The sequence below is a fragment of the Ursus americanus genome, chromosome 36 (assembly GCF_024610735.1).
Source record: "Ursus americanus isolate L20-20 chromosome 36, mUrsAme1.1.p, whole genome shotgun sequence".
NCBI lineage: Eukaryota > Metazoa > Chordata > Mammalia > Carnivora > Ursidae > Ursus > Ursus americanus.
The window spans coordinates 10,528,280-10,641,263 of NC_142162.1; the positions used below are offsets into that span (position 1 = coordinate 10,528,280).

At 37.4% G+C, this 112,984-nt stretch overlaps 3 protein-coding genes across 6 annotated transcripts; 1 reads left to right on the plus strand and 2 right to left on the minus strand.

Moving 5' to 3' along the window:
* Positions 1 to 369: 369 nt before the first annotated feature.
* DNAAF4 (dynein axonemal assembly factor 4) lies at positions 370 to 79,225 on the minus strand. Of its 3 annotated transcripts, XM_087859231.1 has the most exons (10): positions 79,123 to 79,225; positions 73,692 to 73,928; positions 55,385 to 55,532; positions 51,861 to 51,994; positions 28,940 to 29,171; positions 18,700 to 18,845; positions 17,104 to 17,213; positions 3,835 to 3,988; positions 2,776 to 2,881; positions 370 to 1,053 (listed from the first exon to the last, which is right to left on the minus strand). In XM_087859231.1, the coding sequence occupies exons 3-10, from the start codon at positions 55,410 to 55,412 to the stop codon at positions 944 to 946; spliced, it is 1,020 nt and encodes a 339-aa protein (XP_087715357.1). In that variant the 5' UTR covers positions 55,413 to 55,532; positions 73,692 to 73,928; positions 79,123 to 79,225; the 3' UTR covers positions 370 to 943. The 3 variants fall into 3 exon arrangements, with proteins under 3 accessions (XP_087715357.1, XP_045668014.2, XP_087715356.1); XM_045812058.2 differs by lacking the exons at positions 73,692 to 73,928; positions 79,123 to 79,225 and adding an exon at positions 56,106 to 56,583; XM_087859230.1 differs by lacking the exons at positions 73,692 to 73,928; positions 79,123 to 79,225 and adding an exon at positions 56,217 to 56,578.
* Positions 74,204 to 105,204, minus strand: PYGO1 (pygopus family PHD finger 1). 2 transcript variants are annotated; one of them, XM_087859232.1, is made up of 4 exons: positions 105,008 to 105,204; positions 83,176 to 83,261; positions 80,999 to 82,143; positions 74,204 to 80,209 (listed from the first exon to the last, which is right to left on the minus strand). In XM_087859232.1, exons 1-3 carry the CDS (start codon positions 105,054 to 105,056, stop codon positions 81,019 to 81,021), a joined length of 1,260 nt encoding a protein of 419 aa, XP_087715358.1. In that variant the 5' UTR covers positions 105,057 to 105,204; the 3' UTR covers positions 74,204 to 80,209; positions 80,999 to 81,018. The 2 variants fall into 2 exon arrangements, with proteins under 2 accessions (XP_087715358.1, XP_045668015.1); XM_045812059.2 differs by having other exon boundaries at positions 74,204 to 82,143.
* On the plus strand, positions 105,110 to 110,872 carry LOC123801846 (uncharacterized). The gene is made up of 4 exons (XM_045812141.2): positions 105,110 to 105,332; positions 105,510 to 106,266; positions 106,395 to 106,452; positions 109,519 to 110,872. The coding sequence occupies exons 1-4, from the start codon at positions 105,110 to 105,112 to the stop codon at positions 109,660 to 109,662; spliced, it is 1,182 nt and encodes a 393-aa protein (XP_045668097.2). The 3' UTR covers positions 109,663 to 110,872.
* Positions 110,873 to 112,984: the final 2,112 nt, after the last annotated feature.

Genomic DNA, 112,984 nt, shown 5'->3' on the forward strand with positions numbered 1-112,984 from the left:
ATACAATCCAATGCCAGTATCATAATACTTTGTGTTAACATTTCACCCTTTGCTGTCTTTTTCTTTTTCCTATTGCACTTGAAGGCACTAGAAAACATCTCACTAGAAAACTTACCTTCACCAGATAGTATGAAATATGATCAATGCTTTGGGGAACACTACATATAAGGTTGAAAATAAGGTTTCCCAAACAGGGTTCCTGGGTGGCTCAGTGGGTTGAGTGTCTGCCTTCGGCTCAGGGCATGATCCCAAGGTTCTGGGATCGAGTCCTGAGTCCTGAGTCGGGCTCCCTGCTCAGCAGCGAGTCTGCTCCTCCCTCTCCCTTTGTCCTTCCCCCACTGCCACTCACGCTCTCAAATAAATAAGATCTTTTAAAAGAAAAAAAAAAAAAGTTTTCCAAACAGTTGTTTTGTTGGGTTGAACTGGTCTACCTTCCCACAACAGGATGGAGAAGTAAAGGTTTTGTGCACTGAATACTAAATGAACATCAGTACTGATTGAACTAAGGTCAACCATTCAATTAAGTAGTATATTTAATTTAAAAAATTATAAACATGGTCTTTTACTTTCAAATTTTACCTTGTCAGAAATGAATCAGTAATGTCCTAGTACTCATCACACCAAGGAATATTTTGTTAGTTATAAGGGTAAGCTGAATTCAACAACAGCAATAACAGCAACAAGTATATATATGTAATTAATCCATGTATTGAAGAAGCAAAGAATTAGATCATTCCTAATTTACTTATTCAGAAACCATTCAAATCAAACAGTTCATTTTCTATAGATTTATAATATTTTGCCCTCTACAGAACTAGAGAACGAAAAAAAAGGGGATTCTGCACCATCAGCCATAATATTTACAAAGATTCCTCATGCCTCCAGTTCTTTTTGAAAAACTTAAAAAAATACCTACTATAACACCTAGTTGCTTCAGCAGTCATTAAGATTTTAGTTCTGTTCCTTGAATTATCTTCCGAATCTTCTCAGCATCATTTTGTACAATTTTATTGGATGGATCAATCTTAAGTGCAGCTTCATAATCCTGTAGGCCTATATTTATATAGCAATGATGGTCAATAAAATTATTTTATAAATACTTGTGCTATCCAGATGATATTTTTTATAAAAATAACCACTAAGAACATGGTTCAGGACAAGGACCAGGTGTTCAATCAGATACTCCTTTTCACATACGTATCTCTATGTAGTATTTCTAAAAGATTGCAGAAATTTTTCAGTCATTTCAGGAATAATTACACTCATTACATTCAGGGTTCAGTAAGAAGCAGTTTTGGGTTTGCTTTTTTTTTTTTTTTAAGATTTTTAAATGTTATTTAAGTAATCTCTACACCCAATGTGGGGCTTGAACTCATGATCCCAAGATCAAGAGTTGCACACTCTTCGGATTGAGCCATCCAAGCATCCGAGAAGCAGTTATTTTAAATTCAAGTACAAATAAACTAACAGCTTAAACTCATTAAAGCATGAACAGACTGAATAAAACTCACATATAAAAAGGACATTTTTATTACCTCGATGAGAAAATAATAAATGACATCTTATTGAGAAATTCTAGATTAAAAAAAAATAATTTTGGTAGACTCAATCCATACTTAATATAATTCATAGACTACAGTTTGTGGTTTTTTTCTATAGTTGTCATATCTACAGAATTCCTTTGAGGATAACTGGTTTAAAAGGAAACCATTGTGGACTGTTTGTTAAATACATCCAGATGAGTCTAAGTCTTTACCAAAAGAAGCAGTGGGAAAATTTCTTTGAGAGTGAGGAAACTTGAGTTCTAAGTGCGACTGATTTGCCATATGCCACTTGAGGTAAATCACTTAACTTCTCCAAGCCTCCATTTTCTCATCTTTAAAATGAAAAGTACTTTTAGCGCAAAAACTCTATGATGCTACAATTTCTAAAGAATGCTTTCAAATGTTTCGTTCCTGTCTTGATAATTTTTATCTTCATGAAGCTGGATAAGAGACTTAAAAAAAAAAGGATGGGGCACATAAATCTAATTTGGATGCTTTGGTTAGAAAAGTCTCCTAAAAAATCTCAGAAACAAGTTTAAAAATGAACTCAGAAATAATAAAACCTTATAGACTTGCCCATTGCCTGGTAAGGCATCACCAAGGAGTATGCCTCTAGGCCTTGAAAAAAGCAAAGTTGACTGGTCCTCTGGGTAAGGAAGTATGGGAAGAGCATTAAAGATAAAACACTGACTACTACAAAGTCTTGCCTTTTGGAGCAACATGAGGAACTGCAAAAAGTCCCTAAATACATTAAACATGAAAAATAAATGTTATGGCTTCTATACACATGAGGCTGAAACAAAACTTAGTACAGTCTCACAAACCATAAGCAATGATCATACACTGTGGTAGATCAGTTGTTTCTCAGCTTGTGTGTGTGTGTGTGTGTGTCTGTCTGTCTGACCAAAGCAGTTCATTTTAAATTTCCATCATATCTTAAGTGACTCATTCATATCCTTTATCACACATCCTTCCATAGAAAAGTTGTCTGGATACTCTAGCATTTTCCTGGATGTAAACTTGTTGCTCACATCTTGTCTTAACTGCCTTCTACAAAAAAAATTTTTTAAACACTTCAAAATCATTTTTTGTCAGATAAACTGCAAAGAATATATTAAATGCTAAAAATACAAAACACTGGAGTCCTAAAAAGTTGTGATCTTAAATAACCCCATTGATACTTTTTTCAGAGAATAACTTGGAACATAAAACATTTCTATCAATTTCTTACCTTCTATGTACAATTCTAGTTGGCAGAATGCCGTCCCACGTCGTATATATGCCTTCATTCTTCCATTAGCATTGTCTGGAACAGGTGGTGTCAATAACTCCAGTGCCTTACAAAATAAAATAAGGGAAAGACAATTTCCTAATTTAAACTTGAGCAAAAACATGATAAAAACCTTAACTTTAAAACAAGCCTCAAGCCTCACCCAACAAAATTTTTGACTTAACTGGCACAGAAATTTATCAAATACTTATATTTGTTTTGAACGATTTAAAGAATTGTTCAGTTGTTCCTCTACAAGATTCATACCCTTTCTCCTAAAGTGATGATTTGGTTTATCATTTGAAACTTCTACAGCTTTATCTTTATTAGCAGGAATGATTAAAGAACATTGGAGGTCTTTATATTCACATTGGGTGATCCAGTTTATTCACTCATTCAATAAATATTTGTGCACAGCACTGTGCTAGTAAAAGGAAAACTGGATCATAAAAATATTGTCAGATCTCTTAATAGCTTAATGAGATCAAAGTATGAGGATCTGGTTATTTCCTTCATATTTTCAATCTCAAGGAGCCACATAAGAAATTTTGCATGTGATTTTCCCTTAAAACAGGTTATTCTGACATGGAAAAAAAAAAGAAAAAAACTAGAAGTTTAAGATAATGACATGAAATTAATAATGAAATCAGGATATACTAGGTTACTCTGAAAATTGGGAAATTATTTTAGAGCTATCCTCCTAATGTGCAAGTGGTAGTGACAATAAGAAAACCAAGTTTTCTTCCTTCAACCTTGCATTAAGTCGGCAAAACTTTAAGATAAAGGGTAAGCACAAACTGACAAGAAGTTGTGGACTTCAACTGATATACTAAGACAATATAGTGTGTCTTGGAGTCTCAAAAAAATACCAGTTTCTTGTCAATTCAAAAAGTCTTTTTTCAGTAAAAAAAAAAGCATAAGTAACAAGACAAAAGAAAAAAGATTAAGGGCATCATTTAAGCCAATAAAAAGAGGATAACAATTTTAAGGCACCATATATAAATAAATAGATAGATATACCTTAGAAGAATCTTCGATGGCCTTGTGTAAGTTTTTTAGTTTCAGGTGGCAAGCAGCCCGATTCAAGTACAATAGTGGAATCTTGTTATTTAGTCTTATGGCTAAGTTGTATGCATTAACAGCTGCCAAGTAGTTTTCTTTTGCAAACAATTCGCTAATGAGACAAAAAGAGAAAAGGAAAACAATGTAATGTTGAAATAGAAACACAGCAATACTATCTAATGATATTTGGCAGAGGAGACCGCTTACCTCCTTTTCTACTCCCTGTACAACGGACTCCGTCCCAAGGCTGCACCTACCCCACACTTCCTCCACGCACATCAGTGTGTCATCTGAATGGGACTGACCTCAACGCCACCTCCAAGGGTACTCATCTGTAATTTAAGCCAGTAAACATATTTCCACCCTCTTGACTACAATAACTGACTTGCGGAGAGCCCTATGACCTAAATTGGTCTATTCAGACTGAAGCCTATGACTTTGTTTCCAACGTTAGAGAATGAAAAATTGGGAAAACTCCTCTTGCCGGACACAAGTGAAGAAAGCACACGGCCCAAACTGTTGGTGACCATGTTTAACACAATGGGAACAGCCAGCACTAGAATAAAGCTGATACTACGGAATTATGAAAAGAATAAAAAGGCAGACAGAAACTGAGTCCTTAGTGATAATGGTTAAGCTGCTGGATCAAACTTTCCCTGAAATGCAACATACCTTTAGCTTTTTAGTTATATAAGCCAATAAATTCCTTTTAACATAGAGCCAGTTTAAATTGGTTTTTTTGGTTACTTGCAAACAGAAGCATCTAATAGATTAAATCTTCCAAAATTCTCTTCAAGTAGATGTACATAATTAAAGAATTTAGTTAAAATGTACAGTGTTTCTTTATTTTTACGTACAATTCTTAGAATTTTGAAAAATGTATAAACATAAGGAAAAGAGAAAATACCAAATATAAAAAGTACCATAGAACAATTTGTACTCGAAAATGGTACTGTATACTGTACCATTCTAGAACATGATGACATCAAAAGGAAAAGCACCCAGTAAATCATTAGTCAAAGGAAAGATGCCACTACTGTGACATCGAACCTAAGCCTGACTTGAGTTTAAAACAACCGCCACAAACTGGAAAAGCTAATTCTCCAGTAACAGTGTATGTTTCTAAAGTGCCTCCTCTCAGCTAGGAGGATATTTCTGAATGCAAGTAACAGACAGAATCCCAACTCAAACTGCTTTAAACAAGTAAGGAAATAAATGATCTCACATTTAAAACGTCCAGAGGGAAAGGCTCCATGCCCAAAGAAATCAGCGGCTTGAGGATGCTATCCTAAGGCCTAAGTTCCTTTCATTTCTGCGTCCTACTGTGCTCAGCAGCTACTTCAGCCTAGGGCTGGTTTTCCTCATGGGTGTAAGGTGGCTGCACAATTTCAGGTGCCATATTCAAGCACAATATTAGGAAAAAATGGGACAGTACCTTCTGGCATATGCTCCTTAAGGGCAAGAAAACCTTTCCCAGAAATCCTCCTGGTTCACCTCCTTTCCCATCTCACTGACCAAAAGTACCTACCCTTAAAAAAATATTTTCCCATAATAAAACCATCAGTCTCTCCCCCTCTCCCTCAATCTCTCTCCCCCTCGATTTCTCTCTCCCCACTTTATCCTTAGAACTACCTGTCGCTGTTTTGGGGCATTTAAGAAAATTCAACAATGTGATCATCTTTTCTTATTAAGAAATATGGAGATATACCATTTTTACAGAGTTGTTGTTGTTACTGCTGTTTTTACAAAGAAGTCTCTACCTTGTGCCAGGATTTCTGAAACCAGTCTCCTCCTATTGATGGACATTTAGAGTTTTTGTTTCCCAATACTTTGCTTTTATAAACACTATAATAAATATTTTTGTACATCTAGCTAAAAACAAAACGATACCACAAACAAAAAACCCCACCAACAGTGTAACGAAAACAAACGTGATTTGTTGGAGTCAATTAGAATTTATCCCGGGACTTGGGAGAGGGTCCCCTTCTAAGTCACATGGGTAAGTTCTACACACCAAAACAAAATAGGGTCTCAGCCAGTAAGGATAAAGGGAGACCATACATTTTGGCTAGATAACCTATAGTGTCTACTACAAGACTTTTTAAAAAATTGTGATAAAATATATATAACAAAATTTACCATTTTTAACCATCTTTAAATGTATAGTTTAGTGACATTAAGTCCATTTACATTGTTGTGCAGCTATCACCAATATCCATTCTCCAGAACTCTTCCATCTTCTGAAACTGAAACTCTGTACCCATTAAACATTAACTCCCCATTCCCTCCTATCTTTGACAATCACTATTCTATTTTCTGTTCTATGAATTTGACTGCCTCTAGGTACCTCAAATAAGTGGAATCATATTTCCTTTTGTAACTGGCTCATTTTACTTAGCATAATGTCTTCAAGGTTCAGCCATGTTATAGCACGTAACAAGAGTTTCTTCCTTTTAAAGGCTGAATACTATTCTATTGTATGGGTATACCACATTTTGTCTACCAAAATATCCATCAGTGGGCACCTGGGTTGCTTCTACCTCCGGGCGATTGTGAATAATGCTACCATGAACATAGGTGTACAAATACTATCTGTTTGTGTCCCTGCTTTCAATTCCTTTGTGTATATACCCTGAAGTGGGATTGCTGGATCATATGGTAATTCTATTTTTAATTTTTTGAGGAGCATCCATACTGTGTACCATCTTACATTCCCTTCAACAATGTTCAAGGGTTCTAATTTGTCCATATCCTCAACGAGACTTGTTATTTCACGGGTTTTTTTATAACAGCCATTGTAATGTGTGTAAAGTAGTATCCCATTATGATTTTGATTTGCATTCTCCAAATAATTGCTGATATTCAACATCTTTTCATGTACTTTTGCCATTTGTATATCTCCTTAAAGAAATGTCTATTTAAGTCCTTTGCCTACTTTTTATTTTTATTTTTTAATTTTCTTTGCCTACTTTTTAAAAAGGTTGTTTTTTAACTGTTGAGTTGCGGAACTTTTTTTTTTTTTTTTTTTTAAGATTTATTTATTTGAGGGAGGGGCCAGAGGGAGACGGAGAGAGAAACCCATGCAGACTCTGCCCTGAGTATGAACCCGACACGGGACTTGATCTCACAACCCTGAGATCAGACCGGAGCCAAAACCAAGAGTGGGGTGCTCAACTGACTATACCACCCAGGGGCCCCACAGAAGTTCTTTATATACAGCCCGGATATTAACCCGTTATTAGATATATGATTTGCAAATATTTTCTCCATTCCATGGGTTGTCTTTTCACTCTGTTAATAGTGTCCTTCATGCACAAAAGCTTTTAATTTTTATACATTTCAATTAACCTATTTTTCTTTTGTTGTCTGTACTTTTTAAATTTTTTTTTTTATTTTAGAGAGAAAGAGAGAGAGAATGCATGTGAGCAGGGACGGGGAAGGGCTGAGGGGGAGGGAGAGATAAAATCTCAAGCAACTCCCTGCTGAGCACAGAGCCCCACTTAAGGCTCTATCTCATGACCCTGAGATTATGACCTGAGCCAAAATCAAGAGTCAGACACTTAACCAACTGAGCCATCTACGCACCCCAATACTTTTGGTGTCACACCCAGGAAATATTGCCAAATTCAATGTGACAATGTGCTCTGTGTTTTTATTCTAAGAATTTTATAATTTTAGCTCTTATGTTTAGGTGTTTGATATATTTTGAGTCAATTTTTGTATAAGGTGTTAAGTAAGGGTCCAACTTCATTCTCTTTTATATGAATTTCCAGTTTTCCTACCACCATGTGTTAAAAAGACTATCCTTTCTACATTGAATAATTGTTGACAATCATTTGATCATAGAAGAGAGGGCTGTTTCTGGACCCCATCTATTCCATTGGTCTATTTGTCTGTACAAATCTTATATTAACATACACATTGGAAGAACAGTTCCATTTTGGGGACACCTGGGTGGCTTAGTCGGTTAAGCGTCTATCTTGATTTCGGCTCAGGTCATGATCTCAGCGTTGTGGGACTGAGCCCACAGCAGGCTCCACACTGGGCATGGAGCCTGCCTCAGATTCTCTCTTCTCTCCCTCTGCCCCTTCCCGCTCTAAAAAAAATAAAAAATTAAATAAAAAATTAAAAAAATAAATGAAGAACGGGTCCATTTTTCATCTTTAACATAAGTTTGTAGTTTTGTAACAGTTTTATCAGAAAAATTCTCCCACATTCTAAGGGAAGACGAGTTTACAATGAGCATTATTAAAAGAACCTCTATAGAAGACATAATAGCAAGAAATATAAGTATTAAAATATTTTTAATGTTTACATATACGTATTAAAATATAAATCCAAAAGAACACTACATTCTTTTAAGTTCAATGCCACCGCAAACATCCAAAAATCTGCTTTATGGCTTTCGGAATGATTTTGGACTTGGAAATAGCCAAATTTCAAAAGGAAAGGGAAAAAAAATTAAACCTGTAACTAAAGGGCAGAAACCTTTGAACACCAAATTTAAATAGAGAAGTTAATAACCATGAAGTCTCCCCTAATGTTCCAAATAAGGCAATGTCAATGAAAAAAATTATGCAAAAGTACTCATTAATTCAACACATACTGAGTACTTATTATACTGTATGTACAGTGAGAACAAAAGAGACATGGACAATTGCAAACAGTCCTGTCATTTTTATGATGGCTGACTGGTGTGCCTTTATAAAGGAAGAAACATCCTGATTCGCAATGGCCAAAATGGCCAGAGATTTTTGTATAAGAGTTGAACGTGGGAGAAGCGACCAGAGGCAGGACTGCTAGGAAAGAAGCACTGAAGAGAAGAAAAGGGCAGAAGAAAGCCAGGAGAAACCAGAAGTGTAGGGCTTAGACACGGCATAGCGGCGGAAGCAACGCACGTTCCAACAGAAGACAGAATAGCTCTGTTGTGTGGGCGGTAAGAACTGTAACAGCCACCTGCCCCTGAAAGGACTTTTAAAGTCCTTGTCTCTTTCAGCATCTCATGGTTCAGCAGAGAAAACATTCTTGGGTATCTCGAGAGCTTCTAAAGCTGCGTATCGCACGCCTTAGTGAAGGTACGTCAAGCAGTACAATGGAGCACTCACAATGCAAACAGGAAGAGGAAACTACACACTAAACAAAATGACAAGTTAGGCTATAGCAGGTACTGCATTGCAACAGAATATTATGGGCTATAAAATGCATACAAACAAGCAACTGAACAGAATGATAATTACCTCAAAGAAGTCATCTTAGAATATGGATTCTAAACTTCTTTGAGTCAGGCAAAAGGTAGTAGTATAAGAAAACTGTCTTATCTCCAGAAACAGAGTTTTTAAAATGCAGCAGAGCAAGGCGGATTTGGCAGATCTGTCCTGAAAGTAGGCAGGTGCAAAGGGCTGCTGGGAGATGATTCCCCGTGGGAATCTTATGTTCATGCATGTCTTACGTCAGATGCACAGACAGCTTTTAATTGGGACAATCTTTTCAAAGATGTCTGCATAGCACACCGCTTTGGAAAACAGAGTAGTGTCTTCCTTTGGGGCAAAGAACAGATTTATCTGCTGTTCAGTTTGAAAAAGATATCATCTCCTTGTGGGGCAAAAGTTGAACGTGCTTGCTTACAATCGTCTTACAAAAAATTGTGTTCCTTGGGCGCACCTGGGTGGCTCAGTCAGTTAAGCATCCAATTCTTGATTTTGGTTCAGGTCATGATCTTGGGGTCCTGGGACTGAGCCCCATGTTGGGCTCCTGCTCAGCGCAGAGTCTCCTTGTCCCTCTCCCTCCCGCATTTCTCCTCCCACCCTCCCCCTCCCCTATTCTCTCACACACCCACTCTCTCTCTCTAATATAAGAAAAAGTAAATAAAAGAAATTGTGTTCCTTAAGTATGGTGTTCTGAGCTGTGGTTCAAACCTGGGCCTGCCTTAGCACTGGCCTTGTGGGACTGGAGGGGCAAAGGGAAACGGACATGAAGCTCATACCACTTGCTGCGCCTTAAATAATAGTCTTTTGTCTCTGACCCATGAGTATCCTGTCTTCTTCCCCATATTCATGAAACTGTGTAGGCTAACCCTTCACAATTCTTGCCAGGGCATGGACCCAAACCTAACAATTAGAAAGAAATTCAGTTTGGCAAGTAGAATTGTATACTGTGTTGGGAGGAGATGGCCAAGAATCAGCAGCCAAAAAGTCCAACATGAAGTAAAAGGACATCCAGACAGGCATAGAGAATACAACCACAGAACATACCCAAATAACAAGCAGAAATATAGACTGGCAGACAAGGTCAGCAGGGTCCTATAAACAAAGCTGGGGTTCAGAAGTAGAATTAGCCAGGTAGCAAAAGGAAAAGCAAAAGCAAAGCAGATCCTCAATCTTAAAAGGACTGGGGTATTAGGCAGGCTACAAAATCTGACACTTAGGCCAAAAGAATAAAAAGAAAATTCAGGGGGCACCTGGGTGGCTCAGTCGGTTAAGCATCCGACTCTTGATTGCAGCTCAGGTCTTGATCTCAGCATCGTGAGTTCAAGCCCCACGGACAAAGAAAAGAAAAGAAAATTCAGACATAAGAACTAGGGTAGACAATGATTTTATGTAATAATAGCAATATGATGCTGGGAGCTAGATTGTAGAACAATATATCCTTAATTCCCTCCTATGTAACATTAGACTTTGCTGTACAGTAAGGTAGGCAGAAGGGATTCAAGTGGCCCTAGGGTGGGAAAAGAAGGAATTTAAGTCTGAAGTTAAGACAGGGTCCAAAAAAACTTATGCTAAAAATCAAGCGCAGGGCAATGGCAGTGACACAGAACAATGGTCCATTTACTTTATGTGATTACAAGTGCCTAGAAGGGTAGCTCTTAAAGTTATTTACAGATTCTGAGTCATGTAAGCCTGTAAAATAACATCATACCATGCACATGTCTAAATGAGAGCATCTGGACTCTGTTTTATATGAGAAGTTCTCAGTAAAAAGCTGTCTGGTACATAAGGTTAATTGGAAAAGGTAAAATGCTTTCAGGAGCAAATGAAATTACCTAAGCTTACGTATTTTCCCAAAAGGTAGAGATTTGGCATTTAAAACTAAGACACAGCAGTGGAAGGGGCGGTAGAGAAAAATGAAAAAGCTATTGCTCTTTTGAAAGGTTTGCCCACCTCTACCCTTTTGCGAAGCAAGTGGCCCGCGTGTTTTAGCATAGTAAGCACGGTCGGACTGTTTTGGCCTGTGTAAATCTAGAGGGCTCTCACGAAACAAAGCCTCTCGAGATGACAGTGTTTCATCCTTTGGCTTAAATTCAACACACTACTTCTCAATCAGTTCTATTATATCTATTTCTATCTTTTGTACTGCATTACATTGCTAGCGAGGATACAGTTCTAACAAGTCTTACCTTTCCTTTTATCTATTTGTTCTTGGCACCATGATGAACCGTACTCTGCTCTACTTCTCTGGGTGTTACTAGTTACTAAGTTTTCTCCCATCTCTCCTCATTTTCAACTCTCTGATTTTGCTTCTCTTTCTTTTTCTATCTAATTGGAGCTAGTACGGCAAAATGGTATATAAACAAGAGACTAAAAGTAATGACAATCTACCATGTCTGACTGCTGCGAGGTATACTTTTGCACTAGGGTTGCTGCCAAGTCATTGTTTTTGCCAGCAGTCGGTTTTATTTCTATGTTTTAATTCTTGTAATTTTTAATTTTCACACACACACACACACACACACACACACACACACACTTGCTGCATTTGTCAGTCAAAATTCCAACCCTGGCTCAACAATTTCATCTGCCCTTTCTACTTTTTTTTTTTTTAAGATTTTATTTATTTATTTGAAAGAGAGAGCAAGCAGGAGCAGGAGGAGGGGCAGAGGGAGAAGCAGACTCTCTGCTGGGCAGGGAGCCTGACTCTGGGCTCGATCCCAGGACCCCGGAATCATGACCTGAGCCGAAGGCAGACGCTTAACCAACGGAGCCACCCATGTGCCCCAGCATTTTCTAGTCTTAAAACCAAATCACATCTTTAGTGTATCAGAAATAAGACCAGACCAACACCGCCAAGGACCTTTAGCCAGTCCCAGCATCATAACGCCTGTACCAAAGGACTGTCTCACCAGGTCAATCAATCGTTTTATCTTTGAGCACTGATCTAAAAGCGCACTTCTCCCTTGTCTTCATGTTGCTGGCCTTTCCCAGTCCCATCCCCCCGCTACTCTTTCATATATATATATATAAATATATATATATTAATATATATATAAATATATATATATTAATATATATATAAATATATATTAATATATATATAAATATATATATTAATATATATATAAATATATATTAATATATATATAAATATATATTAATATATATATAAATATATATATATATTAATATATATAAATATATATATTAATATATATATAAATATATATATATTAATATATATATAAATATATATATTAATATATATATAAATATATATATATATTAATATATATATATATATTTTAAGTAATCTCCATGCCCACTGTGAGGCTTGAACTCAAGACCCTGAGATCAAGAGTCCCATGCTCTACCGACTGAGCCAGCCAGGTGCTCCTCCTTTGTACTTTGTTATTCCTAGTTCTGCCATAATAGACTCCACCTTCCAGTCCCTCACCATACCCTCAACTTTTCCACAAAATCCTTTCTAAAATAAACCTGGCTCTGCCCTGAGGGCAGTTCTAATCTCTACCACCCTCTCCACTAAATACCCGTCCACCCAACTCCCCACATTAGTGATTTAGGGTAGGTGGAACTGCAGGAACTGGCATTGTCCAGGCTCTCTCCTGCTAGATCTAAGCTGTAACTCTCTCTTTATCTAGAAGTCCTTATCCTTTGGGACTCCTAACATCTTTGCCCTGTAGCCTTCACTCTTCTCATATTTATTAAGGGCTTTGAAACCTGGTTCTCAGAATCTGTCTCAATCCCAACTTTTGCCATGATTCCAGAAGATTCTAAGATTTGTGTATATGACCCATTTATCAATTTATTCTTGAAATACCTGGAACTCCTTAACTCAGCGTATCTTCCATTCAACTGTACTTTTGCTACCCACTCTCAGGGTCACGCACTGGCCTCCATCATCACCTGAACTGCACTACCTTAGAAATATCAAACTCTAGAATCCCAGCCACTGATCAGAACTTTCTACTCTACCAATTTGCCCTTTATACTAAATCTTCAGTCTTACAATGCCATCTAATTTCTTAATTGCTCCATTTTCTCTTAGTCCACTGGGCCCCTCATGGCATTTCTTCCTTTCTAACACAGCCTGGACTTCATGGCTAAATATCTGAGCTCTTTTTCCATAAGCAATCTGGTCCCTTGCACTACTAGTTTTTTACTGTACTTGTCAGATAAAACTCCCACTCTGGCCCAAAGATCTATTCTTAAATCCAAAAGACTAAACACTATAGGAGATAAATCACACAACTGTACTGACATCTCTATAAATTCATGTTCTCCAACTGGCAGGGCCAACAGTATTCACTAATCAATTTCCCTTATCTAGGTCCATACTTGGCTTCACTTTCTTTCCTCCAATCTCAGAAAATGAAGTATCTCTGTCTACTCCAAGTCAATCTGTCAACATTTTCTAAAGCAAAGTAATCAATCCAACAGGACAGCCTACTCAGCTTTGCTCACTTCAGCATTCTCGGATTGCAAGGAGGAGCAATTCATAACCAAACCACACAGACTGCTTTCGTAACTGGAATGAAAGGACAGGAAGTGGATTTTATTCATCTGTGAGAAGTATAGAGCAGTAGGTAGAATAGAAGCTCTGTAATAGTATCAACCTGGAATTGAATCCTGGTTTTACTCATTAACCATCACTTTAGCCATGTTTTCTTAACCTCTCTAGCCCTGTTTTCCACATTTGTAAGAAGGGGATAAAAATAATAATATCCAACTAGTCACATTGTTACAGGAATTAAGTGAGCTCTTTTGTGTACAGCTGCTAGCTTCTCAATAAACATTTGTTAAATAGTGCAAAAGTAGTAGGTCCTACCCAACTATAGTTGTGAGGATTTAATGAGATAGTATAAACACACAAAAGCTCTTATAAACCAACACAAGCTATCAACATATTAACTGTGATCCTGACAATGGCAGCTTAGAGATAAGCAAATGCAATTAAAGAAATGACTTAGAATGTTAGAGCTGGGGAGCAGCACAAGCAGTTGGCCAAGTAGACTGGGTGAAAAACAAGAGGGACTTTCATTTAGTATGTGCTGTGTAAATTTCTTCCCCCCAAAATATTTGTTATTACAAAATTTTAAATTGAATGCAACTTTTAAAAAGAGGAAAAGCAAAACAAAATCAAGACAATCCAACCATTCTTGGCTTTCACCCAATTTTCTCCACTCTGCTCAGAGAGATTTCAATCGTCTCTTTCTCTTGTCTCCAAAGCTATTCAAATCTTTTATATATTTGTGGTGTTAAGGAAACACCACAAAACAAAAACTCTTTAAATTTTCTACTCCATTGGCTTCTGGGAGTATTTTTGTGTACTCCATTCTTTTGCAAGACCTTTAAATGTCCGTAGGTCGAGGAGTGTTCTTCTCAGGCCACTACTCTGGTCTGCACACTCTGTGGATATCTCAACTACATTTTTACTTTTATAAATTTAACTACAATATAAATGCTGATAACCTCCAAATCTATTTCTACAGTGCTGACTTCTCTGGGTTCGAACTTGCTGGACAGTGTCACCCAGACTGGCCCAGAGACATCTTAAACTCAACATATTAAAAACTGAACTTCACCTCCATTCTCTCCTGACTGGTCCCTCACCTTGTATTCTCTAATTTAGCTGGTGGCATCACGCAATCAATCATTCAAACTAGAAACTGGGAACTCCTTCCTCTCATTCCCGAAAAATCAATCAAGAAGTTCTGCCTATTTTACCTCCTAAATATTTTCAAGTTGCCCTCCTCTCCACCCCTACAACAACACCTATAACAAGGCCAGTTCAAGGCCTTCGCCATATTTTCTGCAACACAGTTTCCCCCCTTACCTTATAGAATAAAATCTAAAAAAAGGAAGATTCTTAAATATGGTGAACAAACTGGTAGCAGCCAGAGGGAAGGTGGGTAGAGGGGTGGGTGAAATAGGTGAAGGGGATTAAAAATAAAATTTTCATTGATAAGTACTGAGTAACATACAGAAATGTTGAATAGTTATATTGCACACCTGAAACTAATATAACACTCTATGTTAATTATATGCAAATTAAAAAATAAGTTTAAAAAAAAGAATCTTAACCAAGCACACAAGGCCCCTGATGATTTTTCTAGGTTCATTCGTCATTACTTGTAGCCTCAAATTTTATGTTTTAGCAAAAAATAAACCACACATCATTCCTGACCTATATATCACACTATTTCTTGTCTCTTGAGCTTTTGTTCATATTGTGTCCAATACCTGAAATGAATGCCTTTCTTTCCCTTTCTCTGGAAACTCCTACTTATCATTAAGAGGAGCTCAGGTGCTACATTCTCTATGAAGCTTTTTCTGAACCTACATTCCTCCCTTTAAGGGTAGGTGTCCCTTTTCTGTATTTTCATTTTACCTTGTTCTTTTCTAGTATTGTATTTCCCACACAGTATCACAACTATTTGTGTATGTCTGTCTCCTCCACTGAGCTTTGTAGCTCAGAGCCTAGCCTACAGTCTGGTAAATAGCAAGCAATCAATAGATGTTTATTTAATGGTTGAATAAATGGAGAAGAAGGGAGCAAAGGAGAGAGGGAAGAAGAGAAAGAGGAGAAAGGATCATGTAAGGTTTTAATGTTGGAAGTAAGAGAAACCAACCTGTCAGGCCCAGGCCTCTGACTTTCAGAAAAACTGTCACTTCAGCTCAATTCCACATATCAATCCCTGGTGTAACAGACAAGAGAGAAGACCAAGAAAGAACAGAGGAAAGATAAGAAAGGAAAAATATAGACATGTGGTAGATAGGTAATAGAAACCTTTCCCTCAGCCAAAAGCAGTCCATATCCTAATCCTCAGAACCTGTGACTATGCCACCTAACATGGCAGGAAGGATTCCACAGATGTGCCTAAATTAAGGTCTTGAGGGGGGAGATTATGCAAATGAGACTAATGTAACCACAAGGATCCTTATAAAAGAAAGAGGGAAGCAGGAGAGTCAGAGAAGGAGATGGCATTATGGAAGCAGAGGTCAGAGTGATGCAATTGCTGGCTGGAGGCCACAAGCCAAGCAATATAGGCAGCCTAAAAACTAGAAAATGAAGGGAAATAGATTCTTCCCTACAGACTCTAGAAGGAACACAACTGATACCTTGATTTTAAGCCAGTGAAACCCATTTTGAACTTCTGACTTCTAAAACTGTAAGATAATAAATTTGTGATATTTTAAGCCATTAAGTTTATGGTAGATTGTTATGGCAACAACAGAAAAATAATATAAAAGTGTATATAATGAAATATAACAAGTAACATCCACAACTGCCTCAAAATACAAATTCAAATTTGATACATTCATAATGTATCAAAATTCACTGGTTTTGATAATTGTATAAAAATATACAGAGCAATATGTGAATAAATCAAAGGATTTCCTGGTTATAAAATGATAATTTATAAGATAATTCGGTAATCTTTTAAAGCTGGAGATGAATAATCAAAGCTCTAATTTCTAAAAAACACACTTCTTCTTTTTTTTTAGAGGGGAGTTTTTTTTAAGGGGGAGTGAGAGGGAGAGAGGAGAGAATCAAGCAGACTTCATGCCCAGTGAGGAGCCTGACACAGGGCTCAATCTCACAGCCCTGAGATCATGACCTGAGCCAAAATCAAGAGTCGGATGCTCAACAGACTGAGCCACCCAGGCACCCCTAAATAACACATTTCTAAGGGAAATATTAGGAAGAACTTATGCTAAATGTGATTTTAAAAGGAATTTTTAATAAGTAACCCAAGAGATGTCATATATTTCATTTCTGTGACATTTAAATACAAAAACAAATAAAAATAAGAGCCTTGTTCTATGATCTGACTTTTTAAAATAAGGAAGCCCTACCTACTTAATTTGCTTATTTGCATTATCTTTCCCCAACAACACACATAAGCACTTATGTCAAGATATCTTGAAAATGTAGTAAGTACTAATGTACACCTAATTTATTATAAATCTCATAGCCAGAGTTCAAACAACTTACTTTCCTTTGTCCTTCAGCCATTCTGGGTTCTTTTCTTCTTCTTTTAAATCAGAAAGTTCAGGAATATCAGTATTCAGTGCTCTTCGTGCCTCTGCTTGTTTGTGTAACCACTGAAATCAGAGAATAAAGTCTAATGAAGGACACAAAAGTCTTAATACGGGGCGCCTGGGTGGCTCAGTCATTAAGCGTCTGCCTTCGGCTCAGGGCGTTATCCTAGGGTCCTGGGATCGAGCCCCTCATCAGGCTTCCTACTCTGCTGGGAGCCTGCTTCTTCCTCTCCCACTCCTCCTACTTGTGTTCCCTCTCTCGCTGGCTGTCTTTCTCTCTCTGTCAAATAAATAAATAAAATCTTTAAAAAAAAAAAAAAAGAGGAAGAAACCAGAGTACAGCTCTCCTTCCACCACTCCCCGCACCCTGATCTTGGACTTGCCAGCCTCCAGAACTTTGAGAAATGTCTGTTGTTTAAACCAGCCAGTGTAGGGTATTTTGTTACAGCAGTCTGAGTAGACTAATACGCTATTTGATAACGTGATTTTAAACTTCCAATTTTTATCCTTTTCAAAAGTTTAATGTTATTAGCTGGTAAAGATCAAGTGTATAAAAATTTCTAGTTCAAATTTCATACAAATTTCTGGAATTCATGTGATTATTATTTTACTTTTCTTGTTTATATTTGTTTTTCTATAATGAAAAAATATAAATGACTTTTAAATAATTATAATCTTATAATTCTAGAGATAATTTTACAAATAATAAAATTTAGAATATATTGTTTAATAATAAGAAAATAGTTAATATTTTTTAAAGATTTTGTTTATTTATTTGAGAGTGAGAAAGGGAAAGAGCACAGAGGCAGAGAGAGAAGCAGACTCCCTGATGAGCAGAGAGCCTGACTCCGGGCTCAATCTCAGGACCCCGAGATCATGACCTGAGCCGAAGGCAGCTGCTTAACTGACTGAGCCACCCAGGTGCCCCCAAAATAGTTAATATCTATAAATTGTCATCATTTCTTAAAGATCTTCAATTACTTCCACAACTTTTTAATTGTGAGAGGCAACAATTAACACCTTGTAGTAAAAAAAAAAAATGCAATTCTTAGTGCCTATATAACTAAAGATACAAAATTCAAAATCCCAGGGCCCAAGGATTTATAAATGAATGAGAGATATTCTAGAATGTCACATTAGAAATACCTGATGATAATAATAATAATTAGTTGTAATAATATATTAACAATAAATGTCCAAATCCCTTACCAAACACATACTGATCCCTTACCAAAACACAAGTTTACAAATCTAATATAGCAAATGATGTATTTGATAAAATAGGTGGCAAGTGTAACAGTTTATCTCCTGGAATAAGCGATAATAGTGCATACTAAGTCAGTGTTCTCTCATCAGCGTTCTGGAGACAAAAAAAATTCTGCACATTATTTTTTTCTCAAAAGGAAATACTAAAATATATTCAAGAAGTAATATCTTAAGTGTAATGAATACTTAAGAAATTCAAAACTCAGTATTAGTTTTAATAGATGAAATTAAAAATAAACTATTTTCATTTGTGATCATTGTAACTAACAGCAAGTATATGTACCTCCTCTTCTTCTGCTACTTGTGATTCTCGGAGAGCAGTTGGAAATACTCGAGGGGTAAAGTTGATTTTAATACTGCCAATGGAGCGAGGAGCAGGAATACTGTCTTCCTTTAATTTCTCCAAAAACATATTTTCTGAATTTCTTCCTTGAAAAGCAATATTAGCAAGTGAGTTATCTTTCTCTTTTTCTAGATAACAATCAAGCTGACTTTTACAGTAATTACACATCAAAGCTACTGCTAAAATCCTATACAAATAAACCAAAGATAACTTCTGCTAGAAGGGATGTAAAATCCATCATCAAAAGTGTGGCAGCTAGTTATCTCGTCTTTAATCAATGACCCCCTATTTTTCTAGGATTCTCTCTGTTAAAAAACACAGTGTTTAATTTACGTTCAGTCTAGGGAAGGGCACTCTGAGCGATTCTACATCCACTTTAGAAAGCCATCATTACCAATAACACTACCTCTATTTCCTTTAAGCTCCCACAGCAATATCTTCTATAAGCTTCCTTGTGACAGTATTTTTCAGCCATCAGAGATAGCTAATGAGAATAAGCAAAGAGTAATAAAGAAAAGCTATACATTTTTAGAAAGATAGTTTGATGTAATAATGGTTAAGCCAACATAAGAAGAGAAATGTATCTATGTGTTAGAATATAAACTATATGAATAAAAGGAAGGAAGGGTAAGTTTAAAAAATGCAAAAGTACAAAAAATATGATACGCAGATTTAAAAGGCAATATCAAAACTTTTAAGAAAAACAGATTTTCCAAATATGAAGAGTAATATCCTTGCTATAAAATGAATATATACAAATAAGAAAAAAACTTCTAAATTAAAAAATGTGAAAAGGGCCTACATTGACATTTCCAAGAGAAGGAAGAGGGGGGCAAGGAGTTAAAAATATGGACTCAAACAAACAAGAAAACTGGAGTGCAAATTTTCTAGATGTCTGTGGTTGAGACATCTAACTTCCATTCTCCCTTCTTCCTTTCAGAGATAGAGTTTGAGTTCTAAGCTAGACATATGATTGTGTCAGGCTAGAATCTACATAACCCAGGCTTCCTTGAGATTAGATGTGATTATATGCCAATTCTGAGACAACAAAATATGAATAGAAGTGATGTATACAATGGATCGTTTTATAGGTAAATCTGCTTGCTGAGAACTCCTCTTTCCTCCTTTCCACTGGGTAAAACACGATGCCAACCTCGGCATCCAGAGATGATGTGATGACAGAGATGGCCTGGCCAGCCTGCATGGCCTTGTAAAACAAAGTCATTTATCAGGCCTACATGGATCACTGTTAACATAACAAGTATTAGATTATGGAGAACTAAATTTCTGTCTTATGTGATCCGTGATTTTGGATCTCCTTATTATAACAATTAGCTTTAACCTACCAAATACAATGTCCCAAGAATTTTATATCCAAGAAAATTGCTGCTTACTTACAAAGGCAAAAGACATTCCTAAATATCTAAGAATTAAGTAAATATACTACTTTGCCATCTTTTCCAAATAAATTAATCGAAGAAATGTTCCAAATATGGAGAAATGAAATTAAAAAACTAAGAGTGGGGAACGTAAGGGTAAAAATGAAAAGAATTGGTTTTCTACACAGTGGAAAACACACTAAAAGTGTTGGGAATAAGATTCTTAAATGTTAGTACAACCAAAGGAAAACAATAAAAAGTAAAAAGGAAATATATAACTTCAGATTATTATACTAATGATTACTAGGATACAGAGCATGAAGGGAATAAGCACTATTTTCCATAATGAGAAATTAAAAATTTTTCCTGGGTGCCTGGGTGGCTCAGTCGGTTAAGCATCTGCCTTTGGTTCAGATCCTGGGATCAAGTCCCACATCAGGCTCTCTGCTCAGTGCGGAGTCTGCTTCTCCCTTTCACTCTCCCTCTGTGCTTTCCCTCTCTCTCTTACATAAATAAATAAAATCCTTAAAAATCTTTTATTTTCTTATTAATTTTGCTAAATTAAATAAACATTTTTAAATGATCATGAAAAACATTAACATGACCACTTGTTACATTAAAAGTAGGATATCTAGCTTCCAAACTCTTACTGTAAAATAAGACAAGTAGTAAAACATAAAATAAAATTAGCTTTCTGTTTCCGGAAGCAGAGGTTAAAGTTTTAAAACTTTTTACAATCTCCAGATAAAATGCTATAAACACATAAAATGCTTGATAAAAATATAACAAAGAAATAAAGGTTCAAATATACAGTTCAGTTTAAAAAGTAAGCAGAGAAAAAGTCTTATCAGTGATTTACAGCTGGGGTAATCCAAAAGCTGACAAAAAGCTGTTTGGAAAGATATTTATATCTATATCTGGAATACATATATAAAGGCTAAAGGCTGGAAATGCAATGCTGATATAGTTAGAGAGGTGGGAGGCTGGGAATGAAACTAGAGGCTTAGAAGGGCTGCTCTCTTAGTGAAAAGCTTATTTATAAAATCACTGTCCACTGGTCCAGGAAGGTGAAGCCTATTCTTCCTGGGGGTTTGGAAAGGAGGAGAAAAATATATCTTTCGTGAGAAATCAAAACTCTAGGTCTCTCTTGTGAGCAAGTCTTACCTCCACAAACCAGAACACCTGAGATTTTTTTTATATGCACCCATAAAAAAAAAAAAATCCTTGCTGAAGATGAACACACAATCAAAAACTCCAAATCACACGAGAAAACAATCCAGTGTGAAGGACAGTTAGCAGACACAACAAACAGGAGGTATGGCTTCTTAAGAATTTGAAAGAATAGAACACTCTGCAAGAGATTAAAATAATTTTAAACATGTTTATTTGAAAAGCAAAGACAGGAAAAATCCATAATGAAAAATGAAGAAACAAATGACAAAAGAACGAACAAAAAAACCAGATGCAACTTCCAAAATGAAAAATATTGCCACTGAAATTTAAAACCTTTAGGATGAGTTTAACAGCACCTTAAGCATAGTTGCAGAAAATTTACAAACTAGAAGAGATCTGAGGATAATATATAGAATGAGGTCAAGAAATATACAGAAAGAGGAAGGTGATATTTCAAGACAATAGCTTAGAAGTTCCCAGAACTTTACTGAAAACATAAGTTCTTTGAATAAAAGTATATTCCAAGTTCTGACATTATGAAACAAATAAATATAAAACTGCACAGAGACGAATAAAATCAAAGTACATCAAAGTGAAGAATTTCAAAGCAACCAGAGACAAAGGATGGATTACCTTATAAATGATCAATAGTTAGATCAAGAGCAGACTTCTCAGCAACATTAGAGGGCAAAAGGCAATAGAAAAATATCTTTGAACTACTGATGGAAAATAACTATCAATGTGGAATTCTACAACCAGCCAAGCCATCCTTCAATAACTAGTATAATATAAAGATAATAACTGAACTTAACACTCACAAATCTTCATTAAAGAACTACTAAAGGTTTTACCTGTAAAGGGAAGGCAATTTAACCCACAAAGAAGTGAAACACAACAAAGACAAATTAAAAATAAGTAAATATGCATCAATCTAAATAGTAATGACTATATAGTGGGGAAAAAACCCATACTAACAGTAATGACTAAATTTAGGGATTTAAAAGTAAAGTGAAGTCAACTGATCTCCCTTCCCTCCAAAAAAGTGGACTAAGATGTTTAGACAATTTCAAAGAAGATGGGTATTACTGGAATTTACGTACTAAATTTTCTTGTAATATTTACAAGAATGGTAGAGATTAACCTTAAATCTTTGTTTAATATGCATGTTAAAATATAATAATTAGAATTATATCTATGTACCAAAACAGATACAAAAAATTTAATATTAATCAATGAACAAAAATAGAATACATACCTTTCAAATTAGTAGAAAGTAATCAAGAATATTTTTTAAATCCAAGGCAGAAAAATAGAAAAAAGAACCAAGAAAGAAAGTCTAGTAAATATAAATCACAAAGTAAGACAGCAGAAGAAAATCCTATGATATCAAGATACATTTTATTTATAATAATAAATCTAAGTGGCCCATAGCCTATTAAAAGAAACCCTCGGGATAAACACAAATACACACCATAAACTACAATCTATAAACACACCTGTAACATAGTGATACAGAAAATTTTAAATATGAGAATTATAGTCATTTTATACATTTGGAAACTAAAAACAAAACAAAATGAAACAAAAAACCAAACCAAAACAAAAAACCCTAGTAATTGAAGGGCCAGAGGAAAAAATGATGAGTTACAAAATATTGCAACTAAACAACAAAAACACAAGATTCCAAGACTTATGAATGTATTAACGTAGTATTTAAGAAAAAAAAAATTTAACTTAACATGCATGTATTAAAATATTCCAAAATTAATGAAAACAAGTGAGACAAGAACAAAGAAAACCTAAAGAAACTCAAAGAAGCAAAATAAAAATAAAGACAGGAATTAACGGAATAGAAAACAAAGAAACAATAAAAAGGATCAACAAAACCAAAAATTTGCTTTTTGGAACAGATATACAAAATGCTACAATAGTTGATCAAGAAAAAACAAAATCGTATTAGGTATAAAGAAATGTTATAATGATAGAGAGAAGCAAATAAGAGAAAGTTTATGCCAATAAATTTGAAAAGATGATAAGCACAATTTCCTAGAAAATAAATTACCAAAATTGACCTGAAAAAATAGAACACCTGAATAACCAGAAACTAAAAGTACTTCTTTTTTTTTTTTTTTAAGATTTTATTTATTTATTCGACAGAGATAGAGACAGCCAGCGAGAGAGGGAACACAAGCAGGGGGAGTGGGAGAGGAAGAAGCAGGCTCACAGCAGAGGAGCCTGATGTGGGGCTCGATCCCATAACGCCGGGATCACGCCCTGAGCAGAAGGCAGATGCTTAACAACTGTGCCACCCAGGCGCCCCAGAAACTAAAAGTACTTCTATAAAATATTCCATGCCTAGACATATTAGGGGTAGTTTTACTAAACCTTCAAACACCAGATAATTCATAGCGAACTAAATTGTTTTGAAGAATAGAAAAAGAAAAAAGGTACAATTCCCAGTGTACCTGAGCAGTAAATATTGTAAGACTTTGTATGTCTGAAAAGTCCTTATGCTTGCCTCCCACTTGATTAATAAGCGGGTGTAGAATTTCACACTGAAAATTATTTTCCCCTCAGAGTGATCCATGTTTCAGGATTCCAGTGCTGAGGTTAGGAGGACAGATGCTAACATTCCCAGTCCTTTGTGCACGATCTGTTTCTCTTCTCTGGAAGCTTCAGGATCTCTGTCTAAAGTGTGCTGAGGGACTCCTGGGTGGTTCAGTCAGTTAAGTATCCAACTCTTTGATTTTGGCTCAGGTCATGATCTCAGCGTTGGAGTTCGAGCCTTCCATCAGGCTCTGAGCTGGGTGTGGATCCAGCCTGCTAAAATTCTCCCTTTCTCTCTGCCCCACCCCCTGGCTCATGTGCTCTTGTTCTCTTTCTAAAAAAGAAAAAGAAAAAACATAAAGTGTGCTAAAATTTCATGTGCTTTGGCATGAACATTATAAAATCTGCCATGCTGGACCCGATAGACTCTTTCAATGTGGAAATTCATTTAAGTTTTCAGAAGTTTTGCAACATTAAAAATATTATTTCCTCTCTTCTGTCTCTCCTTCTCTTTCTCATACCCCTATTACTTGAATGTTGAACATCCTGGATAGATACTCTGATTGTTTTATCTTTTCTATTTCAAATATCTTTATCCTTTTGTTCTACTTTCTGAATAACTTAGAAGCCATATTCCAATCATTTGATTAAATTTTTAATTTTCATCACATTTTAAATTTCCAAACTGTTTTATTCTCTTAATATTCCTTACTATAGTCTCTCGTTCTTGTTTAATGATTAAAATATGTCTTCATCTCTCTGAAGACATTAGTTATAATTAAGTTTTCTTCTGTTCCCTGCATTACTTGGTTGTTCCAAGTTGCATTTTATTGTGTCTTGACTGTCTTCTCCTTTTAAAGTATAAAACTTCTGCCTGGAAGTTCTACATACATGAATCTAGTAAGCTTCAGCATCGTCAACTAGCTGGGCCATTACAGATGTCAGAATTTTTTCATCCTACACTCATTAGCTTCCCTACAGAAGAATTTTCTAATCTGCATCCCAGGTGCACTGGGCTTGTGCACGCATATGTGCACGAGCTAAGGAGAGGAGTGCTGGAGGGGATCCGTTGAACCGGAATTTATATTTACGCAATGCTATCTTTCACTCCATCTCTGTATTTTCAGAGCAGAATCTCACTCAGTCTTCAACTATGCAGAAAGTAAACCCCCAATCTTCTGTCATGATCTGGAGATCTGGTAGTGAAACTCTATTTACACACTTCCAACCAATCCTTTTTTTTTTTTTTCAGACTTACATCTGCCCCTACCTTTAGGAGTACCTGGTTTTTCCAAGTTGAAAAGGGACAAATTCACATGGCCTAAAGTCTCATCTCTCCCTCTAGAATGTTTTGAGTAGCTTAGCAAGCAAGTCAAAACTACTTCAACAGAAGGACAGGCTGGTACCAGTAACTGAACTTTTCTAACAAGATAAGGAAGCCCCAATAGTTAATTAATTAGATGCTCAATGATTCCTCTTTCCCAGTCTCCTATGAATATACACAATAGTACAAGGGCCAGGACCCTCAAAGGAGGCTTGACCATGGCTGGCCTTAAGCATAACTGCGAAATAACAAGAACCTGAGGAGATTATGTGCATTTTGATGCTTTTCTGCATGAAAGTATTCCCAACAAACTTTATTCAATTTTACAAAGAAATAATTCATGTACAATAAAATGTACTCAGGGGCACCTGGGTGACTCAGTTGGTTAGACATCCAACTCTTGGTTTCCACCCAGGTCATGATCTCAGGGTCATGAGATAAAGTCCCGTATTGGGCTCCGTGCTCAGCAGGGAGTCTACTTGAGATTTTCTTCCTCTCCCTCTCAGCCCCTTCCCCAGCACTCCCGTGCGTGCATGCGCTTGTGCGCTCTCACTCTCTCTCTCAAATAAATCTTAAAAAAAAAATAAACTGTACTCATTTTAAACTACATTAATTTAATGAGTTCTGACAGATGTAAGCACCTGTGAAATCATAATCATAATGAAGACAGAAAATTTCTATCACCTCTAAGAGTCCCCTATAGCCACGTGAAGTTCATCCCTTCCTTTTACCTCTGGCCTCAGATAATCACTGATGTACTCTCAGTCATCATAAAATGATAAGTACTTTCTAGAATTTCATTCCGTATGTACTGTGTGGTCTCTTCTGCAGAGTAATATTTCACTTTATGAATGTACGAGATTTGCTTATGCACTCTTCTAGTGATGAGCAGCATTTCCAGTTATTCACCATTCATTGTGAATAAAGTGGCCATAAATATCTGAGTACAAGTCTTCAGGTGAATACATCTCTCTTGTGTAAATACTGAAGACAAGAATGACCGAGTTATATGATAAGTGTATACTTAACTTTTCAGGAAACAGCCAAACACTCTGCCAAAGTCGTTGTACCATTTTACCTTTCTACCATCATTGTACAAGAGCTCCAGTTGTAGCATATCCTCAAGAACACTTGTGTTGATGGTCTTTAGTCTTCTGTTTTAGTCATTTTAATGCATATGTACTACGTACTGTATCTCACTCTCGTTTTAATTTGCATTTCCCTACTAACCAAAGATGTGTCTATTGGCCGTTCATGTCTTACTCTGTGACAAGTCCTTCAAATCTTCATCTAATTGTTTATTGGATTATCTTCTTACGCATGCATTATGTACACAGTGAGGCAAGAGTCTACCTTCATTTGTTTCCATAAATATATCCCGATCTGTTCCAGACCTTCCTTTCCCCATTGAATTGCCTTGCTACCTTTCATTAAAATCATGAACCATACTTGCGTGGATCAGAATTTGCAACAGCAGTTACTTCGAAGTTGATTTTTAAAATCACATAAAATCTTATCAAAAATTTTAACTTATAGCCGAGATGCCCTTCAACAGATGACTGGATTAAGAAGTTGTGGTCCATATATACAATGGAATATTACTCAGCTATCAGAAAGAACGAGTTCTCAACATTTGCTGCAACATAGACGGCACTGGAGGAGATAACGCTAAGTGAAATAAGTCAAGCAGAGAAAGACAATTATCATATGATTTCTCTCATCTATGGAACATAAGAACTAGGATGATCAGTAGGGGAAGAAAGGGATAAAGAAAGGGGGGGTAATCAGAAGGGGGAATGAAACATGAGAGACTATGGACTATGAGAAACAAACTGAAGGTCTCAGAGGGGAGGGGGGTGGGGGAATGGGATAGACCGGTGATGGGTAGTAAGGAGGGCACGTATTGCATGGTGCACTGGGTGTTATACGCAACTAATGAATCATCGAGCCTTACATCGGAAACCGGGGATGTACTGTATGGTGACTAACGTAATATAATAAAAAATCATTAAAAAAAAAAGAAGGGGGAATGAACCATGAGAGACTGTGGACTCTGGGAAACAAACTGAGGGCTTCAGAGGGAAGGAGGGTGGGGGATTGGGATAGGCCGGTGAGGGGTATTAAGGAGGGCACATGTTGCATGGTGCACTGGGTGTTATATGCAAACAATGAATCATGGAACATTACATCAAAAACTAAGGATGTACTGTATGTTGACTAACATAATAAAAAATTATTATAAAAAATTTTTTTCACTTATAAAATCACCTTAATATAAAATATTAAGCAGTTTTCATCAAAATGACAACACTTGAGGTCCAGAAGATTATGGAGCTCTAGGTCCTGAAGATTATGGAGCTCACACCACGTTTAACTCCTCTGCCTTGCAAAGTAATTGTGTCATAGCCTAGACTCCTAGCTTCACATTAAGAGGTAAAATTAGTGGGGTGTGCCTTATATTATGGGATTGGTAATTAAAACTTCTGAGGTTTGCTATTTCGTCATTAGTAAACACAAACAGAGTCACTCTTGAAAGCTACTGTAAGGCTTTGAAATGCTTGATAACAAACTTTTAAAATTAGGTAATATTTTTCCAAACTAGGATTATATACTTTTTCCCTAATACATTTCTGAATGAAAACATCTCCTCAATACAAACAGAGTCAGCTAAAATATGTGATGATAATATTGATATGAAAATAACAAACATGAGTAATGTGCCTGTCTTACCGTGTAGCAATATAACACACAGTGGTCACCCACTCCAGACCCTGATCACCCGAGTCCAAACTCTGACTCTGCCATTTATGAGCAGCGTTACCCTGGGCTAGTAAGACTCTCTGTGCCTTTCCTCACCTGGAAAATGGAGATAATCGTGGTTCCTAATTCAAAGGTTCATTTATTGACTTTTCAACACACTAGACCTCACTGAAAGTAATAAATACATATAGCCTAGAGCGTAGGTTTCAGTGCAGATAGATGTGGGTTCAAATCCCACAGGTTTACTTATCGGGTAGTTGTTTATCTTTTCTGAATGTCTAGATCCACTACAGTAAGAATAGCAGCACTTACCCCAAAGTACTGTTTTGACAACTGAGTGATACAACCAATAAAATTGCCTGGCATAGGGAAATCACCCAATAAATGTTAATTATTATTATTATTATTATTATTATATAAGTGATTTTACTATAAAAGGGCCCATTACTAAGTATACTAAATATGCCCAAAACAAAGTTTAATATTCTAAAATCAGATAAAATCAAACTCTTAGCTTTCGGTAAAGAAATATGTTCTTTTACCTATTTCTGAACACGTCAGGATCAAAGGCCAGATGGGCCCCTATTTGCTTACAACTAAGCTTGTGTAATAGTACTCATGTTCCTGAGTCATGTGAGGAAAACGTCTTTTTTTTTTTTTAAGATTTTATTTATTTGTTTGTCAGAGAGACAGAGAGAGCACAAGCAGGGGGAGCGGCACGCAGAGGGAGAAGCAGGCTCCCCACGTGCAAGGAGTCCGATGCGGGACTCAATACCAGGACCCTGAGATCTGAATCACTGCTCATTGTATTTTGAAAATGTCACTATTTCCTAAAAGAAGAAATAAATTTTTCACCGTAGCCTCTATACTGTAGTACTTATTCTCAATATACCAAAATAATGACCTAAGATTACAAATAGATTACGAAAAAAAAGTGACACGTCTACTTCACCAAATGGACTCACTTTCCCAGAAAATATTAATGTAATCATTGTACCTTTTGTGGCAAGATTTCTAGACGCTGCAATTCTAGTAAGGCTTTTATGTTTTAATTTGTTTCTCTCTTCTTCAATTTGCTTTCCTTGTTCACAGAATTTCTCTGCTCTCTGAATTCTTTTTTGTTCTTCAGCTTTTCTTTGACGTTCTTTCCAGGCTTCCAATTCCTTAGTTGCTTTCAGTCGTTCATTTTCTTTCATATCTTCTATTTTTTTCCTCTCCTCTTCTTCAATCTGTAAAAATTACAATTACAAAACCCTAAAACATACAAGAAACATTTTAAAAATAAGAAATGCATTATAATAATTAGTCTTACCTCTAAACTCTTATCATTGTATCTGCAGCAGTAGTAACAGTGAGTAAAAAATTAAAATGGGAATGGTAAATAATTTAGCATGTCATGGAATACAGGTTTTAGTTCCAGATTTACCATTATTAATACAATCTTTTTTTTTAAAGATTTTATTTATTTATTTGACACAGAGAGAGACAGCCAGCGAGAGAGGGAGCACAAGCAAGGGGAGCGGGAGAGGAAGAAGCAGGCTCCCAGCAGAGCAGGGAGCCTGATGCGGGGCCCAATCCCAGGACTCCGGGATCACGCCCTGAGCCTGAGCGGAGGGCAGACGCTTAACAACTGAGCCACCCAGGCGCCCCTATTAATACAATCTTGAGCAATATTTTTCTTTAGCCTCAGTTTACTCAGGTGTAAAATGGAGGCAGGCATTCAGTTAAGTAATATCTAAGGACTTGGCAAAAAAAAAAAAAAAGTTTTTCTAAAAATCAAGTCATTTCTCCCAAAATTTACACACACACACACACACACACACATTTGCCTTTCTACTTATGCCAGTCTTCTCTTGTCTTGGGACTGAAGTTGTACCATCTTCACCTTAAGGCATGAGGGAATAGGAAGAAAGGAAATGGGAAGGATAAACGAGGAAGTTTGTTTCTGGTGGGTTTGAACTTCGCTGTTGTCAATTGAATTTGCAACAGCAGTTACTTCGAGCTTCTGCAAGAAAAACCATCAGATGAATTTGAAAGCAGTACATTGCACAGGAGTGTGCTACCTTTTCTCCCTTTCACAAACTCCCTTCAAATAGGCAAGGAAAAAAAACCCTGTGAAAGAGTAACTGGTTGGTATATATGATTGACTTTATGTATCTGACTTCCTATACTAACAAAAATATTCTCACCTCTACCCTCTAGAGAAGCAGTGTCCAACAGAACTCTTCTCGATGACGGCAAGGTTTTGTGCTTTTCAATACAGCAGCCACTCGCCACATGTGGCTAATTAAGCACTTAAATTTGGCTGATGTGACTGAAAAACTAAATCTTTATTTTACTTGAGTTTCATTAATGTAAATTTAAATTAATTTACATTTAAATAGTACATTTGGCACAGCTATAGAATAACATGCTGGGACGAAGTTTCCTAGAGGCTGAATTATTTCAGGATACAGAATAAACCTAGGTATGAAACTGCACTGAAGAGGCATTCTGTAATATCTGCATGACCTAATACCCTCTTCTGGAAGACTGTTATTTTCCCGTTGGACTGTGGAACCCTGACTTTAAAATAAATTTCACAGATTAAGAATTGCACATAAGGCCTAAACTAAGCGCAAAGATAGTAATTTTTACATATTCTAAGTTCAGAGAGTTGCCAGTGAGCTGCCAATAGGTTACACCAGAACAATCTTACATGTGGCAATGAGCCAGCCTTGATTGCATGATGACCAGTCAGTGTTAGCCAGAGGCAGCCACAACCTAAAAGGAGAAGATGACAGCTTCACCCAGTTTAATGATATGTGTGCCTTTTTTCTTGTTTCCTCTCTGTCCCAACACATGGAAGAAGAGAAAAGTATGTGGAGTCAGAACACCCTCAATCCCTCATAATCCCTACAAGGGGAGTGAATTTTGAAAAGTTGTAAAAAATGTGTAAGACTAAGTCTTAATTACCCCAAATGAGGCCATCCTTATACTAAAAAGTAACAGAAAAATTATGGTATTATAGCAAAGATGTAATTAAGAGAACTATACATGCACACATATACATACACACACATAGTTTATAATAAGCTATATAAGAAACAAAAAAGTCTAACTCTTCAGGGAGTAATGGGGAAGAGGAGGGACCAAAAAAGGCTTCATAGAATAGGTAAGAAAGAGACTAGAATGAAGAGAAAAACATGAAGAATACCACAAAATTCCTTATAATAAAAGGAAAAGAGAGACTAAATATATCAAAAAGACAAATACTAAACAATCCTTGAAGTTCTTTTATTAAAAAAAAATACAATATGCGAAACAGCACTTAAAGGAGGACTGTATAGTAACAGAAAAACTCAGAAAGCTAGAAAAACAATCATCACATATGAAGAAACTGGATTTTAAGTACTTTGTACTACTAAAAAAAAAGCTGCCATTTAGTACAGAGTATTAATTTAATGCAGACAGCAAATGTAAATAATAGGAGGATAAGAACAAATCCTAAACCAAATTCCTGAAGAAGTGGAGATCTGTATTTCTTTTAATTTGGAATGAATGTCCGGTTTATTGTTCTTTACAAGCCAATCTCTATTATAAATTACATGTAAAAATCATAAATAAAATATTAGCAAACTGAATTGAGGGAAATATTAAAATTATAATACATCTTGATCAAATAGCACATCTTTTATTTACGATATTAGGAAATCAAAAGAGGAAAACAATATGCTCTTGGTACATGCCAAAACATCAGTTGATACTAGGAATAAAAGAAAAATTTTAGCTTAAAAAAGGACTCCTACAATGTCACACTTCATGGTGAAGCATTAGAAATATTTCTAACAAAGTCATTAAAGTCAGTATGCTTAATATTTTACTATTTTCTTGGAGATCAAAACCTATACAATAGAATTTTTAAAATAAATATAAAATTTTATGTATATAAAAATTTTATAAATATTAATATATTTTAAAAACAAATATACAATATACAGATTATAAGGAAATAAAATTGTCATTATTTGCAAATATGGTACATTACCTAAAAGAACCAAAATAACAAACTGACAAACTATTAGAACTATTAGAAAAGTAAGTTCAGCAAAGCAATCACATACCAGATCAACTTTATACAACTCATAGAAACTTACCTTCCTACAAACTGGCAATAAACAATTAGAAAAATACAATGGAAAAAATAATTTCATTACTAATTGATTTAAAAAGCTTTTAAAATGCTAAGACTAAGCTTAGCAAAATATAGTAAGTTCTAGATGTATGTTAAATAATTTTGCTGAGGGGATACCTGGGTGGCTCAGTTGGTTAAGCCTCCAACTCTTGATTTCAGTTCAGGTCATGATCCCAAGGTCATGAGATTGAGCCACATGGGGCATGGAGCCTGGTTAAAATTCTCTCTCTCCCATATATTTGCAAATGACACTACAGATAAAGGACTGGTATCCAAGATCTACAAAGAACTTCTCAAACTCAATACACGAGAAACAAATAAACAAATCAAAAAATGGGCAGAAGATATGAACAGACACTTTTCCAATGATGACATACAAATGGCTAACAGACACATGAAAAAATGTTCAAAATCATTAGCCATCAAGGAAATTCAAATCAAAACCACACTGAGATACCACCTTACGCCAGTTAGAATGGCAAAAATAGACAAGGCAAGAAACAACAATTGTTGGAGAGGATGTGGAGAAAGGGGATCCCTCCTACATTGTTGGTGGGAATGCAAGTTGGTACAGCCACTCTGGAAAACAGTGTGGAGGTCCCTTAAAAAGTTAAAAATTGAGCTACCCTATGATCCAGCCATTGCACTACTGGGTGTTTACCCCAAAGATACAGACGTAGTAAAGAGAAGGGCCATATGCACACCAATGTTCATAGCAGCAATGTCCACAATAGCTAAATCGTGGAAGGAGCTGAGATGCCCTTCAACAGATGACTGGATTAAGAAGTTGTGGTCCATATATACAATGGAATATTACTCAGCTATCAGAAAGAACGAGTTCTCAACATTTGCTACAACATGGACGGCACTGGAGGAGATAATGCTAAGTGAAATAAGTCAAGCAGAGAAAGACAACTATCATATGATTTCTCTCATCTATGGAACATAAGAACTAGAATGATCAGTAGGGGAAGAAAGGGATAAAGAAAGGGGGGGTAATCAGAAGGGGGAATGAAACATGAGAGACTATGGACTATGAGAAACAAACTGAGGGCTACAGAGGGGAGGGGGGTGGGGGAATGGGATAGGCCGGTGATGGGTAGTAAGGAAGGCACGTATTGCATGGTGCACTGGGTGTTATACACAACTAATGAATCATCGAGCCTTACATCGGAAACCGGGGATGTACTGTATGGTGAGTAACATAATATAATAAAAAATCATTATAAAGAAAAAAATAAAAATAAAAAATAAAATAAAATTCTCTCTCTCCCTCTCCATTTGCCCCTCCCTCCCCACTTGAGTGCATGCTCTCTCTCTCTCTCTCTCAAAAAAAAATAATAATTTTGCTGAGGGATAAGTCCAAATAAATGGAGATAAATGCCATGTTCCTGGAGGAAAAACTCAATCATGTAAATATACTGACATTCTGAAAGTTAACTTATAAAGTCAATGTAATCTAATCAAAATACCAAGAGAACTTCTTAGGGAACTTGATAAGTAAATGTAGAATTCACGTGCAAAAAAAAAAAAATGTACAAACTTTATAGTGGCATGAAGGGGTTGGCAATTCCCATACACAAATATCAAGTATAAAGCTGGACAAATCTACCAAAAAGAACCATTTCAGAACACTGGACACTAAGCAATGACAGCCTGCAAATTGAGAAGTGTTTGTTCTAGAATAAATGCTAAAGTTACAGGTAGGAACAGTGGGATGCTGTGCCTTCTGCCTGCAGTTGCTCCCAACCACCCAATGCCAGCTTAAATAAAGAGACTGGCAGTTCTGCCAACATGAAACTAGCAAAAAGAACACAACAGCTTTGTTGGCAAAAAGGGTGGGCTCATTTCAGGGTGGGGAGGTGAAAACCCATGGTTTTGGTGGATAAAAGTGATAGACCACGTTGGGAATGAACAGGGAAAGTTTGAAGTTGGGGTCTGAAGTCAAAGTCCAGGTTAAGGTGAGTGCCTGACTAATCAGAAAATTAACAGAAAGATCATGAAAATGAAAAAAACCACAGAAGGTCTATGATAAGCTTATCATACAACTCTGGCTAAACAGAAAGCTGTGTATTTGTTGGGGAGACCTGAGGAAGCCTGGCATAAAATGAAGCCACGGCGGGGCACCTGGCTGGCTCAGTCAGTAGAGCGTGTGACTCTTGATCTCAGGGTTGTGAGTTTGAGCCCCATGTTGAGTGTAGAGATTAAAAAAAAAAAAAAATGAAGCCGAGGAAGGGTTGAAAACTGGCTCCAACTTTGAATGTATTCTAAAACCTACACATAGTCCTATCAGCAAAGGGTGGGAGCCTTTACCACTTCTGCCCATATCATTAGTTAAAAATTAAGTTATGCAGACACAGGAAAGACTCCTAAGGAAGCCACCTAAAAAATAAGAATTAAAAAACTTAGCAGAGACATCAGCAGCTGTATACCACAAAGGAGACTAGACTGACTTCACAATTAAAGTACAGGCAACCTTCTAAAAATAACAGCCCTCAATAAATAACAAATAAATAAAAATTAAAAAGAACCCAGAATTGCTATGATCTATTAACTAAAATGTATCGTTTTCAAAAAATCAAAATAAAATCTATAGTTTTCAACCAACAATATTTCAGAAAATAATTGGTAAAAAACTTCTCAAATTTGAGGAAAACATTAATCCATAGCTCCAAGAAATTCAAGAAACCCAAAGTAAAATAAACACAAAGAGATACACCTAGACACAACTTAGTGGAACTGCTAAGTTTATACAAAAGCCAAAGAGGAAAATCTTGAAAGCAGCAAGAGAAAGAGGATTCATCATGTATGGGAAATGACGATACAAATAACACTAATTCCTCATGAAAAATCATGGAGGACAGAAGACAGTCAAATGCCATGTTCAATGCGCTGACAGAAAAAACATATAAACTATGAATTCTATGTCCAGCAAAACCACTCTTCATAAATGAAGATGAGATAAACATATTTCAAGTTAAAGAAAGCTGTTGTTAGCAGACCTGCCTTACAAGATATACTGAAGAAAGTTCTTCAGGCTGAAAGGAAATGGCACCAGACACTAACTCAGATCCACAAGAAGGAATGAAAAGCATGGGAAATGGTAAATATGTGCATAAATATAAAACACAATACAAATGGATAAACAAAATGTGGTATATACATGATAACAGACTGTTATTCAGCATTAAAATGGAAGAAAATTCTGACATATGCTATCATGTAAAAAACTTGAAGACATTATGCTAAATGAAATAAGACAGTCATGAAAGGACAAATATGGTATGAAGTAATCAAATTCACAGAAACAGAAAGAAAAACGGGGGTCTGAGGAAAGGGGGGAATGGGGAGCTGTTATTGTTTAATGGGCACAGTGTTTTAGTTTTGTGAGATGAACAAAGCACTGGTGATGGATGGTGATGACGGTAGCACAACATTAATGTATTTAAAGCCACTGGACTGTACAATTAATGATTAAAATAACACATTATATGTTATGTATATTATACCACAATTTAAAAATAAGTTTAAGACAATACAATTCAACATCCGCTTACGATAAAAACTCTCAAAGTGGGTACAGAGGTGACATACCTCAGCATAAGAAACACCCTATATAACAAGTTTACACCTACCATCATGCTCAATGGTGAAAAGCTGACAAGGATGCACACTTTCACCACTCATATTCAACACGGTATTAGAAGTCTTTAGAGCAAGAAATGAAAGCCATCCAAATTAGAAAGGAAGTAAAACCGTCACTATTTGCAGCAGACATGATATTATATATAGAAAACCCTACAGATTCCACCAAAAAATTGTTAGAATAAACAAATTCAATAAAGTTACAGGATACAGAATCAATGCACAAAAATCTATTGCATTTCTATACACTAATGATGAGCTATCAGAAAGAGAAACAATCCCATTTGAAATTATAGCAAAAGAATAAAATACCTAAAATTAAATTTAACCAAGGAGCAAAAGACTTGCACACTGCAAACCATAAGACATTAACGAAAGAAATTGGAGAAGACACAAATAAATGTAATATTCCATGCCCATGAATTAAAAGTATTAATATTGTTAAAGTCTCCATACCACACAAAGCAATCTACAGATTCAATGAAACTTCTATGAAATTTCAGTGGCATTTTTCACAGAAATTGAAAACACAATAATAAATTTGCATGGAACCACATATGACCCTGACTAACCTAAACAATCTTGAGAAAGAACAAAGCTGGAGCATCAAGCCCCCATATTTCAAACTGTATTACAAAGCTATAGTAACTAAAACTTAAAAGTATGGTATCAGCATAAAAACTGATACGCAGATCAATGACACAGAATAGAGGGTCCAGAAATAAACTGATGCATATATGCCAATTAATTTTTGACAAAGGAACCAAAAATATGTAATGGGGAAAGGACAATCTCTTCAATAAATAATATTGGGAAGACAGGATATCCACATGCAAAAGAATAAAACTGGACCACTATCTTACACCAAACACAAAATTTAACTCACAATGGATTAAAAACTTGAGTGCCAGGTCTTAAAACCATAAAATTCCTAGAAGAAAACATAGGCAAGAAAAGCAAAAATAAACAAGTGAGATTACATCAAACTAAGAAGCTTCTGCACAGCAAAGAAAACCATCAATGAAATGAAAAGGTAACCTACTGAATAAAAGAAAACATCTGCAAATGAAAATATCTGATAAGGGGCTAATATCCAAAATATATAAAGAACTCACGCAACTCAACACCAAAAATACAAACCATCCAATTAAGAAATGAACAGAGGATCCGAATAGACATTTTACCAAAGAAACATAGGTAGCCAACAGGTACATGAAAAGAGGCTCAACATCACTAATCACCAGGAAAATGCAAATCAAAACCACAGTGAGACATCACCTTACACCTGTTAGAGTGGCTAGTATCAAAAAGAAATAAAAAGTGTTGGTGAGGAAATGGAGAAAAGGGAACCCTTGTACATTGTTAAGGGGGGGGTGTAAATTGGTGCAACCACTATGGAAAACCATATGGAGGTTACTCAAAAAAGTAACAATAAAACTACCACGTGATCCAGTAACTACTTCCAAAGAAAACGAAAACCCGTATTAAAAAAGATACATGCACTGCCCCAGCTTTACTGCAGCAGTATTTACAATAGCCAAGACATGGAAACAATCTAAATGTCTACTGATGGATGAACAGATAAAGAAAATTTGGATGGGTAGGGGGTGTTGCATGGTGCACTGGGTGTTGTACGCAGCTCATGAATCATCGAACTTTGCATCAAGGACCAGGGATGTACTGTATGGTGACTGACACAATAAAAAAATATTATTATAATAAAAAAAAAGAAAATTTGGAATGTATAAACACAATAGAATATTGTTCAGCCACCAAAAAGAATGAAATCTTGCCGTTTACAATAGATCGACCTTGAGAGCATTATGCTAAGTGAAATAAAACAGAGAAAGACAGATACCATGCGATCTCATTTACATGTGGAATCTAAAACAAACAAAAAAACCCTAAGCTCATAGATACCGTGAACAAACGTGGTTGTCAATGATGGGATGTTGGGTTGGGTGAAATGGATAAAAAGGGCCAAAAAGTACAAATATCCAGTTATAAAACAAATCATCAGGGGGAAAAAAGGACTGCTGATATTATATTACATTGTTTAATCAAGAGAAAAAGACAATACAGACCGTTTTTTGCCTTTATTCTCTTGATTTCTTTAAAAACCTATGATTTTTTTTAAAAGTGATAATTTTTAAAGTAGAATTATAACACATATTGTTGAGTTATAACAAATACATACACACGAATGGCAAAGCAGCCCAAAGACAGGGGAAGATAACAGAGTTGTATTAGAGGAAATTTGCTCTATTTTACTGGAATTGAGTCAGTGTTTACTTGAAGTAGATTCTTATAAGTTAAAGGTGCATCTAGCAACCATTAAAAAGTTTTACAACAACCCAAATATATATATATATATATAATTATATATTATAAAGGAGCTCTGGTTTCAGCTTTGACAGGCAAAAAGCTTAGAAGCGTCATTCCAATTCTTACAACAACAAAAAAAAGATGGACAAACTGAAAAACAACTAGTTTTCTTGGACTCATCAGAGAAGAAAGTTGCATGGCAAACCGTTACCCTGAAATCTGGAGACACAGGTGTATCCAAAACGACACAAAGATCTGCTTGCCTGTAGCAAAAGTGACTAGAGCTATAAACTAGTAGAAACACTTACATGGTAATTTTGACAAAATACTGGAGCTTAAGGGTGGACTAGCAGGAAAATGATAAACTTTCAGGCCACAGTCTTGAGGACTGCCCCCCCCCCATTTTTGTGGGCTTCACCTCCAGAAACCCCATCAGGCTACAATGATGAAGCTCTGAATAAGATAACTTTGTGTCTCTGGCAAAGGGAGGGGAAGAATAATCATTGTGGATTACAGAAACACCCAGAGCATTCTACTTAAAGATCTACTATCCAGAGAAAAGGACCTTGCCAGAGCAGAAGTCCCTTATCTCCACTGGAGGAAGAGAATCCCTCCCACTCCAGTCTTCTCCAGGCTTCTTGTCCTACCTAAGGAGAGAAGAAAATAGTTAATAGTCAGGGATTCAAGAAAATAGACCAGGAACACTATAGCACTGGAAGGGAATAGGAGGCAGTCGGGGAAAAGCTGTCTCACTGGGGGAAAACTTGTCAAGATCACATCCCCAAGATATAGGCCCATGAAAAAAGTGGTATTTAATTAAAAGGGTTCCAGGAAAATGAGAGTAGATTATATAAGAGATAATCTTATGATAAAGACTCTCTCAGAAGAGGATTAGATGGAGAAGCCCAGAGTCAAAGGGGGAGTTTAAAAAAAAATACCAGACACTAGAGGCCTTTAAAGCCTCTGAACCCTACAGCCAAAGCTAACATTAAACATGGCAGCCACATTAAAATAAATCTATACCCTAACAACTTAATAACTGCAGTTTCTACTACCTGATACCTATCTAGCTTTCAACAAAAAATTGCAAGACATGCCAAAAGGCAAGAAAAACACACCATTAAGAGACAATAATCAAGAGAACCAGACTCAGATATAACACAAATATAAAAATGATCCGACATGGAATTTAAGTGTTAAATATGTTCAGAATTCTAATGGAAAAAGTAGATGATACGCAAAAATGCCAGGTAAGAATATCTCTCTTCTTCAAGATTTATTTATTTATTCTAGGGGGTGGAGAAGCAGAGGGAGAGAGAATCTCCAGCAGACTCCCCACTGAGCACAGAGCCGATTCCAGGCTAATCCAAGATCGTGAGACCAGGACCTGAGCCAAAATCAAGAGTCAGATGCCTAACCAACTGAGCCACCCAGGTGTCCCAGGTAAGAATATCTTTAAGTTTTATCTTCTACTTGTAGCTATATATCATTCTAACAATGTACTCCCTTGAGAAAGAAAATAAAAATTCAGTCTAAAGTTTAATATAGGTTTTAAATTTTTTCTTGTTGGAAGTTATAAACTTCTGAAATTATTTAGTTGTTTATGTTCTATGGAAATGGGAATCTGGTGTTCAGAATGATATAGATATCTGTTACAGCCAAAGCTAAAATGTAACAAAACTATTTTCATTTTTGTTTCCCTTCTCTTCTGTGAACTAAATCATGGTCCCCAAATCCATACATTGAAGTCCTAACCCTCAAATGTCACAATATTTGGAGAAGCCTCCAAGGAGGTAATTAAGGTTAAATAAGACCATAAGGGTGGGGTCCTAATAAAACAGAATTAGTGTCCTTATAAGAACAGACACCAGAGAGCTTTCTCTCTCTCTCTCTCTCTCTCTTGCTCCACCTTGTGAGAACACAGTGTGTAGGCAGTCATATGCAAGTCAGGAAGACAGTCCTCACCAGAAACTGAATTGACCCACACCTAGATCTTGGCCTTCCCAGCCTCCAGAACCGTGAGGAAAGAAATTTCTGTCATTTAAGCCATGCACTCTGTCATTTTTTGTTATGATAGCCTGAGCCAACTAAGACACTTCTCTTTTCCCTTTGGCAGATTTTCAAAATAGGTGAAAGGGGCCCAAAGAAAACAGTTAGAGTCATAAGGAGAGCCAATGGCTAATTAATTCACAAGCCAAAATTATAACTCATGAATTACTGAGAGGAACTTGTTTAGCTTTCCAACGAATTTGGGCATAGGTTTTTCTCCCTTTCAGTTTACTTCATTAAATTAATATCTGAACTTACTATAAAAAGCCTAAGAATTTGTAAGTAACTTGGAAACTACACATGTAGACAGGATAAAAGCAAACTCTTATTACACTAGTTAGCTCTCTCTCTCTCCTTCAACAGAAGTTATTATGTGGTAGAAAATTCTGTTTTTACACTATATGGTTTCATAACCTTGTCATGATTTGTTTGGTATCTTTGTAAGATTCAGCTTAAGCTTATTGATGGAGACATTTTTCTTAAGCCAGTACCCAAGTTTACTATACACAGAGACTGTACTGACATATTTAATGTTATGTATGTTACAAAGTTCCCATTCAACTAGCCTTCAAATTCAAGGAACAGGGTTTGCCTCACTGGATGTCAGTAGAGCACGTGACTCTTGATCTCCAGGTTGTGAGTCTGAGCCCTGTGTTGGGTGTGGAGATTACTTAAAAATAATTAAATAAATAAAAACTAAAAAAAAAAAAAAAATTCAAGGACCCAAACTGACAGAATTGAGAAGAGAAGGTTTCTCAAACCAGGTGTGGGCCAATGAAAATGAGTTAATATACTTTTGTACCCTACCCTTCATCTTATCTTTGCTGCTCAGTAATAATTTTATTCATCTCTGATAACTTTTGCAAATAATTTCCTCTTTAGAGATGCCTAATTGCATTCTGCTACTTTCATCTCAAAAGACTTTGCTGTTGAGAAGACAGGACCATCCAACAAATTCAGTTCTTTCAATTTTTCTCTAAACAAAAGTATTTCTTCTTCCACACTCTGTTCTTTCCAAAGCTAACAAATACCCTAAGGGGTAGAATGAATGAATGAATGAATGAGTGGATGAATTTTAACCACACCTCTGGAAAAGATGAAAAAGCTTGAAGTAAAAAGAAAGATAGACATATATATGATTGCTGAAAGTTTACTTCTACACAAATGCTGTGAATCTGGAATATACTTACACAAAAAGGAGGTAGTTCAGGATACTTGACAAAATGTATACATAAGAAAGGCAGTGTCAGAGATTCCTGCCTTTTCTGATGTTACCACATTAATGGTTAAAGTTAATTTCTCATATGCTTAGAAATTTGTTAGATTTACACAGAAAATTAGTACATTCCTATTAGAGCAAAAAGAAATTAAAAGTAGGAAAAATGGGGCACCCGGATGGCACAGTCAGTTAAGCATCTGACTCTTGGTCTCAGCTCAGGTCGTGATCTCAGGGTCATGAGATTAGACTTCGCTTAAGATTCTCTCTCCCTCTCCCTCTGCTCTTTCCCTGCGCATGTGTGCATACACACGCTCTCTCTCTCAAATAAATAAATATATCTTTAAAAAAAAAGTAGGAAAAATAATCAAAAGAAGGTAAGTATTGCCCCTTTTATAAAAAAGTTTCCTTATTATGAAAAAATATGTTTGTTATTGGGAGAACACAGAAAATAACCGAAAGAAAAGAAGGAAAAGAAAAAAAATTACAAGTAATCTTACCATCAGTGGACACTTAAGATTGGGCTCAGTTGGTTAAGTGTCTGCCTTCGGCTGAGGTCATGATCTCAGGATCCTGGGATTGAGCCCAGCGTTGGGCTCCCTGCTCAGGGGGGAGTCTCCTATTCCCTCTCTCGATGACCCTCCCCTCCAGCTCATGTATTCTCTCTCTTAAATAAATCAATAAAATCTTTTAACAAAAAGTAAGATTTTAGGGGTGCCTGGATGGCCCAGTCATTAAAGTACATGACTCTTGATCTCGGGGTTGTGAGTTCAAGCCCCATAATGGGTACAGAGATTACTTAAAAATAAAAAAAAAATCTTTAAAAGAAATAAAATTTTATATAATGACCTTTTCAAATTATCAGATTACATATGGATATTCTGCAATAACTGAAATGGAAAAACCAATCTTCAAATTCAAATAGAATTGCAAGGGACACAGAATAGCCAAAATATCTTGGGGGGGAAAATAAATCTTGGAGGGCTCACACTTCCTAACATCAAAACTTAAAACAAAGTTACAGTAGTTGAGAAAGTATGGTACCGACAGGGTCAGACATATAGACCAATGGAATAAAATTGAAAGTCAGGGAATAAACCCATATTCAATGAGCTAATCGATTTTTGACAAGGTCAAGACTACTCAAAGGGGAAAGAACAGTCTCTTAAACAAATGCTGCTGGGACAACTAAAAATCCACATGCCAAAGAATAAAGCAGGACTCAAACCTCAAATCACATATAAAAATTAACTCAAAATAGATCAACAACCTAATGTAAGAGGTAAAAACCATAAAACTCCTAGAAGAAAATACAAGGTAAACCTTCATGACCTTGGATTTAACACTGAATTTTTTTTTTTTAAAGATTTACTTATTTGGTTTAGAGAGAGAGTGGGAACAGGGGTGGGAGGGGCAGAGGGAGAGAGAAAATCCTGAAGCAGACGCCCTGCTAAGTGCAGAGCCTGATGTGGGGCTCAGTCCCAGGACCCTGAGATCATGACCTGAGCCAAAAACCAGGAGTTTAACCGACTTAACTGACTGAGCCACCCAGGCACCCCAGCACTGAATTTTTAGATATGACTGACACCAAAAGTATAAGCAACAAAAGAAAAACAGGCAAATTGGACTTTATGAAAATTTAAAGCTTTTGTGTGTCAAAGGATACCAGCAACATGAAAAAAAAATCTATAAATTGGGAGAAATTTTTGCAAATCATTTTCTGATAAGGGTCTAGTATCTTAAATATATAACTCTTACAATTCAACAACAAAAAGACATAATCCAATTTAAAAATGAACAAAGGACTTTATTAGATATACAATTAAAATATACAAATGGCTAAGAAACACATGGAAAGATTCTCAACATCACTAACATTAGGTAAATGTAAATCAAAACCACATTGAGATACCACTTCCTACCCATTAGGATGGTTATAACATGAAGAGAAAATCTAAACAGACCAATTGTAAGTAAAGAGATTGAATTAGTCATCAAAAACCTCTCAACAGGGGCACCTGGGTGGCTCAGTCAGTAAGGCATCTGCCTTTGGCTCAGGTCATGATCCCAGGGTCCTGGGATAAAGCCCCACATCAGGCCCTCTGCTCAGCAGGGAGTCTGCTTCTCCCTCTCCCTCTGCCCCTCCTCCTACATGTGCACATGCACCCTCTCTCTCTCTCTCTCTCTCTCTCTCTCTCTCTCGGGTAAATAAATAAAATCTTTCAGCAAATAAGCAACCTCCAACAAAGAAAAGTCCAGGATGAGATGGCTTCACTGGTATAGTCCACCAAACATAAAAAAAGAATTAGTACATATCATTTTTTAAATCTTCCAAAACTGAAGAGTAGGGAATACTCCCAGACTCATTTTATGAGGCCAACACTACACTGGTACCAAAGTCAAATGAGGACACTACAAGAAAAGAACACTACAGGCCACTATCCCTGATGAATATACATGTAAAAATTCTCCACAAAATATTAGCAAACTGAATTCATCAGTATATTGAAAGGATTATACACCATGACCAAATGAGATTCATTCCTTGGATGCCCGATAGTTCAATATATGCAAATCAATCAATGTCATGTACCAATTTAACAAAATGAAGGGTTAAAATCGTATGATCATTTCATCAGAAAAAGCATTTAACAAAATTCAATATCCTTTCATGATAAAAACTCTCAACAAATTGGGTCTACATGGAACATATCTCAACATAATGAGGTCCATATAAGAAAACCCATAATCATAATCATAATCAATGGTGAGAAGCCAAAAGTTTTTCCTCTAAGATCAGAAACAAGACAAGAATGCCCACTCTCACCACCTCTACTCAACACCTCTACTGAAGTCTCAGCTAGAGTAATTCAGCAAGAAAAGGAAATAAAAGGCATCCACATTGAATAGGAAGACATAAAAGTGTCTATATTTGCAGATGACATACATAGAAAACTCTAAAGACTCCAAAAAAAACTGTTAGGTCTAATAAACAAATCCAGTAAAGTTTCAGGACACAAAATCAATATAAAAAAATTCAGTTGCATTTCTACACTAACAACAAACTATCAGAGAAATTAAGAAGAAAATCTGATTTACAACAGCATCAAAAAGAATAAAATACTTAGGAACAAATTTAACAAATGAAAGATCTGTACACTGAAAACTACAAAACTTTGCTGAAAGAAATTGAAGACACAAATAAATGGAAAGATATTCCATGTTCATGGATTAGAAGAATATTGTTAAAATGTCCACACTACCCAAAGTGATCTATAGAGTCAATGCAACCCCTATCAAAATTCCACTGGCATTTTTCACAGAAATAGGAAAAAAAATCCTAAAATTTGTATGGAACCAAAAAAGATCCTGACTAGTTAAAGCAATCTTGAGCAAGAAGAGCAAAGCTGGAGGTACCATACTGATTTCAAACTATATTACAAAGCTATAAAAATCAACACAGTATGGTATTGCCATAAAAACACACAGATCAATGGAACAGAATAGAGAGCTCATAAATAACCCTATACAGGTATGATCAATTAATTTTTGACAAAAGCACTAAGAATGTACAATGATGAAAGGATACTCTGTTCAGTAAATGGTACTAGAAAAAAATGGATATTCACATACAAAAGAATGAAACTGGATCCCTACCTTACACTATACACAAAAATCAACTCAAAATGGGGGCTCCTGGGTAGCGCAGTCAAGTGTATGCCTTCAGCTCAGGGCGTGATCCCAGCGTTCTGGGATTGAGCCCCGCATCAGGCTCCCTGCTCCGCTGGGAGCTGCTGCTTCCTCTTCCACTCTCCCTGCTTGTGTTCCCTCTCTTGCTGGCTGTCTCTCTCTGTGTCAACTAAATAAATAAAATCTTTAAAAAAAAAATGGATTAAAGACTTGAATGTAAAAGCTGGAACCTAAAACTCCTGGAAGAAAACATAGGTGGTAAGCTTCTTGACACTGGTTTGGAAATGACTTTTTTAGTCATTTGACACTAAAAGCAAAGGCAACAAAAGCAAAAATAAGGTGAGACTACATCGTCAGAGCTTCTGCACAGCAAAAGAAAACATCAACAATATGAAAAGGTAATGTACTGAAAGAGAGAAATATCTGCAAACCGCATAGCCAATAAGGGGCTAATATGCAAAATACAGACGAACTCATATAACTCAGTAGCAAAAAATGGACAAAAACTTTTAAATGGGCCAAGGACCTGACTGGTCATTTTTCCAAAGAAGATATATAAATGACTAATAGACATATATATTCAAAGGAAACAAAATCACTATCTCCAAGAGATGTCTATACTACCATGCCATGTTCACTGCAGTATTATTCACAATAGCCAAGATGTAGAGACAATCTTTTTTTAAAGATTTTATTTATTTGAGAGGGGGGGAAGGGGCAGACGGAGAGGGAGAGGGGTCCACTGAGCAGGGAGCCCAATGCAGGCCTTGATCCAAGGACCCCGAAATCAAGACCTGAGCCCAAGTCAGATGCTTAACTGACTGAGCCGCCCAGGCGCCCCTACAGAAAAAATCTTAAGTGTCCACTGATGGATGAATAGACAAAGAAAATGTGCTATGTGTATACACACGCACACACATATACACATACATTATATTCATTATATACACACAGATTTATATTATGTACATAGGACACGTAACTTATACATAGTATATATGAAATACAGCATGATATCATTTACAAATAGAATTTTTTTTTTAAGTTGAACTCATAGAAACAAAGAGCAGAATGGTGGTGGTCGGGGGCTAGGGGGCAGGGGGCGGGGGAAATGGGGAGAAGTTGTAACAGGGTACAAGTTTTTAGCTATAAGTAAGTGCTGAGATCTAATGTAAGGGTAACTATATGAAGTGATATATGTATTTTTTTAAATTCCATCAAACATTTTTTTATTATGCTCACTTAGCCAACATATAGTACATCATCAGTTTTGATGCAGTGTTCAACAATTCATTAGTTGAGTGTAACACCCAGTGCTCATCACAACACACACCCTCCTTAATACCCATCACAGGTTACCCCATCCCCCCACACCCCTCCCTTCGGTAATCCTCAGTTTGTTTTTCGGAGTCCAGAGTCTCTCATGATTTGTCTCCCTCTCTGATTTCTTCCTATTCAGTTTTCCCTCCCTTCGTGATATATGTATTAATTAACTTGACCATGGGATTCCTTTCACAAAATATATGTATATCAACTGTTCACATTATACACTTTAAATATATTACATTTTTGTCAATTATACCTCGATAAAACTGAAAAATAAAATACTTAAGGATAAAATAAAAGCCACCACGGCAGCACTTTGAAGGAAAAACAAACAAAAAAATGTATTTGATCTGCAGAACTTCTCAAAAAGAAATATTAAAGATAATAAAGGTGAAAAATAAATTCAAAAGGAATAGTGATACAAAGACTGAGTATACTAACAGCATAATTCAGTGTCTTATGATGGTAATAACTGTTAATAACAAATAAGGTAAGAGAATGAAGATTTCACATATAAAGAGTAGGTCAAGGAGTTAGAACAGGAGATACCAAAGGAACAGAGCCCTAAGAATGGTTTATAGGGAAAATGCTAAACATGCAAAAGTAAGAAACAGGATTGTGAGAAAGTCAATAGGGTCAAAAGTGTTGATGTGCATTGAGAGGGAAGAAAATGCAGAAAAAGGAGGGGCTGGGGGATACAAAAAATGCTGGGAACATGAACATTACTGTTAAAAAATAGAATTAAAAAAGAGCCAATTACACTGTACACACTTCCAATAAACAGGGCATCTGGTTCACTGGTAAGAAATTTTTACGGCCCTATAGTATTACCTAGACAATTCCAGAAAGCAACTCATACCTCATCTGCCTGATTACGCAAAGCTATTTCACAGTTTGAGATTTCTGGTTTCAACTTTATGAAAATGACAGAAGAAAGCACTTCAGAATTTCTTTACCTAGGTTAAAAACTCAGAGGGCAAAAGTGAAGCAGTACTTTCCCTGAAGAAGGAAACAAAAAGAGAACTCAAAAGGGAAGAGGGCGATCTACAAAACAAAATAGTAAAGAAGACAGACAAAGCAGGCAAGAGCAGTCAAACTGTCAGACAAAGAGAGCGTGCTTCAGAAGATTAGTTTGGCATCGTTATTCCAAACTTTCATTAATCACCTCAAAACCTCCACCTCCACCTCTTTCCCTCTTGCCTCCTTCACCCTGAAAACAAAGGAGTCTTTTAACTGTGTCCTTAAAAGATTTTCCAAATCCTGTTATTCCTTATTCCTGCCCTCTAGTGTCCAAAGATAAAATACCCTGCTCTCAGCTAAGACTAATGTTTTCACCTGTTCCAACCTTCATCCCACCTGTTCCATCACCATCAATCCCCTCCCTTAGTTGTTTTATCAACGTCTCCCTCTTTACTAGCTTCCTTCTTCAACATATAAATGTGCTCAGGTTCTTTCCGTTTCAAAAATACAAAAGCTCTGCCTCCACCCTGCAACCACTTCACACTCATTAGCCAAATGAGCTTTTCCAACATTCAAACCCAATTAAGTGGATGTTCTTGCTGAAAAATCCCTAAAGAGTTCCCCATTACCTTCAGAAACATTTTCAAAATATTAAGATTCTATTTACAACCAACAAATGTTCCCTCACTGGGCTATATTCTGTCGTGGACTTATCTAAGCTGTAATTTTTCCATTTATTCCTCAGATACCTGCGACTCATTCTCCAATATCAGCACAAACAACAAGGCCTCACGTTTCCTGCCCGTACTCTCAGACTGAGATACCAATCTTTTCTGTGTTCTCTTTTTATCCTCCCATGACTTCTCGTGCATCCTATGGTGTAAACTGTTTTTTCTTGTCTGTCACCGTCTCTATTCCATGAGTAAACCGAAAGTGAAGACTCACTTGTTCAGCTCTGTAGTGACACCTTTCACAGTTTTCACTAAATGACTATAAAATGAATGATCAGCAGCAAAGCCACCAAAAAGCTGATGCTGTAAACCAAGTCTGAAGCAACAAACACTTCAGATGTGTTGAAATGTGTTCAAATTTTAATATCATTTTACAACATGAAAGCAGTTGTTTTATGGGGCTTACAAGGGAGTCAACAGAACAGCCCATCTTCCACCGGGCCTTGTTATATGCAGACATGCATCATCTCCCTATCAGCCTAAGGGTGAGCAGACACAAAGAAAAGGGTGTGCTAAGGATGATGCAGAGAAATGGAATCAGAGCCCTGATTTAACTACATTTGAACACTGCTTGATCTCTGGACTTTTCCTGCTGGATGAATCAAGTTCTCTTTATTATTTAAACCCTAATCTTTTAAATTCAAACTGAGTAAAGTTAATTGCAAAATGGCCCCAGATTCTTCCCATCCATCTCTGCACAGTTCTTTGCAATGTGACTTAAGCCCTCTTTCCTAGAAGAGGCAGAGTCTATTTCTCTAGTCGTCGAACCTGGGCTTGCTATATGACTTATTTTGGCTAAGTGGACATTAGCAAATATGACAGAGCAGAAGCTTTAAAAGTGCTCATGCGTTAGGGCGTTCCCTTTCTTGCTAGCAAGAAACTGGACCGCAAAGTAAAGAAGCCTGGGCTCGCCCCCCCTGGAGGATGAAATACCACAGGCAGAGGGGCTACAGCTCTTCCAGGCAAGGTTTTAGATATGTGAGTGAGACCATCCTTGGACATCCAGCCACAATAAATCCAGCCCCAGCTGACAAGAAATGCCTCATCAACACACAGAACGTCGAGAAATAAGTATTTGCGCCTTTCAGTCACTAAATTTTGGATAGTTTATTACACAGTGTTATTGACTGGATGTTTGTGTCCTCCCCAAAGGTACATGTTGAAACCTTAATTCCCAGAGCGGCTGTACTTGGAAATGGGACTTGTAAGTAATGAAGGTTAAATGAGGTCATAAGCGTGGGGCCCTGATAGCACAGGATTAGTGCCCTACTAAGAAGAGACACCTGATTTCTTTCTTTCTCTGTCTCTCTCCACCAACTACAAACCAGGCATAGACTCCTCATCTGAAACTGCTGGACCTCAACCTGAGACTTCTAGACTCCAGAACTGTTAGAAAATAAATGTCTGTTGTTTAAGCCACCCAATCTGTGGTATTTTGTTATGGTAGTCCAAGCAGACCAACAAACAGCACAGCGAACTGATGTAATGAGCCTTAGCACCAGCCCGGCAAATCATTTTTAAAAGATTGCTACTAAAGGGGCGCCTGGGTGGCACAGCGGTTGAGCGTCTGCCTTCGACTCAGGGCGTGATCCCGGTGTTATGGGATCGAGCCCCACATCAGGCTCCTCTGCTGGGAGCCTGCTTCTTCCTCTCCCACTCCCCCTGCTTGTGTTCCCTCTCTCGCTGGCTGTCTCTATCTCTGTCGAATAAATAAACAAAATCTTAAAAAAAAAAAAAGATTGCTACTAAAAAACGATTATTTTTTGAGATGTAATCAAGTTTGAAGTTAATTTTTGGTTTAAGCCAATAACAGGTTGCCTTTTGTTGTTGTATCTCTTCATCTACTCTTACTGAACCATGAAAGTTCTTTTCTGAATGTTTAAGATTGGACAGAGTAAACACAGCTGCATCTGTCCTTCAAAATAGAACTTGCTACTGTCACAGGATCCAGAGCAATGTATTCACATTAATTCATTCAAATATTTGAGCTCCTGCTATTTAACTAGGCAATGGCTATAACAAAGATGAAAGAAAACGTAATCCCAACTCTGAACTCTATTGAAGGAAAAGAGAAAACAAAACGGACATTTTGTAGTATAGACTATAGACTTTCACAGGTTCTTTCCACTTTAAGATCATCTACGGCTTCATATTTTATACACTAACACCCCTAAAACCACCTTTCCAAATACCAAATCAGACTTTCAGATACCAGTACATTAATAACTTCAAGACACAGTATGGTGGTGCTGCCAGTTATTTTACCAATACAGCAGAATGTATACCATTATTTACCTATTAGTTCAGCAAAAATTTATCTGTTACCACAAATTTTATATTATTTTGCTTTCATTTTTTAAAACTCAGGAAAATGATAAAATCAAAAGGCTGCCACCAGTGATAACACAATAAGGAAAAGATGGAACTCAAATATACTGAAAGCAGGAATCTTTGGTCACGCGTTCAATTTTTAAGCAAAAGACACTATATAACCATAGAGCATATAAAAAAAAGTCAAAGAGAAGTAATAAAAGAAGTAGAGAAATCCTTGGAATTATGAACTGTTATGAATACAATACTAGTAATCCAAACACAAAAGAAGCGTCATGGGTCCACAGATCTCTTGATGAAATGCTAGAGATTCCTTAATCATTTCAAGACGTCAAAATGAGAATATGATATAAGAAATCACTTGTAAAAATTAGTCAGAATAGGTAAATCTATAAAGACAGAAAGCAGATTAGTGGTTGCCTGGGGCTAGAGTGAATGGGAGAAATAGGGAGTGACTCTTTACGGGCACGGGGTTTCTTTTTGGGTGATGAAAATGTCCTAAAATTGATAGTGGTAATGGACACACATCTCTAAATACTATAAACTAATGAAATGTAAGCTTTACATGGGTGAATTATATGGTACGTGAATTATATCTCAAAAAATATATTGCTGATTAAAGCATTAACTTGAGGGGCCCCTGGTGGCTCGGTCAGTTAAGTGTCCAACTCTTGATTTTGGCTCAGGTCATAATCTCATGGTGGTGAGACTGAGCCCAGCATCAGGCTCCGCACTCAGCAGGGAGTCAGAGTCTGCTTGAGATTCTCTCCCTCTCCTTCTGCCCCTCCCCCTGCTTGTGTGCTTTTCCTCTCTAAAATATATAAATCTTAAAAAAAAAAAAAAAAAAAAAACTTTAACTTGGAAGCCTCAACAGTTAAAAAGATATTAATATGTCAATGTTTAGTGTTCAATCTAGGCTCTTCTTGTTTTAAATAATCATGTCCATTACTCCAAGATTAAAAAAGAAGTAAACACTTTTACTACAGAAAATTATTTTTACTCCCTTGGAAATAGAAGGTTCTCCCTGAAACAAGTAAATCTATTGTCCAACCTTTATAGCCTCCACTTTTTCTTTGTTTTGTTTTTTTTTTAAGATTTTATTTATTTATTTGACAGAGAGAGAGACAGCCAGCGAGAGAGAGAACACAAGCAGGGGAGTGGGAGAGGAAGAAGCAGGCTCCCAGCGAGGAGCCTGATGCGGGGCTCAATCCCAGAATGCCAGGATCAATCACACCCTGAGCCGAAGGCAGACGCTTAACAACTGAGCCACCCAGGCGCCCCTATAGCCTCCACTTTCATACAGATTTTCAGGAACACATGTAAGGAGTAGATAGCCCCTGTAACATAGTAAGTCCTATAACCAAAGTATGAATAAAGAGGTGAGGAAGTACAGTGACTGGAATAAATTATCCTTACAGAGCTTACTATTGTCTCTGTAATTAGAGGACTTTCCTATCAATCTGCAACTTACCTTCATCATAACATTTAGTGCATATTTTTGATCTTCTCGTCTTGCTGCAGCTTTTGCTTCTGTAGCTTCTTTTGCTCTTTCTTGTGCTTGTAAAATAGATTTCTCCCTTATTCTTTGCATCATCTCTTTGTCAACTAAAACAAGACAGATCACTAAATTGGGATTATGATGAATGTTTTCCTTAGGAGAAACTGCTTGACATACCGATCCAGGATGCCACTTGGGGGGGGGGGGAACGACCCAACTTCACATGGAGAAATGAAAACATTTCTCAATATTAAACTGGCCAAGAAGCTTAAAAAGTAAGCAAGCAGCTATAACAGCAATTAATTACTACAGAGGGAAAGAACAAGAGAGAGAAAATATGAATGAAAGAAAGTGGGAACAACAGAAAGGGTGAATAAGAGGGGAATGATGAGGATGGGGAGAGGGACATAAAAGGGAGAGAGACGGTAGTGAAATGAGAGGGGAAATGGTAAGGAGAGGGGGAATGGGACAGGATGGAGGGAAAAAGTACACATTTATCCTTCTCCCTCTCTGTCAAGAAACCAGGGTTATTTGCTTATAAACCTAATTACAATAAGTCATCACTATGAGGCCTTCTAGAAGAGAAGATGAGGTTTTTTTGTTACATACAATATCACAAAAATATATATACTTCTTCATTAATGCATTACTATATAGCAATAAGTGTAATAAATACTGTAATTTCAAAGTAGTGAGTATAAAAGATAAATGTACTTTGTGATACAAATATATTTGTGATACTTATTGATTCAACTGTTATTTGTTGCCTACACTCATGTGTGAAAGAAATGCTAAATTTCAGTTAGCGGTTAAATAAAAAGTATGGAATTTTAATTTTCAAAGAAATTGCCTTAAAAAGGAAAAGGAAAAAAAGAGCATGGAATGTTTGCTCATTCAAGATCTTGACTAGGACTTCGGACTGGAATTAAGTTTGAAGCCTCTCCCAATCCTCCTCCTGTTTAATAACAGAGTGACAGACAACTGGACCAGATTCAGGGATAAAGGTAACTAAAAGAACCAACTTTCACATCTAAAAGAAATGAAAAGTATACCAAGAAAAGACTTCAGGAAAAAATTAAGCAATTATGTTCTGAAAAATGAGGAAGACTTGGAGTACAGACTGGAGTTCCACACATTTTATGTGAAAAACAATATTCTTAAAGAAATAATCTTACCGAGTTGCTGTGTAACTGAGTTTGATTTCTAAAGGAATCTCAAACCTGGTTTTTGAAGTAAAATCAATGGTCATTACTTATTACATAAGTTAGTTTTGAGAGTGTTTTGATTAGTCTAAATCAGAGGTTGGCACACTATGGCCAAATCTAACTGGCTGCCTGGTTTCCTCTAGCACACAAGATAAGAATAATTTTTACATTTTTAAATAGTTGAAAAATCAAAATACTATCTTGTGACATATAAAAATTAGATAAAATTCAAATTTCGGTGTCCATAAATATGTATTGTCTATTGGCTGCTTTCGTGCTACCATAGCAGAACTAAGTAATTGTGACTGAGACCACAGGGCTCATAATATTCAAGATGCCATCTGGTTCTTTACAGAAAAAGTTTGTTAAACCTTGGTTTAAATGGTCAAAATTAGGGATGGATGACCATATTACCATGAAAGAGAAGAATCAAGTAGGTGTGCACTGAACGCAGGTGTATAAAACAGAGAAGAAGATCATGATTAGGAAAGAAAATTCCCTTCCCACTCCTGGAAAAGATAGCCAAGCAGGTTAAGAAGGGAATTTGACATAGAAGAAAGTGTCATGTAGGGAAAAGTAACAGGTTTTCTGATATGATTCTTTTTTTAAAAGATTTTATTTATTTACTTGTCAGAGAGAGCACACAAGCAGGGGGAGAGGCAGAGAGAGGGAGAAGCAAGTTCCTCGCTGAGCAACTTGGAGCCTGATTCGGGACTCGATCACAGGACCCCGGGATCATGACCTGAGCTGAAGGTAGATGCTTAACCTACTGAGCCACCCAGGTGTCCCATTATTCTTCTTTATATTCTAAAAAGTTGGCAGACAAAAATGTTTCCTGGAGACAGACAGACACACAGACACACACACAAACATTTAAGTCAGTTGTTCTCAAGCCTGTTCAGTCATCAGAATCACCTGGGGTCCCACCACTCCCAATCTGTTTATTTTAAAATAAGCCATTAAAATAGATGATGGTTCTGGTCTCATCCTACTTTAAAATTAAGATTATCAATAAGAGTTGAAATAAAGTGTTTATATTTGATCTTAGGTAAGAAGTAAAAACACCGTGTGTGTGTTTCACGACATAGTCCCAGGCCCATCTCAGACTTGGCTGAATCACAAAGGAAGGAGTAGGACAGCAAGGATCTGGTTTTTAAAAACTCTTCAGTAATTCTGGAACTCACTAAAAAGCTAAAGTAACCTGGCTATGGTAATCTACCTTCATCAGTATTTTCTGAGCTGAATACTAGACTTTAGAGAAGAAATCTACCTGGTCCTGGGAATTACAAAATGAAATTCCACTGCAAGATATCAAGAAAGAATTAATATAAAGAATGACTGCAGGATGCCTAGCTGGCTCATTTGGAAGAGTATATGATTCTTGTTCTCGGGGTCGTGAGTTCGAGCCCCATGTTGGATGTAGAGATTATTTAAAAAAAAATAAATGAAAAGAATGATTTCAATGTCCCCATTCTCAGTAGTTCCTACTCAAGACTTAATGCCAGAGGCTTAAGAGAAATTTCAGGCAGTAGAAAAAAAGCCCTAGAATACATGACAACTAGAAGCGGGAGGAAGAAAATGGAGGTAAAGCAGTAGAGGGCAATCACTGACCCACCGAGCCAATTGTGGCAGAACAGAGTACTCATCAAGCATACAGAGAACAGGGGATCTCAACTTTGTACATTATAATCCTGGAAAGCTTTTTCCACTCACAGAAACTGATTTGATTGGTCTAGGGTGAGTTTCAGACATCTATATTATTTACAAGTTTTGTAGGTGATTCAAATATGTAGCCAGGGTTAGGAACCACTGCTCTAGAGTCAAACTGCTAAAGCTCCAGTTCCAGTCTGCCACTTACTAGTTGTATGACCTGTGCCAATTATTCAATCCTCTGTGCCTCGGTAGCCTCACCTTAAAAAACAACAACAACAACAAAAAACAAAAACGAAAACAAAAATGGGTGGGAGGGAGGTAACCTAAGTAATAGGTTGTTCTGAGGATTACCAGATGTGTTAATGCCTAATGCAAAACAAGGGCTCAATAAAGATCCTATCAAGAGGCCTTATCCTCTGAAGATACAAGCCCACATTTGAGTGAAAACTATAAATGTGCTCTAACTTTTGAATTATTCAATCTTTAAGTTATTTAAGTGCAGCTGAAGCACTATGTCCTTTAAATCATGCTCACGTTCCTACTTTTCTTCTAGAAGAAAAAGAATTGTTCTGAAAAAAAAATTAAGGTATAAAATATAAAAAGCATGACCAGGTGAACATCTTTTAATAAAAAACTTACCACCTGACACAGAAAGGTTCTCCCACATGGCCAGTTCTTTTTTATATAAGGTGAATACAATAGTGTCATTCCCAATCTTGGCTTTGCTGTTTTCATCGTCTATGGGCGCGTAGAGAAACACTTCAAATAAAAATGGAGAAAAGTTGACCTATTCAGAAGGAGGTAAACGAAGGTTAATTTAGTTACACAAAATAAAGACACCGCCATTAAGAAACAAGTGACAGAGGCCAAGATCATTTTCTTAAATGCCCGCTATAAATTTACTCAATAAGGCATATGAAGAAATCCTGGATAAGAATTAACTCTGGGGGCGCCTTGGTGGCACAGCGGTTAAGCGTCTGCCTTCGGCTCAGGGCGTGATCCCGGCGTTCTGGGATCGAGCCCCATATCAGGCTCCTCCGCTATGAGCCTGCTTCTTCCTCTCCCACTCCCCCTGCTTGTGTTCCCTCTCTGGCTGGCTGTCTCCATCTCTGTCAAATAAATAAACAAATAAAATCTTTTTTTAAAAAAAAGAATTAACTCTGGTCTGATGACATCTGTCTAAAGATGAGGTATCACCTCACGGGATTCGTTAAAAAAAAAAAAACTAAAAAACTAAATTTTAGGACGCTTATCTGCAAGAACGCGCCTGTGGCGTGTACACAGCAGCGCTTTCAGAAGCTTCGGATCACACCCCCGGGCACCCGGCAGGCACAACGGCAGGCACAACTCGAGTTCCTACCTTCAGATAGTTTTCCGTGCAGAACACGTCCGCGTCTCTGACGCAGACGCCTCGGAGAGGCACAGAGATAAACACCGCAGCCTTCGTCTGCTGCCAGCTGTAATCACTAACCTGCAGCGGCATCCCGGGAGGTGCTGTACGAGAGGACGCTGCTGGTTAGGACTAGCACCTGTTCGGTTGCTATGGAAGCCGGGGTTACCACGCACCAGCCCTTCCGGGTCAGGCCGGGCCGCGGCGCCCCGCGTTCCCAGCGTGCCCCGGGCGCGCTTCTGCGACCGCCTCACAAACTCCCCTTGTGACTGCTTGGGCTTGCTAGCGCGGGCCAGAGACCACTTCTCTGGCTATTATCCGTTCCCTGGGGCCTGAGTGAATCGCCGAAGAAACAGGCCTTCATTTTTAAGAAAAGAGCCTTGCGCTTGAGAATGCAAAAAAAGAAAGAAAGGAGTTACGGGAAAGAAAGAGTGACCTGACCTGTGAGAAGCAGGTGCACCGCCCCCGGGCTTAGCAGCCCTGGCCTTTTGTTCTGATGGAGGCTGTCAGAACATCATTTGGTGTTCCTGTTTTGGAAATTTCCTGGTCGTACTGACGTCCTGGCCTGGGAGCTTGGCCTTACTATTGTGCTCCAAATCCTGTCAGATGTAAGACCACCAAAAGATCATAGGTAGGGTTCACTACGTGGTTTAGGACCCGGGAAGAAACGGCCTTATGACTCAAACAGCAAACGCTTGGCTGCAACTCAGCTGTAGGATAGCTTGGATTTACACAGATACATTTTACAATTGCTTAAGAAGACTTAGACTCTTACTCTGAGAAACAAACTGAGGGCTCCAGAGAGTAGGGGGTGGGAGAATGGGATAGGCTGGTGATGGGTAGTAAGGAGGGCATGTATTGCATGGTGCACTGGGTGTTATACGCAGCTAATGAATCATGGAACATTACATCAAAAACCAGGGATGTACTGTATGGTGACTAACATAATAAAAAATATTATTAAAAAAAAGACTAAGACTCTTACCTCTGGAAGGAAACTTGAAGGTGATATAGTTCATCCTGCATATTTAAGGAATTTGAGACCCATGCACTTAACCCCATTGCCATTTAGATTAGTGGCAAAATCGTGATTAAAATCCTGCTCTTTTAACTCCCATTCCAATGATCTTTCCCCAGGCTGCTTTCTGTAGACTCAGTTCATAAGTTACTGGAATTTGATGTTTAAAAAAGAAAACAAGGGGCGCCTGGGTGGCTCAGTCCGTTTGGCATCTGACTCTTGGTTTCCACTGGGGTCCTGATCTCAGGGTGGAGAGAGCAGAGAGGCCTGGGCTGTGTGCCTTGGGAAGAATCTGTGTGAGGTTCTCTGCTTCTCCCTCTGCCTCTCTCCCTGCTCTCTCTCACTCGAAAATAAATAAAATCTTTTTAAAAAAGAAAACAAAAAGGGACAGTGAATTTACACAAAATTTAAGCACCTATGGACTATTTGCCACCTAAGGATTGGATTTTAAACTTTTTACTTTTGCAGGCCATTAAAACAAATTTAAAACCTCCTGAAAATATTCTAGAGGAGAGTTTAGGAGCAGCAGACTTGGGAGAAAAAAAATCATCTTTCCCCCCAAACAGGCCACCCCTCAGTACCTTATCTAATTTTGTCATAAGTTCATCATCTCAAGGTTCTGTAACTTTGACTACTGGGAGCCATTCTTTGACTTCTTTTCCTTTGTCCTCTCTTTTGGCATTTTCTCCCCTTTGATTCTATTCTTACTTTTACCATTTTGTTTCCGACTTTCCTGTGTCTTCAGAAGAGAGGATTTATGTATTTCTTTAATATAAAATTTTAGAGGCTAGAGTCTCTGACTATATAAAAAGTGAGCTTATGTATGAAAGATAATGAAAGGGTTACTTAGTGTCGTTTGGGGCTTTTTAAAAAAAACTGTTAGCAATCACTTTGTTAAGTACATAGACACCTCTGTAGTTAAATTGTTCTCTGGACTACCATAGTCTTACTAAATTTTCTACACTCTGAATGAATTACCTTTTTAAAAAACTTGGTAAATTTTATTACTGAATCATTGCATCAACTGATACCAACTTAAAACATTAACTTTTATACGTCGTTTTATGATTTATGTATTTATCTAAACAGTGTTTTACAGCCTTGAAACATTCAATCTTAAAGTCTTAAACTATTTCTTATTACCTTTTAAAAATGAAAGAAATCTAATTTAACCCATGTATAGATAGAAGTTTGATATATGGTAGAGGTGGGTCTGCATGCAAGTGGGGAAAAGCACAGAAAGGAATGGCTATTGAATGCATTGTTGCTATGAGAAATGGTTACCACGTTTTAAAAAACGAGATTAGATTTCTACGTGCTAGATTTCTACAGGCATATGGTGTCATACACAAAAATGAATTTCAGATGAACTAAAGACAAAAGTTTGGATATTAGAAATACATTATCTAGCAAAAAAAAATACATATCCATATGATCCTGGAGTAAGACAGGAATTCTTAAATATGATATAAAAAGCACTAACCATAAAGGGCAAAGATTGAAAACTTGAACGAAAACTAAGAACTGGTGTTCATCAAGAGGCACAGCAAGGAATGTGAACATATTTTACATATAAACCCTTCAGCCAAAGACCAAAGGCACACATGTACTTGAACAAGTTGAGTTCAGTACTCACTGAGCAAGGCAGAACACACACCATTGGGTGTCTCAGCAAGAGGATGTTAGAATTGAGGGAAAAGTCTAAGGGAAGGAGGGTTCCCTCTTTTTTTTTTTTTTCTAGATTTTATTTGACAGAGAGAGAGCACAAGCAGGGGGAGCAGCTGAGGGACAGGGAGAAGGAGGTTCCCCACTGAGCAGGGAGTCCCATGCAGGATTCGATTACAGGACCCTGGGATCATGACCTGAGCCAAAGGCAGATGCTTAGCCAACTGAACCAACCAGGCGCCCCAGGAGGGTTCCCTCTAGGTGGGTTCTTTCAGAAACCAAGGGTAATTCTACGACTAAAGTAGTAACTCTTCATTGCAGTTTCCTAGCAAAAGCCTGAAAACAAGCCAAATGTCTATCAATAGTTTTATTCACACAACAGATTATCATAGAACAGTGAAAATGAATTAATTATACCTATACACTGGATGGATGAGTGAGAAGAGTAAGTCATCTATTGGTTAAAAATTCCTACCTATGTGGTAAAACTAGAAAGGAAAGTAGGGCACAAGAAAGGACAATGATGAACTCCTAGGTGAAGGTCGTGCCAATGGGACCCTTTGTGAGCTCATTTCCACTGCATGAATTAAGACAAAGTTTCTCAGAGTGTGGTCGCCTGACTATAATATCAGCATTACCTGGGGACTTGCTAGAAATGCAAATTCCCAGACTCCATTCCAGGTCTACTGAACCAGAAATTCTGGAAATGGGACCCAGCAAATCTGTTTTAACATGTCCACCAGGTAATTCTGACCCACACCAAAGTTAGAACCACTAGGTTAAGGGGTAAGTTTTATTGGTAAAAAAAGAAGCTTGCTTACAAAGGTAAGGAAAAAACACAGGTTCCCCCATTCTGCCATCATCTCAAGGAGAAGTATATTGGGGTGAGAGCACTATGTTGGATCTTCAGTGTGAGTTTGCATTATATGAGAGGAATTTCATGCCCTTTTTCCTCTCTCTTCTTACAGGGAAAACATAAAAGGAACCTTGTCAGTAGGGAAACCACTGGGCCACTAGGCAGTCTTGGTGTAGGTGCAACTATTTATAAGAATTGTCCAAGAGGGGTGCCTGGGTGGCTCCGTCAGTTTGGCATCCGGTTCTTGATTTCCACTTGGGTCATGATCTCGTGGTTGTGGGATTGAGCCCCACATCAGACTCCATGCTCAGTAGGGAGTCTGCTTAGCATTCTTTCTCCCTCTCCCTCTGGCCCTCCCCCTGCATGCTCTCTCTCTCTAAAAGAAATAAATATATCTTAAAAAAAAAAAAAAGACTTGTCCAAGAAAGTCAGCTACCCAGGATCTGCATACCTTGAGTCACATGGAAAGTTTTAGTTGGAAGAAAGTAATAGTACCATGGCCAGCTGAGTTCAAATGCAGTCCCTCCCACTGGGAGACCAGAGGTCCAGGCCCTATTGGCTGGTTCCCTAAAAAAACCCAGAGAGAACACCCAAAATCATTTTTGTTTGATTCCATTAATTACATCAAACCAAGCCACCAGAGAGCACCAAAGAAATTGCCAAGTTATATTTCTCTCTCTCTCTCTCTAATTTTTGGTGATGAATATGTACTACCTATATTGTGATTCATAACTTAAATATACATATATCTGTATCATTTTGTATGTAACAAATATTATAAAATTGAAGTAAAAAATTTAAAACTAGCTCTATGGTAGAGGAAGTTCTCTATTTTCTCTTTACATATTGTGAGGTTCTCAAGGAGTGAAAATGTACATTATGAAGCAACAACTAAATCTGATTTATTATTCCCAGCCTAAAATTAAGTAATTATAATTTTATTGTTGATGGTCATATTGTCATATTTGGCCACTGGGAAAAGTTGATTATGATTTTTAATACCATTCCAGAATTTTAAAAAGCCTTTTAAAGATCCTTTATTCTTAGAACAAGATGATTTAGACCTACTTCAAAATTTTTTCCTTTTTTTTCCTCTAGAAAATGGAATCAATCATTCTCCAAGAAATCTTAGTTCCTTTTAACTGACAATAGCATTTCAGACCAAAATCTAGGTATTAGATATTAAATCATTAGTTATTTTACTATTTTGAATTTGGATTTTAGAAAAAGACAATGTGGTTATCAATTAGACAAGAATATATAGTTAGTGCTCATTTAGAAAGTATAAAGTGACTATTCTTTTCCTTTTATTTTTGGTCCATATATCTTAGATTTACACTTATGGAGTATAGCTCTTGATTTTTCCTGTTGGATTCCTTTAGCACAATATCAGTTATTTAATTTCTTTAAAAAGTCTGATCTAACATCTAAAGAGCTTGAAAGTCACTACTCCATCCTATGTAAAAAGCTGAACAAAATAAAAAATCAACAATGCTTCTTAGATCCATAAAAAAAAGTGAGGTCACAGAGCAAATCACTACCCCAAAAACTGGAGAGACTAACAAATGAATATAGAGAATCAGAACCAATCAGAGAAGAAACTTCCATGGGAACATTGTCAAGGTAGGAAAACCTGAACTGTAGTTGACAAGCTGCTGCTCCCTGTGGGTAAGTCTCAGACATAAGAACTCCAGGGGGACCCAGTCATCAGGGAGCTCCTACACTTTTGTGAGTTTTACTTCCTGAAGCTGTACCAGGTTCTCATAGTGAATATCAGAGAAAAATCTCCAGGTGCTCCCAACAGGGGGAGGAGGAAAGGAACCCTTTTGAAATATGCCAGAGCATTCTGTTCCTCTCAGCAAGATCTGCCTTCAGAAGAAACTATTTAACCAGATCCTAATCTGCTGGTTTTATCAGAATTTAACTGAATTTATACCGTCAAATGCATATGTTAGAGAAGAAGAAAAATCTAAAGTCATTCATGTAAGCTTCCACCTTAGGCAACCAGGGAAACAAGGAGTAAATTAAATCTGAAGTAAGCAGAAAAAATAAAAATTAAGAGCAGAAATCAGTGGAATTGAAAACAGGAACTCAATAGAGAAGATCAATAAAACAGAGTTGGTTATTTGAAAAGATCAACAAAATTGACAAACCTCCAGCCAGGCTAACTAAGAAAAAGAGAGAGAAGACACAACTTACTAATATCAGAAACAGAAGAGGGGACATCACTACAAATTCCACGAATATTAAAAGGATAGTAAAGGAATACTATGAACAACTCCATGCCTGTAAGTGTGATAACCTCAAAGAAATGGACCAATTCACTGAAAGACACAATCTCTCAAAACTCACAGAAGAAGAAATAGACAATATGAGTAGACATATATCTATTAAATAAACTGAATCAATAATCAATAACTTTCCCAAACAGAAAGCACCAGGCCTAGCTGGGATCACTGGTGAATTCTACTAAACATCTAAGGAAGAAATTATACCAATTTTCTACGATCTCTTTTAGAAGATAGAAGCAGAGGGGACACTTCCTAACTCATTTTATAAGGCCAGACACACCAGCTTCCTAGAAATCTCTAAGGAGCTGTAGCCAGCCTTGTGCCAAGTCTTTTTTTTTTTTTTTTTTTTTGTGCCTACTCTTGAAGTTGGGGATTGTCACTCCCCTAACTTTGTTCTTCTCTTTCACTATTGTATTGGCTATTCTGGCTATTGTGTTGGCTAGTCTTTTGCTCTCCATATGACTGTAGAATCAGTTTGTCCAGATCCACAAAATAACTTGCTAGTATTTTGATTGGGATTGCATTGAATCTAGATCAATAGATTGAATCTTGATCAATCATAGATCAATTTGGGAAGAAAATAATCAATGCAATGTAGTATTAATGAAAAAAACCGACAAGTAAATCAGTGGAACAGAATAGAGAGCCCAGAAATATACCCAACGTGAATATAGTCAACTGATTTTTGAGAAGAGGAAGTAATATAATGGAGAAAAGATAGTATTTTCAACAAATGGTGCTGGAACAACTAGACATGCACATGCAAAAAAGGGAATCTAGATATAGTCATTACACCTTCAACAAAAATGAACTCAAAATGGATCACAGATTTACATTTAAAATGTAAAACTATAAAACTCTTAGAAGATAACACAGGAGAAAATCTATATATAGTATCTATCTATCTATAGATATATAACCATTTATATATATATTATATATATACAATATATATAATATATATATAATATATATAATATATATTTATATTTAAATTTAAATTTATATAATTTATATATATATTTATATATAAATATATATATAAATTATATAAATTTATTATATACAAATGTATATATATATATACACATATATCTTTGATAAAGGACTCTTATCCAAAATATATATGAACTTTAAAACTCAAACAATAAGAAAATAAACTTAACTAGTTGAGATTAAGAGATATAAACTTTCAGTTATTAAATAAATAAGTTATAGAGATGAAAAGTACAGTACAGGGAATAATAGTCAATAATATTATAATAATGCTATATGGTGACTACACGTATCATGGTGAGCATTGAGTAACATCTAATATTGTCAAACCACTATGCTGTACACCTGAAAGTAATATAACATCGTATGTCAACTATACATCAATAAAAAAAGAAAACAACCCAATAAAAAGATGAGCTGAGGACTTTAACAGACACTTCACCAAAGATATACAGATGATAAATAAGCATATGAGAAGAGGTTCCACATCTTATGTGGAATCTTACGAAAACAACGAGATACCACTATGCGTGTATTAGAATGGCCCAAATCCAGAACATTGACAACACCAGGTGTTGAAGAGGAGTGGAGTAACATCCTCATTCACTGCTGCCAGGAATGCAAAATGGTAAGGCCACTTGGAAGACAGTTGGGCAGTTTCTTACAAAATGAAACATACTTGGGGCACCTGGGTGGCTCAGTCAGTTAAGCATCTGACTCTTGATTTCGGCTCAGGTCATGATCACAGGGTGGTGAGATTGAGCCCCATGTTTCCGCCCTGGGCGTGGAGACTGCTTAAGATTTTCTCTCTCCCTCTCCCTCGCCAGGAAAGGACTCATGACATTCCTATGGATACTGGGGCAGCCCAAACATGGTCTAGAAGAGGGAGCATGAGGGCACCTGGGTGGCTCAGTAGGTGAAGCATCATGATCCCAGGGTCCTGGGATCTGCCAACATCGGGCTTCCTTCTCCCTCTCCCTCTGTAATCCCTCTCTCAATAAATAAATAAAACCTTAAAGGAAGAAATTAGAAGAGGGAGCATGAGTACTGGATGGCATATCCTCTTGACCCACAGCTTCTTTGCCTTTTGGAGAAAGTGCAGATGGGAGAAGGTCAGAGAAGGGTCCTCAAAAGCAAGGGTTCAAGATCAAAGGCAGGAATTTGGGGAATGTAAACATCTTTTCGGGCTAAAATTGTTTATTTATTTATTTATTATTTTACTCTTGATGTTAAAATTTGGTACTACAATAGTGCTTGAAATCAGGCTAATTGGGTTAGAATCCCACTCTACTTTTATTAATTCTATGACCTTGAGCAAGTTTCTCACCCCCCTGACCCTTAGTTCTCAATCTAAAATAGAGGCAATAATATCTATTTGTAGGGCATTAAGAGGATTAAATAGGATTCTGTGTAAAGTGCTCATTACTGTTGCTATTTTTTTTTAAGATTTCATTTATTTATTTGTCAGAGAGAGAGAGCATAAGCAGGGGGAGCAGCAGGCAGAGAGAGAAGCAGACTCACTGCTGAGCAGGGAGTCCCACGTGGGACTTGATCCCAGGACCTGGGATCATGACCTGAGCTGAAGGCAGACGCTCAACCAGCTGAGCCACCCAGGCGTCCCTAGTGTTGCTATTTAGACATTTGAACAGATCCAGGGCTTTTCTCCTGGACTACACCATAAACATTTTTTTCTGGTACACATCTTGGCGGACATGAAATGGCTTTCTACCTGCATGAGAATAAAAGTGACGCTTTTAACATTCTTGAACTGAATGCTGTTGACTTTGACAACGATACCTATGATAGAGGCTACGAATCCAATCAGTCTCCAAGTCTGAAATATTTCTCAGATCCATCCACTTCTCACTGCCGATGTCTTAATTTCTTGAGCTATCAGTAGTTACTTAGTACAAGAGTAACAGGTAAGCAAATATTAGTACCTTGAGAGTACCTAACAGAATCTTTTCTTCAGGACTCGAAGACTCTCCTCCTTGACCGAAGACCCAATTTCTTTTTTTTTTTTTTTTTTTTAGATTTTATTTATTTATTTATTTAACAGAGAGAGAAACAGCCAGCGAGAGAGGGAACACAAGCAAGGGGAGTGGGAGAGGAAGAAGCAGGCTCCCAGTGGAAGAGCCTGATGTGGGGCTCGATCCCAGAACGCCGGGATCACGCCCTGAGCCGAAGGCAGACGCTTAACGACTGCGCCACCCAGGCGCCCCCGAAGACCCAATTTCTAACCTGCGGCTTACAGCAGAGACTTCAGGCAAGCTTGAGAGAAAAACAGAAGTAAGCTTCGATGATAGGACTGAATGGCTGAGGATAAATGAGAATGGAGGAGAGTAAAATTCTCTTATTAGGATGTAATAATACATGACTGCATAATAAGGATTTGACCACTGTTTCCCCCAAGGGGGGAAAAAAAAACTGTGGATGATGAGGACATTGCCAGATTATGCTAAATTCATAATCTCTGAAACATGTTTGTATAAGTAGGACTTACCTCAAGGTTGACTTAGAAAAGACTGAATTTTTCTTTTGACACCTCTTCTGATGCAGTCCTTACAATCAGGTTGAGCCAGATGGGAAATAGGAAACGTATCTGACAATCCCAAATATTTTTACTGTTTTTTTAGTAATGTAAAAGAACAATCTTTGTGACTTCCCAGGGAACCTCTTGGAAAAATATGTTTTAGGTCTATAGGATATTTCGGAAATGTATTATGTATTGAATATATTAAAATATGGACTAAAATATATATTTATCTTTAAGGGTCTAGTCTTAGAAAGCATAATCAAAAAAGTTATCATCAATTTTGTCACTTGATTAAGAAAGGGCCATAGAAGTCAAAGAATAATGAATGACTTTAACTTGGCTACCTATTAACCAAGGTACACAGAAGGTGACAAAAACCATAGAAGGTAACACCACTGTAAGGAGCTGTAGCTTTTTCAGACCAGAGGACTTCATGTTAGTAATCAAGAGCATGATAAAATCATCACAAAGCAAAGAAAACTTAAAAACTTTTCTGGTGAGATACAAAATTTTAGTTATCTGGGTGGATTATACAGACTGTAATGAATATCTTTTTACTACTTTTCATTCACAGCAGACTAAAGGCTTTAAAACCAAATTATCATTTTAACATAAGGGAAAAAACAAATTCTAGATTTGCATTGATATGATAGTTGGCAATAAATTTATCCTAAATTTTTAAAAATGATCTTAAATTTTTTAAAATTATTAATAAAAACTAAGCAAAATTTGCCAAAAACTTTAACTCATTGCATTGCTTCCATTTAGACCCATTATCTGTGCATATTATGAACCAAGGCAAATAAAGTTCACTTTCTGTATAACTTCTATAATTTTCCTCATCCTTTCACATTTTTATCTCCTTTAAAATTCGGCATCAAATACTTTACTATAGAATAAAACTACTCTCTTCATGCTTCCTTGCCAGTATTGCACCTAGGATACTCTCGATCACCCACATTTACCCAAAAAAACTATTTATACTTCACAGAAACTACGGGGAAGAGAATTACCTGTCTGTCATATACAACGAGCATTTAGTGGACCAGGACAGCTCACAAGTACACGAAATATGGCCACACATGTAGTCATCTCTTTCATGCTTTAAGTTTCACCAACAGGACCCAAAGACAGAACCACTCTATAACCAAAGGAATACAATCCAAAACTGTATGTATGAGAATTATGCACAGAGAGTAATATTCGATATTACTTAGAAATTATCAAAGCATCCAAAGATTATTAACTAATTAACTCAATTTAAGATAGTTCAAGGTCTTAAAGTTAACATTTAAACTGATACACTACAGAACATAATATATTCTTGATGTTTAAAATTTTTGTTAGAATTATAAAGCAATTAGGTGAAACAAAAAAATTAAGATTTATTTATTTGTTTTAGAGAAAGAGAGAGAGAGAACACGAGTGGGAGGGGCATAGAAGGAGAGAGAGAGAGAGAGAGAGAATCTCAAGCAGACTCCCCGCCAAGCCTGGAGCCCAACACGGGGGCTCAATCTTTGAAATCACCACCAAAACCAAGAGTCAGTTGCTCAATGGACTGTGCCACCCAAGCGCCCCAAACAAAATTTTTCATTGTTCCTTATCCTAAATATGTAGGAGTCACATTAGTTTATGAGATCAATTATATATAGAAAATGTAGGAAGCTCAATTATTCTCTTTAAGAGAAAGCAAATCCAAATCTTTAAAAAGAATAAAATGTACTTTTGTATTTTACTTCATGCTGATATCATCAGGAAGAAGGTACAGCTGCTTTTTTAACCTCAATTATCAAATAAGTCTGATTTGATTGCATGAACTTAACTTCTTATTTTTTAAAAAATGCTTCTAAGCTAGCAGCTTCTGTGAGAATAATTTTTTCCTTTAAAAGATTACCACATTTAAAGTATTAATTGTATAGTTTCTTTATTTGGGGGAATTTCGAAATTATTAGACTTATATAAGTGCTTTTTAGTCTCTATAAGCTAAGGTTTCTCACCCTCGCCACTACTGACATGTAGGGCAGAAGATTCTTTGTTATGCGGGGCTATCCTGGGCACTGTTAGGTGTGTGGCAGCGTACCAGACGCCAGAAACACCTCCAAGTTGTGACAACCAGAACTATCTCTAGACATTATCAAATGTACTCAAGGGGAGAAGGGGTCAATTGCTGCCAACCAATCAAAATAGTGTACCTTTAAGAGCTTTATCTTTTAATTTATTAATACATTCCAGAGGTAGGATTATATCTCACAGACACAAGCAGAGGTAAAGGCTTTTTTCACTTGTAGATGCCCCAAAACTTAAGAATCTTACAGCTTCAGCTTAGCAGGTTAGCAAGGGGTTAAAAGGAAACAACAGAAAAATTCAGTTGCTGGGTCATATGGTGGGTATATGCTTAATTTTATGAGAAACTGCCGAACTAGTTCAAAAGTACAAATGTTGCATTCCCACCAGTAATGTATGAAAGTCTCAGCTATTTTGCTATTCACCAACTTGATATTAGCACTATTTTAAAGAAAAAATTTTAGTCCGCTGGAGACTTCTGAAGGATCTTCCTTTCTCATAAAAATAAAGCAACATGAGCTTCCTTTTCCACTTGCTTTGGATGTTATTCTGTGAGAAAATGATCTATGCGGCAGTGGCAACTATCTTGAAATCATGAGAGGAAAGCCAAGGGAATCACTGAGAAATCTACACGGTATCCTGATATTGAGCTGATGAATTAACCAGTCCTGGAACTATCTATCTTCAAAGTCCATTTTATGTGAAATAATAAAATCCTATTCTTTTTGCTACATTTGGTTAAACATTCTTTTTTTATTTATTTATTTTATTTTTTATTTGACAGAGAAAGAGACAGCCAGTGAGAGAGGGAACACAAGCAGGGGGAGTGGGAGAGGAAGAAGCAGGCTCATAGCGGAGGAGCCTGATGTGGGGCTCGATCCCAGAACACCGGGATCACGCCCTGAGCCGAAGGCAGACGCTTAACGACTGAGCCACACAGGCGCCCCTGGTTAAACATTCTAAATGCATCCTGATACATGTTTGTTGTTTAACATATAACATATACTTGAGCTATCATTTTCAGATATAAATTTTTTAAAAATCTCACACAATTGCTATTTTCTTCCTTTATAGTTACAATATGTCCTCCTTCCTATTAATATGTTTTGCCCTTATATTTTTTAAATGTATAACCAAAAATATTTTTCCCAGTTTTATTGAGACATGATTGACATATAACATTGTATTAGTTTTAGGTGTACAACATGATGATTTGATATATATATCATATATATATATGGTGAAATGATCACCACAATAAGTTTAATTAACATTCAACACCTCACTTAGTTACAATTTTTTTTTCTTATGATGAGAACTTTTAAGATCTATTCTCTTAGCAACTTTCAAATATATACCAGTATTGTTGACTTTACTCACCATGCTGTAAATTACGTCCCCTGGACTTATCTATAAACAACTGAAGATTATATTTTTTGACCTCCTTTACCCCTTTTGACCCCTACCCTTCTGCCTCTGGCACCAACTAATCCATTTTCTGTACCTGTGATGTCAGCTTTTCTAGATTCCTCATAAAAGTGAGATCATGTAATATTTGTCCTTCTCTGTCTTATTTCACTTAGCATAATGCCCTCTAGGTCCATCCATGTTGTTGCAAATGGCAGAATTTCCTTCTTTTTATATATATATTCTATATATATACATACATACACACATATATACGTATACATAGACAAACATTTATATGTATATATAGAAAGCATATATATACATATATCATGAAATCATGAGAGGATGTGTGTATATATGTATATATATATGTATACACACATATATATGTATTCACATTTGGGTTTTTTTTTTTTTACCATTCTTCCATTAATGGGACACTTTGGTTTTTTCTATGTCTTGGCTACTGTAAATAATGCTGCAATGAACATAGGGGTGCAGTTGTCTCTTTGACATAGTGATTTCATTTCCTTTGGATAGATAACCAGAATCGGAATTATATCATATGTAGTTCTATTTGTAATTTTTTGAGGAAATTCCATACTGTTTACCATAGTGGCTGCACCCGTTTGCATTCCCACCAATAGTGCAAAAGGATTCCCTCTTTTTTTTTTTTTTTTTAAGAGAGAGAGAGAATGAGCACAAACACCGGGAACAGAAGAGGGAGAAGCAGGGTCCCTGCCAGCAAGGAGCCCCATGCGGAACTCAATCCCAGGACTCCGGGATCATGACCTGAGCCGAAGGCAGACGCTTAACTAACTGAGCCACCCAGGCGCCCCAGGACTCCCTCTTTTCCACATCCTCACCAACACTCGTTATCTCCTATCTTTTTGATAACAGCCTTAAATTCTATTTTGTCTTTTACTAACATTATTATAGTAGCTTCCTTTGATTAGTCTTTTCCTGTTATACTTTTTGTTATCTCTTTACTTTTTTTTTAAATTGTTTTCTGATGACCAAAGAAATACGTGTTTATTGTTGATAATACCAAGGAGAAAAATCACACATACTTCCCTTATCCAAGGATAACCGCAGTAATATTTTGGCATGTACTCATTCCAGACAATTATCTCTAGGTAGGTATACGTAGATATATAAATTGCTTATTTTAAAAACTAATTGTGATCATTCTGTATATAACTTTCTTTAAACTTTTTTTACTTAACAATTATCATCTCTTCCATTTTATTTTTTATATGGCATGAAGTTGTAATTTTTTTTAAGGTTTTATTTACTTATTTGTCAGAGAGAGCGAGCACACAAGCAGGGGGAGTGGCAGGCAGAGAGAGAAGCAGGCTCCCCACTAAGCGGGGACCCCGATGCAGGACTCAGTCCCAGGACCCTGGGATCATGACCTGAGCCGAAGGCAGACACTTAACAGTCTGAGCCACCCAGGTGTCTTTGAAGTTTTAATTCTTCATAATTTTCCATTATATAGATGGCCCTTTTTTTGTATACAATCATTTAGAATTTGGCTTTTCCACTTCCTAATGAATGTCATTGTACATAAAACATTCCTTTGCTTTTGAAATTTCCATATGTATCTCTTGCAAACAGTATTTGGACAAAAAAAAAATTCCTTGGAATGATCTGGCAGTGTCAGGTGAATTTAATCCATTTATATATAACTACTGATAATTTGGTTTTATTTCCACTTTTGTTATTCTTTTTATCTGCTCTCCTATCTTCTATTGGCTTGATAAAATTTTCTGTATTCTGCTTTGCCCTCTGTTAGAAGTTATAGTGTATTTATATTCTTTTATTTTTTGTTTTTATTTTTTTAAGATTTTATTTATTTATCTGACAATGAGAGAATGCACAAGCAGGGGGAGTGGGAGAGGGAGAAGTAGGCTCCTCACTGAGCAGGGAGCCCGATGCAGGGCTCTATTGTGACTTAAATTGTGACTTTTTAAATACATAATTCACTAATTTTTTTTTCTTAAAAAATCTGAAATTATCCATTATCTTTATATATGTCTTGAATGAGATTAGGAACTATCACTTGACCATCCTCCTATATATGGTCACTAGGCCACATCTGAAAATCAATGTTAAGTCTTATACATCATTACTGATTTGGCGTGCTTCGTTTCTCCCCTCTGGACTATTTTAAAGCAAATTGAAGAATTATAAGTATTTCGGTATTCATCTTTTTAAAAATAGGTGTTTTATTACATAAACACAATGTCATTATTGTAACAGAACTAAAATAATCACCAATGTCATATGACCCAAGTTTATAGTCCCATTTCCCCAGTTGTGTGTTTTTACAGTTATTTTGTTTGAATCAAGACCAAACAAAACCCACATTTCACTCCTTCCCCTGTTATCTCTGTGGTTCTAGTCACATCATCTCTCACACAAATTACTATAATAGCTTCCTAACTAGTCTTCTTCCTTCCACTCCCTACCTCTTCAATCTATTTCAACACAGCAGTCAGAATGATCCTTCTCTCCTGAAACTCTTCAGCAACTTCTTTTTTTAAGATTTACTTGAGAGAGAGAGAAAGAGAGAGGGCGCACATGCACGTGTGCAAGTAGGGGAGGGGCAGAGGGAGAGAATCTTCAAGCAGACTCCTGGCTGAGCTCAGAGCCCAGCCCATGGGCTGTTCACTCCATTCCAGACACAGTGGCCTCCTTGAAATCTGTGAAATGTGCCAAGCATGCTCTTTCCCAGGGTTATTGTACCTGCTGTTACCTGTGCCTGGAGTTTTCTTCCCCAGTTATCAGTATGACGGTGTCCCTTACGTATTTTTTTTCACTGAGCTATTAAAAATTAAGAATTTGCACCTCTTGCCCTGCCAGCTTCAGCATTCCCTATCTCATTACCTTTTCTTTTGTGCATTGCACTTATTCTCTTGCTTATTTTCTCTAGAATAACAATCTGCTGAGAGTGGTAATTTTTGTCTGTTTGATTTACTCTCTCTTTTAGCATCTAGAACATTGCCCGACATATAAAAAACGATAAATGTTGAATAAATGAATGAATGTGAACTTACCAGATTTCATAACTTCAATTTTTATTCTTTGTCTTTCAGGATCCCAAAACATACTTATTTTAAAGTCCTTTTCAGGCTATTCTATTATTTTCATCTTGAGTGGATTGAAATTTCAAAAGGTATTGGTTAACTGTTTGTCTTATCATTAGGTTTCTTTCACAAATTTGAAATTTTGATTTACAGCGGGCTTTCTTCTTTCATTTTATTTTTCTTTCCTCTGGGTTCAGCCCTTCTAGCAGTTTTAAGTTGCCTCCAAGTTGTGTCCTAGAAACACCAATTCAGCTAAGTGTTATATGCTAATTCACTACTTCAATTCTTTGGTGATAACTCGTGTCTTTGGTGTCACCGGTTACCAACTGAGCAAACTGCAAACTGTGCACTTCTGCCCACCTTGGGCCCACATCTTCCTATGTGACCTGGAGCCCACATATCATTTGGAGGTAGGTTTTGCTGCTTAGTCTCCTTTCCCAAGTGGTGCAGTAGGATAGAGGAATCCCAGCTCGCCCCTTAGCCTCAAGCAGTGCTATTTTGGTCCCCTTTTTCATTCCTGTTATTTCTGCTATTAAAAAAAAATCCATTTCATCAGAGGATCATCAATTTTACTAATCTGTTAAGTAACCTGCTTGTGGCTTTTTTATTCCTCTCCTGTTTTTTCTTATTTTTTAATATTTTCTTCCTTCTACTTTCCTTAGGATTTTTTATTTTCTTCTCCTCTTGAGATCAATGCTTAATCATATTTGGGGCTTAAAAATTATCTAAAGCTATACATTTCTCTTCTAGTACTGTTATCACATCTCACAAGTTTTGAAATGTAGTAGCACTTTTAGATCTCAATACCCTGCCAGATTAGAACTTCTGCTCTGGACCTAGGCAGGCAGCCTGCTGCTTCAGCATGGTTCATGGTTTCTTCCTTTATTTCTGGTCTTTGGATATATTTTTGGTTTTGAACCCAATTTTCTCTTTTTATATTTATCATACTATGTTTGGAACAGAAGGGGGTGCTTTAGAGCATCGACTCAAGATGTTATTTGATTGGAAGTCTTTGCATATCTTTCTCTCTCCTACAGCAGGTAAAATAAACACATTTTTATTGATTTTTTGCCTTCCATATATTTTATGTTTATTTTTCCTTCTAATATATTTATGTTTTAAAAAACTTTGAAGGTTTTATTTAAATAATCTCTATACCCAACGTGGGGTTCAAACTCACCACCCCAAGATCAAGAGCCCCACATTCTTTCAACTGAGCCAGCCAGGCACCCCATCCTTCCATTAATTAATTAATTTGTAATTTATTCTTAATTAATTAATTTACTGATTTTTAAAGTAGGCTCCACTCCAAGCCTGGATCCCAACACGGGGCTAGAACTTACGACCCTGAGATCATGGGTGGCTCAGTCAGTTGAGCATCAAACTCTTGATCTCAGCTCAGGTCTCAATCTTGGGGTCGTGAGTTCAGGCCCTTCACCAGGCTCCAAGCTGGACATGGAACCTACTTAAAAACAAAAAACAAACCAAATAAACAAAAAGACCTGGGCTGAAATTGAGTCAGCCACTTAACCAACTGAGCCACCCAGGCGCCCCCTTCCATATATTTAAATAGAACTTTCATGCACTCAAATTTTATCTTGATGTAATTTTATCTTAGTCATTTTTATTACCTCTTATGCCAAGCTGCATCAACACATTCGCATGCCATCTTTCCATGTAAGACTCTAGACAGCTAATGTTTATTTCCAACAGATTTTGGAGGTCTTTTGTAAACATGATCTTATCATTCAGGCAATTTTGTTCTTAATATTGCTACAGTGGTGTCTCCATTTCAGGGACTGTTAAGCTGCTGAGGTTGTAGAACTCCTTTCCAATTAATTTTCTGTTAACAGAACTGAAGTCCTAATCTGTTAAAATCAAGACAGATAGGTTATGCTCAGATTTTTAAAGGGAACTCAGGACTCAGTGTTATGTATAAACTTCATGGGGGGAAAAAAAGACGGCATATAGCAAGGCCTGTCCAAAAATACTGGTTTGGTTCTCAGTATAAAATTAAATTCCTGGTAAATTGTAGGCTATTGCCCTGGTAAATGTTTCCTGGAACATTTCCTACCCAAAGCCAAGACTGTCATAGCTATAACCTAAGATTGTCCTGTTGAAAATCAAGCACTTAAAAAAACAGTTATTTTTCTCTTTAAAAACTAGCTTTATTTAAAAGAATCTGAAGCATAACACTATAGGAACAAACTTACAATACATATTGTTCAAGAAAGCCTGCCATACATAATTTCTACTAATAGTAGGTCTAAATACTGATAAATAACATTCTTTATACAATGCACAAACGACATTTAGTATGAACCTTGGAAAGAATGGCCAACAATAACACGGACTGTTTCGACAGTAGAACCTCTACTTGTCTTACTACTTATCTTAGAATAAACAGCTAAAATGTGGAAGATAAGTCAAATTCCTCTTACATTCTACCATGGTGTTTGAGGAAGAAAGAAAGGGATCAAAAGGAGGAAGTTATAAGAATTAAAGATCTTAAAAGAAAAAGGGAAATTGGCTTACCACTATTAATAGTAATTATTAAAAAGTAATTCAGAATTGAGAATTTTTGGTTTAATACTTGGAAGCCCTTAGACAAACTATCCATTATCCACTATATTCAATCAGTTACCAAGCCAATTTTATTTCTCTGAAAACTGTAACCTGTACAAAACCATACAAAGAAAACAAACAGTTTGGGGGTAACCTAGTCATTTCATATTTTAAATTTTTCCACAAAGCAATTCATGAATCATTTAATACTAATACTTCTTTAAACCTCTATGACTTAAATAAAAACAGATTCATTTCTAAGAGATTGTATGTGAAGACACCAGGAAAAAAAATAAAACCTTAATATGTAATTCTAAATTTTAACCCCCAAAATAGACCCATGTAAACACTGGGCATTCAAATCAAATATAATGGAATTGTGCCACAGTATGGTATATGGCATTTTTTAAAATATTAAGAACTGTATCAGATTTATTGCTATGTCAATCTTATCAATAGCTGACAATCAAAGGTACAAAATACACAACAACCATGCCAAAAATGATGCTGTATAGTGATACCATAAACATAACATAGGTAAACATTTATCTTGTAATATACATCACTAATATAGTAAAACCTTATTCAGGATAGTTTGAATTGATAAAAGTCTAAAAATTTGAATACTTTAAAAAGATATGCAGTTTAAGCACTCATAAGCATTCTTTTTTTTTTGCTTTCAGGTGTGCAATTTTAAAATATGCAAATTTGCACTGGCCAAGTATTACCTATTACAATTCTTTTGGGTACTTGTTTTAAAGACAAAAGAATGCTTTTTAAATAGTATTCTCAAATAAATGCTCCATAAAGCTTAATATTTTCCCAAGATTAAACATTTTTCTTTAAACTGTTATGACTTTTATTAATAAAACTTTCATCAGATAGTACAAAGTAAACACCACTCAAGTCCTTGTATCAATGGTTACAAAATTTAAGTAAATTAGAGGATTTTCGTGGTATTATAATAGCTTCTTAATAAATGAAGATTAACATTTCTACTTATTTTGGTTATGATGAAGTGAATGGTATCTTTTTTGGCTGGAAGACATCAGAGTAGGTTCAAAGTCTAGTATGTAATTTTAATGGTAAGGGCTAAAAAAATCCTAATATGCACAATCAATTAAGATAGTAATTCCTTGGTAAGTTATAACTGTGAGAGAAAAATCAAAATTTTAAGAAGTATTTATTGTATTATGAGTGTTATGAATTGCTAACACCAAATTTTACCCCCTCTCCCATTTCAAAACATCAGGCCATCTACTAATCCATAAATATTGATGTGTCACATACTTCATAGAGTAGCTTAAACATACCCGCATAAGAAATAATTAGTATTACATAGTAATTTCCTTTGCCATAGGAATAAATGTTGGACAAAGTCTGGAAACATTTTATTTTCCAATTTGAATTACAGTAATTTTGCCACAGACCACAGCACTAGTGCATGTGTTACTTTAGACATGCTCTAAGAACAAAACAAAAAATTACTGCAAAAATACATGTCACCAATGTGGAACACACTCAGATTTGTATAAAAGTACTGAACTAATATCCCAAAAAGAGGTATATGTAAACAGTACATAAGGAAGAAATAGTTTTAATATGAAACAGTCATTTAAGTCACATACATCATGATAAGAAGCAGGACTTTCTTTTATAAAAGATATTTTAACTAACAAGCAACATCATCTCGATTACCTACAGAACAAGAAAAGTACAAGTATTTAGAATAAGTTTTAATATAATTGTGAGTAATGTATTTTGACAAACTATGACAAAAATGAAGCTTATCCATTGGGTTTCATTAAAAATTTTCAATGAAATACAGGCAGGCTCTGATGGACTCATGTCTGGCTTAAAGACAGCCACTTTTCATTTCCCTCTTGGGAGATGTTAACACCAGCCCCCGTCTCCCTACTACCTCTAAACTTCCACTTCTGCACCGAGAGTGAGAAAAATGCAGATGTGACTTCTCTACTGCTCTACTGGATAAACAGAATAGGGAAAAGGGGGAAGTTACTAAAATTTGGAAATGAGGAGACACCTCTGAGTTCAAAAGTGGAGAAAGACAACTGGAAAAGTCCCAATAATCTAAAGGAAATTGGGAAGTACGCTCAAGACAGCATCCATCAATTCGATAAAAATACTGTTTCCTACAGTGCCTGAAATGTGGTCATATTGTCTGAAATCCTAGATAAAAATTATTCTGAATAAGCAGTCTTAAAAAAAAAAAACGTTTAATCAAACTTTCTTCACTATCTTCATTTGCATCTTGGTGGAAAACATTTTTCCCTAAAAATCTAGCCAGCCATAACCACAGAAAAAATGGGAATTCTGAGTGGAGGAAAGATGAAATTTTGAAGCACAGAGCATCCGTAACGGAAAAGGCAAGTTGGCTTATATAGTACTCTACCGGAGGGTTTAAGATGGTAAGCGGACAACGAGGAAACACTAACACCAAGAAACTTAGCTTTCCTGAATCCCACCAGGAAAAAGAGAAGACCTGTTTCTACCTCCTACATTAATTGGTTTCCTAAAGAAAACTGAGTGCTCAGCATGATACTATCGGTTAACTACATTATGGTTTAAATAAGCCTTTATGAGCTTTCCTAACAATCTAATCATTTTACATAACGTTCCAAACCACTATTTACAAATGACCTTTGGGAGCCTGGATGCTCTTAACCGAACTTTTTAATTAAAAAAAAAAAAAATCTAAAATAGCACAAATGTTCATGCATATGAAACCTCTATATACTGTAAAAAAACAAAATCCAAAAATTCTCAAGAGCTCCCTTAAAAAAATCATTACTTACATTTTTTTTCACTATTAAATACAATTACTATAATATGCTGGACAATAAGTACTAGCACTTTTAATATGTTCAAGACAAACAAGTTTGAAAGAATACTAGATGAAGACTCCTGATACTTATTTGGATGATTACAGTCAGCAGAATTCATGGTGACCCACACTATTGAGGTTTTTTTCCTACCAGCAGGCAGAGTTCGAAATCTTTAAAAAAATCAGATTTCTCTGTATTGTGTTAATCTATGAAGAATAAGCCCTACTACAAGAAAATCTTGCTTTATGTACATAATCTTCTAATTTGGATAACAAGAATCATAATAGCCGTACCCTACAAGTATTTCACAACAAAAGAAAACACTGATCACAAAACGAATTCTAAGCACTGTATCTGAAGAATAATTTTCCTTTTACAAGCGAAGCTGTTTCAGCATCAGTTGAGTCCAGTAGCATCTAGAAGCAAGTAGACTAGGAATTCTCTAGCGAAATGAATAAAGCAAGTTCTGGGAAAGGAACCGATGCTTTAAAACTATCAGTAACCTAGCTGTCTGCTGAGCGTTAGCCAGGCTGAACTTAGACAAAACTTGAGAATATAGGAGAAACCACAATTTCCTGCTCAGTTGTGTGTGTGTGTGTGTGTGTGTGTGTGTGTGTGTGTGTGTGTACATGTGCATGTGAGATGAGGCTTTTCAGTGAAGGGAAGAGGATTCCATGAGAAAAGGTGCAATGCTACTGGAAGATTATTCCACATATGTACATTTCTTTCCATTACTGAGCATCTGAAAATGTTTAGGGCAGCTCATCACTTGTCCTAACAAAGCCGTATCAATTTGTATAATAGCCTTCTTTGGGTCAAATTGAACATTCTTACACTTCATCACTTTTCCTATCAAAAATCATCTAATTTCTGACTTACGGTCATACAGAGACAAATGTGGAACTAGTTAAAAAAGTAATTCGAATACATGAAAACATTCACGCACTATGATTATAGTTTGCCTATGACTCACTGTCAGTCACTAAGGGTTTTTCTTTGACTATTTACAGACTCTTTACTTAAATAAGGTGCTCTGAAAACCTACACACTTGAATAAAAATTCACTTCTAAGTTTTTAAAAACAACTATTTGAAAATGGAAAAGAATCACATTACAAATCGAGTACCTTTAGACGAGCTTGGGAGAGGTTAGCTCACTTTCACAAAACTACTACTGAAACTGCAATTAACAGATGGCTTAAGAAACTGCATAATAATCAATTTTAACAATAAGTACAACTCAAGTTCTACCATGTAAAATGTTAACTCCTGAGGACACTGGAAGTTTCTACTCAATATCTATCTAACCTATATTGTCATAAAAACCATGATCTGATGCTAGGACTGGGCTTACAGCATGCAGTGCATCATTTCTTCAAAATCAGCACTCACTAGGATTTCAAGAACAACATAACGAGGTCCTTAAACATTTAGAAAATCGTGTCTAATATAAAGTAAGCAAAATGGGATCTTCAAGTATGCTACTGAATACGTCAAATGTCAGATCAGCCAAAAATACTGCGTTTTAACCTGCTTCAGTTGGTAACGTTGTCACACCAAGGAGTACCTAGTATTAGAGTTTATATCATTTCATTTCCTAAAATTGTAAAGATATATAATTTACAACTATATTGAAAATATTTTGTACTCACCTCTAACTAGTCACAGGTAAATGGAGAAAGCCTTCTACTACCTTGTACCATATGAAATTGCTGTTTTTGTAGGTCAAAATTAAAACACTGTGCTTAAAAAAATAAGTTTTATTCAATCAAAATATGCATCATGAGCATTAATAATTTTCTTCTAGTAGGATATTAAATATTTCATTTTTATAAAATTTGTCATTTCTTCGGCTATATAAATTGTTCACATCCCCTCCAATTACTGCTTCTCAATTGGAGAACATGTTGTTTCTTAAAAAAACCTTCAAATGATGAAAAAGATGGGAGTTCGCTGGATAAAGTTCTGGTGACTATAATGGACATGACAAAATATCCCAATTCAATTAACTTTGCTTTAGTGGCTTGTGACATAGGAGGTCAAGTGCTGTCATGTAAAAGTGTGGGCTCATGTTTATTAACCAAAAGATGTTTTTTAAAGTTTCACGCACAATTTTAATTTCTTGGCGATATGCTGCTGCTGCCGTTTCACTAGGGTTTAAACAGTAGTCATTAATTCTCCTTTTGCCTTCAGATCTGTTTTGGTCACAATAACGACGGCGCAAGTTTGGGAGCTTCACCAACATCCGACCGTTGTATGAACTGCTATCAACTGTCATACGGTATCTTGTGTGTTTGTTTTTGTTTTTTGGTCACAGGTCATGATCCACGCTAAAAATAGGTTTCCACTGTTTTGAATGTTAACAAGTACACTTCTGTCTCCGTTCTTGATCGTCTCCCAGGAGGATGTTCTTGGGTCCGTCTTTACACTTTCCCCAGTCACGACAGAAACGCCCGACTATTTCAAGGCCTTGAAATTGTCGTTTGTAAGTTAGCTTTCACCCTGGCTCTTAACTGGTCTTTGCTCAAAATGGATTCTGATCTCCCCTGAGGCTCGTCTTTGAATCCAGATCCCCAGAACAAGATTTTTCAAACCACCACGGAGCAGTTCTTTCCCCAGCTGAGCCTTCTAAGGTCAACTTGATGTTTCCACCTATCTCACTTGCAGTATGTCCTGGCTTGAAATCATATTAAAGGAAGTATTCGCGATTCTTCCGAGGATACTATGTTATTTATTTCTCTGGAAAACAATAACAAAACAACTCAATAATCAAAGGAAGCTGAATGAAGAGCATAATACTATTATAATTCTAAACAGCACAACTAGAAACATACTTCACTTCAACTCTACTAATTGCAGTCATTTTTCAACTGATCTAATATTAGCAATTTCATGTGGTACAATCCACAAGTTAATCAACAAATACTTACTGAGCATCTACTATATGCTAACATCTGCTCATACCTGTACAAACAGATATCTTAAAAAGACTGACTTGAAAATAGGAAAGTCACTAATTTCAAGGACCCTAGTGGGAAGAAATCTGGTAACATACTCTATTATTTTTAAAACATCCATTAAAATGTATGATTCCTTCCTTGTTATAGCTACATATATTTTTTTCTGAAAACATGTCGAATAGATCCTTGAAAAAATTTTTTGAACCATTTAACGTAATATTGCCAAAGTTCAGCTCTGCAATGTACATTTTTCAATGATTCTAACAAACTTGCCTACATTTGCTATGTATTATTTTGAAGCTTCAAGAGGCTTTTTATGTTTATGATTAACAACAACAACAACAACTAACATTTATTTGTATACTTTCTAAAGCACCCCATATACATTATTCTCATTTAAGAGAGCAAACAAAGACAATACAAAATTTGCACTGGTAATGAAGGAGAATAATAATGAAAACTAAAAGGTAAATAATCTTTTTGTGTGTGCATTTAGAAAAATAATGTAAAACATTAAAATCCTGTGTCACTGAACCTCTGCAAGACTCAGGAAAAAAAAAAAAAACACCCTTTAGTTAATGCCGGTGATTAAGCATCACTGCCCACTGCCGGTGGACCAAACGTTTCTCGAGTACGCATTAACTGGACATCCTTGTCGGCCATACAGGTGTCACAGCCCCATACTGCTGATGCTTCTGCAGTTAGGAGGCCATAAGCGGTTTCAGTCATTCCAGTGCAGATCCGATGAAACCATTTCTGACAAGAGGCTTCACACAAGATGGCATCCTGGTCATCGTTCACTTCATTTGTACAAATTCCACAAGGATACACTGGGTCAGAAGAAGAATGGCCATGACGGCTTGGGTGGAGAGAGGATTTATTGCTTTTTTCAGTGGTGCATGTATCTGGGGCACCTCTAGGTTGCCGTGGCTTATTCTGTGTCCCATTTGCGTGGCTGTTATTTGTAGCTTCTGTGGTACTCGAACGGCTATTCTCTTGATTTACTGCATTGTTTCGATTAACATTTTTTAATTCAATATTACTCTGATTCACGGTGTCATCCATATTTAAGTGAGGTGGATGAGCAGAGGAATTTTGATTCGTGTTTTTGGTTGCTCCTTGACTGAAGTCTTGTTTTTGGGGTGGTGCTTTTGCTTGACTGAAAGTGTTTGGGGGAGGAATAAAAGAATGATTGGATTCTAATGGAGAGGTAAAATTTGAATTATTTCCAGGGACAAAGTTAGATGCCAAGTCAGGGTTAGATACTTGGTTAGCATTCTGTGGAGGAATCTGATTGAAGTTTTCAGCAGGATTTTGTCGAAAATGTTGATTAGGCATGTTAACATTCTGACTTAGTGCATTATTATAAGATGGATTTCCAAAGCTTGAATTATCATGTGGCCCAAAGTTAAAAGCATGAGGTCGATTAAAACCCATGCCCAAAGGATTCTGAGGAAATGGGTGTGGCTGATTCCTGAGTGCGTAAGGACCACAGTATGGGGAAGACATTCTTGGAGGAACGTGAGGTGGCATTCTGAATGTGCTATAGCCTCCAAAGCCAGGATAACCAGGGCCGAGATATGGATTTGCTGAAGGTAGTGGTTTATAGGAAATAGTATTATAGTTGTCATCAAATGGATTAGCAGCCACTAGATGGTCAGAGTTTGGATTCGGTGGTGGAGCATACTCAGACAATGGAGGAAAAGAAGGCCCCTGAAATGAGAATGTAGAGTAAAGTACATGTTTTGATCAAAGAAGTCATTAAAACTGTTATCTTAACATGCAACAACCTAGCTTTAATCCAATTTCTCTTGCTATGTGTTATGAAAATCTAATTCGTCATTTGACCTTTCAATTCCAAATAGTTTTCATATTTAATTATATTTAATTATTAAAATGTGTAGATTTCTTTCCTTTAGGAAAGGAAAGAAGGTATGCTTTTCTGAGCTCAAACTCATTGTTATTTCAAATTCCAAAGGTATTTAAGCTTCGAAAGAAGCTTCATTATATAACTTTCATTTAATATGCTTACCTATAATTCTAGAATCTTTCACTTAAACCATAGAATTAAGTAACAATAAACAGCATCTAAGTTTTTTTTACTAGCTTAACTTCAGGGAGTAGCTATTAAAGCATTCCCCAAGCACTATGCTCTTGGCCTCAGAATGGAAAAATAAACTTCCAGGTTTAGTCACACGGCAAGTTTAAAGCAAACAAGTTCTGCTGGTGACCAAAATGGAAAAAAGTAATCTGTATACACATCATACTTACTCGCAGTTTTTAAAACAAAAAGAGTGCTTCAAATTTACAAGGGATAAAAGCACAGAAGCCTATTTTTATATCCAAGCACAGGTTATATACTAAAGATACTTCCACCATGACTGCTTAATGATACCTATGTACTACTGAATTATTAAAACAGCTGAACGCTGCTTCAGGTTAGACCTGTGTTCACAGATTTTAAAATCTTTTAGTAGAACGACAGGTATCTATGCTTTTTAAGTTAGATTTAAGTATAAGCATTTTAACTTGTCTGCCTACACTTCCTTCTTGCAATACCCACTTTAGGCCTATAGGCCAACAATAGCTACTAGTCGCAGAGTTAAAAAGAAAAAAATCACTGCAGAATTCAAGATTAGGTTATGAATGAGGATAGGAAACAAAACCATGACCAAATTTAAATTTACCTCATCGGCTTATCTTATCAGTGAACAAAAATAGTTATTAAAGAAAATGTCAATTTACCTGTGTATTTGTCTTGCGTTTTTTCTTGTCTGGGCTTCCTAGTTGTACACCTGGTCCTCCTAACCCATCCAGTCCACTATCACCACCTAAAAATAAATAATAAAATAAAATAAAATAAAATAAAATAAAATAAAATAAAATAAAATAAAATAAAAATTTAAAAAATTCCAGATAACATTTCCACTTGTAACTGAAATTGCTTTACATCTCCTCACAGCAATATCTATCATAATTACCTGTTAATATGTGTCCTATTTTTGTTAGATAAAAGAATACTAAGCTTTTTAAAAAAAATTTTGTTCTCCAAAAAGTCTTCCCCATAGCTTCAGCCAGAAACATTCATCTCCATTCCCATAGTATTTTTTATTATTCTTTCAGTGAGAAAGTCTCCATCCTACCCTTGAAGCTTTAGTCATCTGATTTCTCGTTTTTGCTCTTTCAAAAGATAATCTAGATAAATTCCAGCATAATATCTTCTGCGGGGAATAAACAAACTATGGCATGCATACTATACACAATGTTCTCTACACCTTGCTTTCTTCTTGGAAATCATTCCACATAATTACACACAGAACTGCTCCATCACCTAATAACTGAGTAGTATTTCATGGTATGATTATACCATAATTCATTAAACTAGCTTCCTCCCTATTGATGGATATTTAGGTTGTTTCCAAACCTTTGCTGTCTGCAATGAAAATCTATGTGTAAGTGTCTTAAACACATGTACAAATCATTCCTAGGACTGGAGTTATGGCATTAAAGGTATGTGGCCTTTAAATTCTTAAAGGTATTGTCAAGTACAACAACATATGTGAGTATTATTTTCTCAACAGTATATGACCAAACAAAAGCAAAAGCTTGACCGTGAATTAAAGAGACTACAAAAATTTTATCAATACACAACATTGTGATGAAATTAATATCACTGATTTGTATACTTAAAAAAGGTTTAAATGGAAAGTTTTATCTTATATATTTTACCAAAATGAAAAAAAGTATGGTGTTGACATGATCTGGAAAAAAAAAAAGTTTATCGATAGAATTTTTTTCCATTAGAAGAACACTTTTTGTTATGGAGGATTCTGATCATTACAAGAGTAGATAGAAGAATAAAATTATGCATACATATATATAGATACACATTTGTAATAGATTAATAAATAAGTTCAGTGAGTTGACAATTAGAGGAGACCTACTCACATATGTGGATTCTGAGAAAGGGGGTATTTAAACTGAGACCTACAGGATAAAAAAATAAAAATAAAATAAAAAAATAAAATGAGACTTACAGAAGGATAACAAATCTCTCATGTAAACAGCATAAGGAAGAGCCTCTAGGCAGGGAACAGCATGTGTAAAATTCTAAAGTAGAAAGAAGACCGATGTGTTTGAGTAATTTAAAAGAGGCCAGTGTGTTAAGGGACTCTGGATAGTGCCACCAGAAAAGGTTAAACAGACAGGCAGGGACCAGATCATTTAGAGCAGTATGGACTGAATGTGCCTCCCAAAATTCTTATTTTGAAGCCCTACCCCACAATATGATGGTATTTGGATGTAGGGCCCTTGGGAGGTAATGAAGATTACATTAGGTCATGAGGGTCAGGCCCCTATGATATGATTAGTGGACTTAGGAGACTAAGTCCGGCCCCCTTTGTACAAACACAGGAAAGGCCATGTGAGGACATGGGCAAGAAGGTAGGCATCTGCAAACCAGAAAGAGAGAACTCACCAAGAAGTGAACTGGCTAGCACCTTGATCTTGGACTTCCCAGCCTCCAAACTAGGGGAAAATAAATTTCCGTCGTTTAAGCCGCACAGTCTATGATACTTTGTTCCTGCAGCCCAAGCAGGCTAAGACACAAAGCCTTACAGTTTATGCTAAGGAATCTGAATTTTATCTGAAGAACAGTGAATGATCATTTAAGGGTTTTGAGGAGGAAAGTGGTATGATTTAAGTTTTAAAAGTATTATATTAGCAGTTATGTTGAGAATGAATTGGTAGATGGGACAGGGGTAGAAGCAGGGAGACCAGTTTTTACAATAATAGTTCAGGAAAAGAAATGGTACTTGACAATAAAGAGAAATTTGTGTGACAAAGACCCCCACCTAACAAAATGCGAAGCAGATTTCTCTAAGAACTAGTTAGACAAGCTTACATACTATGAAGATGAAAAACTGACAAAGAGTAACAAAATTCAGTAAGGATTCTGGATGTTGAATTAATATTTAAACATAAGAAGCTTTTTTTTTTTTTAAAGATTTTATTTATTTATTCGACAGAGATAGAGACAGCCAGCGAGAGAGGGAACACAAGCAGGGGGAGTGGGAGAGGAAGAAGCAGGCTCATAGCGAAAGAGTCTGATGTGGGACTCGATCCCAGAACGCCGGGATCATGCCCTGAGCCGAAGGCAGACGCTTAACCGCTGTGCCACCCAGGCGCCCCAAGAAGCTTTTTTTATACACAAACTAAAACCAATCAAAAGATAGAGTAGAAGAAAAGTTTTCATTTATAGGAACAAAACTAAACTAAAATAGCTAGCAATAAATTTTAAAAAATGTACAAGATCAGTATGAATAAAAACTTTCAAAAGTTCTAAATTGAGAGACACAGAGGAATACTTCTAAAAATTGGAAAGGTATTTCCTGTTCTGGCTAGCCATCTAGAACAAAATAACACTGTTTCTTACCTTACTTATTATCCCAAACAGCCTTTTTGTGCCCTCCTCAGACACATTAGCACCAGGCATTTGAGTCCCAGGCCCACGGGGCCCACCCTCAAAGTCCAGAGGCATTAATACTAGAATAAGCAGCACCTCCTTCCCAGAGATCTGAGTTAAAACTCCAGGGCCCCTCCTGTGAAATTTATATATTCTAATAATTTCAACTTCTTTCCTGTGGCCTCAGGAACGGTAGCTCCTTCCCACAGTCGATACCTCTGTGAAAACTTTAGTATCCTATTTTGCCACTTCAGTTTAATGTCTGTTAACGATAACTTATATTAAATTCTTTCTATTAAAAATAACTGGTATAGCTTCTATCTCCTCACTAGACCCTGACTGATACATATCTCAAGTGCCACCAGCCAGAAACTGTCAATACTACTAAGTTAACACCATTCCAGACATCTAGCTTATTACCTACCTACCGACTTTTCCTTCCGTGAATATAGAGCAATGGTAATACCTTTACAAAGATGGGATACTATTTTTAAATAAAAGCATTAAATTTTAACTTTATTATAAAGTAATAAAGGAAAAAAGAAATGAATTAAACTACAGATTATGTTAAATATTTCTTTACCGCAAGAGGAGTTTTTGGAAAGAATCCTCTAAGCCTAAGAAAAGACATCAAGGAAAACATTAAGTGGGAAAATGTATGTCTTGTCTTTTCTCAATTTTATATAGCATTGATTGAAACTCTGAATGTTTAAGATAATATGGTATCACACCTTATTCTACTTTTTCCAACCTGTTTCCATCTACTTTTTCTATCTCTAGATTCAATTCTTTATTTCAGCTAAATTTTCTTTTATCACATCTTTAATACTTTTTCTGCTCTTTGTTGAGTGCTCTATTTTGGGGGCACTAATTATCATTATGCTAGAGAAATTTTTAGCACCATAACTATTAGTTAGCTTTTCTAACTTTACTCTTTTTTATGTCTACTTAATCTAATTATCTGTAGTTTTCCTATCATATAACTGAGTTGCTAACCATACCTATCATGTTCTTTATTTCTGATGTATTTATTTGTTCTATAATTCTGTTGGTTTAGCCCTCATTGGGTTTCCTGAGGTCTGCAATTTACCTTTAATCTAATTTTGTTGTATTAATCATCTTGTCTTTAAACTCTTGCTTTTTTTGTTTTGTTTTGTTTTGTTTTTATTAAAGTCTACCACTTGAAGTACATGTGAGATTTTTCCTTCTGTCTTTTAGGTCATGGGTCTTCATCATCTGCATGCGATTTCTTTTTTCTTCTTTTTTTTTTATTAATTCGTTAGTTTGCTATAGTATATTTGCATAGTTATTTTTTTATTTTTATCTTGCAATTCTGTCTAGATCTTTTATGTGCTCTGATTTAACATGGGTGACTTTCTGACTCTCTTTTATTCACATCTAAGATTACTTGGTTTAGCTGATACGCTTTATCTATTGAGATAATCATGTGATTTTCCCCCTTTAAATTATTTTAATGTTCAACTCAAAACTGACATTCCTGAAATAAAACCAACTTGCTCACTTTTATACAAATGTTATCATTTTCATGTGACTGGATATGCTATTATCTCTTTAGAACACTTGCCTATATTAGTAAGATTAACCTCTTGTGTTTCCTTGGAATATCCAGGTTTTTAATTCTGACATTTTGTTAAACGCACATCTACCTAGTCGGGGGGTGTAGTAACCCCCTCACACGGGAGGTTTCCCTGTGTTTCCTGATTCAGTTTGTATCCCTGGAGACTTCTTTTCTGTCAGAGACATTCCTCTTTTTTTTTTTTTTAACTTTTTGTTTCATTCATTTTTTTCTTACTCAAAAGAATGAGAAGATAAAGAATAGTCATTTAATTTCCTTCTCTCTAGATTTGGGGTTATTCGTAAGACTTCTCAAAATTCTGTAAATCACTAATAGCTTCCAAGGGCAGAGGTGGTCTCAGAAGCCTAAGACAGTGCATTCTGCAGCTTCAGAATTGTTATTGGGCTTGCCACTTCCTTTGTTTGTTGCTGTTGCTGACCATTTTTGCTCTTTTTCAAAAATGGCTTTGGTTCATTTCACTTGGAATTTAAAAAGAGATTCTGTAAAGTAGTTTTGTTCTACCATCTTAACTTAGAAGTCTATATCTGACTACATCTATGTTCTTTCAACTCAATTTTCATAACAAACCTTAGAGGTAGGTAAGTCACCCCCACTTTTTATTTTATTTATTTATTTTTTTTTAAAGATTTTTATTTATTTATTTGACAGAGATAGAGACAGACAGCGAGAGAGAGAACACAAGCAGGGGGAGTGGGAGAGGAAGAAGCAGGCTCATAGTGGAGGAGCCTGATGTGGGGCTCGATCCCATCACGCCGGGATCACGCCCTGAGCCGAAGGCAGACGCTTAACCGCTGTGCCACCCAGGCGCCCCACCCCCACTTTTTAAAGAAAGAAAAAGAAAATAGAATGTAAAGGAGTCATACCACTGGTAAAAAGCAGCACTGAAATCTAAAACCAGGGTTTTATTTCCTTTTGCTTTTAAGTTTTTGAGCATATTCACAAGGTTATAAAATCATTGCCACTATTTAATGCCAGAACATTATCATCACCCCATCATATACTCATTAGCAGTCCTTTCCCAGTCCCCCAGGCCCCGACAGTCATGACTCTACTTACACATACTTACCTATTCTGGATACGTCATATAAATGGAATCACACAATATGTGGCTTTTTGTGTCTTGTTTCACATACATTAGGGTGACGTTTTCAAGGTCTACCCATGATATAGTATGTGTTATTTCCTTTTTATGGCTGAATATCCATTGTATGGATATACCACATTGTATTTATCCATTGATCAGTTGGTGAACAATTTGGGTTGTTTCTACTTTTTGGCTACTAAGAATAATGCTACTATGAATATTTATGTACAAGTTTTTGTATAAACATATGTTTTCAATTCTCTTGGGTATATACCTGGTAATAGAATCACTGGGCGATATGGTATCCCTTAAGTTTAACATTTTGAGGAACTGCCCAACTGCTTTCCATAGTGGCTGCACCATTTTACATTCCCACCTGCTAAGTCTGAGGGTTCCAACTTCTTCACATCCTCCCCAACACTTATTTTGTTTCTTTTTAATTTTTTGAAGATTTATTTGAGAGAGAGAGATAGAGCAGGGGTATGAGCAGAGAGAGAGGGAGAGAATCTAAAGTAGACTCCCTGCTAAGTGCGGAGCTTGAGGCAGGACAGACTCTCACAACTCTGAGATCATGACCTGAGTGGAAACCAAGAGTCAGATGCTCAACTGACTGACTCTCCTCTGTTTGTACTTTAAAAATGTAGCCATTCTAGAAAGTATAGACTGGTATTTCATTGTGGTTTTAATTTGCATTTTCAAAATTACTAATGATGTTGAACACATTTTCATATATTTATTGCTCATCCACATATATTTTTTTCTTTGAAGAAATGCCTCCTCCAGTCATTTGTCTATTTTTTAGTTAAGTTGTTTATCTTTTTTGTTAAGTTGTAAGAATTCTATATGTATTCTGGATACTAGACTGTTATCAGTTATAAGATTTGCAAATATTTTCTTCCAATCTGTGGGATGTCTTTTCACTTTAATAGTGTCCTTTGACATATGTAAGTTTTTAATTTTGATGAATGCCAATTTATCTAGTTTTCTTTTGGTTGTTTGGATAAAATTAGATTTATATGCTTCTAAGATACTAGTATGCCTCTAAAATCTTATACACATACTGTCTTCCTCAGTGGACTACAAAAAACAAAAATGAAAACTTCTGGTTCAAACTAAAGGAACTCCTATTTTTAAATTCTTTGATGTGGTAATCCCATTTCAGTAGATGGGAAGTAAAGAACTAATAGTGAGATGCAGTCCACCCCTCAAAGTCATTGACTCAAAATCTGATGGTTCCGGAATGACCGAATCTATTACTAATTTATAACTATTCAGTAGCCCATAGAAAATGAACTGATGATTCCATATTAACAAATTGTATTCACTTTTCCTTAACAGTGTATACTGACATGCTGAGGACAGAAATGTGTTGTTCTCAAATATGAATACCTAGAAATTCTGATGAGTGTGGCAGGGAGAAAGAATTAGCAATGATTTTAGAGGTCAAATAATAAAGTTGTTGTATCAATAAATAAAGGTACCAAACAACAAAGTCCTGTATTTCCTAACATCTGTCATGGGTATTATAACAAAAATACAAAAAGAAAAATGTAATTCCTAAAAATAAAAACAATTACTAATAAATTAGCCTCTAATCTCTAATCTAGAATACATAAATTCCCACTCACAGCATCAAGAATATTGAATAATTATAATTTTACAAAATGCTGTAATTTAAAGATGGACAAAAGTACTCTTAATTAATGGTATGTACCATTTCTGTTCACTTTCCAAAAATTTAATAACAATTGCTTGTATTCACTATAAGGCAAGGCTCTGACATTTGCAACTACTTAAATAAACATAATTTTCAAGTAATCTGTGAGTAAAACCACCTAAAATTCTTTTTAGAAACTGACTTTCAGGGGCGCCTGGGTGGCACAGTCGTTAAGCGTCTGCCTTCGGCTCAGGGCGTGATCCCGGCGTGATGGGATCGAGCCCCACATCAGGCTCCTCCGCTATGAGCCTGCTTCTTCCTCTCCCACTCCCCCTGCTTGTGTTCCCTCTCTTGCTGGCTGTCTCTCTCTCTGTCAAATAAATAAATAAAATCTTAAAAAAAAAAAAAGAAACTGACTTTCATGGTACTAATTTTTTATTTAAAAGTCTAACATTTCCCTCCTTAAAGCAAATCTTCAGGTTCTACTGGTGTCTGCTGCTCCATTTATTGTTCGTCTAAAGGGTTAACTACATAACATTTTCAGTGGTTCTGACTCTTGGCCTTACCTGGGTCCTTCCTGCTGCTACTTGTAATACTGGTAGTTCTTCTCTATGAGGTAATCATTATGTTAGATCAGAATCACAGACATCAGGGCTAATTAGAATACAAGCTATCAAGAATTTCCATGGTTCTCACTCTTTAAAAATAAAGTGAAAGGTCAGAATCCAGGGAACAGGAAAGTAGTGGTTATAGAGCTAGTCATTTAAGCTACCCTAAGAACTTCCGGTACCAAAGCTTGTCTCCAGCCACTCTATATATCTGCCGAGGCTAACTGCAAGGTAAACCATGACTACTCAGTCAGGAGCTGAGAGCTGTGGGGCAGAGGACCAAGAAAAAGGAAACTGTCAAAGCTCATTGTTAACACCGGCCACTGTGATCCTTTTAATCTGTTAATACTTGAATTTCTTTATCTCATCTCTTCACTCCTACCTGCCCAATAACCTCTGAAGGCACAAGAGGAACAGATGTGGGAAAGGGCAATGAAAAAATGGAACAAGAAGTCCTCATCTTAAGAAAGCAAAGAAATTTTATCTCTCTAGATATTATCACCCTACATTATGTCACTCAATCTCAATTAAACAAAATAAGTCTCTTATCTCTCCTTTACCCTTTAACCTTTATCTGGGGCTGGAAGTTGAAGTATGTGTCTCTTCATAGTCCTACTGGACAGTCTAATCTATTAAACAAGGAAATTTTTTCCCATCTAAAGAATCTACAAAATAAAGATTTTTTATATGAAATCTATTTGTAAGTATAAAATTATTTTTTCTATTTGTAAGTAGTTTTTATTTTTGTACACTGCAGATTATTTGCTTTAGGGCTTTTACGTATTTGTTCTAATTATATTATATATTATATATATTCCACCTTTTTATTTCTTCTATTAAAGAATCTATTTCAGCCTCCAAGTCCTTAAAAAGGAAGTGAGGGCATTGTTCTGTATACTAGATAGTGGCATGCCTTTTATGTCATTTAAATTTTCATTTTTTAACTTCACTTTATTTGCAATAATGGTTTGGTTTGTGATATTGATTGTTCTCATAAATAATGTAACTGTATTATTTTGACATATTTTATAATGGGGTCCCAATCCAAGATGGTGATGTAGGAAGACCGTGAACTCACGTCCTTCATGGACACACCAAATCTACACCTATTTACTGAGCAATTCCTTTTGAAGAACAACTGAGGGCTGATTGAACGGCTTCTGCACAATATAAGATCTAGAAACCACATAGAGAACAACAAGAAAAGACAGTAATGAAGGGAACCCCCACCCCCAACAGCTGCGAACTTTAGTGGGGGATGGATAGTACTAAAGGCCTGACTATGAGCACATTCGTCTGCCCTGAAGCACAGAAAAGAGGACTAAAAGGGGAACTAAAAGGAACCAGCCCTAGAGTTCTGCCAAATGATGGGGGAGCTGCTGCAACTCTGTGTGGGTTGGAGGGCTGGGAGCACCATGGTTTATGTTTCCCCTCCACCTTGATAGAGTGGATAGGAGCAGTGTCCAGATGTCCTAGCTGGCCTACCACCTCAGTGAGCCCAAGGCTCTTAGCTCACACCAGCCCCAGCTGTCCCCCCAAGATATCCCCAGTGCAGCGCAAACAGGGACACCCCTGTTCAGCACTCACCACAGTTCCAGCCACCTGGCCAAGGTGACAAAGGTGCAAAGCACCTCAGAACACTCCGGGCCCATACCACTTAAGCTCTAGACAACTTGTTAGGGCACGCCTGGTGTAGAGTGCCTTACGACTCCTGATCTGTGCCTATTTTGGCTTTGGATGACTCTCCAGGGTGCCCTTTATGTGGAGCACCCTAGGACACCCTTGTCTGTGTCTGCTTTGGTTCCATACACCCTGCCAGAGTGCCCCTTGAGCCCTGACACCACTCTCACCCTCTGGCGTTCATCCACTTCATCTTTAGTGGTTCTGCCAGGATGCCATCACAGAGCCCTGGGATTGCCCCAGCCCATGCCCACTTCAACTTTAGCTGTCTTGCCAGGGTGCTCTCTGCATGGAGAGCCCTGGAACTACCCTGGGCCACACCCACTTCAGCTTAGGCCATCCCACCAGAGTAGCCCCAGCACAGAATTCCCCAGGACTGCCAGCCCACACCAGCCCAGAGCTCCAGCCAGCCAGCCAAAGTCAGCAGGCACACACAGTCTATACAGGGGATGAGTAAACATAACATGAGACCATTCCTTCAAGTTTAGAAGTAGCTGTTCAGCTTTCTAATTCATAGAAACAAATACAGAAAGTCCAGCAAAATGAGGATACCGGAGTATGCTCCAAATGAAAGAATAAGACAAAGTCTCAGAAAAAGAACTAAGTGAACTGGAGATAAACAATATGCCTGATAAAGAGTTCAAAGTAATGGTTATAAAGATGCTCACTGGACCAGAGAGAAGAGTGGAAACTCAGTGAGGACTTCAACAAAGAGAGAGAATATATAAAAAAGAACCGATCGGACTTGAAGATTACAAAAATTGGAGGGAATCAACAGTAGATTAGACAATGCAGAAGAATGGATCAGTAATCTAGAAGATAGGTACATGGAAAGAACCCAAGATGAAAAGCAAAAACAAAAAAGAATTTTTAAAAATGAGGATTGTTCACATCAAGTGAACAAACATTTTCATTGCAGGGGTCCCCAAAGGAGAAGAGAGAGAAAAAGGGGCAGAAAACCTATTTGAAGAAGTTAATAGCTGAAAACTTCCCCAACTCCAGGGACAGAAACAGATATCCAGGTTCACTAATTCTATAATCCCAAACAAGATGAATCCAAGGAAGTCCACATAATGACATATAATACTTCAAATATCAGAGATTAAAGATAATTCTAAAAGCAGCAAGAGAAAAGAAATTGGTTACATACAAGAGAAATCCCATAAGGCTATCAGCTGATTTTTCAGCAGAAACTTTGGAGGACAGAAGAGAGTGGCATTATCTATTCAAAGTGATGAAAGGAAAAAACCTACAACGAGAATACTCTAGCCAGCAAGATTATCATTCAGAATTGAAGGAGAGATAAAGTTTCCCAGAAAAACAAATGTTAAAGGAGTTCATCACCATTAAACTAGCCTTATGAGAAATGTTAAAGGGACTTCTCTAAGTGGAAAAGAAAAGGCCATAATTAAAAGTAAGAAAATTATGGGGGCGCCTGCATGGCTCAGTTGATTAAGTGTCCAACACCACAGAAATACAAGGAATTATAAGAGACTACTACAAAAAGTTATATGCCAACAAGCTTGACAACCTAGAAGAAATGGATAAGTTCTAAAAACATCCAATCTTCCAAAACTGAATCAAGAAGAAATAAAAAATCTGAACACAAATTATTAGCAATGAAATTGAATCAGTAATCAAAAACACTTCCAAAAAACAAATGCTCAGGACCAGATGGATTCACAGGTGAATTCTACCAAAGAAGAGTTAACACCTATTCTCCTCAAACTATTCCAAAAAATAGAAGGAAAATTTCCAAACACATTCTACAAGGCCTACCTGATCCTGACACCAAAACCAAACACACTACTAAAAACAAAACAAAACAATTACAGACCAGTTGGTATCACTGATGAATACAGATGCAAAATATTAGCAAACCATATTCAATAATAAGTTAAAAGGATCGTTTACCACCATCAAGTGGGATTTGTTCTGGGGATGCAAGAATGGCTCAACATCTGCAAAGCTATCAACATGATACACCACACACAAAATGAAGGGTAAAAACCACACGATCATTTCAATATAGAAAAAGCATCTGACAGAATTCAACATCTTTTCAGATAAAAACCTTCAACACAGTGGGTTTAGAGGGAACATACCTCAACATAATAAAGACCATATATAACAAACCCAAAGCTAACATTATACTCAATGGTGAAAAAATGAGAGCTTTTCCTCTAAGATCAGGAAAAAGACAAGGATGTCTACTCTCACCACTTTTATTCAACACAGTACTGGACATTCTAGCCATAGCAGTCAGACAAGCAAAAGAAATAAAAGGCATCCTAATTGGTAAGGAAGAAGTTAAACTATCACTATTTGCAGATAACATGGGATACTACACATAGAAAACCTTAGAGACTCCACCAAAAAACTATTCGAAGCAATAAATGGATTCAGTAAAGCTGCAGGATACAAAATTAATACACAGAAATCAGTTGCGTTCCTATGCACTAATAATGAAGTAGAAGAAAAATGAAGAAAACAACCAAACAACAACAAAAAGAAGAAAATAATTCCATTTACAACTGCAAAAAAGAATAAAATACCAGGAATAAATTTAACCAATGAGGTGAAAGATGTTTACTCTGAAAATTGTAAAACATTGTTGAAAAAAACTGAAGATAGCACAAACAAATGGAAATATAGTCCATGCTTCTGGATGGAAGACTTAATATTATTACAATGTCCATTCTACCCAAAGCAATCAACAGATTCAGTGCAATCCCTATCAAAATACCAATAGCATTTTTCGGAGAACTAGAACAAATAATCCCAAAATTTGTATGGAACCACAAAAGAGCCCAAACAGCCAAAGTAACCTTGAATAAGGAGAACAAAGCTGGACATATCATAATCCCAGATTTCAAGCTATACGATAGCTGTAGTAATCAAAACAATATGGTACTGGCACAAAAACAGACACAAAGATCAACAGAACAGAATAGAGCCTAGAAATAAACCCATGCTAATATGGCCAATTACTCTATGCAAAGGAGGCAAGAATACATAATGGTGAAAAAACAGTCTCTTCAAGGACTGCCTGGGTGGCTCGGGTGGGCGTCAGCCTCTTGACTTTAGCTCAAGTCATGATCTCAGCATTGTGGGATCAAGCCCCGTGTCAGGCTCCATGCTCAGCGGGGAGTTTGCTTGAGATTCTCTCCCTCTCCCTCTCTCTGCCACCCTCCTCCCCACTCACACACACACACTCTCTCTCTTTCTCACTCGCTCAAATAAATAAATAAATAAATCTTTAAAAAATTAGTCTCTTCAATAAATGGTTCTGGGAAAACTGGACAACTACATGAAAAATAATGAAACGGGACCACTTTCTCACACCATACGCAAAACAAACTTAAAATGGATTAAGATCTAAATGTGAGACCTGAAACCACAACACTCCCAGGAGAAAAAAGGCAGCAATTTCTCTGACATCAACATTTCTCTAGATATGCCTCCTAAGGCAAGGGAAACAAAAGCAAAAATAAACTGTTGGGACTGCACCAAAATAAAAAAGCTTTCACACAGCGTAGGAAACCATCAACAAAAGGAAAAGATAACCTACTGAATGGGAGGAGATATTTGCAGATGACATATCTCATAAGGGATTAATACCATATAAAGAACTTATACAACTCAACACCAAAAAAGACTCCAAATAATCTAATTTAAAAATGGACAGAAGACATGAACATTTTTCCGAAGGAGACATACATATGGCCAACAGACATATGTATGTATGAAAAGATGCTCTACACCACTAATCATCAGGGAAATGCAAATCAAAACCACAATGAGCTATCACCTTATACTTGTCAGGATGGTTAGTATCAAAGAGACAAGAAATTAGTGTTGGCAAGGATTTGGAGAAAAAGGCACCCTTGGGTCCTGCTGGTGGTAATGCAAATTGGTGCAGCCACTGTGGAAAAACTATAGAAGTTTCCTAAAAATTTAAAAAATAGAAATACCATATGATCCAGTAATTCCACTACTGGGTGTTTACTCAAAGAAAACGAAAACACTAATTTGAAAAAACATAGCCACCCCCATGTTTATTGCACCATTACTTACAATAGCCAAGATACAGAAGCAACCTAAGTGCCCGCTCCTGGATGAATGCATAAAGAAGATGGGACACATGGCCAAACACAAACACACACACACACACTTGCACACATACATACACACACACACACACACACATACCACTGGAATATCACTCAGCCATAAAAAATAATGAGATCTTGCCATTTAGGACAGCATGTGTGGACCTAGAGGGCATTATGCTAAGTGAAATAAGCCAGACAGAAAAAAAGCAAATACCATGTGATTTCACTTTTATGTGGAATCTAAAAAACAAAACAAACAAGGAAAGCAGAAACAGACCTATAAATACAGAAAACAACTGGTGGTTGGCAGTAGTGGAGGGATGGGAGAAAGTGGGTGAAGGGGAGTAGGAGATACAGGCTTCCAGTTATGGACTGAAGAAATCAGGGGGATAAAAGGCACAGCATAGGGAATACAGTCAGCAAGAGTACTGTAATAGCACTATACGGTGACAGATGCACTTGTGGCGAGCACAGTGTTATGTATAGAGTTGTCAAATTACTATGCTGTACACCTGAAACTAATATAACATTGTGTGTCAACTATACTTCAATAAAAAAATTTTTAATACTATACATTTTTTTCCTTCAAAAACAGCTTTGTTTCAAGAGTAGTTCAAATAAGTATGCTTTCTAATTACCAGGCTGATTAAATGACACAAACAGAGCCTGTGTCCCTCCCAAAACTTACACGTTGAAATCCTAATCCCCAGTTTGATGGTACTTGGAGGAGGGGCTATGGGAGATGAGACCCTGCCCTCAGGAATGGAATTAGTGTCCTTATAAAACAGACCTGGGAGAGCTCCTCTGGCCCTTCCACATGTTACAACACAGTAAGAAGACTGCCCAGGAAGCAGGCCCTCATCAGATACAAAATCTGCTGGCACCTTGATCTTGGACTTCCTAGCCTCCAGAATTGTGCCAAATAAAGTGTTATTTTTTATAAGTCATCCAGTCTATGGCATTCTGTTAGAGCAGCGTGAACTAAGGCAGTGCTTAACATACTCCCCGGCACACAGTGGACCCTCAAATATTAGTTTTCATTTTGCTTTCCTTTAGACTAAACTATACCATAATCTCACTTCATTTCAGTTTCTATAGTATTTAATGCCCTATCAAAAGATCTAGTATCAAGCATTGTCAATACATTGAGCAGACAAATACCAGTTTTTCATAAAAGCACAGAAGTCTGGGATATAATGTCAGTTTATTCCATCATTTACTATGGATGTGAACATCTTAGCGAACAGCTTTGCCTTCACCTGAAACATGTACTTCTGTAATACTGGTCTCTACCATTGAATGGCAATATAATGAATTAATATTTGAATACAGTATTATGAGAAATGGCCTTATATGATTGAAATGAAAATGCCATTATCCGCTTTTAGAATGCAAGGCAGGAAGTGTCTGCCATGTGATGCTCAGAACCTAGATCAATCTGGGCATGTAATAAATATTAAATTCTGAAAACCTACAACATCTGTGATCCAAGGTTTCAAATATTTGTGGTTCTTGTACCAGCTGTTCTCCCAGACTGATGATCTTTTTATTACTGAGGTGCATGAGGTTTAAAGTTGCTAACAAATGGAAAGCTCGGAGGAGGGTGGGTGGATGGCATTCATGTGTGAAGCTGACTCTATACAATAATGCTTCTAATAATACACTTATTTTATGAACAAAGTCAACACAATTTTTAAACAAAAAACTTCAGAAGTAAAGGAATACAAAACTGCAAATAGTCATAAAAATCGTGTAATAAACAGCCTGTACCTGTCTGTTTCAGCAAAGTTGTGAAATATGAGGGGTTTCTTTTATAATTTTTTTGGTTCATTGTCTTTTCTGTAAAGGTAGAGAACCTTTATTTCTGTTCAGTTCATAACCACTCCCAATCGAAACAAGAAAAAATATGCTGTCTTCTACTTATGAACTGATTAAATATATCTAAAAGTGAATGTTGATCACATTACTTGCGGTATTTTAGAATGTGTATTTTAGAATGTATATTCTATTTCTGGTTTTAAAAGTAAACAGATAATTTAAAATGTACCAGGCATTGTTTTAAGTACTTTATATATATTAACACATTTAATCCTTTAAAGAACTCTATGAGATAAATACAACTATTATTCTCATTTTGCATGAGGAAACTGATATACAGAGAGGTTAAGTAATTTGCCAAGGACCGCAGAGATAGTAAACGGTAGGAATGGGATAAGACCCCCGCAGTGGGTCTCCAGAGACAAACGCCGTTCTATTTCTCAACACTGCTATTAACATGTCTATAGAGACTGGGAATAGGAAAGGGGACCTGAAATCACTCTTGACCATATGTTAGGGATGCCTTGAAGGTAAAGATGACTAACACCCCTTAAGTTGCCTGGAATAAGACTGTGAAAAGAGAGAACTGTATAATCTTCCCAAGAGGTGATTCCTCCCCACCTCTGGGGAAAGCAAACTAGGAAGACTAAATTACCTAAGTTATTGAAATCTCTGTGTTAACTTTCATCAAACTAGATTTCAGAAACATCTGTTGAGCTTATTTAAGTACAGAAATAAAAACAATAATTTCTCCCGATAAGGATCCCAAAACCTAGAGAAAACAATTTCTTTCTTTCTTTTTTGAAACACTTAGATTTGATGTGATAAATATTATGACAGAGATGAGCACAGGATGTTGAGGGAACATAAGGATGTTGCGTCTAATTCTGACTGAGTAAAGACATCCTGGGAGGGTTCAACAAAGCTGATGCCGTGAGGAGGAGTATCCTACCAAAGGTGGGGAAAAAAGAGGGCAAGCCTAGCAGAAGGAACGGAATGTGCAAAGAAACGTTTAAAGGCAAGAGAAACCATGACAACATCTAGAAAGGAAATGTGATTATCTCAGACCTGGACACAGGGGAGCATTTCACGGAACATGAAGGATGGAGAACTAAGGGGTGGGCCTGGACCAAATAAAAAAGAGCCAATATAAGAAGGTTGGATTTTTATCCATGATAATGGGGAACCACTAAAGAATTTAACAAAAAAAAAAAAAAAGGGTAACATGACTGAATTGTGTTTTGGAGCACTGTAACTAAGACTTTCAGCCCTAGAGTTTAACTCTTGCTTTGTCACTTACTAGCTGTGGAAACTTGAATGTTATTTAACCACATAGGACTTGACCCTCTGAGCATCAGTTCGTCAACTGGAAACCTAGAATGATAATAACATCTAACTCATAGAGTTATTGAGAGGATTAAACAAGACATCCACTTAAAACAATTAACAAACTGCTTGGTACATACTCAATACATAGTCGTTATTTATCGCCAGCAGTAGCAATGTGGAAAATGGATTAAGAGGGACCAAACAGGAGGCCAGGACACCAGTGAGAAGCCAATGATAATAATCAAAGAGATAAAGTCTGAACTAAAGAAGTGGTTATAGAAAGGTCAGGAGATGGTGGGTAAAAACATAGTAAGGAGACAGATATTCTAGGATTTGGGGACAGTACTGGGTGGGAGTGGGAGATGGGTTTGGGTCATTGGATAAACAATGTTCACCAAGGCAGGGAATGTGGGAGAAAGAGCACCCTGGACATCTCACATATAGATACATTTCAATCAACAGGCTAAAAACAAAATTCATTTCTCTTCCCCTCATAAATCCATTGTTCCTTTTCTATTTCTGTGACACTATTCTCTGTCGGTTTCTCTCTTCTACCTCTCGGGCTACTCCTTCACATTCTGCTTCTCAGGGTCCTCTTTTCCCTTTTGTCTTCTAAATATTAGCGTTTCCCAAGTTGCTTTCTCAATGCTTTTCTCTTCTAACTTTTCACTGTCTCAGGTGAGCTATCTACTCCCAAGGCATCAGTTAGTATTCACTTGTTTACTGATAACTTCCAGATCTCTATTTCTGGCTCAGCTCACTTTCCTCCGTTCCAAACCATGGAGACCCACTGTGCGCACTGAAACATCTCGGGGGGATAGTCATGTAATGTGTTGAAAATCAAACTACTTTCCTGATAATCTGCCTAACCCTTATACGCACCAATTAAAATATAACCCCCCCTAAAATCTTTCCTTTAGACTTCCACTGGCTCTTCCCCTCCAGTTTATGACTGCATAAATTACGTTTCTTCTCCAATCTTAATCCAAATCCCCCATACACTCACTCGACACGGCCTACATTTTTTAGTAAAGTCTATTTTTACTACTTTTATGGTATCTCTATGCTACTATCCCATTCTAAAGTACATCCCAACCTCTCCAATGTCATTGCTAACTCTGGTTCAAAACACTGGAATGAATGACTCAACTTCCTTCCTCATCTCTAAATTTCTGTCTTTCTTCACCTTTTTTTTCCTCCAAGACCACCTCTTTATTTCATTCAAACCTTGATGCTATTTCCCTTCTCTCACCCGAAGAGACCTAACTTATGAGAAAGAAGCCTTTCTGTCTCATCTCCAGCTTCCCACATTGGGTGCCTAGCACATGGTACATATTTAAAACATGTATTGAATGCTTTATTAATGAATTAACTTCTCTTCTGCTGCTTTTCAGTTTCTCCCCTCTCAAGTTCTTCTCCCCTCCCACTATGTTTGTCTTTTTTCAAGGGAAATGTAAGACACTTTCTCTTAACTCTATCCTTCCAAGCTGTTGGCTACGTCGTTCAGTCTACCACCTTTACATCACATCTTTCTCACTTAATTTTCACTACTTTAAAACGTGGTTTTCTCCCAGAAGTGCCTTCTTAAAACCACTGCTGACTTACTAGACGTTTCCTCATCCCCCATCCTCCTTGCTGCATTTTCCTACACTGTTTCCACAAAAGAACACTCACTGCTTCTTAGAACACTTCTCCAGCAGGTATATTCCTTGATTCCCTTAAAGATAGGTTACATGTTTCATTATTTCCTGTAGATGATCACAGCACTTCTCATGCTGTTTGTAACTACTTCTTTGTCTGTATCCTAAGGATTTTTGAAGACAGCATTATGCCTTCTTAATCAATATTTCCACTGTCTGGTGCTATGACTGCTCAATAAATATTTGCTGAATGAATGAATGGATATTGTGATCAGATCAACACCTAAGAGTTCTAAGAACACTGAATAATGGAAATGTTGGTTAAAATAAGGATGACAGGTAACATTCTAAGAGAACAATCAAAAATCAACATAAATATATGAATTACTTCGTGTCTTCACTCATTCATTCATTTGGCATTTACTGCAGGCAAAGCAATGAGGGGAGAAAGGGATAACCAAGATATTGTACCTATCTTCATGGTTCTGTCTTATAATCAAGGGCTGAGGGTCTGGGGATGGTAAGAACTGGCAGAAAATAAGAGTAAGATACTTTGCCACTAAATAGCAACTCTGAATCTAATATTAAAATATCAGGACAAGTTTAGAAGGCCACAAATCAGCTTCCTCTTGTCCACTCGCCTTTTCAACATAGGTCTATGATCAGCAGTTCTCAAACCTTAGTAGGCATAAGGAACACGGGGGATCTTATTAAAGATGTAGAGAAATCTCCCAGAAATCCTGATTTGGTGGGCCCTGAAACCTGCATTAAAGATATATATATATATATATATATATATATATATATCTCCCCCAGGGGATATGATGCTTTTGGTCTATAGAATACACTACTGTAAAGTCCTTAGTCATTCATATTGTCATAATTTTGCCATATCTGGGTTCCATCTATAACACTATTTGCTTAATAATTTCCTTAAATTGAAACTGTGTGTGTGTATCTTAGCCTTACCCTAAGCAAGAAGTTTGATGACTTATATTTTTTATAACACACATGAAATAAATACATAACTATCTAAAAGTCTGTCTGTATCCATCGGCGGATGGGAAACAGTTTAAGAAGCACCGCTCACAGTTTATGTTCTGCAAAGACCACATCCTGCATGCAGTCTTAGGATATAAATTACAAAAGAAAGTTGCAGAGCAGTCAAGTTCAGCAGAATTGTGCTTCGGAAGAGCTCTTGTAGATATCCTGGTACCTTTTATAAAAGAATCCAAAACTGTTCTAAAAATTAATGTTATAGTCACTACGAAGTGACTTATTGTAAAAACCCGTCCTCATCTTAACTTTTTAGTTTAAAAAGTGCTTTCTTTGCCTTTTATTCTGGTACTTAACTCACAGAATATTCTTGAGCTGACACCTGAGCCAACTACAAACAGCTAAGGCACCAAACTTAAAAGCAGTAGCTGGAACAAAATAAAGATAGATCTGGGCTCTTGACCTACAATAAAATACCCATCCATTTTATTTAAAATTACATTTGATTAAGACTGATGATTGAGTTCAAAGGTATAAACTTGAGAGCTCTCTTTCTTTTCCTTCAACCCCAAAGTAATTTATAAGAATAGGCAAAATAATATGGCAAAAATATCAGAGGAATAATTGTATCTCGGAAAGGTCTATTCCTTACAGGGTTTGGCAACTCAATGAAAGACTATGCTGATATTAAGCCTTAAAAACAATATTCTGCTCTAAATCATGTTTTTGCTTAAATGGCTAAGAAAATCAATCTCTACCTAAATACTCGAGTGATGTTTTGGATACACTGTCACTGTGTTACAATGCAGTTCTATAGGTTTAACCTCTAGTCACATGGAACAAAAACAGATGAATGACTGTGGTTCTTGATCTCTACATCACTTAAGTCAATTGGAAATTTACCTCACTACTTACTGATTTATAAGGCACTTCAGCCTGTTCGGATGAAAGGATTATTGCAACAGCCTCCTAACTAGCTTCCCTGCTTTAGCCCTTATTCCCTACAGTCTATTCTCCACAGAGCAGCCAGAGAAACCCTGTTAAAATATAATTCTTAGGGTGCCTGGGTGGCTCAGTCAGTTAAGTGTCTGCCTTGGGCTCAGGTCATGATCTCAGGGTCCTGGGATTGAGCCCCTGCTCAGCAGGGAGTCTGCTTCTCCCTCTCTTTCCGCCCCTCCTCCCCTCATGCACCTGCACTCTCTCCCTCTCTCTCAAATACACACATACATAAAATTTATATATATATATACACACACACACACACATATGTGTGTGTATATATATATATACATAAATATATAATAAAAACCTCTTCTCACCCTGTCTTCCTCCTCAGCTCCTACTACTCTTCCTTTCTTCATTCTCTGCTGGTTACCATAATTTCTTTGCTGTTGCTTGAATACACCAGGCAAATTCCACACCCAGGGCCTTTGCACTTGCTGTTCCTTTTGCTGAGACTGCTCTTCCTAGACTGCTCTTCCCACACATATCCATATGGCTCTGTTCTATCACTTCCTTTGGTCCTGGCTCAAACATCATCTTCCAGATGAGTCCTCTTACACATAATCGATAACCTCTCCACCTCTTATGTATTTCCTAACCACTTTACCTGCTTTGTTTTTCTCCAGAGCACTTACTATTTGACATTCTACACCTTTTGTTCATTATCTGTTCAGAGTGCGAACTCCTGCCAGGTGAAGACTCTTTTTGCCTTGTTCACTGTTGCACCCCAGTGCCAAGCACAGTGCACAGCACACAGTACACGTTCAATAAATATTTGCTTAACGAACAAACTGTTATTTCAACTTTGGGACGTTCAGCCTTAACCCTATTTAGAGCTGAAAATGAAAGCTGGAGGATATCCCCCAAATTTCCAGCCGGTATTTGGCATCTGTGAACTTACACGCATTATCTTTTGTCTGGTACGGCGCGTTCCCTCCGATTTTTCTTAGATAGTAAGGCAGCAGGGAATTTCCTAACTAGTGTGCAAGGAAGAAGCAAACCAATCACGTATAAAATTGATTTTAGGTGATTTGATTCTTATCCATAAGCCAATAAAGCAAATGCCTTTTGAATTTATATAGTGTCTCCTCTTAAACCCAAGGAAAATAAGCTGTGTATTTGTTGCCTTTGAGGGTGGGAAGGGGGCTGGGAGAGACGCGAAGGCCCGGTACACCTTCCTCAAAGCGTCAACTCTTGAGCAGTCCAACTTACTTTTTGGGGGGTGGGCATCGTTCGTGGTCTCTGCCGGGGGGTGTTTCTTTCTCACCCTTCGAGGTGCCTATTGTGCTGTCTTGCGAACGAGCTAAGGTGGGAGAGGAGCGGGGTGCGGAGGGATGCTGAGCGCGGCTTCAACTGCCGCCTAACACAAAGTCGACGAGGCGAGGGCTCCGCGCGGGTGTCTGGGGCGAGCGGGCTCCGGGGCCGCGCGCCTCGAACCGCAGCCTCGGCCCCGGGGCGCAGGCGGGACGCGCGGGCTGCGCGGAGTTAGGCCCGGACAGAGCCCCGTGGCCTCCCAGCGGCCGGGCACGCGGCCCCCGCGCACCCCACTCACCCCGATCCCCCCAATCCCGTGCCCTTCCCGGTTACCTCGAACTCTCTTCAGCGAAATGGGATCCTTCTCCTGTTCTGCTGACATTACAGACCGCAAAGCATGACTCCCCCCCAGGCCGCGGGAATTCGGTCTCTTTGATGCTGCGGCGGCGGCTCCTCCTCCTCGCGGGGCCGCTGCGGCTGCGAGGCGAGCCTCCGAGCCGAGGCGCGGCCGAGGGCGGCGGGGACGCGGGCCGACTTTGCAAAGTTTGGGAGGAAGACGAGGCCTCGGGGCGGCCGGGCGGCGTGCGGGGGCTGGCCGGGCTCAGCGGCGGCGGCCGGGAGCGCGGCCTGGGGGCGGCCCCCCGCCCGGGGCCGGCATGTGCGGAGGACGAGTGCGCCGCCGCCGCCGCCGCCTCCTCCCACTCCTTCTTCTTCGCCGCCGCCGCCTCGGGAGCCGCTGACAGGGGAGGCAGGAGGCGGGCGGCCGGGCCCTGGCGGCGCACTCACAGCGCCCTCTGAGGAGGAGGTCTGCGCTCTCGCCGCTCCCGAGTCGCAGACACAAAAGCCCCCAGCCTGGAGCCGCCTGCAAAACCCGCTCTGGGGCGGGCGAGGGACGTGGCGCGGCCCCGCGGCTTCCCCGCCCTGAGCTCCCCAGCCCCGCGCGGGGACGGACTTCGGGGGGCGGGGGCCGCTGCCTGGTCCCGCGGCGCCTGCCGCCGCCGCCGCCGTCTCGCGCTCCGCCTCGGCCCAGCCCCCACGGCCCGCGCGCGCCTCTCGCTCCGCGCCGGGACTCGCGGGCCCGCGGCCCTCGCAGCCGGGGCGGGCAGTCGCGCGCCGAGGGGCCGCCCCGCCCAGCCCCGCGCCCGGCCTCCCCCGCCGCCCGCCAGGCCCGAGGACGCCCGGCCGCACTCCTGCGAGGAAATGGCATCTCCGAACTTCGTCGGAGGCCACAGCAGGCATCTTGGCCTCGCAGCCAGGGATCTGAAAGAGGAACGTAGGATCCGAGAAAACTTTGTAAGCGGGAGCTGGAGAGTTCTCGGCCGGCGTGTGGAGATCCACATTCCCCGACTCCGTGTCCGTGGTCTGGACACCTGTTTGTTGAATGCCCCAACTTCAAGTTTTAAGGACTTCACTCGTGAAGAAACAGCGACGAGGAATTTAATACAAGAAAGGAGGTTAGGTAGGAGCGGTGAGAAGACTGGACCTGATTTAGACGTTTCAATTCAGGAGAAGGATTCCCAGTGTGATTGTACGTTGGATTGGGTCACTGATTCACATCCATCAGTTGGGCTGTGTGACCTGAGGCGACCTAGGTAACCTCTCTGAGTCTCAGACTTACTGTGATCTTTAAAAGGCAGTGGGGCTGCGTGTCTGAGGTCTATTCTAGTTCTGACATTCTTGGACTTACTTTTACGAAACTGTTGTCCCTGTTTGTTGTTAGGTTTTCCAGCAATCCTACTAAAGGGACTCTGGAGGTGCGGGCGATAATCTTCAATCAGGTGAGACACCGGGCTTATTTTGATGTTAGTTAGAATCACTGAAAAGCACTCATTCCTATGAGGACTAACCACAAACAAAAGGAGTCTCATCCCTCCGGAGACAAGACTCAAAACTCATTCAACTGCACATACAGTATCAGAAAGAACAGAAGTAAACATGAAGCCGGTGTATAGTCTTAGCAACGACGTAACAGGCAAGCACCATAGCCTCAGAATCAGCTTTAAAAAGATAGGGTGTGTCCGGGGGACAAATTTTACCCTTTCTCTAGTAAGTTTTGAGAAAATTTTTCATTAGAAGATCCAGACTAGGATAGGCTAGGGAACATTTTGTACAGGACACACATCTAAAGAGAAACCCATCCTCCTCCCCACCCCCCAACAGCTAGAATGCAAGCTCCATGAAGGCAGGAATTTTATCCAGTTCGCTGCTGTATCCTCTGGTACCTAACAATGACTGGCAAGTGTTCAGAATTTCTCGTTGCTGAATGAATGCATAAATAAACAGACTGGAAGTGGCCCTGGAATGACAGGATTGACAGGGTTTTGTTGAGTGTGATAAAGCCTAAGCTAATTCTATGATAAAGCAGATTGTTTTATCTTCTAGGGTTTGTCGAGAGATGTACTTTGGAAATATCAGTCAATATGGAAATGTAGTTTTCTTTATTTAACCTTAGTGCAAGGAGAGTGGTTGAGCAAAATCATCCTAAGAGATTTGGAATTCTTTATTGTAATTCCCTAAAGCTAGAGACTCGGAAATAATATTTAAATCAGGAGAAACAAGTTGGCCTCTTTTTAATGATTCGTCAAGAATAAAAAGACCATCTTACCCGGCGATGGATTTTTAGATAGATTTGGCTTCCAAATTCCTACTACTTACTTGCTACATACCAGAATTACTTGGAGCGCGTTCTCAAAGTTCGGATTCCCAAGCCCCTCCCCAGATTTGCTGAGTCAGGATTGGTGAGAATGAGGTCTGGAAATCTGTCTTTAAATGTTCTCTATGTGATTCTACAGCAATGAGAATTGTGCATGATATTCTTTAAGCCTCCAGTATGACAGAATCCTAACAAAAATATCCCTTCACTTTGCTGTCGCAGTCTTTATCCATGACACTTGGTTATGAATTCCAGAGTTCATCTTTACCCCTTCTTTCATACAGAGAGATTCAGGTAAATCTATTGTTGGTGGGCTCACCCCACTGTTTAAAAAGACATGCTCGGGGGCGCCTGGGTGGCACAGCGGTTGAGCGTCTGCCTTCGGCTCAGGGCGTGATCCCGGCGATCTGGGATCGAGCCCCACATCAGGCTCCTCCGCCGCTATGAGCCTGCTTCTTCCTCTCCCACTCCCCCTGCTTGTGTTCCCTCTCTCGCTAGCTGTCTCTATCTCTGTTGAATAAATAAATAAAATCTTTAAAAAAAAAAAAAAAAAAGACATGCTCGGTCATGCCTAACACTCAGGAGAAAACACAGCTTAGGGTCAGCAAACGTTTTCTGTAGACGGTCAGATAATAAATATTATAGGCTTCACAGGCCCTGTGTTCTCTGTCACAACTACTCAACTCTGCCATTGTAGTAGGAAACCAATCACAGGCAATATGTAAACAAGCAGGTATGGCTGTGTTCCAATAAAACTTCATTTATAAAAACAGGTAGTGTACTGAATTTAGCCCAGAGACAAATCTGCTGCCTCCTAGACTAGAGATTGGATCACATAAAGGACTTTTGAGCTCAGGGGACAGGCCTAGGCTGCAGATACAAATGAAGGAGGCATTACCTAAAAATGGGTAAACTACCCAGGACCACTGAGAAATGAGAGCCAGGGACAGAATACAGGGAAACACTGATATCTTATTATTTAATTTAATTTAATTTTATTTTACTGGTTTTATTTGAGAGAGAGAGAACACACACACACACACACACACACACACACACACACAAGCAGTGGGGGTTTGGGGGGTGCAGAGAGAGAAGAAGCTGAGCCTGACTTCCCAAGGGCTCGGGCTTGGGGGTGGGCGGTTTATCCCAGGACTCTGAGATCATGACCTGAGCCAAAGTCAGATGCTTAACCGACTGAGTCACCCAAACACCCCAACACTGACATTTTAAAGGATGGGTAGAGATAGAGGAACCTGTAAAGGAAATTGAGAAGGAATAAAAAATGAAAAAACAGGAGCGTTAGGGCAATTGGAAAAAGAGAGAGAGAGAGAAACAATCAACATTATCACATGCTGCAGAAAGAAGTACTCATTTCTTCAGCAGCCATCCTTGGCCTGGAACCTACTAAACTCCTGTTTCATATATTTTGAAGTATTGAATTTATTGTTTTTGCTTTAAATATATTACGTCTCAAATTTTGCCTGTTTGTATTGTGGAAGGTAGCACAGTGGTAAGTTTAAGTATAAAGACTCTGATATAAGTTGGTTTAGATTTACATGTAAACTTTTTTTTCAGAAAAAAAAAAACCCTAAGTTTTATTTTCAAATATTTAAAATCATAAATGTGTTTAAAAATGAATAGAAGTTTAAAAACCCAATTCTAGGTGTTTGGGAGTTTTGCAGCATTGGTTTGAATCCTTTCACAATATAATTACAAACGTGGTCAGCTTCGCAACCTCTATACATTGGTCAACCACCCGGAGCCCTTTCTTGACAAATATAGATGGGCTTTTGAAAGCTCAAAATTGAGAATCACAACAGCAAGCTTTGGGGGGTGGCTTTGAGTCAGGATTCAATCAGGAAAAAAACCACACAGTAATTTGAATAGGGTAAGTTTAGTACAAAGAACTATTAACTATAGCAGGAGATTGTTGTGGGGAGGGATTGGATAGTAAGAAGTCAAAAGAAGGCTAAAAAATATGGGAAAAGCAGGGGCCTCCGGCTGGCTCTGTTGGTAGAGCATGTGACTCTTGATCTCGGGATCCTGAGTTTGAGCCTCACGTTGGGTGCAGAGATTACTTAAATAAATACATAATTAAAAAAAAATAATGTGGGAAAAGCAGGTATGAGGAGGAACCACTCCCCTTAAGGCTGAGATGGAGAACCCAAAGAAGGCCTTCCCGTTCCAGGCTGAGATTCTGACCTTATTGGAGGATACCAGAGGAAGCTGTTGGCTTGCGTGCTGCCTGTTTTGCAGGAACCTGGCCCTGGATAAGCTGGACGCTGGAGAAGACGTGGGTTCTGCAGGGGCCCAACAAGAGGAGCAACTGTAACAGGAAGGAAAGCCCCTTCCTCCCGCACCCACTCCTGACTATAACATCATGCCAGCTGGCAAAGGAAGAATACTTAAGGGGTCTCTCTTAATTTTTGCAGAGCAGGCAGAGAAGGATAAATCGGGGTTGAGAGGCAACAGATTGATTATTCACACAATGCTCACATGCACTTTAACCTAGGAATCTCCCTAAGTGACCTCCTATCAACGGCATCTCTGCTTCTGGAATAGGCTGTATCAAAAAAAAAATGGAGCCTTCCAAATTTTTGCTCTCTTGTCCTAAACGTATATTTATTTTCAAGACAATGAAATATGGGACAAAGTTTAACTTCAGAATACCCTTGAAGTTTTCTCTTTAACCTCTTATATACCATCCATCGATCTTATAAATTCCATAAATTTTACCTTCTAAATATTTCTCAGATGCGTTCGTCCCCTTTTCCTGCGGATACCACCCAATTCCAGCCACGACTATTTATCTCTTTCCTAGACTAATACACTAATCACACAGTAGTTTCCCCCACATTCACTTTAACCTCTATTCGAATCCATTTTCCACTCGGTAGCCAGAATGCTTCTTTTTATTTTGAAATAATTTCAGATTCACAAGAGGTCCAGGGAAGGCCTGTGCATTCTTACCCTGGCCTCCCCCAATGTCAATATCACATACAACTCCAGTATAATATCAAAACTCAGGAAACTGATATTGGTACAATCCATAGAGCTCATTCATATTTTACCAGTTATGCATGTCCTGGTGTGTGTACGTATGTTTGTGTGCGTGTGGAGAGCTCTATGTAATTTTATCACCTGTCGTCTTGTAGAACGACCACCACAGTCGAGATACTCAACTGTATCATCCCCACAAGATTCCCTGATAACAAGACTCCCTCGTATTATCTTTCTATGGCCACACCCACCTGCTCCCTCATCCCTAACCCATCAGGGGCAGCCACGAATCTCTTCTGCATTTTTATGATTATCTTATTTCATGAAGGTTACACAAATGAAATCACACAGTATGTATCCTTTCGAGGTTTTTTTCCCCCACACAATGTAACTTCCTTGCGTTTCATCCAAGTTATTGTGTGTGTCAGTGTGTTGTTCCGTTTAACTACTTAGCGATATTCCATGGTATGTTTGTACCACAGTTAAAGCATTCAGTCACTGAAAGACTACATGGGTAGTTTCCACTTTTTGGCCAGTATGAATAAAACCATTATGAACATTAATGTACAAATTCCTGTGTGAAAATAAGTCTTCATTTTTCTGGGATAAATGCCCGAGAATGCAATTGCTGGGTCGTATGGTAAGTCCATTTTTAGTTTGAAAGTAGCTGCCAAACTATTTTCCAGAGTGTGGAGTGCTCTTTTTAAAACACAGAAATCATCCTGTCATCACTTTACATTAAACTCCTCAATGGTTTCCCACTGCTATTACAATTAAGGCTAGATTTTTTTTTTTAAGATGGACTATAATGCTTATGTAATATGATTTCCACTGATGTCTCCAGCCTCATCCTCTACCACTCCCCTTGCTCTTAAAGCTCACTGGCCCTTTAAAAATTTCCTCCAACATTTTCCTGCCATGGGGACTTTGCAAATGTTTCCTCTTTGGGGAGGGCTCTTCTCCCTGGTCCTAGTCCAATTAACTCAAATTCTACTTTTTTTCTTGAAGTATTTATCCTAAGTATTTATCTCCAGGGAAGCCTCCTTCTAGTTTACCTCAGTCCAACTCATCTATTTTTTTCATGTTCCTTTCCTTCATCCCTTTCTCTCAGTTTGAAATTCCATATTAATTTTTGTGATTATTAAATTTTGTCTTCACCTCCAGACCCTAAAATTCATGACAGCAAGGGCTGTGTTGATTTTTGCTTATTATTGTCTAGCTTACAGGTGCTCAATATACATTATTATTTTTTTTTAATGTAATACACATTATTTTTTGGTAGGGTGCCTGGGTGGCGCAGTCAGTTAAGCGTTCGACTCCTGGTTTCGGCTCAGGTCCTGATCTTGGGATCATGAGATCAGGCCCTGTGCTCAGTCGGGAGTGTGCTGGAGATTCTCTTTCCCTCTCCCTCTGCTCCCCCCCACCTGCACTGTCTCTCAAACTAAGAAATAAATCAAAAATCAAAAAAAACATTAATTTTTTAACGAATGGATGAATTACATACTTGCAAAGAATTCAATGTCAAAGCCTTAACATTCCGTAATTGTGTTTATCCATTATTTATTGAAGATGTATTAACTACTCTAAAGCTGGTGGAAAAAAAGAGATAATTAGCTACTCATGTTCAGGGTAGTCTGCTAAGCAATAGATTCCTTTAGCCGAATTTCAGATCCATACACAGTTTACATTAATACGTTCTGAAATATATATTATTTCAGCTAAGATTTATTTTCTAAATATGTCTATCAAATAAATATTATTGAAAAATAAAAAAGAGGGACGCCTGGGTGGCTTAGTCAGTTAAGCGTCTGCCTTTGGCTCAGGTCACCATCTCAGGGTCCTGGGATCGAGCCCCGTGTCAGGTTCTCTGCTCAGCGGGGAGTCTGCTTCTCCCTCTCCCTCTGTGCTCCCTCTCTCTCTCTTTCTCTCAATGGATAAATAAATAAATAAATCTTTAAAATAATAAATAAATAAAATTTTAAAAGAAAAAGATTAATAGGATATTTGTAATTCTTTGAAAGTATTAAGGAGGCTTGGAAGTCAAGAAAGGACAAATGTCTAGGGAGCTCTCCAGCTTGATCATTGTCCTATGAACCCGACAAACCTTTTGCAATCAACACCCAAAAACGTTAGTGTAACGTAACTGTCATGAGAAGGTCCATGCCTTTCCTGGGGCAGCATGTTTAAAAACATTCACGGTTAAGTAGAGGTGCCTCTAGTGAGGTACCTGGTTTTGACCTTTGATTTTAAAGATGGTGAATCACATGCTTCTTATGTGACAGCCGATGAAACCAATATGGCAAAGTAATGTGGGATTTTTGCCTTGTTTTGCTCTGTTTCTTACAGCAATGGGAAAAGAGGCAGATTTTTTTCAGGATGTAAATACTGCCAACATAGGCAGACTGCAACACTGTGGGTGCCTGAGAAATTTTTTAAGAGCATGTGGGAATGAGCAAGATATGTGCATACTCGTGAATGAAACACAGCAAAGCAGGACTACCTAAGAAACATGACAAATCTTGGTGTTAAAACAACAAACTGTAAATATGGAACAATTGGCATTTTATGAAATCTCTTTTAAAAGACAGAAAACGTGCCATTTTAAGCCTTTTTGGTTTGTATGTGCGTTTGGAGGGAAAGAGCGGGCGCGGGGC

Excerpts from the sequence above, each read along its gene's own strand:
- PYGO1 (XM_087859232.1), bottom strand. The coding sequence starts at position 105,056 with ATGTCAGCAGAACAGGAGAAGGATCCCATTTCGCTGAAGAGAGTTCGA. Across the intron at positions 83,262-105,007 it reads TTCGCTGAAGAGAGTTCGAG|GTGGTGATAGTGGACTGGAT; the intron begins GTAACCGGGAAG and ends ATTTATTTTTAG. Across the intron at positions 82,144-83,175 it reads AACGCAAGACAAATACACAG|GGGCCTTCTTTTCCTCCATT; the intron begins GTAAATTGACAT and ends TTCTCATTTCAG.
- DNAAF4 (XM_045812058.2), bottom strand. The coding sequence starts at position 56,228 with ATGCCGCTGCAGGTTAGTGATTACAGCTGGCAGCAGACGAAGGCTGCG. Across the intron at positions 18,846-28,939 it reads TAGAAATCTTGCCACAAAAG|GAAGAAATTCAGAAAATATG; the intron begins GTACAATGATTA and ends TTGCTTTTCAAG. Across the intron at positions 17,214-18,699 it reads AAGTAGCAGAAGAAGAGGAG|TGGTTACACAAACAAGCAGA; the intron begins GTACATATACTT and ends CTCTGATTTCAG.
- LOC123801846 (XM_045812141.2), top strand. The coding sequence starts at position 105,110 with ATGCTGCGGCGGCGGCTCCTCCTCCTCGCGGGGCCGCTGCGGCTGCGA. Across the intron at positions 105,333-105,509 it reads CCCCCGCCCGGGGCCGGCAT|ACACAAAAGCCCCCAGCCTG; the intron begins GTGCGGAGGACG and ends CCCGAGTCGCAG. Across the intron at positions 106,267-106,394 it reads TGTGACCTGAGGCGACCTAG|GTTTTCCAGCAATCCTACTA; the intron begins GTAACCTCTCTG and ends GTTTGTTGTTAG.